General features: G+C 48.7%; 7 protein-coding genes across 11 annotated transcripts; 1 reads left to right on the top strand and 6 right to left on the bottom strand.

Moving 5' to 3' along the window:
• Nucleotides 1–12,664: 12,664 nt before the first annotated feature.
• Nucleotides 12,665–17,600, bottom strand: MRPL28 (mitochondrial ribosomal protein L28). The gene is made up of 5 exons (XM_082064312.1): nucleotides 17,264–17,600; nucleotides 15,479–15,631; nucleotides 14,779–14,913; nucleotides 14,028–14,114; nucleotides 12,665–13,081 (listed from the first exon to the last, which is right to left on the bottom strand). Exons 1-5 carry the CDS (start codon nucleotides 17,549–17,551, stop codon nucleotides 12,998–13,000), a joined length of 747 nt encoding a protein of 248 aa, XP_081920438.1. The 5' UTR covers nucleotides 17,552–17,600; the 3' UTR covers nucleotides 12,665–12,997.
• Nucleotides 17,601–17,714: 114 nt separating this feature from the next.
• PGAP6 (post-GPI attachment to proteins 6) lies at nucleotides 17,715–35,186 on the bottom strand. The gene is made up of 13 exons (XM_082064311.1): nucleotides 35,027–35,186; nucleotides 30,872–31,049; nucleotides 29,063–29,270; nucleotides 28,843–28,976; nucleotides 28,196–28,461; nucleotides 26,654–26,982; nucleotides 25,832–25,925; nucleotides 25,152–25,275; nucleotides 24,328–24,464; nucleotides 21,692–21,870; nucleotides 21,079–21,225; nucleotides 20,558–20,674; nucleotides 17,715–20,051 (listed from the first exon to the last, which is right to left on the bottom strand). Exons 1-13 carry the CDS (start codon nucleotides 35,118–35,120, stop codon nucleotides 19,755–19,757), a joined length of 2,304 nt encoding a protein of 767 aa, XP_081920437.1. The 5' UTR covers nucleotides 35,121–35,186; the 3' UTR covers nucleotides 17,715–19,754.
• Nucleotides 35,187–44,926: 9,740 nt separating this feature from the next.
• Nucleotides 44,927–45,778, bottom strand: LOC309445447 (hemoglobin subunit alpha-A). The gene is made up of 3 exons (XM_082064269.1): nucleotides 45,620–45,778; nucleotides 45,260–45,464; nucleotides 44,927–45,155 (listed from the first exon to the last, which is right to left on the bottom strand). The coding sequence occupies exons 1-3, from the start codon at nucleotides 45,712–45,714 to the stop codon at nucleotides 45,027–45,029; spliced, it is 429 nt and encodes a 142-aa protein (XP_081920395.1). The 5' UTR covers nucleotides 45,715–45,778; the 3' UTR covers nucleotides 44,927–45,026.
• A 3,128-nt stretch (nucleotides 45,779–48,906) lies between these two features.
• Nucleotides 48,907–49,620, bottom strand: LOC309445721 (hemoglobin subunit alpha-D). The gene is made up of 3 exons (XM_082064732.1): nucleotides 49,505–49,620; nucleotides 49,186–49,390; nucleotides 48,907–49,082 (listed from the first exon to the last, which is right to left on the bottom strand). Exons 1-3 carry the CDS (start codon nucleotides 49,591–49,593, stop codon nucleotides 48,954–48,956), a joined length of 423 nt encoding a protein of 140 aa, XP_081920858.1. The 5' UTR covers nucleotides 49,594–49,620; the 3' UTR covers nucleotides 48,907–48,953.
• A 2,439-nt stretch (nucleotides 49,621–52,059) lies between these two features.
• Nucleotides 52,060–54,251, bottom strand: LOC309445395 (hemoglobin subunit pi). The gene is made up of 3 exons (XM_082064143.1): nucleotides 54,055–54,251; nucleotides 52,829–53,033; nucleotides 52,060–52,279 (listed from the first exon to the last, which is right to left on the bottom strand). Exons 1-3 carry the CDS (start codon nucleotides 54,147–54,149, stop codon nucleotides 52,151–52,153), a joined length of 429 nt encoding a protein of 142 aa, XP_081920269.1. The 5' UTR covers nucleotides 54,150–54,251; the 3' UTR covers nucleotides 52,060–52,150.
• Nucleotides 54,252–58,675: 4,424 nt separating this feature from the next.
• On the top strand, nucleotides 58,676–102,343 carry NPRL3 (NPR3 like, GATOR1 complex subunit). 4 transcript variants are annotated; one of them, XM_082065019.1, is made up of 14 exons: nucleotides 58,676–58,856; nucleotides 60,071–60,140; nucleotides 64,602–64,640; nucleotides 68,246–68,375; nucleotides 71,725–71,799; nucleotides 74,289–74,442; nucleotides 75,273–75,354; nucleotides 82,301–82,438; nucleotides 83,162–83,318; nucleotides 85,187–85,293; nucleotides 86,541–86,670; nucleotides 95,405–95,594; nucleotides 96,732–96,924; nucleotides 101,854–102,343. In XM_082065019.1, the coding sequence occupies exons 1-14, from the start codon at nucleotides 58,739–58,741 to the stop codon at nucleotides 102,017–102,019; spliced, it is 1,749 nt and encodes a 582-aa protein (XP_081921145.1). In that variant the 5' UTR covers nucleotides 58,676–58,738; the 3' UTR covers nucleotides 102,020–102,343. The 4 variants fall into 4 exon arrangements, with proteins under 4 accessions (XP_081921145.1, XP_081921146.1, XP_081921148.1 ...); XM_082065022.1 differs by having other exon boundaries at nucleotides 58,713–58,774; XM_082065020.1 differs by lacking the exon at nucleotides 64,602–64,640 and having other exon boundaries at nucleotides 58,677–58,856.
• Nucleotides 102,344–102,463: 120 nt separating this feature from the next.
• Nucleotides 102,464–121,105, bottom strand: MPG (N-methylpurine DNA glycosylase). 2 transcript variants are annotated; one of them, XM_082065023.1, is made up of 7 exons: nucleotides 120,982–121,105; nucleotides 119,196–119,310; nucleotides 118,291–118,403; nucleotides 114,723–114,870; nucleotides 113,881–114,106; nucleotides 110,376–110,580; nucleotides 102,464–104,604 (listed from the first exon to the last, which is right to left on the bottom strand). In XM_082065023.1, exons 5-7 carry the CDS (start codon nucleotides 114,100–114,102, stop codon nucleotides 104,210–104,212), a joined length of 822 nt encoding a protein of 273 aa, XP_081921149.1. In that variant the 5' UTR covers nucleotides 114,103–114,106; nucleotides 114,723–114,870; nucleotides 118,291–118,403; nucleotides 119,196–119,310; nucleotides 120,982–121,105; the 3' UTR covers nucleotides 102,464–104,209. The 2 variants fall into 2 exon arrangements, with proteins under 2 accessions (XP_081921149.1, XP_081921150.1); XM_082065024.1 differs by lacking the exons at nucleotides 118,291–118,403; nucleotides 119,196–119,310 and having other exon boundaries at nucleotides 120,982–121,055.
• Between the last annotated feature and the right edge of the window lie 18,090 nt (nucleotides 121,106–139,195).

Here is a 139,195-nt window from a genome sequence, read left to right as displayed (position 1 = left end):
CCTGGGATCCCTTGCAACACCTGCAACTCCAGCCTTCCCCACCCCCTTTCCCAACCTCCCACTCCCCAGCAGCACCTGCTAAACCTCCAGCCGCAGGTGAGGGTTGCCCTCCTTTGGCATCTCCCCGTGAGGTGGCCTGTCCTCAGAGCACCCATCTCCCCAGCCATGGCCAACCCTCCCAACTGAGAGTGGACAGGACCACCATGCTGCTGCGTCACCAGCACCAAAACAGGGCAGCCAGGGCTCAGTACGGGCAGGTCCTGGAGCCCCTCCAGCCCCATGTCCTGCCTGAGGGCTGCACCACCTCTGGGAAAGGAGGTTTCTCTGTAGGGTTCCTCTTCCATGGTGGGGGTGAGATCCTAGGAACAGCACCAGGAAGGTTCTGTACTGATGGACACCAGCTGAGGTCCTGACCAGCTGAGCCAAGATGCTGGCCCCAGCCCAGCAGTGACCCTGGGGTTCACCTGCTTCCTTCTGCAGAGGAGAGCAAAACCACACAGAGCTGTGATGAGGAGGAGGCCCTCCTGCTGCACCATCCCTGCTGGGGCTGGAGATCTGCAGACAGGCTGGGGACACCGACCTGTGCTGGGGCAGTGGGAGGAGGCTGCATGGGTGTGCAGGCTCTGCTGCTCCTTGTTATCAAAACGATGCTGTGCTGAGCCACAGCTGACGAGCTGGGATGCTCAGTGCCATTTATTCACACACTTATGGAAGAGTTTCCAAAGTCTTCTGCTGCTTTAGCTGCCCCAGCACAAACCCAGCCCAGGAGATCATCATGGTGTTGACTCATCTCAAGGCTTTCTGGCATCAAGTGAACAGATGTGGACAGCATTGGTCTCATCCTGACACAGAATTGAAGAAATTGCTCACAAAATCATTCACTGTGCGAGGAAACTCGGAGAAGGAGTGGGGGGTCTCTGTCTTTGGAGGGGTCCAAGACTTGCTCCACAGCCAAGGCAAACCCACCCTCGACACTGGATGTCAGCCGTGAGATTTGCCATCCCTGTCTGCCAGCACTATTGGGACTGTCAGTGGCCCCTTTCTGCTCCTGCCCACCACTTGGCATCTCTCTTCCCTGGCTGTGGAACCCCAGGCTGCCTCTCACCTAAAATCCCTTCCTGTGCCCAGGTGGGCAGGTGAACCACAGCAGAGCCAAGTCCTCTCCAGGAGAGGATGGCCAGGAGCAGCAGGAGATGTGAGCTATTGACCATGAGCATCCCACAGTCCTCTCCTTCCCTGGGGAGGACATAGCAAGAACTACTCATTGGAGACATAAGCATCAGGCTGGACAGGTGTCTCAAGCTTTGCTGTGTCCCAGGCACCAAGCTTTGGGCCATCTTCCACAAAGTGGTGCTGCTTCCCAGCCCTTTGGCCCCTGTCCCTATCAGGACATGGAGGCCACTGCCACTCCCATGGCTCTGCAGGGCTGGAGCCAGCTTCTTGTGTCCAGTCTGCCCACCTGCAGCCATTTCACACCACTTGTGCTCGTGCCAGCTGTGTCCTTCAGCCTACGCAGCTCTTCTCCACCATGGTGGGAGCAGACAGCAGTTTGGTCCCTGCAGGCTCGGCCTGTCTGAGCTCAGGGTGCTGGGCTCTCCTGTTCTTCTCCCAGAGGATACATTCCCCACTTGGACTCTTCTGCTGGGCCTTCTTTTATTAATGCATGTCCTCTGCCAAAAGTCCTTCAAAGGACAAATGCTGGCCAGCATAGCTTCAGGAGAACCCATGGCTGTCAGACATGAGCAAATCTGACCTCATATGGTGTTTTGTCCTGACCCTTTATAGTTACAACTGGCCAAAGCACAAGAAATCATGTGGCAGTGAATGTGCAACACCAAACCTTGCCAGACCTTGGACTTAGCGTCTTCCTGTGGCAGCAGCTTCCCCAGTGTGCCAAGGACATGTCGTGGAGACCATGTCCCACAGAAGAGCTTGACATGGACTTTGATTAGCCTTCCCACACTTCACTGACCCACCCAGGGTCATGAGGTGGGGTGAGTGCCCATGGTCTGGAGATGATCGTCTTGTGGGCAGCCGTCCCCTGACACCCCAGCCCATGCCGTGAGCTGTCCCAGCCCACCTGAGCCTTCTTCTGGAGTGGGATGTGGAGCAGAGGTGCCTGCCCAGGTCCTTGGCTCCCTTTTCCCAGTGGAGAGAGATTTTCAGATCTCTAATGCTGAACAACTTTAACTTGGACTGTTTAGCTCAGTCTCACATGTGACAGCTGCCCAGAGCCTGGCTCCTCTGCAGCCCCTGATGTTCAGCTTCTGCCTGAGGAAAATGGATGATTTAGCCTGAATCCTCACCCTCTGTCTCCCAGGTGGTTTGTGCTCCTTTTGTGTCCATCTGCCCTGGCAGCTCCTGTGCTGTGCAGACCTCTGGATGGGCCACGCAGAGCAGCCAGGAGTTTTGGGGATGCCTCAGCAATGGTCAGAGCAACAAGCTGGGCTGGGCAGCAATGCTCAGTGAGCCCTGTTACACTTCAGCCTTTGGGATGGCGGCTGCTTTCATGGGTGGCACCCACATCCCTGACCCCTGTCCCTTGGCGGGTCTCAGGATGGACTGTCCAGGGCCAGTGACTCACAGGTTTGTGCTTAATCACTCTGCAGAAGCTTCTGAGCATTGGCCAATTTAACAATATCCAAGGAAGACCATAGTTCTGGAGGACTCTCAAGTACCTGTGAGTGTGTTGAAAGTGAAAAAGCTTGCAGTAACAACCAAAACCCTCAGGGGCTGTTTCCTCCCTGGGTCACTTGTTCCTGTCAGCACTGTGTTAGCACCACTTCAAAGGCTGAATGCCCTGTGAAACAAGTCCTTTTGAGCCCTCCATCGCTGTGTCTCCTTCCCATGGTCTCACTGAAGATCCTCATGGCCACACCTGAGCCACTGGCCTTGGACAACACTGAGCAACCCATGGTGGGAATAAAGGTGTTTTTGACTCAATGACATCCCGGGAGGACCATGAGCTCACTCCCACTGGACACCCTTGCTCTGCAGAGGTCTCTGTTGGCTCAGTCCCATCCTCATCCCACGGCCACCGGTGCCCGTCCAGCCAAGCATTTAACAGCTGTTTTCAATCTCCGGCTCAGACCATGGATCCAGCCTGGCTTACTGTGGATCAGACATGGGCCCTGCCCAGGGGGAGCCTGTTGCTCAGGACAGGCTGTACCTGATGCTCAAAGGAGCTGGGCAGCTGGTGTCCCCTCCTCATCTCCAGCATCTACAAGTGGCAGCTCATGGCTGCCACCTCAATCCATCTCAGCATGTTCCCGCTAGTTCCCACCTCCTCCTGCCTGACCACCCACATCAGCCAGGCTGTGGCCATGTTGTCCCCACTTATGTCCCACCTGTCCTTTGCCAGTGTTGGTTTATATTTGCTTTTTCAGGTTCTTCAGCTGCAGTCTCTTCTTCTTCAGGTTTGGAGGACAAGGTCTACCCACACGCTGCTCTCCACCTCCCTGGTGGTGCTGGCCTTTCGCAGGGCGGGCAGCTCTGTCCCTGCATCGCTTGTGTCCCATGTCCTTGCGGGAAGGTGATTCGCCCCATGCCGAGGCAATCGCAGCTTCCCAGGGTAAATCCCAGCGTAAATCCCAGGGGACCCTGCCAGCCTGACGTGGCCATTTTGGGGGAAGCCAGCCCAGCTGCCAGCTCCCCATGGGAACCATCATCTCCGAACCAGGCACAGGACAAACCTGCCCTCGCAGCCCTCTCTGCCGCCACCAGCCCGGCACTGGCCCGGCCCCAGGGGCAAGGTGAGGAGTGAGGGTCCCAGCGGGGTCCCAATGGGGTCCTGGCGGGGTCCCAGCAGGGTCCTGGTGGGGTTTTGGGGCTGTCCGGAGCCAGGAACGTCCCTGCCCTCTTTGTGCTCCCTCTGGTAAGCGGCACAGCGCAAATATCAGCCGAGTTCTTTGAAATGAAAATAAAACTGATAAAAGTCAGGCAAATCCTCCACCCCGGCCCCCACTGCTGGCCCAGGCAGTGGCTCTTTCTGCTGCCGAGCCGGCTCCCGCAGTTATAAATACATTATGTATGCCGGTGTCCGTCGGCCAGAGCCTTTTGTTGATGCTGAATATGTCCTGGCCAACAAAAGTGGACTGGATTAGCCACAGTGGATTAAAAGATTTTCTTCTTAGAGTTTACCTAATAATATAACAATTGACATAGAAGGTCTCTTTGAACCCTACACGACTCTCTTATTTTACCATCTGTGAGTTTGCTTTCCGTGCTGCCGATGGGGCGCCCGTCTGCCGGTGGTGACGGTGGTGGGAACGCTGCCTGGAGCCGAATTTGTTGCCGAGCAGAAGCAAGCAGCCCGTACTTGAAGGGAGGCAGCGGGAAGGGAAAGTGGCACAACTTCTGTCCTCCTGCCTTTGTCCTCGGCCCTTCTGCCGGTGCTCCCCAGGCTCGCCATGCCGTGGCGCAGGGAAGGAGGAGATCCAAGGAACGGGCTCAAGCCATGGGGAAGCCGCCCGCTCATCTGCAATTCGAGGTGTCCGGAGAGGTCCTGGCTGGAATAAGCTTCTTTATCAATCATGAATTTTAGGAGAGTTGCGGAACTGTGAGCCGATGGAGTTTGCTCGTCTGGGTTTCAGCCGTTGGGCTCTGGCCGCTGTCTCTGGTCTCCATTGCAAGATGGGTCGGGCAGCGGCAGCAGCGACACTGGGAAACATGGAGGGCAGCGGCAGCAGGGGAGGAAGGCTCCCCCCGCCATCCTGCGGTGCCGCCGCCACTCGCCCCCTCCTCCGGCACACCCTGGCGTCCCGGCCTTGGGCTTTGATCTCATCCGGGGGGGCCCCACTCGCAAGTCTTTCATAGCAGCCTTTGGAAATATCTGTGCTCAGAAGTCGCCAGTAATGAGATGGGGAGACGACGAGCAATTTAGGCGCCGCTCTTTCTTGCTTGCGTTTCTTTTTATCTCCATCTTCCCTATTTTTCTTTTTTTTTAAATTTTTTTTTTCAAATTCACTTCTGGAGCGGCACTGACTTTGTGTGGGATCACCGCACCACCCAGACCTGCCGGGGCGGTGTGGGGGGGCAGGAATATGGGGCTCGCGCCTCTCAGCCGGGGGCCTTTGATGAAGCTGCTTTGCGAAATTTGATGTGAAAGGCCTACGATAGCAATTTGGGGAGAATGGTGGAGCCTTTCTCCACCCGCCTCTCTTTGTCTCCTGCCCGAAGGGGGGTTTCATTGTGGGTGCCGGGGCGAAGGGGTCGGGGCGGCGGCGTGGGTGGGGTGGGGCGGCGGAGGGGACCGCGGCGCGGGAGAACAATAAGCGGGGAGATGGGGAGAGTTGGGATTTCTCACCTGCCCGGGCGTTCGCAGTCCGCCATGACGGGAGCAGCCGCCCCGCTTGCCGCCGGCCGGAGCACTTTTTTTCCCCAGACTCTTGAACCTATTTCCCTTTCTTGGCAAGTGCGTGGCTGGAAGATGGGAATCTTTACTTTATATTGCAGCTTGGGCTTCCCAGCCTGATTGGTTGCGGCCAGGACCAAATGCTGGTCCTTCCATCCCATTGTCACTATGGCAACCGGCCCCGTTAGGCACCACCGATTTACTTATAATTGCTGGGTAAATAGTCAAGACAGGCCGCTTTCATCCTGCACCAAGAGATTGCTCTTCCTCATCGCCTTTTTTTCTCTTTTTTTAATTTTTTTAAATTTTTTATTGGAGAAGGAAGCCCTAAGGAACAGCAACACTTAAGGAAAACTCTTTGAAGGCTGTTGCAGAAAGCAGTGCCCCCCTCCTGGCCAGCCTTTTCCCATCGCGGCCACTGCACAATGCCTCGATGCCAGGGCTTTGCTGCACCATCACGCAGCCCTCACCATCATCCTCCTCCAAGGAGCAGCGCTGGGTGGGGATGCACGATGCCCCATGGATGCACAGGTCTGACCGCGGTGGGCTCTTGCCACCAACCGCTGCTTCTGCCTTTCGCAGGGATTTCACACCGGTTCATAAGGAGAGCGAGGATGGGCTCAAATGGTCCTTCATTGCCCCCGTCCTTCTTCCCCACCACTTCCATTGGTGATTCATGGCCAAAGCGTGCAGGGTTCCTGCCCAAGCACCAGCGCTGCCCGGCTCAGCCAGCCCTTTCCCCAGCTCTGCGGGACCCGGCAGCAGTGCTGGCTGGGATGGGGCAGCTCATACCTCTGGCCCCAGCCATGCTCATCCCTCGAGGCCGGGATGCCGGGGCACCCGCTCTGCCCCGCTGCCTTCACGCTGAGCCGCTCCGTGCTGGGTCTGCCAGGCACAGAGCTTCTCGTCACTCCTGGAGGGTGTTTAATGATGACAGGCAGAGCGATATGCGCAGGTCTTGTCGCCAGACCTGTAAGCATGGATCACAATTTGTGCTCATGGCCAGGTGGGTCCCGCAGGCAGGAGTGCGGCTCCAGCTCCATCCTCATGGTCCTGGGATGGATGCTGCAGCCAGAAAACAGCACAGGGGCGCCCAGCCCAGGCTTACCACCGGGACACACACACAGCACTTCTGTCCTCACCGGCCACAGCTGGCACCAAACAGAAATTCCAGGAAAATGGGGAAAAAAAAGGTCTTAGGGAGAATCTAAGGGCTGGAGACATCCTGGGAAAACAGAGAGCTCATGGGCAGCAGGGTGAGAGAGGAGTGGGTTGGGCTTGAGAGGAAGCCAAGGTCATGTTCCCATCCACCCTCACAGCCAGCCCAAGGGACGAGTCCATCATGGCAGCTGCAGGAGAAGCACTGCGGGGCACCGCGCAAGCTCCTTGCTTCAGTGGGAGGACTGGGGGATTCCCACCCTGCATACTGGGGAGCATAGAAGACAGGGGTGGCCATAGACAACAACATGGAAACAGCCGAGGATGGAACAGCAAGGAGCCGTGAGGCCAGGAGGCATCTCCAGAGCTTCTGAAGGAACTGGGAGACGAACCTGCTGACCCTCAAACAGCCCTACCTCCCAGAAAGGGCAATTTGGAGCCTGGCAAATGCATTAACAATTTTCCTTTCACATACGACAGGGAGAGGCAGGAAAGGGCGGGCCACTAATCTGATGGCTGTACCAGAACATCAGCAGAGATGCTCCTGAAAGCACCATTTGTAGGCACCTGGGTAAATAAACCCTCTCTGGGAAACTGAGATGACTTGTACAGGGATGACCTGTCCCCTAAGTGCAGCCAACTTGGAAAGTGCCGGCAGCAACCTCTGGGTCTGATGGGGAAAGGGGCTGGCTGGTGCCTGGAGCAGCAAGCGGGGCTGTACCATGCAGCCACCCCAGGGATGGCATTACAGCTCCGGCTTTAGAGCCTTTGCTCCAGGAGCCAGTGTCCGGCACAGGGCGGTTCAGGAGCGGAGCCGGGAGCCCCGGCACAGCCCAGCACTGCTGTCTGACTGCAGGTCCCACCACGCTCCCATCATGCCTGCGGCTGCTCTCGCACTTGCACTTTCTCTGTTTTAAAGGCAGCTTCTCCATGAAGTGCTTTGGGGCTTGGCTGAAAGGGGGTTGCTGCCTTTCTGCTGACAACAAGCTGGTGCCTCTCTGGGTACCTGTGGGCTGGGGTTCCACCTGGCTCCGCTCCCAGCACCGGGACCTTCTGTCTGTGCTTGCGGCTGGGAATTGGGCAGAGGCACCACGGCCGTGGGGCTGTGCCGGTGCTGGCAGAGCCGCGCTGCCCTCCTGAGCATCCTCCGGCGGTTCCCATGGTAACTCCCCGGATCTCTGGCTCCCGAGCCAGCACAGCTTTAGCCACACGCCATCACGGCTTTAGCCACAAGCACCCACCGGCCTGTGCCCGCCATCCCAGCTCCCCTGCCAGAGTCTCACCACCCTCTTGCCCTGTCCCCCCAGTGCTGCTGTCCCCTCCTGCCACCCGGGACCTCCTGGCCCCTCTGCAAGGGACCCACCATCTCATACCTCCCTACAGAGAGCAGCTGCACCAGCTCTCCAACATGAGTATCTTCCCCAGAACTCTGTAAAGGCCCTAATTCTCTTTTTTTCTGCAGTGGATCATGCAGAAAACAAGGGAAAACAGACAGCAGGCAAGAGGAGCACAGCATTCAGGGAGGAGAGGGGGACTTGAGCAGGATAAGCAGGGCTGCACATGGGTGATTTCCCATCTCTGCACTTTGGTAGGTCCCAGCTCTGCACATCCCAGCACTGCCGGGCTGGGCAGGACCCTGCTAGCCCAGCACCAGCATTCAAGGAGATTTTCCCCAATTTTTGGTCCTGGTGCCCAGCTCCAGTTCCCTGCTTCAAAAACAGTGGTGGAGAACTGTTGCAAAAAGAAAAGGCCACAGGTAAGGCTTGAAGCTCAATGTCAAACAGACCGAGAGGTTACAATGTGAGAAAGAGGAGGAAATACCAGGTACAGCAAAGCCTTGCTGTGAGAGACAGAGCGTGACAAGGCTCGATTCTCAGAGCTGAAAGCAAGGCTTGACATTACATCTGGAATATTGTGTCCAGTTCTGGACCCCTCAGTTCAAGAAGGACAGGGAACTGCTGGAGAGGGTCCAGCGTAGGGCAACAAAGATGATTAAGGGAGTGGAGCATCTCCCTTATGAAGAAAGGCTGAGGGAGCTGGGTCTCTTTAGTTTGGAGAAGAGGAGACTGAGGGGTGACCTTATTAATGTTTATAAATATATAAAGGGTGAGTGCCATGAGGAGGGAGCCAGGCTCTTCTCGGTGGCAAACAATGATAGGACAAGGGGTAATGGGATCAAGCTGGAACACAAGAGGTTCCACTTAAATTTGAGAAAAAACTTCTTCTCAGTGAGGGTGACAGACACTGGAACAGGCTGCCCAGGGGGTTGTGGAGTCTCCTTCTCTGGAGACATTCAAAACCCGCCTGGACATGTTTCTGTGTGACCTCACCTGGGCGTTCCTGCTCCAGCAGGGGGATTGGACTAGATGATCTTTTGAGGTCCCTTCCAATCCCAAACATACTGTGATACTGTGATACTGTGATTAGGCGTAAAGACTTTCCACCACTTGAAACCTAAATCCATGCATTTAACTCAGCTCGGGACCTCAATCAGCATCAGAAGTTGATGGACAACATCCTAAGGAATAAAAAGAGTGGACACACAGATACAAGGGCAGTTGGATGTCTTCTCTAAAGCGAGGACAGGTACCTCAACTTACCCCATGTCCCTGCTGGGCAGGTGAGACCCCGCTGGGTAGGTCCACCTGGATCTCAAGACACGTTCACATACTCCCTCCACCACCTTCACCCAGCTTGGGACGTGCATCCCTGGGGACAGCGGGTCCTGCAAGGACCTTCTCAGAGCGGCCGCATCCCAAGGTACCTGGAGGCCCTGCAAGCAAAGCCCTGCTCCCATTTCAGAAATGCCATTTTCTGCATTTGCCAGAGTGCTCTAACTGGCTTGAAACAGCACCATTTTCAGCGTTTCCATGGCGATGGCTGCCTGGTAAATGCATGTGATGGAGATGTGCACGGACAGCAGAGTCCAGCCAGGCAGAGGTGCCTCTGGCCAGTCCACCACTGGCACCGCTGCCCCTCGCACCCCCAGCCCTTCCTCCCATGGCCAAGGACCCCAATCTGAGCCCATGACGTGCAGGAGCTGTGGATGGAGGTAACGCCACACACCCACCCATGCCCCATCTGCCCTGGTCCAGCATCCTCGGTCCAGCTCACCCCATGGCTGTAGGAGAGACTGAGGCAGTGCTCATCTGTGATGCCGAGCAGGGGACTCTCAGACAGAGCACTGTGGTGGGGTTTGGGTGACCAGCCCCGTTCTCCTGCCCCATCAGAAGTCCTCCCAGCGCTGGCTGCAGTCCCTGTGCAGGAGAATAAAACAAACAGGTGATTCTGTGCTCGGGACGCCAGCAAGCAGCCGCCTTGTATTGACAGATCGGCAGAAACCTTGCCCTGCCAGTTCTCCTCAGGATTTTTCCTTTCGTTGCTGTCTTGCTGAGATCATTTTTCATCATTTCCCCTTCTCAGCACTCTCTGCTGCTACCCCAGCCTTATCTTACGCTGCCAAACTCAAGGTGACCCTGGGGAGGGCTCCCTGGCAGCTTGTAGGTGACTGTCATGTTCTCACAAGCTGCAATGGTGCTCGGGATCCTCATGGCAGCTGCTGTTGAGCACAGACAGAGCCTGGTGACCTTTGCTGGAACCCAAGGGGGTGCTCAGGTCTGAGCTGTGCTCAGCGGCCAGGCCCTGTCCCTGTCCAGGGCAGACTGGCAGCCTCGAGCTGACAGCACCTGATTTGCAGCCATGTGTTTGTGGCATCTGTGGTTTACTGGGAACATGCTGTTGTAGCAGACGACCAGCTCCTCCAGTTCCCTGTGTTCCAGCAGTGAAGGAACCTGATACCTGCCAGACTGAGCCCACCTCGACATATGAAAACCACCATCGCCACCACACACGCGGAATCAAGCTCTCCATCTGTGGTCAGAGCTGCACAAAACCAGGCATAAACCCAGGCCAGCTCTGACACCGGCCCCTGAGCTATTCCTCCACCTCCTCAAAGCAACCTGGCTGGGGACATTGTTTCCCAAACTGCCCCAAATGCTGCCCAGGGGCTCCCTCTCCACCTTAAGACATTTGCTACACTGCTGAGCAGGAGGAGAAGCCAGCCCTGCATGGCTGCGGCTGTGCAACCGTGGACTTTGTTTCCCCTGAAGCTGCAGCATCCCTGGTCCACAAGCAGTTTCCAGCTTTCCTCAGGTGAGGAGAGTATCTCCAGGGGTGTGTGTCCATGAGGTGGGGGTCCCAGTCACATCCAGCATGGCTGTAGGGGCAGGAGCAAGGTAAGCGTTTCAGAGTGAAGGCAGGTGAGGGATTGGAGGGTTCCCACTCCAGAGTCAGGATTAACCATGAACCCAGAAGCTTCCTGATGGGGAAGCTCCTGCAGCTCCTATTGCACACAGTGCCCCAAACCCCAGTGGGACCGGAGCTCTCTCCCAGGTGTGGCCAAAAGCTCCCACTGCCCCTCAGCACCCACCAAACCTTTCGAGGGTGTCAGATCCTGCAGAACGGGCACACATGATGAGCAGCGCTGAGGAACGGAGACAACTTCAAGGACAGAGAACAGCAGCACAGCTGGGAGGACGCACAGCCCAAGCTCTCCCCGAGAGCACCAGCACCACATGACTGGCAGATAATTTTTCATAACTAAAACCTACTTGCCCCAAGTACAGAGCAGGAGCTGAGAACTGCCCGCTCAGCCATCCCGAACAGCCCCTCAGCCCCGAGGAGCTGTGAGACACACAGGGACCACCGCAGGGCTGGGCAGGGTCCAGGCAGGCGCCAGCCACGCTCTGCTGCAGCCACACTGGGCCCCAGGGGCCAGTCCTGCACCAGCACGTTCCAGTAAAGCTATGGAGGGGGCCTGGACGGAGCCACAGTCTGGAGCTTTGCTCAGAGCTGCATTAAAATGCATGAGCTGCGCTAGCCCTAATGATGAGCGGAGCTGTCAAACAAGGAGCTTGTCCCAGCTAATTATCTCTAACGAGGGCAGAGTGTCAGGGTCCCCGAGGAGCTGGGCAGCAGCTTCCCACTCAGCTCAGTTGCAGAAGAGAGAGAAGATAAGCAAATGTCATTGTGCTGGCCTAGCTACAAAATCATTAATTAGGCAAATGCAACCTTCTGTGCCAGTTTGCTCTTGAGAACCTGGACTCGCCAAAGCTGAGACACGCAGGCAGGCTGGAAACACGCCAGCTTTTGCCACCCAACCTGTCCCCTGCAGTGCCGAGCCTCCTGCTCCCGCGCAGACAGCACAGCCCCAGTCCTGCAGCCCCCAACAGCCAGCGTGGGTCTGCACAGCTGTGTCATGCTCGCCCAGGGGCTCTAACACCCCTTGTGAGGGCTCCAACACGTTCCCTGGCACAAAAAGCAGCAGCGAAGTCTGGTCTTCACGAAATGCCATTTAGGTCACATTCACCTCAAGCACTTCCCTCATCCCCAGCCACCTCACACAGCCCTACCGAGGCCCCGTGCCCACCCAGCAGCTGCCTCCGCAGTGCTTCTCCTCCAAAGCCTCAAGGCAGACATTACACCACTAGAAATTTCTGCTCCCTGTGGTCCTATTCCACCCCAGTGCAGAGGGGACCAGCCACACACTGCTCTACAAGCCCAGTTCCTCTGTCATCATGGGTCCTATGGCTCAGAAACTGAGACCGTACACCTGCTAGAGAGGGGGAATGTGTCTCATCCCAAGGCAAGGTGAAGGCAAAGTTTCTTCCTGGGGTGACAACACAGCTCACATGAAGTCCACCCTGCAAGCTCTGCTCTCATCCCTCACCTCAGAGCTGAGGGGAAAGGCAGAAGTTGCTTTTTGTCCAGCCAGAAACCCTCTGCAGGACCACGAAGCTCACAGACGCCATCAGTGACACACAGCACTGTGCACTGGTGTGGAATTCTGGCAAGTGCTTTTCAGTCCCTTCATGCCAGACAGGGGCAAAGGCTTGAACACCCACATCAACTACAGTTTTACAAAATGAGAGATTTTAAAATCACCAGCTTCCAACAGAAACAGCACTGGAAGCCAAGGGGTTGGAGTGAACTGCTGGGTGGGGAGCTCAGCCCCACCTGCTGGCAGCCCTGCTAGAGGCCAGGGTTTGGGGTCACGCTTTTGGGGCTCAACTGTCTCTGCAGAAGGGGGCTGGGCACCGATCAAAGTTACACCACCACATATCACAGCCCCTGTTATAAAACACTACCGAGCAATGAGGATCAGAGAAAAGTTTACTGATATTCCCAAAACGCATATTTCATTTTGTATCATGATAAAGCCCTCGACAGCAGCCAACTCCTTGCACAGGCAGAAGAACCACATGAAGTCAGTCTTACGAGAATGCTTCCAGAGGCCACAGGACAGAAATTCTTTCCTTGGCCCACGGGAGCAGTTGCTCACTGAACTTAGACTGTCATTAGATCTCAGTAACTGCAACATGCTCCTGGGAACGCTCTTCATGTGGCCCCTTCCACACAGCGTGGTTCAGGCAGAACTTGCTGAACCCTACAGCCTGATCTGCAGCAGGGGTTTTACTCCAAAGGTTTCTACTTCTGCTGCTTCTGCAGCTCCTGTTCTTTCAGTTGGTTGACGAGCTCTTCAGCATACACTTTAAAGAGTGGGACAGGGTCCTGAAACAAAGCAGAGGGTAAACCACTTAAAATGAGTGAACCTGAGCAGCAGCAGCAAGGGTGAAATGTAACAGCAAGCCCAGGGAGCCAGTGCTGCAGAAGCAGTAACGACTAAAACCGGAGGAAGATGTGCCAGGGTTTTTTCAGTGGCAGAACAAGACAACCTGCTGTGCTGCTCCTCCAGAAACAGCTGCTGCTCAGCTCTGGGACCCTGCCCCAAAGATGACAGGCACCTGTGGGGGATGTTCAGCAGCTCTCCCAGTCCTGCCCACAGATGAGAATCATCAGCAGCTCCCAGGGATCCATTTTCCTCTAAAAAAAACTTGCTTCCCTCCTCACATTGCCCTCAATCAGAGCTGTACTAAAGCACGTTGGGAGAACTTGCCCCTTGCAGAAGCTGGGGCCTGCAGGGTTTGGGGTGCAGCACCACCTCCTGCACTCAGTGCCCCCAACCTCTGCCTCTGCTGCAGCCACAACAGGAGCCAACAGATCTGGGGAAGATGTCACCAAGAGACCCCACCACCCCAGGAAGCCCTTTACCCCACCAGCAGCTCTCTGGTGCACCCTCCTCTGCATATTGCTTCTAAAAAGCAAGCTGCAGCGACAGAGGGTCACAAACCCAGTGAGCCCTGGGCTTGTGTCTGTGTGTCTCAAAGCACAAGAAGTACAGCAGAACAAACCAAAGATGCTCATGCAAAAGGGCAGGAGTTATGAGCCATCGTCCTATATATCTCTCTCTGCATTGGGGGATCTGGTTTTACAATCTGCTTAAATTTAGCCCCTTGTTTTGTGCACCCAAGTTTAACTGGGCTCATGCGGCTGCTCAGGAGTTTCGGAGCACAATTTCCATTGCTCAGGAGAGCTCAAGCTGCTCAGAAGATGAGCTGGACCTGCAGCCCAACACAGCTAAGGTACCTGGGTGCCAAGCACAGCCTCAGGAACTCACCTTTTTTTCTAGTAGCCTCTGTTTTTCTATTGCTTCTTCTAAACTCAAGCCAACCCATTCAGCTTCCTCTTCTGGGATCGCAAACTCCTGTGATAGAAGAAGGGGCAGGTGGTACAGTCCTTCCAGGTGACTAAGACGCAAATCCTCTCTATGCCCAACTCACACAAACATGCAATCCACTAAGAATGTTATTATGGACAAATCTTAAAACACTGTTCCCTCATTTCTGGCAACCAAAATCCACTTCTCCTCTCTCCCCGTGCAAGGGTCCTGCTTCCTCTGATCAGTCCTGTCTCTCCTTTGTGTGGTTCTGGGGCTGTTTCTCAGCACAAATCCATGGGCCGTGGATGCTGCTGGTGTTTCTGTGCTGAAAACCATCACCAGCCGCACAAAACCACCCTGCACACAGGCAGCCTGGGCTCCTTGCTGCGGTGTCAGCACAAATTCTCACTGCTCTTGGCAGTGCCACCTCCTACCAGAGCTTATTGCAGACCCTCGCTGGCTGTGCTCACAGCAAAAATACAGGATTTCGCCACCCTAAGTGATCAGTACAGAAATTAGCGTCCCACAGAGGGACATGAAAAACTTGACAAACGATGTTTAGATCTCCTTTGCCCATACCCTTAACCCTAAACACAGGAGCGTTAACACTGTTTTGTGCTGTGATAGGGTGATTAGGGTGTTACCAGCCTGGACAACTAGCAAACATCACTGTAGACAGCAGGGCAGGGACTGCAGGGCAGGCACCCACCTGGTACTTGTTATAGATCGCCTCTCTTCTGGCTGGGTCATCGGGATGCAGTTTAGGATCCCGCCGTGCAAGTCGCAGCAGCATCGTTCGCTTCAAATCCATCCCAAGCTTCGAGCACATATCGGCTTTTGGAGTCTGGAGAAAGAGTCTGATGTTAAAATGCACCAAGAGACCAGCTGCTGGAGAACGTGTGAGTTTACTACCATATAGACAACACTGGTGGTTTATCCACACACTATACAGCCTCTCAGGATGCAGATCATAAAAAGCAAAAGATCCTTTGGATTTGTTCTGGAGCTAATTTGATCATACTTCTGATCTTTAAGTCTCAGGACTTTAGTCATAGAATTATTTTGGATGGAGGAGACCCTTAAGATCATTGAGTCCAACCATACTCTAACTTGGGCACTAAACCATGTTCCTTAAAAACCTCATCTAAACATTTTTTAAACACCCCCAAGGATGGTGACTCCACCTGGGCAGCCTGTTCCAGCGCTTCACAACCCTTTCTGTGAAGAAAATCTTCCTAATATCCAATCTAAACCTCCCCTGGCACAACTTGAGACCACTTCCTCTCATCCTATCACTTGTTACTTGGGAGAAGAGACCAACACCTTCCATGCTACGCTCAAAGCTTTAGCCCTGCGCTGACACACGACCCGCAGCAGACACCCGCCAGCCCCCAAGCACGGGGCCTGACCTTGAGGATGTAGAAGTCGAAGCCGTAGGCTTGGTCGATGAGGTCCAGGGTGCGCATGGTGACGGTGATGGTGAGCGTGGCATCCAGGATCTCGCTGTAGAACTGTCGCTCGAACAGCTGCGGCTTCCACGTCTTGGGCAGCCGGGTGGAGAGCTGGGCAGAGAGGGGCCCTGAGCACCCGCCCCAGGGGCCGGGGGGCCCGGGACACGGAGGAGCCCTATGAATTTATCTTCTAATAATCAAACATGAGTCTTACAAATCACCAGCTATCCAAATCCAGGACAGGGTTAAGTTCAAAATTTCAACTATTTTTAGCTCTTTCTTTGGGAGACACGCATCCTTTTTTAAAGCAAGCTTTGTATTTAGTGAAACAGAAGCACATAGAGCTTGATGACTGACTTAATGCCATTTCCTAAATAAGAGCACTGAATCATGCATTTTTAGGGGTGTGCATCTCGGTCATTTTTGTGAATGATAAATATATTAGGCTGTGATATGTGGCATACTAATTGAGTGTATATATATGTTATACTGCTATATCAAACTGAGTCACTGAGTAGCTTACACATCACACATGGCCTACTCAGGAGGGAAAAATATGGTCTGACACAGATTCCCACTGTATTTGTAGCCACTGTATCAGGAAAAAATATGAATTCTGATTGAGAAGTCTCTTATTGAAGATATACAGGGTGTTTAAAAAAGATGGACCCAATTTCAAAACAGTCGTCATTTCAAGTTGGGTCCATCTTTTTGAAACACCCTGTGTCTTAATAGTGAATAGATATTTAAGCTAAAATGAAATATATTAAATAATTCGTGTAGCTACTGTCTGTTGTGAAATTTTGCATGGACCAATGGCTAAAAGTCTCCGAAGCAGACTGAAAAATATGATCCTGTAAGGAATGTTTAACAAAGAACTGTTGTTTTTACATAACTGAGGACCTGGCACCTGACCCCAGCAGGGGGAAGGACTATGAATCCTTAATGTAAAACACAGTCTCTTCCCAGAATATATACGGACATCTGTATACATACAGATACCTGTATTTACAAGTTTATTTAGGGGGAAGTGCAGCCAAAGTTCCAGGAATCCATATCTTAAATAGATTGATAAGTAGAAGGGTATTGTATGTGTCTGTAAACCCTGCAGTACCCAACCAATGGGGAACAGGGGAGGGAAACTGCGGCTGGGATTTTGGGGGGATATAAGCAGGGGCTTTTTGCCCCATTATGTGTGCCTACCTTTAGGTAGAACACCCGGTCTTACAATATTGTTATTAAAAATTTGCTTTGCTGAGACATGCTGCCTGAGCCTATTGTATTGGCAGAATAATTGTTTGCTATGTTCCTTCTTCACTATTCACAGAATCCCAGAGTGTCAGGGGTTGGAAGGGCCCTGGAAAGCTCATCCAGTGCAATCCCCCCATGGAGCAGGAACACCCAGCTGAGGTTACACAGGAAGGTGTCCAGGCGGGTTGCAATGTCTGCACAGAAGGAGACTCCACAACCCCCTGGGCAGCCTGGGCCAGGCTCTGACACCCTCACTGAGAAGAAGTTTCTTCTCATATTTAAGTGGAACCTCCTGTGTTCCAGTTTGAACCCATTGCCCCTTGTCCTACCGTTGGTTGTTCTCACTTGACACATACGAAAGAAGACGCTGCTAATTCTGTTTCGCATGACTGTCAGTTCACAATATCTAGCTAAGTTTTCTTTCAAGACCCACTAATGACTAACGACACGGGGCGGGCGGTTCCCGGCCACCGGAAGGCCCGCAGCGCTCACCTTGTCGTTGCGCGCGTACCGGAAGCCGCGGATCCAGCCCTCGCCGCCCCACAGCCCCTCGTGTGCGGCGGGCGGCAGATACACCGGCACCGGCACGTCCTGCACCCGCTCCCGCTCCCCGGTGCGCGGGTTCCGCCGGTAGCGCACCCCCAGCGGCCGCCAGTGCACGGGGGTGGGCGGCGTGTCGTCCTGCAGCGCGTCCAGGTAGTGCTGCGGCAGCCGCGCGCAGATGCCCTCCCGCAGCCGCATGGCGGCCCAGAGCCGCGGCGGGAACCGGTGCAGCGGCATCGCCACCGCCGCTTCCGCTCCCGCCCGCCGGAACCGGGGCCGCAGCCGCCTCCCATTGGCTGGCGCGGACGGGCCGCGGGGGACACGACGACGGCGGCCGGCAGGGGCCGCGCCGCGCCCGCGTTCCGCCCCGAGCGCGCCCGCGTCACCTCCAGCGCCACGGTTTGCCCTCAAATACCTTTATTAAATTATAAAACCGTAAGCTTTAAAATTTACCGTATAAAATAATCACAGGTATTAACAGCAAAGAAAAAAAATAACCTTTTTTTTTTTTTTTTCCCCTAGACATTTGCTCAGATTTTACCCAAAATAATTAAACAACCCACTCCCCCAGGCACCTAACACAACCTTCGTGGGGAGTTGGGGGGGGAGCAGAATTTCAACAATCAAACACAAAATAAACGATCAAATACAAAATAAACAATCATGTTAGTGGGATTTCTCGCCCCAAAGCTTCTCCTGCTTTGCAGCACAGAAGCCACTGAAGGAAAATCCCCAGCAGGAATTATTGAATTATTGCTTTCTCCGGTAACCGGCAGCACCGGGCCAGACCGGCAGCCTGGCACGGCTGGAAGGAGCAGCAGTCGCCTGCCACAGGGCTGGGGCTGCAACGCCACTGTGCAAACTGAGAGGGGGGCAAAAAGTGCCTAAAAGTGATAAAAGTTCAAGGAAGAGCTGAGGGCCCGTGTCCCCCGCTCCTACCATGCTGCTGGTGTCGTGGACGGCAGCAGCAAAAGGAAACGCGGGGGACGAGGGTGACGGCATCGCTGGGTGCAGGTGAGCGCCCTTCGCTCGTCCTGCGTCTGCTTAGAAGTCGGAGTTTGCAGCGGATGGGGAGGGAGAGGGATAAAGTGCAGAGCTGAGCAGAAAGCTGGACGCTTCTCAATGCAAAGAACTGACCCTGTTTCCTACAAACAAGGAGGCAAGTCCTTCATTAATAGCTCTTTCCTCCCCAAAGTCACCTGAGGGGCTCTGCGCACAGGCAGCAGCACACACACCTCACTGACCACAGCTGGGACAAACCAGCAGGAACGATGTATGTGAGCCCTTATCTAGAGATTAAGGATGAGCAAAGACAACTCTCCTGGCTGCCAAGTTTCTGCCTTTGCTTTCTGCAAAGGCTGAGGCAAGACAGACACGTCCAAGGAGCCCGCAGCCACCTGGGGAGCCCATGGCCATGTCCCTGGCAGGGGGGACACTACCGGTGGCCTCAGCTTGGCTGTGACTCCCCAGCACGTCCAGCCCCGTGGCACAGCAGGCTGGAGGAGCTGGGGGGCAGCTCGGACGTCACCCTGGACCAAAGCCCAGGCAGACCCATGCACACGCCGAACCCGTAAAAGGGAGGAAGATGGCGAATACCTGAACACCGAGAGAGGAAGGGATGTGGTGCAGCAGCCTGGCTCCTTCCAGATGAGCTAAGAGAGCTAAAGTTACACTCAGACTAAACCCTGTGCCGCTGTGGGTTTCACAGCTCCGGGTGAGATGCTGCCAATGCCTCTTGCACGTCCCTGCATTTTTTTTTTTTCACATTCATGCCAAGTGTGATCCTGAATCCAGGCACAAGTCCTGGCCTTGTCCTTGTCCCGCAGAATCTGGACCAGGTCCGAGCAGCACCACCTGTTTCACGGGCAGAGTGGGTCCAGACCCCCGTTTTGACAGCAGCCATGGGCCCAGCACACACCAAGAGCAGCTTCCTCCCTCCTCATCAGCACCAAGGGTGTGCAGCAGCATTTGTGCCCCAGATCAGAAGAAACCTGTTCTTCTATTGGGTTCAAATGCTGATTGCAGGATGGCAGGAGAAATCCCCATCCCCCAGCCCTCTGCTAGGACAGGGGTGCAGGGAAGAGCCCAGCAGCCAACACCCTGGCTCCAGCTCAGCGTAGGCTAAGCACAAGCCTCATGGATGCAGCAGGAGGAGAAGGGTTGGCGATTTCCCCCCGGGCCACAGGGAGGTGAGGGACAGGCTATTCCTTGATGCAGAACCACAAAGAACCTGCCCCATCCCAGCAGAAGAGCAGAGGTGGCCTCAGACTCGTCTTCACAAGACAAGCCCACCATCTTCATCTTTAAACTTGGTCCATACTGTGCTCCCCTGGCCAGCGAATGAGCATGTAAGAGGATGGCTGATGTGTGAGAGAGGGGCAGCCCAGGCAAAGAGCAACCCCACCAGCCCTCCACCTCTGCCACAGGGAGCTGAGCAGGTTCAGGTCACAGCATAGAGCTCCTCACGGTCGTTCTGGCAGATCTGATAGCGACAAGTCAGCTTCTGTGACCAGGCCCAGGGCTTCTTATGCTTGTCCCGAGGAGGAAGCAGGAACGCAACGCTGCAAGCCACCAGCACATGCCAGATGCTGTGGGTGTAGTAATAGTTCTCATTGGTTTCCATGAATGCATACACTGAGATGGCGATGAAAGCCAAGGTGATCCCTGGGAGGAGGTAGAAAACCCAGCGCTTCCACGAGGAGGGGTAGCAGTGTCTGCGCTTCACCCCGTGGTGAACCTGGAGGTAGGAGAGCACAGGAGGGTCAAGTAGCCAAGAAGAAGATTAGGCAGGGGGACGACAGGCAGCACTGCTTGACGCAGGACCGTCTGCCAACCTCACAGCAAGAGGCTGCGAGAAATTCAGGCTCCTCGCTTCTTGGGCCCATCTCTTGTGTGCAAGAGCCCCTGTCCAGCTGTGGCACCGCAGCCCAGCACACAGAGGACAGTGGCTATGGCACCGCTCCTGCCCGGGACACAGGCACCGCCAGCCGGTGTGGGACAGCAGCCCAGCCCCAGGCAGGCGCTCAGCTGGAGCTGCAGCAGCTGGACCCTGCTGAGACCTGCAGTGGGGGATTTCTGGAGGGGTGGAAAGTGAATCCCTTGCCCTGCCCTCCCACAACATGGGTGCTTCAAGTTGATCAGGCCCCGCCTGTGGATGGGCCAGAGCCTGGGGTCTGCTCTGCCACCATCACTCTCTGGAGGGGAGATAAAGGCAACAGATCCTGCCTGGCTGCCTGTACTTACCCACGCTGCAATCATGATGACAAGGGCAAAGAGGCAGGGACCCATCATGTTCCACACCCCTCTGCGGTCCAGCTGCAGGGACATGGCAATTAACAGGGTCCCCAAGATGAAAAGGACCTGGGAATGAGACACCATGGCTGTCAGCAGCAGCTCACCTGCTGCCAGAGCGTGGCCAGCCATGCCACAGGCAGGGAGGACCTTCCCTGCTGGCCACCCAGCCCTGTGTGCGGGCAGGATGCACAGCAGCACCTTCAGGAGAAACCAGAGGACCCACAAACCTTTCCCACAAATCTTAGTTCCCCTCAGGCGCAGCCTCTACAAACACGCAGGTTCACAATCAAAACTCCAGGGACAAAACAACCCACTGGTTTAAAAGTCAGGGTGGCACTGGGTGACAAACAGGCTTTGTCACCAGGCTGGGCTGTGCAATTAAAATACAGCCATGAGAGGGCTCGGCATGGCCATCCGTGGCTCCACTGGCTCACGTCTAGTTGTGCTGCATGGGGTTACCTGACACTCACGTATTTCAGAATCTTCTTCACCCGGGACATGCACAGGATCGTCACCCAGATGGACACCACGGAGCCCAAAAAGTCACAGTACTGTAGTGTGTCGTAGTCCATGATGCACATCACCGCGATGCCTGGCTGGTCACACGCGTGGTAGAACTGGAGCCAGGGACAAAAGCAAAGACCAGCATGAATCCAGCAGCAGCACCTGGCTTTCTGGAGAGGCAGGAAAAGGCTCAGCCCATGGCAGCCAGGATCCCTCTTGGCAGTGCCTCTAGGAAGCTCCACCAAACCACCGTGGCATTAGGGGAAGCAGATGAGAGCAGCACCCTCCCAGCAGCAGCCGAGAGCTCCCAGGACAGCAAAGCTCCAACTCTGTCTCTGCTCCATGGGGTTCCACCCCCAAATACGAGCACCCGCAGTGTGGGTGGAAGAGCCCAGTCAAAGTAACGCTCCCACCAAGCTCTGAAGGGGCAGGACATGTCCACGGAGGTGCTTGTCCTCAATCCTAGAAGCTCTTTGTGGAGCTCCAGGATGGACTGCTCCACCAAGGACTTCAGCCTGATACAGCATCCCTGATGCTCAGGGGGAGCTGGCAGGGGACCCAACTAAAAGTAATCCCTACCGTGGAGAAGAACATGGTGTAGGTGTAGACGGAGGCCTCCACCAGGTAGTAGCGATAGACAGCAACTGCTATTGCTGGCAGGAACATGAAGTTGCTCAGGGTGAGCAGGAGGGTGGCCAGGTTCTGTGCACCAACAGACTGGGCCTTGGTATCGTCTGTGCAACTCCACCCACCCCAACCTGTGGAGCAGAGAGACTTGTTTGGATCTTGCATGCCCTGCCTCGTCCCCACACAGCACCCATCAAAAGCTTGGGACTCCTCAGAAAAAGCAATCACGCCCCAGGACTATCTCTGAGCCTTGTCTCCATCAGCCACCCACACTCTTGTTCTCAGGATGGTCCCATTACTCATCACATACTCTGCTGTGGTAAGTCTTGGAGAACCTCAGCAGAGCCCCGTGTCTGCTCTGAGGACAACCCACAGGGTTGCTCTCATGTAGCAGGGGCCATTCCTGTTCTGCATGGGTCCATTCTGGACACCATGGATCTGTCCAGGCGAATACTTTTCACCCCTACAGTAACTCACGGCTCACCAGGGAGGTCCCAGTTGACTGGAAGCTGGCAAACATGATGCCCATCTACAAGAAGGGCCAGAAGGAGGATCCAGAGAATTACAGGCCTGTCAGTCTGACCTTGGTCCTGGAGAAGGTCAGGGAACAGATTATCCTGCGGCACGTACAGGACAACCAGGCAAGCAGGCCCAGTCAACATGGGTTTATGAAAAGCAGGTCCTGCTTGACCAACCTGATCTCCTTCTGTGACAAGGTGACCTGTCTAGTGGATGAGGGAAAGGCTGTGGAGGTTGTGTACCTGGACTTGAGTAAAGCCTTTGACACCATTTCCCACAGCATTCTCCTGGAGAAACTGGCAGCTCATGGCTTGGAAGGGCGTACTCTTTGCTGGGTAAAGAGCTGGCTGGATGGTCAGGCCCAAAGAGTTGTGGTAAATGGAGTCCAATCCAGTTGGTGGCCGGTCACGAGTGGTGTTCCCCAGGGCTCATTATTGGGGCCAGTTCTGTTTAATCTCTTTATCAATGATCTGGATGAGGGGATCGAGTGCACCCTTACTAAGATTGCAGATGACACCGAGTGGGAATGTTGATCTGCTGGAGGGTGGGATGGCCACATAGAGGGATCTGGACCAGCTGGATCATTGGGCTGAGGCCAATTGTATGAGGTTCAACAAGACCAAGTGCCAGGTCCCACACTTGGGTCACAACAACCCCAGGCAGCGCTACAGGCTCGGGTAGAGTGGCTGAAAAGCTGCCTGGCAGAAAAGGATCTGGGAGTGTTGGTGAACAGCGGCTGAATGCTAGCCAGCGTGTGCCCAGGTGTCCAAAAAAGCCAACAGCATCTTGGCTTGTATCAGGAATAGTGTGGTCAGCAGGACCAGGGCAGTGATCATCCTGGAGGACAGTGCACACTCCGGGCTTGGCATGGGGGTCAGGGCTCAGCCTGCTGATGCCATACCAAGGACTGTGCTGAGACAGTCTACAAACACAAACCTGCCCTTTTTCCTTCCCCCCCACTTTTCTTTTTAATTTTAATTATTTTAATTCAAGATCAGGATACCCATGCCCTTCTTTTGGGGAAAGGAGGTCATTCACAGGGCAGCCTGGGTATGCCAATGAGCAGAGTTAAAAGTGGCATCCATCCCATTCCAGTGCCACCAGAAACCCAGCCAGAAACCTGCCCCTAATCCAGCTCCCTGCCAGGCAGAGCCCAGGGAGGCTGCTGCCCTCTCCAGCTTATTTCTGGGTCACGAATATGCAGCTGGGGCATTCTGCTCCGAGTGACTCAGCAGAAAGCTGTCCTCAGCCTGATTCCCCAGTTCCCTTGGGGTGCTCTGTGCTTCCCAGGACCTGGCACCGCTCAGGGAAATCAGGATGCTGTTCTCCATCTCACTCCTCACCCATCAGCACTGCAGCAGACACAGGGACATCCTGGCTCAGGGCCAAGGCAGCAGTGAAAACACTTTGTGCCTCGTCCTTCTGCTGGGAACAGGTACATGTCCCCACCCAGGCACAGCAGAGCTATCATCTTCCCTACGCCACTGACTCCCGCCCAGTCTTCTCATGCCATTAAGATAATTAGCAGCTGACATGGCTGTTCCTCCTCCAGGGGCACCTCTGAGCCCAAGGACTGTCTCCTGGCAGGAGACAGAGCGCCACGGCAAAGCAGGGACAGGGACCACAGCCAGGCTCAGCGCAGCCCGTACCCGCACCCTGCGTGACAAACCTGTGTGACAAATCTCCCTGTACAGCACAGGCTCTGACACACTCTCCAGCAGCCCTGCTGGCACCCTGAGCTTTTTGGGGGTGCTCAGAAGCACCTCTCCAGGACCTGTGAGTCTCCATGATGGAGGCTAAACCACCATTGAGCAGAAAGCTGGGCTCAGCCTGATTCCTCATTCCCCTGGGGTGCTCTTCACCTCCCCAAGCACAGCACCATCAGTGGAGTCAGGATGCTCCCAAAGAGGCCACCACAGGTGCCGATGGCTACTGGGGCAGGCACTGAGACCTCAGGCTGTTCCTGGCAGCCACGGCAGACCCCAGGCTCCCCTACATAAACACCACTACCAAAAAATGTGGCCTCCTTTTGGGAAGGATGGCAAAGCTTCCAAGGAAAATGCACTCACCTGCCTTGCAGCTGCAGGCAGCGTAGAGGTAGCCGTGTCTTCTCAGGAGGCTGCACTGGCCGTAGGGCCCGCAGTCATTGAAGCAGGGGGTGAGGTATGCGAAGACAGTCACTTTGGCTTCTGCGGCGTTACATTCACTGCCAGGGGAGCAGGTTGTGTGGGTGACCCAGTCACTCGGGGCAGCTCCGTGCCGAGGGAGCGCTCTGCTCTGAGGGTCCAGCTGCGCTCGTGCAAGCCCCCTGCTATTTCAGATCTCTCCAGCCCGCCCAGGAGCTGGGAGCAGAGTCGGCTCCCTCGCCATTCGCGCTGCCCACCCGACATGCAGGGGGCAGTCAGCTCCCCCAGGCCCCCAGCAGACCCCGGTATCCAGGCCCAGCACCACCAGCACTGTTTTACAGTGTGTGCTCAGCCTCTCACGCAAGGATCCGGCAGGCAGGCAAACAGCAGGAGCATGGGCACAACTGCCTGCACTTCAGAGACCTCTCAAAGTAACAACAGCAGCATTTTCATTTATCAATTTATCCCCTCAAAATCCCCCTGGGGAAGGGGAAGCTCATCCAGACGGGCTCTGCCACCCACAGTTTGCATGACATATGCCAGCTCGGCACCAGACAAGCTGCTTGGATGCTCACAAGAGAGCAAGTCAGCACCACCACCTGCCTCCCTCCCCCTCTGCAGCCGCAGCTTCACCCCTCCAGGTGAGTGAGCCCAGGGTAGGGCAGTGAGGACAGGGCTTGGTTTTGCTCACACTAGTCAAGGGCAGCAGGATGTGGAGGCAAAGAGCTCTGAACCAGCCTCCAGGTGAGATGACCCACCAGACTCACCCCTGGCCCTTGGGGCAGACGAGCTGTAGGGTGAGGAACCAGTTGTCCGTCTGTGGGTACAGGACAATCACCGTCGCTTCTGCTGAGGATGCGTTCACACTCAGAGGGTAGCCCTGGAAAAAAGCTTAAAGAAAAGAGGGTGCTATGATGGGCCAGGACTAGGGGAGAAGGACCCATGGCAATCCCCGGCTGAGATCGGTTGCACAGGAATCAGATGGTCCTGTGGCTCCTTGCTCCTGTCCTCAGGAGGCACCAGGGGCATGAAGAGGATCCTTGCTCCCAAGACCCTTGTTTTTTCTTTCATCTCAGCTCTCAGTACCTGCCCAGACAGCACAGGGCATCTGAAGAGCCTGTTTGCTTGGCTAGTCCTCCAGTGCAGAGCTCAGCTTCTCTGCACACCAGCAATGCCTTGACCATCCCCAAACCTCCTGCCAACAAGGCTGGAAGAGTCCCGGCTGGTAACCAGACCTTCCTTTGGCAGAGGCAAACTCCCAGTGCCAGACTAGCATCTGCACCCCAGGGCATATGCCAACACGAAGACCTCAGGAGGACTTGAGCCAAAATCAGCTTCCCTGGGACACGCCACAAAGTCCTGAGTCAGCTGACAGCTCATGAGGTCTAAAAGCAAAGCCCTGAGACAGCGTCGCTGAGCTGGCGGCAGGTGCCAGTGTCTCTCATACCTGTGCTGCAGTTCTGGGTGGCATTGAGGGACAGCACCGGTGACGCAGCACTCACACACGCCACCACGGTGGCATTGGCCAGGCTCATGGATGTCTGTGCAAACAGAGCAGTGTCCCATGTCAGAGCGCCCCAATGTCAACTCCCCCCCAGTTCACCTCCCACACTGCCCGCGGCATAACAGAGCAGCAAGCGACAATAAATCCTGCAGACCAAGGTTGCTCATTAACTTGGCAGCTGGTTTTGGGCAAACCCGTGTCCCCCTCACCCTGCACTGCCACCAAGTTGTGTGCCGGCTGAAAGGCAAGAGAATCTCCCGAGGGGAACTGCCTCAAAGCTGGGACGCTCACACATCCCTTCAGCATGAGCACAGGGTGGCACAAGTCAGAGGCAGCATGACATGGGCACTAAGCTCTGTTCCAGCCCTCGGGAGGTTTCAGAGCATTTCAGGAAGCTGATTTTGGGTTGTCACTGGGAATCAGCAACTTGGGCAGGAACATCCCCAGGTTTCCCTGCTCAGTCTCCTCTCCTGGTGGCAAGGTGCCAGGCTCCCAGGGAGAAGATGGCATTGCAGCTGTTTTCCCTTTCATCTCCACTGCGTCACTGCCACCACATGCCAGCAAGCTGTGGCATTTGAATTGGAGCTGGCAGCTGGGACATGCTGGAAGTGGCTAAAACAGGCTCAGTGTGTTTTGTGACAACAAAAAGAAAAGAGAAGTAGTCTCACTGGTACCTACAACCCCTGGAGTTTGCTGACAAACCAGCCCAGGAGCAGGGACAAAGCCCTGCAAAGGGGAGACAACCTCATCCATCAGCCTCCGCACCTTGTTCAGCAGGAGACTGACCACGAGGGTACCCCCGCTGTCCATGCCAGTGTTCAGGTTGAGGAGGACGAGGGTCGGGGAGAGGGAGTTCACAGGCACGGTGGGGCCATTCAAGAGCCTGTAGCGCACAGACACCACATCCAGGTCCTCACGCACGACGGGCTGGTTCTGCAGGCAGAAGCTCCTCTGGTGGGACACATTGCGAGAAGCCTCTCCAGCAGAGAGAGCCAAGCTCCCCGCTGCTCCTGCGCTGCCTGGTCTGGGACCAGCTTGGCTCTGGTTTAGGCTGCTGAAGTTCAGGAATGAACTGGTGCTTCCCGGTCTGCAAGCTGTAATGCAAAAAGGAGAGGAATCAGCACAGCCAGGACCGGCACCTCATCTAGGCAGGGCCCCAGCAGCTTCGGGCCTTCAAGTGAGAGCACGAACTGGGGGTATCTCAGCTGGTCCATGCACCACAGCCCCCAAAAGGCACCACCTTTGCAGGGGGGATTCCAGCACCCACAAGCTGGGACACATCTGGAAGCTAGAAAATGGGACAGTGAGTGGGAGCACTCTGGAGCTGCCGGGAAGGGGTGGGAGAGCAGAGAAAGGGATAATGCACAGCACCGTAACACACCAACATGCCCAGGGAGGATTCAACAGCCAGGGGCAGAGCACAGCACTAAGCCGTCCCACAACCACAGCCTGCATCCACATCTCCACCAGTTCTGCAGATGTGAGCAGACAAGGCTGAGCAGAAGAGAGAAGCTGACCCAAGGCGGCTACAGGCACAAGGCATCATGTCGTGGCAGACAGAGACAAGTGGGACACTTGGACTCCCACTGCTGGAGCCTGTTCATTGCTCCCTGAGACTCCAGTGCTCCCTCCACCAACTCAGCCGCCAGCACCAGGCCCTCCAGCACATGGGATGAGGCTCTGCTTTGAGGAGGGGATGGCAAAACCCCCAGCACAGAAAACTTTAAAAATGTATCTATAATAGCTGGTGAGTTTCCAAGAGTCAAACAGGGATTATGGTCATGTAATAAGAGGATGCAAAGGTGCCTACTACAGCCACAAGGACCTTGTGAGCTTCTGAGTCACAAGGTGTCACCTGAAAAGGTGACATCCCCTCACTACAACCCAAGACATTACCCCAAGGAAACCTCTGTGAGATGGTTTGCTGTCCGTAGCCTGCTTGTGGCCAATTGATAGTCAACATATCATTACAGTCTGGTGCATCTACCCAAAACCATCCTCCTCACCAGATTTTAAGCCATCCATGGTTTCCCAAACAGCCTTTGGAGAATATTGCTTCAGAGACCCTAAACTTTTCAGGCATTCCAAAACAGACAGCTCCGGGCAGCATCCCGCTTGGGTGAACACTGGAGCCGTCACTTTTGACCCCAAAGCATCAACCAGGTCTCAGCCCCACAGGTTATGCCCAGGCAACCAGCATGCTGGGGAGTGCAGGCCGGTATATCCACCCAAGGGTCCAAGACAGACACAGTAAACACGAAGTTCTCTCTGGTCCATCCCACAGTGCCAGAGAAAGCGGAAGCCCACCTGTGAAAGAAGCCAGCATCTCCACTGACACACTGGCATTGGCAGCACCCAGACTCTCCACCATGATCTGCAGCCACTTCTCCCAGGGGGGTGAATGCAGGGCCAGGCTGCAGTTGACAGTCCCCGTGCAGGTGACAATCTTCTGGAAGGACTGGGGCAGCGTGATGGAGCCCAGCACTACCCGCACAGTGCACGCTTTCTGCTCACTGGTCACGCACCTTCGCAGTTCAAACCGCATCCCTGAGGCGTGCTTGGGGACAAAGACCCTGCGGGAGGAGGGACCAGCAGTTTGCAGAGCTTGTACTCTCAACACAAACCAGCCAACAACCCACCACAGTCCCTGGGGCTTTGTGGCAAAAACTAGATCACCCTGGTTGGTTGTGTGAAAATCCTTCCCGAAAGAAACATCTCAAAGAAGTAAAATTCCTGCAGCTGAACCTCTAAGACCACCTGGGAAGGGTTGGATAACAGTGCTCGTGTGCTCCCTGAGCAAACCCCACCACGGCTGCAGGGAGACTGGCAAACTGGCTTGGGGACCCCCCAGCTCCAGCCCTACCTGGGAACAACAGTGGCATCCCCTAAGCAGCACCCATGGGAAATCCCACCCCCCGTGGCCCCACATCTCTCCATCCACTGCTCTCACTCACTTCACATGCAGAGGCTTCGCAGGGGAGACAACGGTTTGCAGCATGGGAACACCAGGCTCCAGAACAGGCGTATCAGCAAGTCTGAGCACAAACATATCTGCCTGGAACACATAGTGGCATGGAGTGGAGAAACCCTGCAAGAGGAGAGAGCAGAGGGGTCAGCTGTGGCAAGACACACCGGGCAGGGTACAATGGCCGAGACCCTCTCCAGGACCCTCACCTTCACTTCAATCCTGCCAGCAGCCTCAGGGAGATGGGCAGCGATGAACCAGTCTCCAGCTGCAGGGGTGGTGACGTTCACAAAGGTGGTGTTTTGCACAGCACCGCTCAGAGTGATGCTGATGTTATAGGAAGGACGGACAGTTGCATTTGCAGGAAAATGAGTGCCCAGTGGATTAATTACAGGAGGGGCTCCGTAGCGAAAGTGCCTGCAAAAGAAAACAGAAAGTAAATAAATCAAGGTATGTAAAGGTGCTGGCAAGATAAACTGGGATACAGACTCATCAGCGGACACCCAGCTTAGCCTGGGATGGTAGAAGGAGCAGGCTGGAAAACACCCACATTTTCAAGTGGATAACAAGAGCCATCATTTTCATCTGGTGAGGACAGGCTGCTATTAGCTTATCCAGGATTTATTTAGAGATTGGTTTAACTTGGCTGCTTATTAAGATAAGGATTTACATGGTTCCATCAAGCCTGAAAGCAAATTTCCACACTTACTAAGGCTAAGCCCCAGCTGCAAGACTACTTCTTTTCTATAACCATCAGCAAATTCCCCATATAGGCTAAATCATCGATGAAGAGTTTTCATTTTCTAGCTAAGATCTGCATCTTCCCTATTTCCTCTTTCAAGGAAATCAGGCAGGCAGACTCAAGAGATGCTCATCAAGGAGGGCCCATGTGACTGACTCCAGCACAGCAGCACTTCTCCTTCCCAGAGAAGCAGCTCAACGTCTGAAGTAGCAGAAAAGCCCGCAGCTAAGTAATACACAAGATATTTATTTGGCCAGTCAGTTCAGCAGTAAATTTGCTTGCTTTTGGACCGCTAGAGCATTGCAACAGAACAACAGATGCAGCAGGTCCAGCAAGCAAGTGTGACGGGTGACGTGTTATTAACCTGTTTGAGCTGGTCTTAATTTCTCAGGATATCCTTTGGCTGCTGCCTTGCCCCTCACATCCCCAAACTAAATCTTTCTGGGAAGCAGAAAGTAGGAAGATCATCTGTGCCAGGCTGCTCTGCAGCAACTAAAGGCACCAGTCTGTGCCCAGGACGGACCAGGGAAGTCTAAGCCCAGCAGCAAACTTCAGTCACTGCTGAGGCCCCTGAGGAGTGGGTACCAGAGACCCACGTGTTTCTCAGGGCACAATCTGCCCAGGAAACTTGGGACCTTCCCAAGATACAGCTCAAAGTCTTGCCCCACCTGCAAGTTTTTGACCTCAAATCCCCTAACAACTCAAGTACTGCTTTCAGCTACGTTTCTTTCACTGGCACTGAGTTCACAATCTTCCCATGCTCTAGTGTTTGCAGGACTTGGCATTCCTCTCCCACCTCTGCTCCACACACAGCCCACATCCCTCACAAAAGGTGTTTCCAGTCTCTTCAGTTTGTCTGTACTGGGGAAATATGTCTGTCTCCAATCAGTTCAGGTCCTCACGAGCCCCTTGCATTTCTGCCACATCCTTTGGTACCATGCACAGGATCCTGCCAGGCACAGAAAGGTCCAGGAAGACCTTTGCTCATGAGCAGCAACACCAGCCTTGTTGTGAAGATCTCTCCAGTGTTTTTAAGGCATCTCTTAGGCATTACATATGACAGACAGCCCCAGATCCACTGGTAACGTGAATGTGAAATGCTCCTACAGGTTTAAACACACAGATTTAGTGCTAGTACATTAAGAAACTATAATATGCCTGCTGAAACTGGAAAACAGACAGCCTCCTAAAAACAATCAACCACAGTCATGAGCAACACGGCCAAGAGGAGGAGAGGAAGCCCACATGGGCAAGCACTGCCCAGGGACGTACGTACACTGTGATCTCCATGTTGGTGCACTCGGGTCCTCTCCCCCGGGACGCCTGCAGCAGCCAGCGGAGCAGCACGGTGTCTTCTGGCACATGGAAGTGGAAGAGCTTGGCGTTCCCGTACCAGCTGTAGAAGGACAGCTTCTGGGCGCTCTGAGAGAAGTACTCGGAGATGTACAGGGAATCTGGAAGGGAGAGAGGACAGCAGATGCTGGGGTGGCTGCTGGGGCAGGTGGCGGGGCTACACGCGCCCACACAAGCAAACGGGAGTTTTAATGCTGCTGGAGAAGAGCCACTTGTGTCCCTGATTCCTCATCCCAGTCCCACCAGGTACATGGTGATCCACGTTGTTCCTCCAGCCAGAACCGCCCACACCCCGGCTACAAAACGGTCACCCAGAGCCAGAGAGCACTAAAAGATGCTTTAACTATGCTCTGCAAGATGTGCTCTGAAGATGATCAATCACCAGAGACACTGAGGAGGAGGAGGAAGAGGTCAGGAGGAAAAACTGATGGCACAAGAAGAGGCGACGGAGTAGGCAGCAGCAAACCCTGGGTCAAACAGCGCAGAGCAGATGGTTGCGAGCAGTTTATGGTGCCAACAGGCAAGAGCTGTGCCCTTGTTTGTCTCTGCTGAGTGCCCAGGCTGATGTTATCGGTCTTACCCAGCTCAGGACACACGTCCTGCACAACATGCCGCCTTCCTGTGACGCACAACATGATGAAAATTCACGTGCTGCAGACCTAGCTCTGCTTTCAGACATACCTTCCAAAGTCTAAAGATTTTCCTACCTGGAAGAAAGGCTGCTGGGATAGCAAGAACAGCCCCAGGGTAGGCTGAAAGGTCATGCAAGAGGACAAGAGCTATTCAGTGAAAGTGCCACTAGAACTAACTGGATCCTACACCCATCTCTCTGTCCAGCTATGCCTACAGATCATCCCCAGCCTGCCGATGATTTCACCTGCAAAATTATACATCAGTGTTATTGCCAGCAAGAAACCAGTCATACTGCAACTCAGGGATGGAAAAGCAACATCACACCAGGGTTGAGAAAGGGACAAAACCGCACAGAGACAGCAGAGCCAAGGTCATGCTGCCCACCCAAAACCAAGGTTCATAACACTTAGCAAGGGCCTAGAAGAAAGTGTCTTCACATCTCTGCCAAGTCCTCCAAGATGCTCCTTTTCTACTCTGGATTTCCCCAGAGTGAGAAGAAACTGTGGCACCTTTCAGATGCAGATTCCTCATTTCTTTCAGAAAGTAAAGCAGCAAGAGTGGTTTAACTTGCCTTCCTCCACTGCTGCACAGGGTCGTGTTGGAAACACAGAAGACCTAACGGAGTTTAAGAAAGATGCCAAAGAAAGAGGAAAACAGTCCTCAGTCAGGACCAGAGTGTTGGGATGTGTTTCATGCCAAGAGGAACCTAATCCTAGCAGGAACTCCGGATTCATGCCCCAAAGCAGGATGCACACTGGCCTGCACCCACGGCACTGCAAAGAGACAGGAACAGTAATCATGGTTTTCATTCCCTGGCAAGTTACCAAAGCCTCGGGGCACGCTACAAACCCAACAGGGAAAGGAGGAAACAGGAAAGCAAGAAATACCAGCCACACAAGCCAAGAGGAGGATTTGCTGGTGGAGGAAGAGCGTGGCTGCCCCGGCTGCACGCCCACCGTGTCCGGCCAAGGGAGCAGCAGCTGCAGCACCCCAGTGCTGGGGCCAGGCGAGGTCATCGGGCAGGGGGAGCCCGGGCAGGACAGCGAGGAGCCCACAGGCAGAGCCGTCCCGCTGTGTTCCCCACACCAGGGTTATGCTGCTCTCCAGGACACCAAGGAGCAGAGACCACAAAAGGGGCTTTTCAAGCAAAGGCTCCCCGGCTGCAACGCCAGCGCAGTGCGTGGGCTATGACAGCCAAGAGCTGGCTGCGATCCCCTACGAGCCCAGCTGTATTTCATGCACGGGAGCTACAGAAGGGAGCAGTCTTTAGTCATCGGTTGTCTATACCCCGAGCTGCACTCCACATGCACACAGAATGTTTGTTTCTGGAAGTCCACGGAGATGTTTGGGCACAGGACAAGGGCAGACAGGGACACAAAGCATGATTAGAGCTGGGAGAGCCCTGGTCCTGCTCAATGCCACAGGTCCCATCAGGCCACCTGCATGCATGCTGCTCCGGCCCCGCTGGCTGTCAGGCTCTGCACCACCAACACCACGGTCACCACCGGTCCAGCACGTCCTCAGGAAACCGAAGCAAGATTTGTGTGGGTTTGGGGGAGGAGAAGGCAGGCAGGCTGCAAAATTAAAACCTCAAGCAAACAGCAGTGCTATTTATTAAGTACTCGCCAATTACACAGAGCAAGCTCAAGTGCAGTAAGAGGTCAAGGGCAGGCAGACCTGCCCTGCCCACACGCTGCCTGCGACCAGGCGAGCAGCAGCTGTGGCTGTACCAACAAAACCCTGGTGTGGACAAAGTCCACTCACAAACAGCTTCTCGCAGGGACAACTGGCCAAGCCCCCCCTCACAGGCTGCACCCCCAGAGCGGGCAAGCCGGCTCCCAGGGCACCCTCCGGCTGGGCTGACAAGGAAATACCACAGGCAGGTAAACTGAATATCAGCAGGGAAAAGCCAGAAAGACAGGTCACCGGCAGCCCATTTACATGGAGAGTGTGCACTCTAGTATTTGCTGTGCTCTGTACGTGTCTGTCCCCATCTATTCAGTATGCTCTGTGCCAGCATGGCAGCACCTGGAAAGTCCCACTTGTGTGGGACTGTCCCATGATGGACAACGAGCCTTTAAACTGAGCAAGGGAGTTGTCAAATGGATGTTGTTTCCATCCTCTCCCCATACAGATTCCACAAAAGCAGATTTCAAATATATTATGCAATAAGCAAGTGTTTTTAAGACAAGAAACAAAACACGATAGAATCATAGATGCAAAGAGGAGACACATTATTTGAATTTCAGAATAAAGAGCCACCTGCATTAGCTTGGATGTGTTTGTCCAAAGATGATCTCATGGTAGTTTTAGGAAATGATACTTTGACTACTGGTTTTAGGGCTTCCCATCAAAAGGAAGAAGCCCTCATTTCAAAGCAGGCGCTGCAAAAAGATATACAGATGGTTATCAGTCTGACTCTGAACAAGACACGGCTACGTGGAAGGATGTTTGGCCATTTATAACGTAACAGAAACCCTATTCTCTAGCTCACATCATAAATCCATCTTTAAATGTTCCAGAAAGAGGGTTCCTCACTCCTCTGGAGAGGTGCTGATCTCTCCAGCTCCCAGACCTGACCCTATGGGGTCATTCCCCAGCCGGCGGGACGGCGCCGAGACAAACCAACCTGCAGCACGGGGTAGCTCTCCAGGGCTGGAAAGCCAGCCAGCAGGATGCCAGAGGAGGGTGGGCCTGGGCCAAAAGGCCACCTCACCCATCAGGTCCCCGGAGCAAGCTCCACGCTGGCAGACTATGAGTAAATGACAACCAACATCAATAGCAGACAGCCACTGCTGGCGTGAGCCTGCCTCCGTAACAGGGTGAAGCAGTCAAAGAATCTCACCTCCCCGAACCTTTGCACCACCGCACCCACGGGCTGAGCCTCCGGAGGGGCAGGCACGGTCGCCACGGTCCCCAGACCCCCAGCACTACTGTGAAGAGCATCCCACCGTTCTGCTGAAGCCCCTGCTCCCGCCCAGCTGCCTTGATGCATGGGAATTACTCTGAAAACAAAGCAAAACCAAGCAAAAGCCCAACTGCCGTCACAAAGCCAGCAGGAGCCCCTCCGGGTCCGGGCCTGAGCTCCCGCTGCTCTGCAGCGCCCGACACAAGCGCTGCTCCCCCGGAGCCGGTTCATGGAGCCCCCGACCACCCAAATCACCGCGAAACCACGAAGCCACCTCAAAGCCGCCTCAAAGCCACCCCTGGCAGGAGCTGCGGGGCTCAGACCGGCGCCGGGGCTGCGCAGCAGACAAGTCCCCGCTCACTTCCACATCACCCCGTTGGTTTCGCACCGGCACCTCTGCCCCCCGGGACCCCGCCGGCCCCGGGCGGGCAGTGAAGCCCCCCAGCCCGGCTTCCTCTGCGAAGCTACTCAACCCCGACCCCCGCGGAGCATCCCCGAACTGCCCCCGAGCCCCCCCCATCCCCGGCCGGGACTCACCGGGGCCGGTGCGGTTGGCGCGGCCGGCGGGCAGCGCCAGGAGCGGCAGCAGCAGCAGGAGCAGCGGCGGCGGCGGGCCGGCTCCCCCCGCCATGGCCGCCCGGCGCTATCCCGGCATCGCCGCCCGCCGCCCGCCCCGCAGCGCCATCGCCGCCGCCGCCGCCGCCGCTTCCGCCGGCTGCCCCGCCCCGCCCCGCCCCCGGCGGAACCGCCGCCGCCGCCGCCGGAGCAGCCGTTGGGACGGGCGCGGGGACCCGTGGGGTGAAGCGGGGCCGTGGGGCTGCGTGCAGAGCTGGGGAGCCTTGGGGGGCTCGGGGACAAGCGCCATCATTGACCTGGTGACCTCCCCCTGTTCTGGTGACCCCCGTGATCTCCCCTAAAATTGCCTTCCAACCCAAACTGTTCTGTGAGTCTATGACCCTGGGAAGTCCTACAGCCCCATCAGCACCCCGAGGCTATGGATAACTCCAGGGAGCCCCATGACCCAGAGACATCGGATGGTCCTGGGGTTCCCCAGCACCCTGATACCCCAGGACGTCCCTGAGACCCCCAGGAGAGTGACTTGATTGGGGCTCAGAACCCCAGGAGCACCCTGGACCCGTGGGGGTTACGATGGTGGTGCTGGAACCAGGCTGCTGCCACCGGCGACAGTCACCTCCTGGGTTTGCTTTTTGGTGACACAAAGAGAAAGTGACATGGGCATTTAAGACCAGTTTAACCTGAAACCGCAAACATTGACATGCTTCAGTCGTAAACTGACACTAGCTGCCCACCGTACCCTGGCTCACAACCCAAACTGTTGGGGAGGCTCAGGTCTTCAAACTGAAGTGGGGTTTTATACGTCCCTACAAAGTCCAGTTGCCTTCTCAGCTCTCACGTATCTGCTGTGTCCACAGGACTTGGAGGAGATGCGGCTTCCGTAGGTGAACTCGTTCTCTGATTTTTTCTGGATTGTCTCCAGAAGACTCCAGGATCTTCCCTCTTCCATGCCTTTTCTTTGCAAGTGTTTGTGTTCTCCAAGAGAATGATGCAGTCTGGACATGGTCTCAGAGTCCTTGCTCAGGCAAAAATCCCACCACTTGTTTATGTATCAGATTGGTTAAGAACTTCAGACTCGTTTTCCGTCAACCACAATCTCCATGAAGATGGACTTACTACTTCAGAAGCTCAAAATCTTTGCTTATTGCTCTCATGGGCCTGATATACTGGTGGTGACTTTCCTAGGTATGAGCATGAAATCCCATAGGGAAGAGCCAGTCATTTTCTAGTGCTCTGACATCACTGAAAACCCAGTCAGAGCAGCTTATGCAATCAATAGTTAGCAATGTCCTCATCTAATTTATGAGAAGACTTCCTTGAAGTCAGCCCAAAAGCTTGAGCACATAAAACATGGGATGGGAAGGGACTATTCTTCTAATTCCCAGCCTAGATTTGTTCACAGCCTGTTCATTTCCATTTGTCCCTGTGCAATACTATCCTTGAATGTTCAGAGCTCACCTTCTGGAATGTGTCCTGCATAGAACAGTATTGGCTTCCTCTCATCATTTTTCTGGGCATGAAGATATCATCACCTTTCTGCTACATTGCTCCTTGAAGCCATGTACGTATCTTATAATATCCTGAGCCTTCTCTATAGTGGCAGTACCCACAATTTTTTTTTTTTTTAAATATATTTTGACCATTAATAAAAATTCCAAGGCCAGATCTAAGGTCAGATTCCATCAGCAATTTCCATCCAGCCTAACAATTCCCTTTCAACATGCCCGTTATTATCTCCCTATTTTCTTGAGTTCTGTCTTACAGTTCCTCCACTAGTCCACATTTTCTCCAGGCTAAATCCCATGGTCTCAGCACCACATGATGCTGCTGTAACACAGCTCCTGACTTACAACAAAGCTTATGACTAAGCTTTGAGATCTTGACCCACAACTTGATGGATTTATCTGTTCTTACATCACTCATGCATATTGCAGACATCAGTCAAAGCCTCCTTTAATGGCTAGTCCTCCTCTCCATTTTTCATAATCTTCTTATTGTTCCTAATATATTTTTGATATTAGGAAATCACACTCCAGTTAGGTATTATACTCTTTCTCTCTTGTTTTTTGTGCTTCTTCCTGCTTCTTTGGGGTATAAAATAATTTTACAATGTTTTCTTTATGGAAAGGCAAGCCTCTTCCCCACTAGCTTTGAGTTTTTCCAGTTGATTTTGCTGTTGCTCAAAAATTGTTCTTCTGAAAGAAGAACAAACAAACCCTTCTGTTCTTGTTCTGTGCTAGTTTAGCCTTCAACTCCACTTTAAAGGTATCAGCTCGTCATCAGTCAATCCTTATGAATGACTTTCCTGCAAGACTGTTTCTATTTATAGTTATTTTCCTCTTAAAGGACTAAAAACGAGGTTCAAAGTCAAAGATCTGAGAGATCTGAGCACCGTTCAAACTCACCTATGGTAATGCAAAATCAGATCAACAACGCTGAATGTGCTCCTGTTCCCCAATAAAAGCATTCCAGTGCTCAATGGAAGTGTTTGGGGTGGTGGATGCTGTAGGACATGTCACCTCCAGACTGACAGCTGCTCCAGATACCTGAGGACAGTAAAATGTTGTCATTGGCTTAGCGACTCTGTGGGTTTCTCCTTTCCCCTTTGGCTCACCAATCTCAGAAGAAGGGGTGAGTTTGGACCAGGGAGGGTGAAATGTTCTGTCTCCCTTTTGGTCCAGAGCTGGAGCTGAAGTTTCCTCCACACCCATGGAGCACCGTGACCTGCAGCCAGGGAGAAGATCCAGCTGCGGTGATATTTGCCTCCTCTTGTGGTGGCAACAAAAACTGCAACGTTTAGAAAACAGCTGGTGAGCTTCTGTCCATGCTGAAATCTAAGGGAGCGCTGTGCCGGGGCCAGGGCTTGTGTCTGGCTTAGGGACACACTTGGCTCTGAATATAGCGGGGGTACCTGGGTAATGCTTAGGGCTCACCATATCTGCTTCTTGCTCTTTGGTCCATGAGTCCTCAAGCTCAGCCCCTCCTCAGGAACTCTGACCCAAGAGGAAGAGCCTGCTCTGGGAAGTGCATTTCCTACAGTGTTTCAAACAGGCCTGGAGAGACGTTTGGACTATATACTGAAAATATCCCTGTTTGAATCTATGATCTGGAAAAATAAATAATGGTGACCTGTCCAAATTTAATCTATTGAGCTTTAACAATGCTGACCCATGAATTTTGATAAATATACTTCTACTATTAATAAAGGCACTCAGCTGCTCAACCGTTGAAGGAGGTATAAAAGCTTTCTGGCCGAGAAGCTACAATGCACATTTTGCTGTATTGCTTTCCATAAATCCATCCTTGGGATCCACCTGGCCATGCGCAAAGGTCTCTGGAGAGCATGGAGCTGGCACAATCTGCTCCCCTGTCTCTGTCTGTCTGGTTCTGGTAAAAGGAGTAAAAAACCCTATGTTTCAACCACTTCCAGCTAGATCCTTATTGATTTGTGTCAATGCAGCAGCTTGTTGCCAATTGAAGTCACTGTGACAGGAGTCTGGAAAAGAAGAATATAATGAAGAACTGTGTCCCTGGAGTATGGATCAAAAATTTGCTCTTAGAGTTGCATGTTTTAACTTTGGACAGAAACGTCAGATGATGCTCCATCACTGCAGGAGACTGGTGAAAGGCCGTTTGATGTAGTCCGCAGAGCTTTGCTATGGCCAGCTTTCAGAGTTATTCACAGATGGAAAAATAGGAGGTCAGTTGTTTCAGCATAGATAAATGTAAAGTGGCACAGACAGAGAAACATGATCTAAACCAGGGGAGGTTGAACTTGAGCTGGCTATTATAGCTCACAAAAAAGTTGCTGGAGTCCTCGCTGATGGTTCAGCGGCCTTGATGTGCAGGAGCCATCCAAGAAGCCAGCAAAATGTGGTGATATCACCAGGAAGGACTCTCAGAAAAGAAGGACAGGGCATCTTTTGCCTGCTGAGTAGGAGCTTGGTACACCCACATCTGTGCAGTTTTGGCCTCTGGATCGAAGGACACAGTGGACTTAGAGTCCTGAGCAGATCAAGCGAGATGATCAAGAGGATGGGGCATCTGTGGTATAAGGAGGTCCTGGGAAGGCTGGGATATTTCCCTGGAAAAAGGGGAGCAGAAAGAGCCAACATTAAAAAATCATAAAGTGAATGTGGATCTGATGCTCATTGGATTCTTCATGAAGAAGCCATTGATGAGTCTAATAGATTGGTTTAGAATGGATAAAATGGACTTCATATGGGGTGGGGGGAGAATGAGCTTCTGGAACTTGCTGCGACAGGAGGTTGTAGAAAAAAATAGGATCAGCAGGTTTGTAAAAGCTAAAGCAAATTCATGAGCAGCAGGTCAACAGGCAAATACTGAAAGCAACAGACAGGAATGCACCATCTGAAATTGCTATTATTGCTGCTGTGGATGCTGGAGGAGCACAATGAAAAATGGCTGGGTTCATGTGCTCTCCCCAGATGGCATCTCCTGCTGCTGGAAACAACACTGGGAGAGAAGAACCAATGATCTGACCAGCAGACCGTTGCCTATGTTCTCAGTTCCACCATCCCTAAGCAAATTCAGATCTTCTCAGATCTGGTTTGTGTGTGGTGGGAAGACGGGGCAACCAGCAGGAAGAAAGGTTTTGCATTTCCATTCATACCCATCCTTGTGCTGAAAATCTGATCAATGCCCACTGGACAACGTCAAGCAGGCCTGACTGAAAAATACTGTAATCTCATGGAAAAGGATTGTGAGTGGTACAATTGGAGTGAAAATCTGGCTAGATCTCATCATCAAAAAGACACGGTCAGCCACGAAAAGAAAGTGGGAAAACAGTGCAAAGTGGCTGTGGAAAATTTTTGCCATTTAGTTGATGAATGGCTCCAAAAGAGCTATGATGGCACTGAGAAGGCATCAGAGGCCAATGTCATGTTAACACAGATCTGCTTCTTCTCCTCCCAGATATAAAATCCAAGACCTGGATTCTGTGGTGAACATCTCCAGAGACAAGGGATTCGTGAGATTTAATGACTTTTTGGTCACTGGAGCTCACAAAATGGGACCTGGGTTCCTCACAGGTCCACTTTGAGTGGGACCAGCAGAAAGGTTTGCTAAGATGCTGCTTGCGATGTTAAACTTTTTGTGATGGCAAAGGAAAGCAGACAGTATTTTAAGTTCTGTCAATATTTGTTTTTATCAACCCCATCCTGTCTGGAAGCGCTTGTACAGCTGTGCTTGATGTGGTTGCTCTGCTGTGAGCAGTCTATGCTGTTAGGAACGAGATAAAATATTTGAGGTCCTTCCTCACAACTGGCATTTTAGTGAAAGTTGACTCTATTTTCTGTCTTCTACAATAACTTTTCCTTTTCTCACTGGCAAGATAGCCAGTGGAGAAGGTGGGAGGATCCTAAAAAGTGTGAATTAAAGTATATTTCAATCATTCCAGTATTTTCAGGCTGTTTGCCTGGAAAAAATGCCCTTACCTCAGCAACTGATTAAACCATCTCCACACAGCCAGTATCTTTGGGAAGCTGTGGAGGGTGATGGGGTTGCAGAAATGAGACAAGAAGGTCTTTCATCATTAGCAGGGTAAGAGGAGGAAACCAAGGAACTATAAACCAGTCAGCTTCAAATCACAAAAAAAAAACAGTGGGACATTTAATCAAAGAAAGATATGAGTAATAACCATGGCCATTGCCAAGAGTGAATCATTTCAGATAAGTCTGTTTTCCTTCTGTGACAGATTCCAGTCCTTGGTTTAACATTATTATTCACTGTTCCTTCATCAATAACTTATGTGTTGTAATGGGGAATGTGCTTATTAAATTCTCAGATGTGCCTGAGCTGGAGGGGCTGCAAGCACCCCAAAACACTGGGTTAAAATTCAAAATGACCTAGACAAATTGGAGAAATCAGCTGACTATGGAAAACCTGACATTAAGGAAAGAGGAACTGTCCAACCATAATGCAAACAAATTGCTTATGCAGCGGTATTTCAGCAAAAGACTTACAGGCTGAACCAATAATGAGTTATGCTATTGGCATATTGAATGCCAATGTGGGATGTGTAAACAGAAGAACAGTTTGTAAAACACATGATGTTTCCCCTCATCTCTCCAACAAGAGAATCTCTCAACTGGAGTCCTAAGATCAGCATCCAGCAATAAAACAGATCCACATCTTCCCGCTTCTTCTTGGCTAAATTTTGGATGGGAAATTCCTGGTAAACTCCCCCAGAATGCTTGACCTCCTCCAGAAGCATGTGCTTCTCTGTCCCTTTTCAGGAGGCATGCTCTAGGGCCACGACTTTTTACCAGATATTAATAAGAGTAGCGTCCAAGCTACCTGCACAACACTGTTTGCAGTGCAGTTGCACAGCTCCTCAAGAGACTGGTAAAAGCATTGTGATTAGGTAAGACATAGCCATCAAGCTTGTTTCCTGATGTCATTTTGTTTTCTCTTTCAATAAAAATGAACTATCATATGGTGACTATCATATGACAAAATATTATGTTGTTCTGTGGGTGTCTTACAACCATAGATGCTTTGCCAATCAAGAAAGAATGTTGATGAGTGGTGAGAAAGGCCTCCAAATAGTGTAGACATCAGAACAGGCTTTTGTCTCAACTGAAGATATTCCCCTGAAAGTGCCTGCTGGGACTCTGCCTCTTGAGTGCTGCCATGGCCTGGGTCAGGGGGCTTTGCCCCCCAAAGTTCACCTCCTTTATGTCTCCTGGTGCCATTCGGGGCTGCCGCTGCTGTGGCAGTGCAGAGATGCCTCCACCTCCTCAGCAACAGGGCTGCAGCAACACAAGCTGCAAAACCAACCCGGGCAGACAGTGGGGGAAGATTCGCCCTGCCCCGCTGCCCAGCACTGCTGTTCTGTGGCGCTGGGCAGGAACGCCAGCTCAGGGAGGGCCCAGCTTTAGAAAGCTGCTGCCAGTGTGTCTGATCTGTGAGGCAGGCTGTGTCCTGGGGCACATGAAGCCACGGCCACCAAGGAACATGCAGTGAAGGGAGCACAGGACTCGCCTGCCCCTGTGCTATGAGGCAGGAAGCTGCTGGGGCATCCTGCACTGGAAATGGGCTGCTGGGAAGGGCTCCTGCACCCCTCTGAGCTGGCACCAGTGTCCCCAGAGTGCTGGGGACCTGGGGCCGGCTGGAAGCCCATCCTGACAGCCTGCTCCTCCCTGCCTGGAGGCTCCAGCTCAGCCCTGCAGGCAGGACCAAAGCTTGGCCCTCCGCAGCCTCTGCCTGCCCCGATAAAACACCACGGCTTGAGGTCCCCACCTGGTGGCGGCAGGGACAAATGGCTGGGACAAAACTCATCCCGGCTCTTGGGAGCTTAGTGGGTCTTGGCCAGACAGATCCTTGGGAAAGTGCCACAGAGCCAGGATACAGTACACTGCCACACGCCATGTGCTGCCCGAGGACACAACACGGCATGGGAGCGGTTGGGAGCAAAAGTCTGGCAGAGGCAGCGGAGACAACTGCCACCTCCTCCCCCTCCATGCACATACTGTCCCTGCCTTGCTCTTCCACCTTCCCTGTCATGGACACACCATGTGCATAAAGACCCCATGAGCATCCTCTGTGGCCAGGTTTGGAGCATCTCGAGCCTGTGCTGGAGTTGATATCTGACCAGCTTTCTCTTCCCCTTCTCACGGTGCCCAGGTGTGGTGGGCAGCTGGGATCATGATGCCTATGGTGCTTTGCAAGAGAAACCCTGGGGGCTAGAATCACAGAATCACAGAATCACAGAATCAACTGGGTTGGAAAAGACCTCAGAGATCATCGAGTCCAACCCTTGGTCCAACTCTAGTCCGTTTATTAGATCATGGCACTAAGTGCCATGTCCAATTTCAGTTTAAAAACCTCCAGGGACGGCGAGTCCACCACCTCCCTGGGCAGGCCATTCCAATGCCTGACCACTCTCTCTGTAAAGAATTTCTTTCTAATATCCAGCCTAAATTTCCCCTGGCAGAGTTTAAGCCCATGCCCCCTTGTCCTATTGCTAACTGCCTGGGAGAAGAGACCAATCCCCACCTGGCTATAACTTCCCTTCAGGTAGTTCTAGAGAGTGATGAGGTCACCTCTAAGCCTCCTCTTCTCTAGACTAAACAACCCCAGCTCCCTCAGCCTCTCCCCATAGGTCTTATGCTCAAGTCCCTTCACCAGTCTTGTTGCTCTTCTCTGGACTCGCTCCAGCACTTCAATGTCTTTCCTGAACTGAGGGGCCCAGAACTGAACACAATACTCCAGGTGTGGCCTCACCAATGCAGAGTACAGGGGAAGGATCACTTCCCTTGTCCTGCTGACCACGCTATTTTTGATACAGGACAGGATACCATTGGCCTTCTTGGCCACCTGGGCACACTGATGGCTCATGTTGAGCTTCCTGTCAATTAGTGCCCCCAGGTCCCTTTCTGTCTGACTGCTCTCCAGCCACTCTGCGCCCAGCCTGTAGCGCTGCAGGGGGTTGTTGTGACCAAAGTGCAGCACCCGGCACTTGGCCTTATTGAACTTAATCCCATTGGAATCAGCCCATTTTTCCAGTCTGTCCAGATCCCTCTGCAGAGCCCTCCTGCCTTCCAGCAGGTCGACACTCCCTCCCAACTTGGTGTCATCAGCAAATTTGCTGATGATGGTCTCAATCCCTTCATCTAAATCGTCAATAAAGATGTTAAATAGGACTGGAATAAAGATGTTAAATAGGACTGGGGGCTAGTGGGGGTCTGTCTCTCTCTGGAGTCATTTGGGGTCTTTCCTGCCTCTGATAGGTTCACTGATGGTGACTGGAGGCTGTGGGGCTGTGGCAAGCATTCATCCTTGTAAGTGGCAGGGAGGAAAGGGGCCCATGGCGACCTTGCCTTGGCTCTGTGCTCTGGCTCTGCTGGGCCAGGTATGCTGGGGCTTTCTCAAACCTTCAGCCCAAGCACCTCCCAACCCTGGCAGGGACAGGGCAGCCTTACTCAGCACCTGGCAGGCTGTAGCCCTCCGGTACTATCTGCTGTCCCGTCTCCCACCACACCCACAGCTGGAGGAGAGCCCACGCTCTTCTTTATCAGCTGCCTGCAGCCCCTGCAGCCACGGCCACCCCCTGCATGCTGTGATAAGGGCCAGGGGCTCCACTGACACCAGCACTGTGGCACTCAGCACCACTTTGCTGCCTGTGCTCATTTTCCTGCCCCGACACCCCTACCCCACTGGGGTTCAGCGCTCAAAATGCAGGATCTGAGGCTGAGCCTCATCTGCTCCCCTTGCAGTCCCCCATGCCTGCTGTCTCCCCCAGCCTGCCAGCCCGCCTCCAAAGTGACATCCCCACAATGCAGCATTGCGTGGAAACAGAAGAAGCCCTACAATGCCACACAGCCCTGCATGCTAGGGCTGCACAGAGACATGCCCTTGCACTTGAAGGTCCTCAGGTTGTCCTCGCTGTGCCACCACACAAAGGGTCACAGGCACTGGGAGCACCTGCACCTCCCTGTCTCCTGCAAAAACTTCCAGCAGGAGATGGTCTCCAGCAGTTTGGCCTGAGAATGAACAACAGGTGTGTGGAGCTGGTGTGGCAAGAGGAGATTTCAGCATGGTGTGCTGGTGGGAAGGCCGGGACAAGCTGGAGCTGCAGAGAGCTCTCAAGAGTCAGACTCTGGCTGTTCCCTTCCACCAAGTGCCTGTAGATGCTTCGCTTGCTCACAGAGCTCCACAGCTAGCAGAGCAGTGTCTGCACCACCACCACCCAAAGGCTGTTTCCTCTCAGAGACAGCAAAACAAGAGCCTATTTCACCTACATGCCCACCTGGCAGGGGGGACCCCCTGTTTGGACCCCCAGCACAGATCTCTCCTGCTCCCTCCCCACGGGCAGCAACCAGAGCAGGACACCAAGGATGGAGCACAAATGGAACAGATTTTATTTCAGATCATTTGGTTGCTCACTGTTGGAGGGCTGGCAGTGGGTTGTGTCCAGCTCTAGCCATGGTGCCGCATCTTAACGGTACTTGGCAGTCAGGACGGTGCCCACGGCACACACGAACTTGTCCAGGGAAGCATGGACCTCCGGGGTCAGGAGAGAGGGGAAGTGGGTGGCCACCACCACCAGGAAGCAGTGACCCAGCAGCTGAAAGGCAAAAGGAGATGGTGAGCAAGGGGGTGAGGTGAGGGGGTAGCCAGAGGTGTGTGCAGAAGGGGAGCCAGACTGGTCACCCCTTCCCAGATGCTCACTTTGAAGTTGACGGGGTCCACACGGAGCTTTTGGGCGTGGAGGTCGCTCAGCTTGGAGAGGGCACCAGCGATGTCATCGACGTGGTTGGCAGCCTCAACCAGCGCATCCGCCACCTTCTTGCCGTGTGCCTTGATCTGAGCGGAGCCATGTGACAGGTCGAAGTGGGGGAAGTAGGTCTTGGTCTGGGGGTAGGTGATGAACATCCTGGAGGACAGAGGGAATCAGAGACAGTTGGGGACAGATGAGACAGAGCCAGGGCCACATAGAACAGTGACAGTTATGGATGGGGAGAGTATGGGGGCAGATGGGATGGAGTCACAGACAGACAAGAGATGGGGTGATGACGGATGACCACATACCTCTCCAGGGCTTCACCACCCAAATCACCGGCCTGGCCGCCGATTTTGCCGAAGGCGGCCTTCACGTTGCTCTTGTCGCTGGCAGACAGCACCATGGTGTCACCTTCTCGTTGGCAGCCCCCACACGGGTGCCCTCGTTGGCCGCCGCTGTCCCTTATATGCGGTGCCGGGGCAGCGCCCGCCCCCGGCCAAGCCCGGCCCGCCCCGCTCCGGCCCCGCCGCCGCTGGAGCCCAGCCAGGCGGAGCCGCCCCCCCGGCCAGCACCGCACCCCGCTCCGCTCCGCGGCACCGGCACCGGCTGGGGGGGTCTGGCCCCCGGTACCTGATGGGTTTCGAGTCAGGATTAGGGCCAGGGATCACATCAGCGCAGGCTGGGTGGTCCGTCCCCTCTGGCACAGACTGACTGCAGGGTTAGGCTTAGGTTTAGGCTTAGGCTTTGGTTTAGTTTTAGGTTTAGGCTTCAGGTTAGGTTTACGGTCTTCAGTGGCACAGGTGGAGGAGTCTGTCTCCCCCCCGGCGCAGGTTGGGTTCAGGGCTTGGAGCCAGGTACTGACTTGGGTCCCCCGGGCGCAGGCAGCCCTGGCACAGCCTGCATGTGCTCTGGCAGGGACAAGCGGGCAGGATGGAGGGGATAGAGGTAGAGGGGTGGGATTATAACTTCAATAGTATGGTGGGAGCCTGTGCCCCACAGACTGAACCTGCCCAGCGCCCCCAACACCCACATGCTTCCCTGTGGGCACCTGCACATGCATGACCCATTCAACACAGCCCCCACACACACACATGAGCTGCCCCTGTATGCACAGTGCCCCTACACATGCTGCCATCCAATGCAGTCCCTGTGCACACACCGTCTCTGCCCGCACACGCTGCCCCTATACACACACTGCCATCCAGTGCAGCCCCTATACACACATCCATATTGCCTGACTGCACCTACTGCTCTCGTTCCCTCAGTGCACCCCAAACCAGTGTACCCCAAAGAGTGTGCCCTTTTCCTGCTCCCCAAACCACAGCTGCACCACTCTGCATACAAACCCTGGAGCTCCCCTGCCCCGGCCCTCCCTTCTGCACATGTGCTGTGCCAGCCCCAGTGCCGTGGGGGACCGGGTCACCCTGACTCCTGTGCCAGGGGACGCTCAGCAGAGCCATGGGGATCAGTGCTGGGCACTGATGGAAGCACTGGCCTCCAGCAGCAAGAGCTCACAGCCCAGGGAGGAAGGCACGGAGCACTGCAGCAGCCCATGGTGAGCCCCGTGAGCCTCAAATGATGGTGAGGAAGGCATGGAAGGTGGTGATGGTGAGGAAGACAGGGAGGGTGAGGAAGGTGAGGAGGGCTGCAGTGCTTCCAGTAGGTTCAAAAGGTGGCGCAGGCAGGCAGGGGACAGTTCACACCCGTGTTTCCTCCATGGCTGATGGTTCTTATCATTTGTGTTCAGGGGAGATTAGCTCGAGCTGGCACCATTTCAGAGCAAGGGAGGAGGGGAGGACGGAGGGGCCGATCTTCTGGGAATCGGAGCCCAGGGAAACAACATTTGGGGTGGTGCATCTGCTGCCTGTGTGTGCATCATGGGGACAAACTGCAGAGGCAGAAGAGCCCTTCAAACTGGTGACACAAGAGTAAATGGGTGTAAATGCACAGGAAGACACTGGGATGTAGACTGGGATGTGTCTAAGGATGGAGGAAAAGCACTGTGGGCCCATGAGTGCACTTGGGGAGCATGGGCTGTCATAGTCCCATGTTTCCATACAGGCAGGCTCCCCATGTGCCCATTACCTGGCTGCTGCCTGTGCTTGGCCACCGCAGAAACTGCTCTTCATGCACCTTCTCCCATCCCTCACAACACTCTTCTCCCTCTGGTATCACAGCACAGAACAAACCAAAGGCTAGTTCATTATCTCCTAACCCATCACCTGTGATCTAAAGACAATGATTTTATTTTTTTTTAATTCATACTCCAAACTGCTGAAACCTGTGGCCCTTTGCTAGACCGCAACTCTACCTGCCCCTCTCTCACCCTGCCTGGGTGCCAGGGGAAGAGCAGACACACAGGGTGCTGCTGTTCAGCACTGGGCTGGCAGCTAAACAGCAAAATGGTTGCTCACTCACCTTTTCTTCTCTGGAGGGAAAGGGGACGAAATGCTTGTGGGTTGAAATAGAAACAGCTTTAATAAAATAATAGTAAAATAAAAAAGAAACAAAGCAAATACTCAGCCAGTAGAACATGTGTTCCCAGCAATGAACACCAGAGGTGGACACTGCAAGCACAGCGAGTTCAGTAAAGGTGCAGAGACCAACAGCAGGGCACAGGGAAGGTGCTGGAACCAGGTCTGGGGAGCAGGGACAGGAGCAGGAGCCCCCCAGGGACGGCGGCCATTGGGGAAAGAGCTGTTCCCAGAAATTTCTTGCTTAAATATGGAACTTAAATATATTCATGGTATTGAATACTTATGTTGGCCAACCTGAGTCAGCTGTGCTGGATCCACTCCTCCCTGCATTATATACCCGCTTACTTGCAAAACATGAGAAACTGAGGGATGACCTTGGCTTCCCTATCAATAAGTATCAACATCAGTGAGTTCTTACATTTCTTTCATGCCAAGTCCCAAACACTGGAGAGTTACTGGAAGAAAACATTAACTTTGTCCCAAGGTGCTATATTATTGTTCTCAAACTACATTCAAAAACAAAGGCCCATGCTAACTATCAATAAGAAAATTAACTAACCTCATGGAAAGTTACCTTCATTCAGCCAAACCAGCACGCAGGGCAGGCATAGGGGCACTTTCCTGGCAGTTGCTGGGATTTGTGGCTCAGGGGCTTGAGCCCAAGAACACTGTTTGTGCTTAATAGTCTGTGGTGGATATTTTTCACTCCATAAACTTTTCTGACTGCCTTTGGAGCTCATGCAGGCACTCAGCTCCAACAGCTTCCCCAGTAAAGTCCTAAACAACAGTCATGATAGATAGAGCCAGGAAGGATTAATTCTACCCTCCTGGAGAATCCTTCAAGGGGATGCCAGAACCGCTTGTCTTCATCTTTAGCCCCCGCTCCCCAGAGGGGTGCAGGCATGGCGAGGTGACAGGCTGAGCTCCATCGCTCTGGCCCTGCTACCACCATCAGCCACGTCCCAAGCTGGAGAGGGGGGTGTGGAAGTGGGCAAGGGTCTTGGTGGGGCACCCAGGCAGCCCATGGCCAGTGCTGCCCCCTGTTCCACGGCCTCCCTCCCTCCCACAGGAGCACAGCCCACCCAGGCCCCCGGCCCCAGCACAGACGGACACGATGCTGCAGCAAAGGTGTCTTTATTGATGGCACTTCGGCACGAGCGATGGCTTATCTGTACTTCTCGGCCAGCACGGTGCACACAGCCGACAGGAACTTGTCGAAGGCAGCATGTGACTCCGGGGTGTAGTCGTTGCCCAGGTGTGTGGCCAGCACCACGTGGAAGCACTGCGCCAGCAGCTGCAAGGCAAAGCAGGGCTCAGTACCGCCGTCATGGCCTCCGGATCCCCAACCAGGTCCCCGGCCCCCAACTCCCTGGCCCCTGACCCCCTCCCCCGCCTGCCTTGAAGTTGACGGGGTCGACACGCAGGTTGTAGGCATGCAGGTCGCTGAGGTCAGACAGGGCTTGGCTGAGGTTGCCCAGGCTCTTGACAGCGGTGCCCAAGGCGGCCAACACCTTCTTGCCGTGGTTGCGGACCTGGTCGGAGCCATGGTGCAGGTCGAAGTGGGGGAAGTAGGTCTTGGTCTGGGGGTAGGTGGTGAACAGCCTGCGGGAGCGGGATGGTCAGTGCTGACCCCCAGCCGAACGCCCCCCAGCAGCCCTGTGGGGCTCCCACCCAGTCGCCCCCCTTGCCCGTGGTTTCCCCAAGCTCAGCCCGCACCTCTCCAGGGCCTCGGCTCCACAGTCTGGGTGGCGGATCACCTTCTCCCACACCTGCAGGACCAGCTTCTTGTCGGAGTCGGTCAGCATGGTGGCGGCTGGGGGTGACGGGCAGGGCTCGGTGGTAGCAGGGCCCACCGGGACATCCTCTTATAGTGGTCAGCACCTCCGCCCCAGCGTTATCTTATCGACACCAAGGGGTGGGGGGCCACTGCCTCAGGGGGCCCCGACTGCCCTGGGAGGCCCAGCCCCGAGGGGGCCCCAATGGGGCCCAGCTGCCTTGCCCTGATGTGCCGCACTGCACCAGCCCCATGCTGGGCTGGGGGCTGGGGGCAGCACTTGGCTGAGCTGCCCCATGGTCAACAGCAGCCATCAGCATGTCCCATGGGTGCCACAGCCTCGGCCTCACAAACCTGCATGTCCTCAAGCCTCCTGTTGGGATTCACCATTCCCTTCTGGCCGGGCCAGGGTCCTCCCTGTCTCTGCAGGTGTCAGAGTAGATCCCACGTGTGTCCCCAGTCCCTCATGTCCTCCAGACCCCAGTGCATCCATCCCCTCTCCACCCAAAGACACTGTGAGCCTCAGAGCAGGAGCCACGGACAAGCCCTCCTGGTTCATGCTGGGGATCTACCACAGGAAACAGCATCTCCCCAGCATCCTGGAGAGACCTGAGTGGGGAAGAATCTCCTTTTCAGGTCCATGGTCTTCCCAAAATCCATCCTGTGATGCTTGTCAGGCCTGGTCTTCTTTCCTTCTTCCCACCCCAGTGTGTGTTGCTACCCCTCTGTAAACACTGGGACATTTGGCAGGGCATATGGTGGTTGGTGACTGTCACATCCTTCACTCAGCCTCTGTTAAAGTCTTTGGTACAAACTTGGAGTTAGGGATACACCAGTTGCTGACCTACCACCTCAGTTGCGGATTTAAATGTTTGGGTTGCCTGAGACCCACAAATGTAGCATGTTTGAAAAGCTTCTCAAAACACATTTAGAGAAATTCAGTGGCTTCAGAGCTTCTGCACTGTCTCTCTCCCCCTTGCCCAAACACAGTCTCAAAATTTTGTAAATGGGATGAGGACCACAGCTTGTAGTGCCAGCTCACGTTGTCCATCAGAGTGTGCTTAAGAATTTGTGCCCACCTTTTCGTGTCAGAATTCCTCTGAGACAGGCATGGGCAGTAAATGTAACCTGATCAATAATTTTCTCCACAGCAGCTCACATGGTGCAGTGCTTTAGACGTTTGACCCAGCCAGCCCTGGAAACACACTGATGTTCTGACTTTTCGTGAGCAGCGTTTGCACAGCATCAGGGCCATCTCTGCTTCCTACTCTGCCCCCACAAGGAGTAGATTTTGGGGTGCATGATATACTGGGATGGGACATAGATGGGCAGATGATCCCAACTAACCAAAGAGGTGTTTTGTACCATATAATACCATGCTCATCAATAAAAGAGAAAATAAGGGGTTTTGAGGGGTTTTAGGGTGGTTACCCTTTTTTTTTTTTTTTTCTCAGGAACTGGCTGGGCATTGGTCTGCCCACAGGAGGTGATGAGTGATTGCCTTTGCATCACCTGTTTTGTTTTGTTTTTTTTCATCTTCTTCCACTTATTTGTCACTTATTAAACAATTATTTACATTTGTATGTTTGCTTGATCTTGACCCCCAAGTTTTCCTGCTTTTATTCTTCCTCGCATATTCCCCTCATCCTGCTGAGGGAATGAGTGAGTGACTGTGTAGTACTTAGCTGCCCACCAGGGTCAACCCACAACAGGTACGTGTGGAGGATCGCTGTGCTTCCCCAGGCTGACCATCAGTTCTGCACTCTTCCCTGTCACTGCTTTCCAGAGAAACCCTTGGAATTTGTGGTCCCCCAGATGCCATCAACACTGATCTCCAGTGGCCACTAGTACTCCCAAATTTCAAATGCATGTAAACTTCCCTGTATGAAAAGAAGAGATGTCAAGCTGAGGGGATGGTCCCTTTACCAAACTTGTCTAGCAGGTGTGATACCCCAAAGTGTTCATGAAGCACATCAGATACCTTGTCCATACCCATGGAGAGAAGCAGCAGAAGACAATGCCCAGCATCGCTCTGGCCACATCCCAATATATAGCACTGCAGGTTTTATTCACAACAGGCTACAATAGGTTTTAGGTAGGCCAAACAAAAAATGTGGGTCCATTGAATATCCTAGCAGGGTAAAAGACTGTTTCCTGATCAGCCTGGAAACAGTCTTTGGTGGATATACCTTTGGTAAGCAGTAGCAGTCACGAGGCTCTAACTTGTTCTGGGCTTCTGCTCAATGTTATATTATTCCCACTGAGTATTATGTTATTCCCATTGAATTAGTACATGAATTCATTAGTAGACGAATTAGTACATTAATTTACACAGCTTAGTATTTTCCCCTCCATATTGTGTAGACATTTCAGAACACCCCTGCCTGAACAGCAAGGTGTAGGTGGAAGACATGGAGATGAAAGCACACAGACCATAGCTCACGTTTGAATTATTTATTGAGTTTTGCAGATGACCAAGCCTCTGCATAGGGGATTTGAGAGGACTGCATAGGAAGGGGTGAATACCCCAGAGCCTGGCAGCTGGGGTGCACCACGGATGTGCATCCCTCACCCTCTGTGGAGGCCATTTATCTGTACTTCTCAGTCAGGACAGAGGAGACACTGGACAGGAACTTGTCCCATGCAGCATGAACTTCTGGGGTGAAGTCAGTGGGATAGCGGGCAGCCACGGAGCACAGGATACAGTGGGAAAGCAGCTGTAAGGGAAAACACAATAAAATCCAGCATAACCAGTAACAGATGTCAGTCTCGGGGTCTGCAAGGGACCTTGTTCCCAGCGTGCTCTGGGATGACAACTGCGTGTCCCAACCAGGTAGCACTGCTGCCTGATGATGTGCCTGAAGAAGGAGAGTTGCCTTTGGTATAGGGCAAAAGGCCCTGCTTGATACCACTCCTGCTTTCCAGATGTCCCTTCCTCCCCAAGGGAATGCAACAAAGTGGAAAGGTTTAGAACTTACTTTGTTCAAGCCAGGAAATATAACTTGACTTGAGAGGTTCATAAATTACAACAAAGGCAGTAGAGACTTGAGTCTGTCTAACACAAACCATAGGAGTTTGAACTAGACCTGATCTTTCATCAAAAGATCCAATCTCAGGTTAAAAATCAGGTGGGGAACAAGCAGTGGCAGGAGTTGACAAGGCTGTGCAGTGCAGGCGGTGATCCAGCTGCCATTAGGCAAAATGATCTGTGGTCACTAATTCTGCGATGGCAGTTTTCACCCCTGAAAGTCTCTGTGCTCACTCACCTTGAAGTTCACGGGGTCCACCCTGAGGATGTAAGCATGCAGCTCGCTGAGTTTGGCCAAAGCGCCTCTGATGTCATCAATGTGCTTCACAGCTTCCCCAATGGCATTCATGACCTTGGAGCCATGACCACGAAGCTGAGCTGAGCCTTGGCTGAGATCAAAGTGAGGGAAGTAGGTTTTCGTCGGGGGGTAGCTGCAGAAAAGCCTGGGGGAGAACACGAGAATGAGATTCAGCAGTGGAAGTGACATGCATGAGATGGTGAAACCTCAGAGCAATTGCAGTGTAAACCTGCCAGTGGCTGTAGGACAGCTTTGAGATCTTGAAGCTTACGTCAAGACCTTTCTGCGCTTAAACCTCTTCTGCAGTATGTGCAGATTAGACAGTGGGCTAATCTGTACATACTAGAGAAGAATTTAATGTTAAAAATAATTCTAAACTTATATTTGGGGGGGGGTGTATTTTAAAATAAATAATAGCCCCAAATTGTCACTACAGTTCCTATATTACATTGTAAGGCAGTTTGCAGGATCTTCAAACTAATGCAAGCTGAACGAAACAGAATCAATATGAGGGGTACTCAGAATCCTGGAAGAACATCACTATAGTTTATGTTGAGCTGTAAATGACATTTAAATAATTTTTAGTAACATAATAATTTCTGAACAATTTCCCTTTTGTGCCAGCTTGCTTAATTTGTATGAATTTTGGATTACTGTGCTATAGTCCATGCAGGGGGTCTAGTTGTCTTGTTTCCTAAGTTTGTTACTTATCAACTGGAACAATGAAACATCAGTATCCAGTGAATTTAGTGGATCGCTATTCTCTTAGTGCCTAAAAACTGCAAGAGAAATGGCATCACTTATATAGAAACTGCATCACTTGTACAAAAAAACAAGTTCATTTCCTAACAGTGATAGCCCCACTTCAGGACACTGAGTATGAATGACTTTGAATTCCTCACCAGCATTCCTGGCTGTGAATTCTTCTGAATTGCTATAATGGGAAATAAACCATTAAATTGCTTAGAAAATGATGTTTTGCTGTAAAATTTTGATGCCGTCTATCAGCATTTAGTAGCACAGATATCACTCCCAAAAATTACATAGCAAATGACATAGTGGTCATCCATCAATGCTCTCCAGTGCCAGTGTGCTCTCACTTGTGCAAATTTACACGAGATGCACACTAACAGCAAAGCCAGAGACAGGGGTTCTGGGGGACTTACCTTTCCAGTGATTCTGCCCCAATGGCATCGGCTTGGGTAGCCGCCTTTGCCCAGATGGTGACCACGGCGGCTTTCTCGGCTTGAGTCAGCGTCATTGTGCAGGCGGGTGCAGGCTCGGGCGCAGGCAATGAACGCTCAGAGCAGGTTTGGACCCCTCGCCCTGGCAGCCCGGGTTATAAAGAGGAAGGGGAGAGTGGCCCTTGGCGCCTGTCCACGCTCATTGGTCACTCAGAGGTCCACCCATGGAGGTGGGCGACTCTTATCTCCCCGTGAAACAATGCCTATTTCGGCAAGGGTCAGTGCACTGGCCTCCTTGCTTGCTGGTGTTATCAGCTTCTTGCTTCTGAATGTAATGGCCATGTGGCCCGAAGAAATTGTCTGGACACATATTGATACATGAACAGAGAGATAATGCTGGAAAATTCCAGCAGCAGTGCATTAGGACACATCTTTAAGCTGAGGAGCATACGGACTTCAAGCATACTACGGAGGTTGGAGAAAAATCTGCATTTTCTGCCTCGCATCGCAGATGCAAACACGAGAGTGGGCCTTTGTGTGTCAAATCATACACTTCCAATGTATGTGGCTGCCATGTGACCCTATATTTTATATAAAATGTTTCCTGAGTAGTGCTAGGGACAGGCTGGGTGATGTGCATTATAATGCAGAGGGGGAGTGAGACCCTGATTTTGTGGGAATCAGTGGAGATTTTGCCGCTTGCTTCAGCACTTCCAGGACTTCACTTTGCCAGCCTCTTGCAAAGAATTAGGGATGCACTCTGTAATTTATATTACTTATAACAGCACCAGTACTAATGACTTCTATGGATACAAGGAGATGGAGCTTATGAAATTGAGTAGGGTCCTAGAAAAATGTGTGTGTGTGAGAAAGCCCAGCCAGATTTTTTTTTTTCATTATTGAATGCCTCATACTGCACCTCTTTGATTTAAAGCTGTGTGATCTTACTGTTAATTATCCTTTGTACTGTAAAACAGCCCTCAGCAGCACAGCCAGTGCTGGTATGTGCCGTGCTAAATGATGGACTCGCACAGGAAAGCCTGATCCCATGATCGATGCCTTGTAGCTTCAGGGCATGGCCACACTTGATGGGTGAAGGACCAAACAAGCAAAGGCAAGATCAGTACAAGCCTGTAATCACGGATAAGTGGGCAACGTGTCAAAGAAATACTCTCCTGAAGATGGTTGTTGCTGAACCTCAGGGAATGAATATCCTGCCAGCACATGCAGCAGAGGTAAATCTCTCTGCCCCCTGATAAACTACAGCAGCCGTACACACCACTGCCGGGTGCTGGCACCGTGCATGGAAAGCTGGCTGGTGCAGCCAGAGAGGTCAGATAGTGTTCTCTGCCCAAATAGCCTTGCACCTTGCATGGAGAAGGTTGATATGTATAAGGCAGATTCCTTGCCAAGACGTGTCTGCGTTTTACAGCAATACTACAGATGGCTGCAGACAATGCTCCCAGACATGGCTGTCCTGCTAAGAGGAAAGCCTTTCTAGGGATCTAATGATACTTGGCTCCTGTGTACATTGCAGCATGTCCAGCCTATGGTTATCTGTACGAAAGTACAGATGTCACAGAGGAGCATTCACCAAACTTGGAGTCTCTCTTGGCAGCCCTGGCACGGCTGTACTGCGCTGCTGGGCAGGGAAACCTGACTGCTGGCAGGTGTTGGGTCTGGGGTGAGAACCAGGCTGTTGTGTGCTGTGCTTATGGTGGGGGTTTCTTTAGTCCCTTCAGACGGGGATAGGTCTCTCCTCTCTGGGTAGACCCTACAGCCCAAACAGACCCTACTCTCCTGGGCCTCTGCCACTGCATCCTGGGATCAAGTGAGAATGAACCAGCAGAGCAAGAGAAGTGGTAGGGATGGTGTTGGACAGCTGCTGCTGTATCCTCTGGTGTCCACAGTGTTCTGGTGGCTGCAGTGGCACTCGCAGAAGGGCTCTGACCCACTCCTTGTGCTTTGCACTGGGGTCTGAATCTAAGTACCTCTCCATGTGATCTGTCAGATGAAGCTGGAGAAACCTTGGGCTTTCCTAAATGGCAGGCACAAAGCACTTGATGCATCTTGGTCTACAAGCCTGGCTTGGTCTGGTGATCTTGTATTATCATACCCTTTGTGGGGATAAGGCATGCACCATCAGGACTCCTTCCTATATAGCTGCCCACTGCTTAACCTAAATATTGACCCTCCACAACTGTAGGATTAAGGTCTGTGTAGACATGAGGATCAAAGTGATGCCCACACAGAAGGGTTAATAATCACTGAAATCTTTATGTAATTTCAATTTGTTTTCTGAAAGTTACTCTTGTGCTATCACAAAAGCCGGAGCAACCCAAAGATGATGGTTTGCTAGAAGGAGCACATCGCTTGCCCAGGATCAGGGCTGCACTGGGGATGGCTGCAGACCCTCCTCAGGAACGTGCCAGGTGGGACAAGTGTGATCCTTGGCCACGTGCTGCAATGTGACATGGAGAGTGACAGTCTCTGTCCTTGCATGGACCTCTCAGCCAAGTTCCTCCAGCAGCCCATGGGGTGACGAGGCACAGAGGTCCTGGCCTGAGCAACACAAAGAGTTGGGCAACACGATCACTGGTGATCCCCTGGTCAGAGGATCGATAATGAATAGTGCTCTGGGAAACCCCACCAGAACTGCCTTTCTCTCTTGCTGCTGCTTCTCACAGTTACGATTCATAGACCTGTAGCAGAATGTCCACCCTTGTGCAGATGAAGAATCTTTGTCATGAACCTATGAAATCTCACCAAAGGTGACACCAAAGGTGATTTTTAGTATTAACATAGCTCTTTTTTAATCCTGTTCCAAAAGCAGGCTGTCAGAGTTTCTCATTTTAAAAGGCAGAAGCAAGCAACAGGCCCATTTGCTTGTTATAAAAGCAGGTTTATAATTTCGATCAGCCCTGACTGTAAATCCAGTGACTGACTGAACAGCACCTCTGTGAGATCAGGGATATTCTCCATGGGCACTGTAACCCCCTCAAAGGGAATTCTTGTGGATAGGGTGGCACCTGCATCTGCTCTAACTCTGAAAAATTTTGGATGCATTAAATTTTTGAAAGCTTTAAAGTGGAATCTAAGTCCTGGCTTTATTCTTTAATTTCCTAACAGCTTGCAACATTTTAACTAAACTACAGCCTCCGAGAGCTGGAAATGACAAATTTGTCTGTAGTGTATTATTTAAGGAAGTACAATTATGCTTTGAACCAGACACACTGGGAAATTTTAACGTAGCTGCCCAGCACTGGTTCAGGAGGAATGCTGTGCTGTGATAATACAGCTGCTCTTTAATCACCCTCAGACAACTCTGAGCCCTCAGCAACACCTTCTCTTGCTTCAGTCGCTATCGCTGGCCTTGTGGAGAATGGCCCTGCAGATTACACCCTGTGCTGTGTGTGTTCACCTCCCTCTTCAACCACCCATCTCTGCCCCATGTCCTGGGGAGAATTGCAGAGCAAAACCCAGAGTGGGAATATCTCAGTGTGCTCCAATATCTAAATAATGCCATCAAATACAGAAGAATTTGCATGCAAAACCCAGGACACCCTCTGACATAACTGCTGATAATTTCTGGCATTGGTTGAACACAAAATAAGATGAAGGCACCAAGACAGCTGTGCTTTACCTAAGGGACAGTTACCCTTACTAATCTAGAGGCAGGAGTAAGTTTACAGAAACCACAGGGCAAGTTGTTTCAGTGCTATAGAGCCTGCTGGGATCATGCAGTGGACATGAGAAAAAAGGTCAAGCGCACCTTTCCCCAGGGAGCCAGGAGGTCCCACCTTCCACCGCCTGTGGGCACCTGTAATGTCCGACCTGCGAGGGAGCGAGGAGCCCTCCCTGGCCACGCTGCCCTTGGCCACCAGCTTTTAGAAAAGTTCTGGGGTTGTTAGTGGCTGAACTGGCTGAAAGGCGATGAATGACCCAAAGAGACCAAAGGAAAGAAACACAAACGGGCACTCCAGGCCTCTGGCAGCCCCTGCACGAGGGCTCCAGGGCCAGGGCCATGGCTGGGGTGCCCGGGAGGCCACTGTGCACCGGTGGGGTGCAGGGCTGGACTGGAGGTGCTGGGGGCACTGGGCTGAGCTGGAGGCTGTTGGATGTCAGCACTTGAAGCACTTTAGTAAACTGGGGGTGCATGGAATGGGGAATGGTGTCCATGGGAAAGTATTGGTCTGAACTGGGGGCACAGAGCTGATTGAGTACTGGGCAGGGAGTGAGGTGCTGGTCTGAACTGGGGGCACTGGGCTGTACTGGGGGAATGGGGCTGTGGGTGTGTGAGGTGCTGGTCTGAACTGGGGGCACTGGGCTGTACTGGGGGCACAGGACTGTGGGTGTGTAAGGTGCTGGTCTGAACTGGGGACACTGGGTTGTACTGGGGGCACAGGACTGTGGGTGTGTAAGGTGCTGGTCTGAACTGAAGGCACTGGGTTGAACTGGGGACACTGGTCTACACTGGGGGAACGGGACTGTGGGGGTGCGAGGTGCCGGCTACGGCCGCGCTCTTCCCGCAGTCGGGAAGCCCCGAACCCGCGGCCCCGCACCGACCCCGGCGGCCCCGCCCCGCCGGCAGCCGGAGCCGCGGCCCGGGCCCGGGTAGCGGCGGAAGCGGAAGCCTGCAGCCGGGCGGCTCTTCCTGCGGGCCGGGATGGGGGAGAGCACCAGCCCCATCAGCGTTATCCTGGTGAGCTCGGGCAGCCGCGGCAACAAGCTGCTGTTCCGCTTCCCCTTCCAGCGCGGCGCCGAGCACCCCGCCGCACAGGCCAGTAAGTGCGCGACGCCGCGGGGCCCGGCCCGGCCTGGGGACTGCGACTGCTCCGCGCCCGCGGGAGCCTCGGCCGGGGGCCTGGCAGCCCCGTGTCCCCTGTGGTGTCCCGCACACACCTTGTGGCACAGCCCCCCGTGCCTCACACCCCCCGTGCGGGCCTGGCGCCCCTCACACACCTCACACCCCCCAGGGCCCCTCATATACTTGGTACCTCCAGGGCTCCTCACACACCCCTTGCACCCCATGGTAACCGAACCACATTATTGCCCGGTGTGGCTACCGACCCTTAGTGAGCTTTAACCCATAATGGGTAGAAACTAAGAGACTTTAGTCCCTTGTGTTGAGCAATGGGGTGGAGGAGGTTTAATTTCCCCTGGAAAACAGGACCATCCAGGTGCCAGCTGGGCTCTGCAGGGCCAGTGTTGGTTGTTCATCTTCCTCCAGCGTTCCTGATCCAGGATGGTGTGTCTGGGGCAGGACGGCTGCGCCATGGCCGGGGTCGAGGTCCCACCCGGCCTGGCCCGTGGGCGAGTGTCTTGGTCCATGGCCTGATGGTGCTGCAGAGCGATGAGGCTGTTTGACTTGGGTCGCTTGTGAGCTGCTATGTTTCATGAGATGTTTGACACCCTTGTTTAGGTTGTGAGTCACATTTTACCAAAGGAATTGTCTTAAAACCCCTTTTCGTTATTATAGGTGAAATCTGAAAAGGGTGGGATTTGCCTGGTTGGTTTTCTTCTACCACACTCCTGCTTTTTGTTGGTAAAGGATTTCAATACCTGTAACTGCAGGAGGGGTTCTGCAGCATTATCATTGTCCCAAAACCTGAGCAATAATGAGGGAAATACATTGGTCAGAACTGTATTTTTTGCTCTCTCTCAAACTGCAAACTGTTACGTGGCACCGGAGAGGAAAGTTGTTTCTGTGAATGTTTTGCTTTCTCCTCTTTATTCCTGAAAATGTAAACCTCTTTCTCCTATTTTTTGATGTGATTTTGAGTGAGAGTAGAAAAAACAAGATCTGGTACTTCTGCCTGAAAGGGAAGGGTCTTTCTGCTTTTAATACTGCTTTTGTTGGATCACTGTTATAGGTAATTTTTAAAAGGGCGCAGACAAGTATTCTCTTAATGCTCAAGTATTTTCTTAGTGCATTTATTTTAATGAACACTTTAGGGACATCGTTCCTTGAAAAAGCTGTCCTTATTCTTTGTTTCAGATAAACCAAAGAGTCGATATGCTGTGAATAGCTCTGGTGACACCACAGAAGATCAAGATGGGGACTCCAGGTAGGGGAAAACACTTCTCCTTGCCCAAGAGTTTGAAACAAGAGAGGTGGCCTCTTGCTCTCTTGCCTGCTAGTTCAGTAGGCGAATTCTGTTGGACTGTGTAGAAGACAACTTGCAAAGAGATGCTTTAATGCCAAGTTATGAGCAAAGTAGTGCTTAATAATGAGGAATTTCTCATGAGGGAATGCTAGTGAATCTGTTGTTTTCTGTTCAAGGTGTAGGTCAAGTATTTTGTGCTCATCAGAAAGGCAGTATTACTTTTTCAAATGTAGGGGTATTAATACTTTGACAAAATTCCACTTTTCTTTACCTGCCTACTTCTAGCTGGATATATTATTCAGTTTCCTCGAATTCTTCCCTAGCTCATGTAATTGTTGTATGGAATTCCTGTGCACTAATGAATAACTAATTTTTTCTCTCCAGATATAGATGCCCTTGTGTCTGTGGAGTGGAATAGTAGCTCAAAAGGCAACTGAGACTTAAAGATAGTTTTTCAATTACAGGAAATCAGCGGGTAACACCCTGAAAATAGGCAGTGTGTTGTTCAGCGTGCGTCTATGTACAAATGGACCCTCTAATTAGTTTCTGTAGAAAACTGGAAATCTGCATGGTTCTAAATTTATCACTATCAGATATGAGAAAAATCTGGGAAAGAAGAGGTTTTTTTAATCTGTTGGCCCATAGTTCAGTTGCAGATCCTTTTTGTGATATGTGTTTTAATCTCCAGTTTTAATAAGAGTTGCTGCTCTTCTCTCATATAAGGGTAAAAAAGAAGTACTCATCACTTGCCTCCCAAAAATAAATTTGTATCCCAACCTCACAAACTATAAGTTTGTTGATAACTTTATGACTGAGAATAGTTGAGCTGAGATTAAAATTGCCCATGACAGTAAACTTCAGCAATTCATATGTTTTTCCAGGACTGGGATCTTATGAAAACACGTTTTGCTTGAGGTCATTTGCATCTCTTGTCTCTTCTGGTGTCTTTGAAACTTTCAGGTGCAGCTTTCTGTTGTGTCTCCAGTGAGTGGAGATTAAGGTCAGTGTTTATAAGCCTTGTATCTACTCAGATGAAATTGAGATGTCAGCCAGCACAGGTCTGTTAGCAGGAAGTCTCCTAATACTATCTCCTGTGGATCTGTCTATAGCTGCCATGCAGATGAAGGGGAAATAGAGGAAGAGGAGTGTTTATGCTGCTCTGAAAGTGTTGGTTCTGCTAGAGTTTGACTATCGAGACCCAGCACTGCTTGTGCTGCTTACATGGCTGGATGTCTGCATTCAGAAATTCAAAGCTTTTCCCCATTACTGGTGTAATCAGTGGTGTAAATCCACTGCAACCCATACAACTGATGTAGCAGCTAAAAGTGTCCTTCACTTCAGTGATAGCAGCTAGTAGAAGCAATTGTTAATGCTTTTTATATACTAAGTACTCTTAATTTATATTAGGCAAGAGGAGGTGTAGGCAGAGTTAATATCTTCCACTGGACTTACTAATACAGGTGTAAAAAATACACAAGTTGTAGGTACACAGGCCTTTCTTCCAGCACAAAATAAAAAAAAGATCTTCAAAACTGAACAAGAGGTTGCTCAGACTTTTGGTTTTGTATCAGACCATTTTTGCGGTAACAGAAATTGGTGCCTTGGAGCAGAAGTGATTCTAAGGGGAGAGTGGAGGCAGAAAGGTGCAGGTGTCTTGGAGAGAGTGAGACGCTTGTGATGTGTAAACTAGGAAAGGAACGAGTTTAACTATCATATGCTGTAAAACCAGTATTGCTGTTGAACCTGGGGTGATTTTTCCTCACCAGTGTTTGCTCCTGGGCTTCTGTTTGGAATGTGTTTTGTATGTTTCCAGTGAAGATCAGGCCGGGAAGACCAGGAATGGAGCAGCTATTTGAGAGACGTTCCCCTGTAGGTTTGTTGTTCCACAGGGCAGCGGTGCAGCGGTTCTCCTGCTGAAACACTCTGGCCAGGAGCCCGTGCAGAGAAGTCATCAGTGTGAAGTCCAGCCTGTTTGCTGTTGATGGTGATTTTCTGGTTGGAGTCCCCAGTGGAAGTAATTTGTTAAGTGGTTTTGTATTATTTCTGGAAAGCTTCGTCAAGGAAGGGTTGGCAAAAAGATTCCTTCAAATCACTGCATATCAGTAGCATCAGTGATGGTTTTGGTGGCACAAATTGAGGCTTTGGAGTGGTCAGACTGCTGGGTTGAGTTGATGGTGTACTCTAAGCTGGATAATGTTGAAGGATTAGGTCTTTCCCATGTTTTCGTGTTCGGTAGCAAAGGTTATTTCAGACATGTCTTGTTGCTGGAATAGTTCTTACGAGGGTTGGATTCATCCTTTTTTATACTGGATGGCTGTCTTTATTTACTAGCCATCTAGCACCAATTGTATCCTAGATAAGGTTCACTGTTGCTTTTTTCCTAAGCTATTGAAAGCCAGATCAATTACTTTTGAGCTGTACTTTCCTGAAACAGTTGAAGTGTATATATTTCTTTATGGCCTCAGAAGGACAAAATTAGATCAGTATAGGTGCCTTAACTTGTTTGCATAAATTGATTTATTTTAGCCTTCAGATTCAAATTTCCTGGTCATTGTTATGCTTCTTGTTTTTCATAGACAATTGCAGCCTATTCATGACAATTCTACCTCTAGGTTACTGGTGTGTATTTGCTTGTATTAATTTCTACTCAATGGAGCTCTGTGTTTGGGTCTTCAGAACATAGATTGTTCTTCCTTCTAAAAACAAGTCAAGCAGCAGAAAGTGGTTGAGGTGTGTTGATGATGGCTATGCAACAAAAAGGTATTCAGAAGAATCTGTCACTGTCAAAACAAATTACCTGTTGAGTTTCTCTCTTTGCTGGCTTCTTCTCAGCCTTTCATCATTTGTTTTCTTTAAAAACATCCTTCACTTTTTGAGAGCTTTACCAGTAATACGTACCCCTCACAGCTTATGGAGGTGTCTCTTTCCCCCCTGAAAAAACATGAGGCAATTCCTCTTTTGAAGCCACAAGATAATGCTTTGTTAAATTGGTTCAAATGTTTTTTTGTAGTTTTTCTGAGGGTGGTATAGTCAGCAAGCAAAAATTCTAATGAAGACAGTAACATATGTTACATCAGACTCTGCATTTTTAGTAGTGTAACTGAATTACTGAAGGAGGTTTAACAAGTTTGACGGCATTGATGTCATTAATTGGCCAAATGCTTCTGTTACAAAAAAAAAAGGTCAAATTACTGACAAACAAGGACTTGAATGTCCCTTTCTAACAAACAGTAGTTCTCCTGTGATAACATTTCTGTATCCTCTGTCCCTTTTTGACTGAACACCAGTGTTCTTCCTTGTTTTTGTTCTGAAAGGCTTCCTTTCTGTAAGCTCGTGCTTTTCCATTCACCCATCCATCCCTTTAAACACCCTTCCTGTACTATCACCCCCTTTGTATAGTCTGTCATTTAGGACTGCTCTAGGTTCTTTTTTCAACATGACCAGTAGAAATCTCCTGTCTTTTGGATTAAAGAATTGTTGGAGGTTTTAATTTTATCTCCCCTTTGTAATGTGGACAATATCAAGCTTTTATCAGATTCATTTTTCAGTATACTTAGGAAATTTGTTTCAGGAAACAAGTCTATTTTTCCTTTGTATTTGGGGGGAAAAAAAAAGGCAGTTGACTTAAAATGAAAATAGGTATTTGTTTCTCTGATATAAAAGTGGGTGCAGCTTTTAACAGAGCCTTGCTCTTTACACCTGTTGTGGAGAAGGTTTTCAGGTTCTTTGCCTGCTCTTTTTAAGCTTCTGTTTGTTGCCCGGGGCAGCCAGAGATGGAGAATGACTTCATGCTTGTGCTGTGGTTCTGGACAGACTTGTGCCCATTGTTTGGATCCCTGGGGGAGCAGCAGCAGCTCCGTGTGCGAGGCCGTTTGCAGAACCCTGGCTGTGCAAGCGACAAAAGTGTTTGGCATCCTCCTTCTCCCAGGCTGGGGGGTATGGAAACACCAGAACCGATTGTCGAGAGCTGTGGGTCATTTGGGGCTGCATGGGGTGTTCTTTGGTGAAAATGCTAGTAATAGTCTAGAAAAGAAACTGAAGTTTAGAATCTGCTCTAAATCAGACTGCAACCTCTTCTATTTTCTTTTAAGGTAAGCATGAATTAAAAGTATGGTGTAAATGCAGCTCCATAAATGCAGCATGTTGTGGGAACACGTTACAGCAGCCAGCGTTAGCGAGAGGACTAAAATGCGTTCGCCTGTTTTCTCTGTGTTGTCAGTCTAAACCTGCAAAATACCCCTGGAATTCACCTACCATTAACTTTTGACTATTCTCAATAGTTGTATTTCCTTTACAGGAGTTTAACCCTTAATAGTTCATCCTATTTTTTTTAATATTTTTTTTTCGTATTTTGTATATTTGCCTCGTTTATTTTCTTTTGTTGTGTTTTGTTTTGTGTTTATGGCCATGTTCCCATTTCAGAGACCAATGTCCTCTAACTGATGAGCAATTGGTTTCGGGGTAAGACCAAACGTTCTAAACAATCACCTTTGTCTAGAATGGCTTTCTTTTCTCACCATCCTTTTAATTGTGCTTTGTTTCTGTTTTCTGTTTTACTGAATGATGAGATAATTATATGCTAAATCACAATGTCTGTAGGAAACATATTGCTAAAGGTTTACACTAGGATAATTACACAGGTCCTACTAACATGTCAGTGCTTCCTGTAGGGTATCCAGGACAGGTGTGGTACTGTCTCTTCTGTGAATTGAGAAAAGTTGTGACTCTCCGAGAACGCAACAAGTATAGCCTTGGCATTAGAGTTATTCCAACAAGGAGCCCTAAAACAAATTGCTTTCTGAGGAGCAATGACTTAGAAGTACAGATGAGTGAGCACAGTCCCACAGTAGTTATGGAGATCTCTTCAGAGACCTGGTTTTGAGCAGCTGCTCTGGTTGCTTGTTCTTGGTGCCCCTAAGCTAAACTGGAGGACTGCATTACGCCCCCTTTTTGAACATCCGGAGGGAAAAGTGCTTATCTCTACCCAGAGCCCCAGAAGTATTAAACTGCATCTCTAGTCTCTGCTTAACATAAAGATGCTCACCTAGATACTCAGCTCCCATTCTAAACCGCTTCAAAGAAGAATTTAGAAAAACCCTGCTTTGAATTCCTGGAAAAAAAAAAAAAAAAAAAAAAAAAAGTTGTTATCCATTCTTGGGGAAAAGATGAACTTGTGATTGAGATTCTTCCCCCCTCCTTTTCCGTGTGCTAGAGCAATTGTTGTTTCAGCTGGGTTTCCAGAGGAGATGCTGGTGACAGCAGTCGATCTGCACTAGTGTGGTTTGTATCGTACTGCTGGATTGTCTGCTTTTACTGCTACATTGAGCTCGTGATAGGAGTGATAGGATATTTGGGGCAAATCAAAGCTTTTGGGTTTTGTATTTAGTTTCCTCCTGCTGAATTCTTTGGTCCAGGAGAGGTTTGCTTCCCTCTGGAAATCACAACGTGTGGACTAATCTTGTAAAACAAGGGACTGTTACTGCCCAACTGCAAAACCTGATCTGCTTCTAACAAACTCCTGGGCTCTGAGAAGTCAGTATTTTTAGGTCATTGTAATACACCCCAGAGATTAGAAAATCAGTATCAAAATATCTAAACTAAAAATGTTATTTTCTAAGATGAGATGATGGATTGAAGTGATGGGAATAACGTATGTGCTGTCCCTCAACCTCCTCATTGTCCTGAGGCCTAAGAAATATATAAATTATGTAGAGCATGGGGGGCAAAAATCCACAAACCAGCAAAATGAATAAATCTAGGCTGCCAGGTGAGGAGAATGGGGCTGAGTCCTGGTCCCTTGGAAGAGCCTGTGGTGATACCAGGTGTTTGTAGCCGGCAGGTAGCACCTATGTAGCCCGTCACAGGCTTGTCTGCCCTGAGCCTGTCATCTGGCTGTGGTTGCAATATCTCCCAGAAAGACAAGTCTCTGCTAGTGAGAAGATACTGAGGACTTTACAAAAATCAACCTTTTAATCTTCTCCTCCCCACAGAGCCACGCACAAGGCTGGGCAGACATGGCTGCTGGTGTCGTGAGCCCTCCTGGGGAGCTGCTGAACTCTTACGTTCAGTACCACATTTATCTGTTGGTGTAATTCCTTATAAAAGCAAAATCTTTAACAGCAGTGAAAGTCATCATAATGACCAATTTTCCAGTTCCCAAGCTATCCTTTGCCAAGGCTGGGGGAGGGAAGAGTAACGCTTTTCTTACCAGCCAGCAGGCGTTTTCTAGTTTACCCTTCTTCTCCCTTCACCCCCCAAAGCATATGCTCGTTTTGGATCCATCGCTGTTAGAGTCTTTCTGGCTCCATGGTGAGCCTGTTAACGAATACAGCTGAATGGGGCAAAAAGAGGGGGAGAAGCTCACTGCTGTCATGGTGACATTTTTCCTATTTTGAACAGGATCTCCAAGGGACTGTCAGTCCAGATCCTGTTTGAGGACACTTTGCCCTTTCTGCATGAGCTCCATGTGTTGTGCAGTGCAGTGGCCGAGGACCATGGGCTCAGTGGCCCCAGGAGTCTCTGGCCAATCTCCCCATCCCTCTGCTTGCCCTTAGCAAAGTTTGGAGCAGAGCAGCCAGGGGTTTGGAAGTTTGTACAGAGCTGCTCCTTCCATAAGCCAAACGTAAGCAGCGTGCTGTGGTCAGGATTACCTGTTTGTATTATACAAACACCGAGGGCTTTGTCAGTTTGTAAAGCCCCCGTGTTGTCATTCGTCTTCAGTATGTGAAGGTCTAATAAAAGAAAAGCCCCCTGGGTCATGTGCAGATGGGTACACACAAAAGATCTGTCTGTGTGCGTTTGTCTGAATTTCTGTAGTACTCCATAGCTCAGAGTGAGCCAGGAAAATGGTACATTAATTCCATCTCTGGGCATGGAGGGCTCGCTTGTGGCCAAGAGATAAGGTGAGCGCAGCACACACCCATGCCTGCCCTTTTCTCTGGGCGATACCGGGTTATCTGGGGTACCTGCCTGCTGGAGGGGGATGGTCTGGCAGGGACACACATCCCTGAATGTAAATATAGAAAAGGAAATTAACATTTTCATTCTTAAAAAACATAGCCTCATCAGAAACTGGTTTGAAATTAATTTGGTTAAATGGGAGCCTCTAAGAAATCTGATGAGGGAAGAACTTGCTAATATCAAACCTTGCGCCGCTCCTGTTCTAGAAGGAGTTGTTCCCTCCAGCAGCTGAGTCCCTCTTCCCTGAGGATTTGAACTCCACTTTCCTGAGGAAAGCAAGTGTTTGTAGAGGCCAGACCGATGTCACAAGGCCATCGGAAAGAGCAGTTGCAGAATTCCTCTTGTGTCACACTGGATTCTTACCCATTTTTGTAGCGATACCTTTCTTTTCCAGGGCAGACTCCTTGTAGATGCTTGCCCTCCTGTCTCACAGCTGCCCTGGTCCCACCACTGAAGCAGAGCAACCCAGTAACTCCATGGGCAGCACTGGGAAGGGCCTGCACTCTCGTGAGGTTGTCTTAGTTTGGTTTGTCAGATGAGAAGGCCCAGGTGAGGCCAGGCAGCTCTCAGAAGGGTGCTGCTGGTCTGCTCAGTAACTTTGAATCTCACAGATGAGATTTGGGAAAGGGGGCACAAGCATTGGATGTATGGTTTTTTTCTAATTGAATCAGCTCTTACTTGCCTTCCCCTCTGCCATACTGGGTGGCTTAAAGATCTCTGTTGTGCTTGAGTTGACAGGCTGTGTTGATATGTAGTTGCTTAGTAAGTTCATTAACCTGCAGCTAAATCCAGGCAATGGCTAACTCTAGCTGGTTTTATATTTAAGCGAACCGCATCTAATCTTTCCAATGTATTTTGCTGAGCATGTAATTAAATAAGCATGACCCTGCAGTCTTTGTCATGAATGCTTCCTGTTTTATAATTGTGATGATCTGAGAGATGTAATTAAGGGTTCTTAATTTTCCGTAATTGGTGCTACTCTAGGTACAGCAATCTAGACACAACTTTAATTAAAAACTTATAAGTTAAATATATCTGTATTTGGAGGAATATTCTGGGGGTATACTTTTTGAAAATTGTAGTAACTTCTCTTTCTGCTCCTTAAGGTTTTCGGATGTCATCCTGGCAACAATTTTGGCTACCAAGTCAGATATGTGTGGCAAAAAGTTTGAACTGAAGATTGACAATGTTCGCTTTGTTGGCCATCCCACGTTGCTTCAGCATGCCCTTGGGCAGGTATGGTATGAGGTCCGCTCTCGGGACCTGCCTTCTTTACAAACTGCCTGGCTTAGTTAGGAAACTTAGAAAATATATCCTGTTTTTACTTATGGATGCTCAAAGCTGTCTCTTTTACTTAGTTCCAGATAAATACAGTGAGTGGCAGACTGAGGGAGCTGTGTCAGTGATTCTCAGAAACCCCCTTCTGGTTACTGTAGAAAAGCAGTGTGGGTAAAGAGGAGTAATACTAAGCAGTCCAGCTCAAAAAGCTGTTTCTCCCTGTTAGTTATTGCCAAGTCAGCTCTTTAACACCTCTAATCAGTATGGCAGTTAAAAAAACACGAAACAAATGAACAAAAATCCACCCCAAACCTTCACAAATGTGATTATAGAAGCCACACCAGCTTTGTTTGGATTTCAACTCTTTCTGCTGCTCAAGTTGATTCACATGGCCCAGCTGGAATAGGTAGGATGTTGAAAGAAGTCTAAAATTTTCTTGTGGACAAAGTCAGGCTGCTGTTTGCATTGAGACCTTGCTCTGTGGTCTGTGTTTTAGCTGCTTGGAATGAAAGCAGTTGCCACCTAGGCTATGGAAAAGGCCCTGCTGAAGTCTAGGAAAGAATTTACACACTTCTATGTGCAAAATATTCCCTGTCTCATTCCCCCTTATTGATAGACTGTAAGAATGAACTAGGGTTTGCTAATTTCTGAATCCAACACTGATCTCTGTCACTGAATTGCTTTGGTCTCTTTTTTCGTCAAATTGTCTAAGTAATTCATTTTTCAGGAAAAAAAATCTGCTTGCCAATTTTATCATCCTTTCCATCTATAATTAGAGGTGCAAGCAGCTTGTTGGCAACTGCTGCTTGATATTTAGAGGACCAGACTGCTTTAAGGATCGGAAGATACTAGTGTTCTGCTTTTGAAACTCAATTGTGAGTCTACAAGAAATGTGATGGAGGATCACCGAGATTCAGTCCTCAAATGTTTAAACTGCTTTGGAAGCCAGAATTCAAGTGTCCCCAAGCTGTACAAGTCTCATCATCAGGCCCAGGGTCCACATAGCGACCCTGGCCAGGAGCAGAAGGAGACAGGGCCAGAGACAGGACTGCAGGACAAGGGTCCATGCGGGAGACAAACGTCTGTGATGACGTGGATCAAAGGTGCATCCAGGAGACAGGGCTGAGACAGGCACACTTGCAGGCCCCGGACTGAGCTGGAATGGGGCTCCAGGGCTGAGCTTAAATGGGGCTCATGGTCATGGGCTGGGTTGTGGGGGGCGACCATTCAGACTTCTGGTGCTCTCAGGGCCCTGACAGCAGTGGCGTGTTCTCTCACAGTATCAGATTCCTTTATTTTGCTAATCTCGTCTGAAAGGCACAACTTCCTAAATGTGGTGTAAATTACGCTGAAAAATTGTATTTGCATTTTTGCACCATATATTATCATTATTATACATTCTCTCCACTTTCCTGTCAGTTTTATCCTAATTGCGTAAAATATCTCATCATTTTCAGTTTATCTAAATAAAATTGCATCTGGGTAAATAAATACAGTTATAAAGTGCTTTAAACACTTTTTATGACTTCTTGTAGGATCTCCTTTTTGTGTGTGTCTTATCACCCCGGTAATAGTGTCCAGAATCTTCTAGACGTGGCAGCTGTCTCTGCCTGTTGATTTGAGTCTAAATCTGGGACTCCTTTGCAGTTCGGAGGAACCTGGACGGAGCTCCTTTCCCGTGGAGCAGAGGCAGTGACCAGAGCAGCCCGACAGTCTCTGGTTTGGGTTTCTTCAGAGTTCACACTGCAGCAAGTTAATCCACAGGACAGCTCAGCAAATTCTTACTCAGATGAGATTCAGGAGTTACAAGAGCACGAATATCTAATCCTGTGTGCCAGACCACCTTTTATGTAACAATATTCTGAATTCTTCAAATTCCTTCAGCATTTTCTTTTCCAGTTTAGTAATTTCTTCTTTGTTTTCTGCACAGGAGATGATACTAAATCTATCCTGCATCCCAATTAATGTAAATGGTGGTAGTCTCTGATTTTAAGGAAGGAACAAGATCAGTCCCTACGCTTGGAAATGCTTTTGAGTCTTTATTGAAGATCATAAGGCATCCTGGAACCTCTGACTCCAGAATAAATAAACACAGTAAATTGACTTTACCGCCCTCTCATCACCGCCTTTTTGTTAGAACTTCACTTACACTTTAGAAAAAAAAGAAAGTATGTATCGCTTCTTTTAGTTTCTCTAATTTTTAAGACTGCTGAGTATAAACACTCAGATTTTGGAGTTCACTGCTGAGCAGTTTGGTGCTGATGCTCAGGACCTGCCAGGAAGCGTGGATGTGGCTCTTATCAGCTTCTCTGTGTTTGCCTCATCTCAGACTCTCCCTTAGCTACATATGTACATGTGTTGGGTAGAGACCGAATATGAGGTTCGCTGGGTGATGTAGCTGTTTTCACTTGAGTTTGGGTGGGGGTTCAGCTCTGGGGGTGGCAGGGGTGTCCTCTGGATTTTGTGCTCCATCTTGTGGTGACGCTCGCTCCATTCCCAGTTGTTAGTCTCAGGTGTGCAAATTCAACTTGCTCGTCTTGGCTTCCACTGTTCCTCCCCACCAGAAAGTCTGTACCTGCATTAGGGCTGAAGCTCTTTGCTGCAGAAAGGAGGGACGGAGGGGGAGAATGTGTTCAAAATCCTGCAGGAAGGAAAAAGCAAACCTTTTATTTTAGTACAGCAGTTCTAGAGCATTTGTTTGTTCTGATAAAAGCAACAGTTTGTAACATGACACAATCCAAATGGGGATTTTAGGAAAGGAAAGGAAAGGAAAGGAAAGGAAAGGAAAGGAAAGGAAAGGAAAGGAAAGGAAAGGAAAGGAAAGGAAAGGAAAGGAAAGGAAAGGAAAGGAAAGGAAAGGAAAAAGGAAAGGAAAGGAAAGGAATTTGTGGCCTAGGACGAGAAATCTATGGACTTCTCTTTAGTTGACAATATATAACAATTGTGCTAAGGAATTTAAACCTATGGTCCCTAATGATGCAAAAGGGCAGTAGTAAAGACACCTAATAAAACTGCTTTCTTCTCTGATACTAATTTCTGTGGTCATGACCGAAATGCTTTGGTTTAAGTCTTCACAGCTTCTCAGAAAAGGCAGTGTTGTCAAGTAAATAGGACACTTTAATTAAAAAAACCCATAGTGTTAGTTTTTACAAGTCAAATTTCATGGTATAATTTGATTTGTCTGCTCTCTTTTCTCAGCAAACTTGTTATTTGACTCACTTAGGCTTTTCTCTTTTTTTTTTTTTTTCCTGGTTTTCCTTTTTTTACCTTGTTAGTGGCTCCAACTAACACAAAATATATTTTTCAGGTATCCAAAACTGATCCCTCACCGAAGAGAGAGATGCCTACTATGATTCTCTTCAATGTGGTGTTTGCACTGAGGGTAAGGACTGTCTTCATTCCATCTGACAGTGAGATGTGCTTCAGGTGTATAATAGAATGCAGTGGGCTCACATGCCAGTAACCTCTTTTAAAACATCCAGTGCCTGATTTCATTGGGATGTTTTAATTTGAAACAACAAACTTAACCAAGGTACAATATGACACTGACAAGTGGGACAGTTTTGCAGCCCAGTGGAAAACAAGTATAAATTTATCTTCAGGACATTTTCTGGAGTTTTGGTTTTAGATACCCAGAGTGCAAAGGCATGCAAGAAACCACTTTGCAACATGGGTATGAACCAAGCTGAATGTCCTGTATGTGTCTCCCGTTATTAGTGAGCTGGTAACTCTGGCTCAGGACAGCACTGTTAGGAGCCCTTACTCACGCTGTGTGAAACAGAGACGTGCCTTTGCCCAGCGCCTCTAGGCTTTTTTTTCTAATTAAACGGACAGTGGTTGAAAACTGCCTCCTCTTGGCAATGAGATCATTGTAAAGGGAGAGTGCCAGGAGGCAGCAGCTGTAGCATTCTAAAGGATGCTCAGCAAGAACCTGGAGCAAATGTGTAATTTTTGCTTGGAATTTTTTTCAGGTCTACTCTATTTACTCTATTGGTTTCCGTGTTAGGGGATCCTGACTTGGCTCATTTGGTGGTACAAAACCCTAGAAATTTCATTATCTTTGAGTATTATTTAATTTCTGCGTTCTGGATTTCTCTTCCCAACCCACAGGCTGCATCTGTGGAGCCAACATTGTTTTTGTGGCGTGTACACGTGCGAAGAAACTTAAAAATGAAAGAAGGAGGTGGAATAGCCATCTTTATGGAAATGGTTGATTTTTGCTTGAGTGGATATAATGTAATGATTTGAAAGAATCCGGTTCCTTGCTTGTGAAATGCACTAGTACTTTTGTTACTGCTGGCCTCCCTGCAGTGACTAACAAGGACAGGGCCACAGTCTGGATGGCTTGTCCTGAGTTGAGGAGCAAGGTTTCATACAAAGCAATTTTCCCAGCAATCCATCTGAATCAAGCAAGAAATAGTTCGCTGAGTTCTGCTGGCGATCCAGTGATGTTGTGCTTTGGGACATTCTTAGGTCAGGAAGTGCTGAATTTGCGATACAGTTTATTTTAGTTTTTGCATGTTAAGAGACATCACCTTTAAGAATGCTGTTGTTTTGGTGTATTGGTAAAGCACCACGCTTTGGTTGAAGGTCAGTGTGTGTCGATGCTCGTGCAAACACAAACGTTGATGCACATTGAGTCATGTGGAAGCAGAAGTGCTAAAACCAATGCTCCTTCATTCACAATATTGCAAGAGCTCAGTGAAGTATCATGAAGGCTATATCTGGCCCACATTTTTCTAGAATCTAATTTCTAGTGGTTTTCCTAGGGAAACGTGTTTTTTTGCATTTTGGTATTGTGATGATACTGATGTAGTTGTGTGCGTAATGCAGCACAAATCATATTTGCCAAATGAGACACTCTTATTCCATAGAGAACTGTCAGGTTTCTGGAAAGTGGACATTTTTTCCTAGCACGATGTAGCACCGTGCAGGGGGTGGGTGGAGGCGTTCTGAGATAACGCTGAGAGCCCATCTGCAGCGGGCAGACCTCGGGCAATGTCCCAAACGCTATAATCAGCACTGACCCTGCTGTGTTTAAGCTTCAGGGTTACCAACGTGTCGTGACTCAGCAGGAACAGTGGGATCCAAAAATGATGACTCATGGTTTGCTGGTTTACGTGCCAAGTTATCACTTGCTAGAACTGTAAATTCCTTTAAATGTCTTAACAAACACGGAGCAGCTGCTGGCTCAGACTGGAGCCACCGAGTCCCCCCACCTTGTCAGCTGTGCTGACACGATAGGCTTTTCCAGCACTTTCATTCTGGGACTTGCACAAATGCAGTGTTAGTAATAACCCACATTTGTGAAATACTTGGGAGCATAAATCCAAATTCATTCTGGTTTGGGATCAAGTTCTTGATCATGTGCTGGCAATTCTTACCTAGTTACAGTCTTGTCAGTATATAAGGCAAACCAGTGTAGCAACATGGAGTGGGTGGGCTGTGTTAAAGGCGCTGCAGACCTTACACTCCCAGTGAATTTAACCTGAACATTGTGACATTCTCCCTTTCCAAATAGTTTGACACTTTCTCACTGTGTGCAAGTGAGTTCTTTGGTCTCTTTGCTAGCAGAAGGCCCATTAGTAACTGGAAAAAATAAACCAGACGGGAGTGTCGTACTCCAGGTGCTGTGTTCATTTGGTGTGCATAGACAAGCTTAGAAATCCCTGAGTCTTCTCTTTACCTTTGGACATCTCTGAGCTTCTGCTCTGTTGCTGCTAGAGAAAATTCCTTTCTTTTGCCAGTTGCCAAACAAGCTGACTTTTGATATCTAATGAAGATAACTTTTGACTACTTATCTATCACTGTAGTTCCATAGATGTGATTGTGGCTGAATGACCGACTCTTTCTTTTCCGTGTTGCCCATAGGCCAACGCAGATCCGTCCGTGATAAACTGCTTACACAACCTCTCCCGAAGAATCGCCATAGTCCTGCAGCACGAGGAGCGTCGCTGCCAATACCTGACCAGGGAGGCCAAGCTGATCCTGGCTATTCAGGATGAAGTGTCTGCCATGTCAGAAAGTGAGTGCTGAGCTTAACTGTGTACAGGAATATGTTTGTCCAGGAGCACTCTTTCAGAAAAGTACTGATTGTGCCTTCTTACTTCTTTTGTGGCTGGAATCAATAGGAACAAGTTTTGGTGCTCTTTAGTGTTCCAACAGCTTTTGACTGCATTTTGCCTCATCCAGGATCACTATCCCTGTGCAAAGATGTCGGCCTTAGAAATGAAGCAGCTTGTTTACTTTCCTTGCTAGCTCAGTTCAGTGCGATCGCTGGGGAATGTGCACTGAGCCATCACATTTGGGTCTGCCTGTGAGGCTGTGATGGAAGAACTCATAGGTAGCTTGCTTCACCCAACCTTAAGCAAGTTTCCTGTGCTTAAATGCTGTCTGCTGCGTCACCAGACTTCTTGTGTGGAAACAACTCTTACAAGTTGTTACCATGGCTAGCAAATAGTTACAGAGCATTTTTATAGACTATACTTCAGAGCAATTTACTATAATATATGCGCTGCTTAAGGTGAGCTCTATCTGACAGTGATGCATGATCTTGCTGCAAGCATTAACAATTAAAAGTAACATGTATAAAAACAAAAACACTTAAAATCATCACTTGTTAAATTCACAGTTACATGTGCTTACTGAGTTGAGGTTTAGGAGAAGTTGGCAAGGTATCACTATTGTTATTTTAAAACATAGCTCGAGTTATTGTAAAAGCTTTGAAAAATAATCGTGGATTAAAAATACATGGATTCTGTCCCTAAGATACTGGTTGATACCCAGTGGGGAAAGAGAACACTCTCTTTGCTTTGAAATCAGTTGTTTGCTTTCTTGTTCTGAAATTTTCCATAGGCACAGAAGGACCACAATCACCTTTTCATCACATCCTACCCAAGTGCAAACTGGCCAGAGATCTTAAAGAGATGTATGACAGGTAAGTGGTAGCTCATAGTATGCTGTTTCTCACTGGAACCTCTTGGCCTTGTTTCTTAGGATATTATCCACATCTTCGTGCTGCTGACTCACTGGGATTTGGGTTCAGGCCAGGTCGAGCAATGTGAAGGCTGTCAAGTGAAATGTTTGCAGAATCTCTACAGTCATCTTTACCGTGGTCTCCCTTTGGTTCTTGAAAGTTGGTGATGTCTGTCACAGCTTTAAGAATTATTGTTTTCTTCCTTCGCAGAGAGGCATATAATGACAAGTGAATTGTAGAGCTGCAAAGTGCCATAATATGAATATCGTATCACTGTAGAAGTGCTCTAAACCTGCAGCTAAGAGAGAAATGCTGTGTCCAGCACTGATGGCAAGTCAGATACTGCCCTGGCTTCATTTGGTTACGCTGTTTATGTCTGGACAGTGAATTTGGATTAGGCGGTGAGACTTTCAGCAGAATGGAAAGTGTAACATGCTGTTTCTTGACTGGATTAAAAGTTCTGGCAAGGATTTCAAAGGAGCGTGGAGTTAGTGTTCCCTTTCAGCAGGAGCTGGCACCAACCTCCCCTGGCGTATTTCTGCTCTGACAGCTTGTCAGTGCTGACTCCTCGTGCGGAGCAGACCCCTCCGTTCAGGATATGCGCTTTGTGAAGGACCTTGACAAAGGAGCACAGAAGGTTTTGGTGGGGAGGAAGGTGATGTGCCCCTCGATTTGGGTGTTTGTCAGGCCTTGGCAAAATTACTCTTGAGTTCCTTGATTGACTGTAGGGCACATTGTGTGATATCAGACAAACCCTTTAGCCTCCCTAGATCGCAGTTCCCCCTGTACAAAGGGAATAATTGCAAAACCCTATAAGGTGAGGCACTGAGAGCCTAAATAATTTAAAGATTGCAAAGCAAATTAGAATACTGCTAATAAGCTATTCTTTTTTATGTTCAAGAGCTGTGAATCTCAGCCTGTTTGGAAGGAATGTTGTGCATTGTTCCATACCACTCTTACAGAAGGTGTACTAAAGTTTAAAATAAGGCACTTTTTATGTAGCCTGTAATTCTAATATTAAACTTCACCTATGACTTTTCTCTGTTCCTCTGGGGCCATGTGCTTGTAACTGGGCAAACCCTGCTCTTGTTCCCAAACATTTTAGCGACACAGTGACATCTTGTGGCACTTGGCTGTGGAACACACAGCCCGAGCTCACGGAGTTTGCTAATACAGCCCTGCCATGAAACAAGGAGGAACAGACTGACCACGAAGAAACACGCGTTGGTGCTGCCCCTAGATGTAAAATAAGGCAGTCTCCCTCATTTAGACATTGAGAGTCAGGGAGAAGTGGTGGAAGTTATATTTTAACACTTTTGAATGATGTTGTCTTAAGCAAATATAAGAAATAAGCTGTTGGTAAAAATATGAAACAAGCATTTGGTTGGAAAGCTCTATTTGAAGAGCAGGTAACAGCGTCCCTTGCTGGGTGGGCAATAAGGCGTGTTCTGCAGTATTTTTCCATTAATGCTTCATATGGGAGAATAGGAAATGTACTTAGTATACCTTCAGTGAGATCAAGTGAAAGGGGCTGCGGCACATACCTTGGCAGGCATGGAATTAAATTTTTTCTTTGGTCAGGTAGAAGAAATGGTCTAGAAATAGGATTTTTATTCTACAGCTCCAAGATGAAGAATTCCAGATTGGGAACAGCTCTGGAGTGAAGTCTGTGCGGTCGTTTATGAAATGAGGGTTAGTCACAAGTGACATGGGATTGCAGAAAAGGAAACAGATAAGAATGCATAAAACAGAAGTCTTGTCTGTAAGATGGAAACCAGTCCTGCTCAAGATTGTAAATCCTCTGCTGCAATGAATACTGTATCCAGTTTTGGGCACCACGTTTCAAGAATGATTTGGGCCACCTAGAGAGTATGGAGGAGTGAGAATGACCTAAGAGGAAAAATGGAAAGATTTGCTTTGTTTCTTTTAGAGGAGGAAAGACTGCTGGGAACGGTAAGTTCTCAAATGCTTGCAGTGACAATGTGCTGTTTTAAATTTACAGGGTTTTCTGGCATAGCCTTTGGCATAGGGGAACAGCTCAGTGAAGTGAAAAGAGCACTTTGAATTGGAGATGGGAACCCAGCTCTCCAGCTGAGATTTGCTCAAGCAGCGTTTCCTGGTGTCTGCTGAGTTCTGCAGTCCCAGTCACCTCTTGAATTATCGGGGTTGCTCCAGAGGTGCTGTCTGGCCCTTGGTTTCCTGTAGATGGTGCTGAGGTATTTCAGGCAAGACCCAACATGTCCTTTATCAAGCTGGTTTGTACAAAACCACAAGTGCATGAATCTCTTTGTAGTTCAAAATGTCCCTTGCGTTTTGAATGAAGTGCCCATATTTTGTAAGGCAGGAATCAATAGCCAGGTCATCTTGACTGTACTGCTATTGCTGTGATAGTGACGCAGTGTTATTATACTGACAGTTTAGAGGCAATCAGCATCGAGTTCCTGGGACCTTTTTTGACTGTAATGGAGAAAGCAGACAATAATGTTTCTTTTTGATTAGTTCAGAAAATAGATTTGAGAGTCTTCATGTTGCCCCCAAACTCCAGCATTGGTGGGGAACAAAGCGTGATGGCTTCAGGACCAAGGAACACCCGCTGCTGGTGCCTCCAGTGTTACCGCACCGACAAATTTAGCAGTGTTGCAAAGGGTGTCTCTTTTAAGCCAGTATTCAATTTAGGGAATTAAGACAGCTTTCACCAAATTCTGTCTGCCACTGCAGGTAATATGTTAGCTCGATATTAGCTAACTGCTTGTCTGTTTTTAGCAAACTTTTCTTAGCTTTATATTGGAATAAAGGTGAAAGTATGGGGAGGGTTTTGGGGAGGATTGGATTGTTTGTGTATTCTTTTTAATACACAAAGAGCCTGTATACATTTTTAACCTAGTGGGATTTGACTGAAATATCAGTAGCTCAGGGAGAAGTGGAATAATTATATGAGATTTAGTGAATTATTAGGTGTGACTTGTTTGGCTGTACTGTAAAATAGAAACTGACTACAGTTATTTGAACAAAGGACGGTCAATGTGTCCTTTACAAGGAAATGTGAAACCTTTTCAAAGCTCTAAGTAGTCACAGGCTCTGGGAAAAATAACGCTACAAGCTCAGCTTCACCAAACAAGAAAATACATTATTGATTTCTGCTATAAATAAGACAGACATAAAATAAGCTCTTGTAAAATATGAGGTAGGATTGTGTTTGTTTTGCCAATCGTTGTGGAAAAAAAAGGCAGTTCTGTGGGATAGTGGCCAACTTTTGGGTTCACATTTTGGGTCGGTGGCTCCCAGTCACTGTTCAAGGCAGAGCAGAAGAACAGAGCAAAAGAGAATTGTTATCCCCAAAATGTTTGCCAGCTTCCTGCAGCCCTGGAGGTGGTTTCTGTATATTCAACAGCCTTCAGCTGATCTCACTTCCCTGAATTAGTCCACAATCCCACGAGCCAGAGTAAATATTTTACAACCACAGCATCCTCTGATAAGGCGATCCATGGCTTAACTAGTTTCTGTGTTTCTTTCTATTTCTTTTGAACTTTGCTCCTTCTAGCACCATGAGATGTCTCAGAGGTCTTACAAGGGAGAGACATGGAACAGCTTTTTCCTATTTACTTCTCCCTGTCTCAGTTTTAGACTGTGATATCACCTCTCTGTATCCTAATCCCTCACCAGGTATTCCTCAGCATTAGTTATCAGTTATCTAACCAGAGATTTGAAAACAGAATGATGAAATTAAGTTTTCATGGGATAAAATGGAATGTCTTTGAGGGTTTAATAGCTGCTTGGAGTATGGGGAATAAAGCTATTTTTCCCAGTTTTTCTTGAAGTCTGTGGGAAAAAGGAAAAGTCACAGCAAGGTCACTGGATACCAGTTAACTGTCTGATAAACCAGCTTATGAAATTTAGTACTGATAGTAAAGTCATGCATATAAGACCAAACAGCCCTTATTTAGTACATAACCGTTCTGAAAAGAGCTTCAGTGCTAAAGCTCAGGATGTAAAAAAATCCCCATAAACTGTGCAAAGAGCAGGTAGGGAAGAAGCAAAGAACAAAAGAGACTATTCTGTGAATTCCTGGTGTACCTGCTGCACCTTGGACTCTGGGCCATTTCCTACCGGGGGCTTATCAGACTGTGTCCCGGAGGGTCCGGGCTGTTTGCTCCACAGTTTTAGTTGGATAAGAAGAACAAAGTAGAACTGGAGCAAGGTGACTCCCTAATGCGACTTGAAAACTTGTTTTCTTGGTGTTCTGTTGCTGCTTTTTGCTGTTCTGCTCCTGCCCCTCGCAGGCGGCTTCTGGGTTCGCTGGTCGCCAGCCAAAGCGCTTGGGGCCAGCTCACCGAGACTGGTGAGGCTCATGGTAAAAAGCTTGTGGAATAGGTGACGTTGTGGGGAATCTGTGAAAATGAAGGCAAATGTGGATCCAAACTTCACTTTCTGTGACTTTACTATATTTCATGTTGCATGAATCTTTGTGTACATGTTGGGGAAATTATGTAACTCTGTTGGCTGGCTAAGGGCAGTTGCACACATTGCTGCTGGAGGGTGTAGCTTATTCCAGGTCAAATTATTAGAGACTTCTATTAGTTTTATTTTCCATCCAAGGAGGGGCGGATGAAGGAGAAATCATGTATGTAAAGCCATAATGAAGGCTTTAAATTGTATAGTTGGATGCAAATGTAGATGAATGAAATTAAGATCCAGATCTGAACTGAAAATCTGGTTTTCTTGTTGTCTTTAATTCTAGCCTATTGTTGTATAGTGCAGTGTAGACAAAATTATGCTGTGGAGAGTGTAATTATGTAATTAAAGCTTCTGCCTTGGTGCATTTGGACCAAAGAATGAAAGGACCCAACTGTTACTGTTTTTCTGTTTCCTGAATGTTAAACTACATAGGGAAAATATCCCTGCAAGTGTTTCACGTTTTCATGTATCTTTGCTTCTTTTCTATAACCTGTTTGAACAACGCCACTAGCTGAGTCTCTTAACTCACCTGTCCCCTTCATTTATTGTTGTGTTTTCTCTCGTGAATATTTGTCCCAGTAGGTAGTGTGGATAACCACAGCTTCAGGTTTTAGCTTTATGCATTTTGAGAGAATCCAGCTTTATCTGGTGCGTGTTTGGTGGGATAAGCCGTGTTACTGGACTTGCAGCATTTAATGCAAGAAAACGGAGGTGTTTGCTATGCTTTGCATGTTCCTTCAGGGGTTGGAGCCTCAGGCGTGAGCGCCACAGAGACGGTGGATTCATCCTGCTGGTTCCTTTTAAGAGAAGGAAAACGTGTTTAGTGTCTGCTCCCTTTGCAGCTTGAAAAATCAATATTTTTCAGAGGTCAGTGCAAGATTTGAGAACAAAACCACGGCCTCTGCTTTTGAAAAACATTGTCTGCAGTGAGATTTCCCCTGATGAGTCTGATCATGCAGGAGGGATCGTGGTTGCTCTCTCACCACTCTGTTGTGGTTTGGTGAATAGTTAAATGGGCAGCCAAAGCTACCCAATGGTTTTGGTTTTTTTTTTTAAACTGAATTTTCAGGTCTCTCTAAACCTTGTATACAAGCAGATGAGCTTGAAAAAGAGCATGTTAGTTTGTGGCCTACAACTGAATGCTAGCTATAAGTGTTTAAATCGCCACATAAAGAGTTTCCAAGGCATGGATTTGCTCCCAGCCTGTTCCTGGCATGTTTTTAAATCTGTTTTGTGTAGAGGGGAAATTTGTGGGCGTTACCAGCACAAAAGTCATATTGCAAGTCTCAACACACTTAAATTTAAAATTCAGACTGAAATTTTCAGAGTGCAAACTTTGAAATTTCCTTTTAGGCCAAAAAACGCTCTTTTGGAATGATGTTTAAAATCAAAGGACATAGTGAGAAATTCAGTTCTCCAGTAGACAAGATTAGCAGTTGCTTAAGACTGATTTGCGAGTCTATATGTGTCCCTAACTCAGTGTACTGACAAGATGGGCCTTGCTGTTCCTCCCTGCTCTGTCCCACGGCCTCCAGCAAAGCTGTTTGCAGGCCAGCGTTTCCTGCTGGCGTTGGGAAGGTTTGCAAAGTGGTGCTGGCTTAGCCCCTTAGCGTATTGTACCCATCTTTACCCATTTTAAAATAAATATATTTACCTACCTAGGTGTATTTCATCTGTTGCCTAGACTTCCAGGCTTCTGTAAAACTACCCGAATGACGTTCATTGCTCTAATCTCCCAGCTTTCTGTTTTTTTTCAGTGAAAGAGGCTTATAGCTGCTTTCAGGCTGAACATAAGGGTCAGACTTCATTCTCATTCCTGAGGTGTCCATCATTTCCACTCCAGTCCCGTTGTCTGAAGTTAGCTTAAAGGCTTAGGTTAGTCCCTGTGGTTTCCTAGAGTGAAGAAAACATTTAATGAGCACATTTGTGATTTCATTTGACAAGCAGGGGCAGGTTAGTAGGCAACAAACAACCTAAGCAGAACTGAGGGAGTCCTTTATTGTAGAAAAGTGCTGCTTGTAACACCTCTTGCCCAGTACAGACATCTCCTTTTCTTTTTCCTTGGAGAGGAAGATGGAAGTTGGAGGTGAAAACATTGTGCCCAGTTCGCGTTTGCCCTTTGCAGCTCTGGTCTGGGGAATTTCCCAGTGCCTTTCAGGAGATCATCAAGAAACTCTTTTAACGTAAGATACCGCTGCAAAGTTAAGAGCAGAGGGAGCAGAAGATCAGTGGGGTGAAGTCTTTAAAATCCCCCCAAAGCCTCGTAGGGACTAATGCTCTGTGAGTACAAGTGAAGGAACCCCTGGCAGCCAGCAGCCAGTCTGGGATACACAGGGCGCGTTCAGTCTTTTCCCGTCCTGATGTGATTCCTGTGCAGGGGTGAATCTGGACCACTGTTTTGGCTTGTTATACATAGTAAATGCTGTATGTATATATTTTCTTCCTATTTTAGTCTCTGCACCACAGGGGTGGTCCGTTTACATATCAACAACTGGCTGGAAGTGAGTTTCTGCCTGCCTCATAAAATCCATTATGTTGCCACAAACTTTATACCCCCTGAAGCAATTGAGAGAAGCCTGAAATCCATCAGGTAAGAGCAAGCTCTGTCCCTTGGGGTCTGGCCAGTCCTGCCTCCAGTTCCAAGCGTGGTGCTGCAAGTGTCTGTGCTGGCATGGCGTGGGGGACGATGTGACACTGAACTGTAGCGGTGGGGGGTGCGTGGTCTGAGACAGGGCTCCCCGAAGCTGATGCTCAGGTGCCCTGATGCTGCTGTGCATGTGGCGCTGTGAAGCCACAGCCCTTACATTAATATCAGGTGGTTGTACTGAGGTGATGCTGCCAGAGAAGTCTGCGCTGTTTCCAGTCAGAGAATCGTGTGTGCATTTTAATCTGTTGACCCAGAAGTAATTTTACTTTTAGAAGAGAGCCCAGGCCCTGTGATATCTTATTTCCTGCATTCTATGTTTACAGCTTTTTACCTCCAAAAATAACTAACTCTTCCTTTCTTCTGCTCCATTCTGTGTTTCGGTAATGCAGATGAGCAGTTTTCAGACTAGTTCTCCAGGCTTAATTGCATGCCAGCACAGTCGTGTCTTTTTCTCTAGTCACTGGGACATCCAATTACTCCTTTTTATGGGGAGCATCTTGTCTTGTGACATGAAAACAAGCTTATTCTGAACCCACTTACAGCAAAAGGGTGATATTAGAAGTTGTATTTTTACCTGTAGATTGACCAAGTATCATGGTCTTGGAATAACGAAGCGTTCAGGAAAAGTTGTAGTTTACTGAGCAAATGTATTCCTTCTTTCTGCAGGCCTTACCATGCCTTATTACTTTTAAATGATGAGAAGTCATTGCTTAATGAGCTCCCATTGGACTGCTCTCCTGCCCTGGTGAGAGTAATTAAAACTACCTCTGCTGTGAAGAATTTGCAGCAACTGGCTCAAGATGCTGACTTGGCATTGCTGCAGGTACGGGGAGCTGTCAGCGGCAGCTGAAATTCCTTTAATTCACAAGGCGTTTTCTTGCTCTGTGCCAGCGGGTTTCTGTGGTACATGGGCTCGTCAGTTCTCTTGGTGTGAGCAGAGCACACAGAGAAAGCACGAGCCTTAGAGCTCGTGGGGAAAGGTTGGGGGGATGAAGGGCAGCAGTGCAATGATGGTGCTTGACAGTCCTGCAATCGTATCAGAGTCACTGATTGCTGTGGGGCCTTAGGGACATCTGGGGGTCTGTAGCCCACACCGCTACTCAGAGCAATCCATTAAAGCCGACTGCTCGGGAACTTGTCCATTCGGATTCTCAGTACCTCCAGGATACCTCCCACAGCCCCTCTGGGCCCTGCCCCAGCATTTGACCAGCATCGAGTAAAAAACTCCCCTCATATCTAATGGCAGCATCTCATCTTCTATCTTGTGTGTGTGGCCTCCGATCCCTGTGCCCCTCTGAGGAGAGCGGCTGTCTCCTGTGCCTTCTCGTTAGGTAGTTAAAACCAGGACAAACAGCACTCTTGGCCATCACGGTGGTCTGTCTTGGCTCTGCCACATTGATGTCTTTGTGCAAGTGGAGGCACCCAAAATACAGGTGAGAGCTTGCAGCTGTCATGGCCAGATGCGCTGTTTCCCCTGGACCTGCGGAGATGCTGCGGTGTGGTTCGCTCGCCCATCTGCACAAGGTTGGCCAAGCTGCAGCGTGTGACCAGCTGGCAGCTTTACAGATGTGTAAGGGGATGGAGTGTGTGGTGAGAGACTGCAGAAGCAAAAGGAGCCTCTCCGAGCCAGCAGCTCTTTTTCCAAATGCCTTTCCAGTCCTGGCAACTGGATTTCAAATCTGAATTGCTCAGGGTGATGTGAGAAGCCGTTGGAAAGGGAAGTTTGTGCAGTGGAGGGAATGAGACTCTGGCAATCATGTAAGACACGAGGCCACTGCAAGACCTCTGAGGATGAATGTGATCACCATGGCCCTTTGCTCCTCGGGCCTGATGATTGTATGAGATGACACAGGAGAAGGGAAAGCTGCTCTGGGCTTCCAGGAGTCGGTTCAGACCCAGGGACGCAATCTATGCTCTGTGTGACAAGGGGGAAGAACACAGCTTGTCATCTCAGACGTTCCTGGTCACAGGTCTGCACCTTCTCTTCTTTGAAGGGGAAGGTCCTGTTTTGTAATAAAATTTCCAGGTCTGCATCCAGGTCTGTGGTGTTACTTGGCATTATATGGCTATGGGATAAACTCTGGAAATTCCCTACCGCTTCTATAGTTTTGTTCTCCACAAAGAAGCGAAGTTAAATGCATCTAATGATATTGGCTGGACTTGATATTTTGTAGACACTATGTATATGCCTCTTCCAGACCCATTAACAACACTGACCTTTTTAACACATTAAAATGCTTTGTGTAACTCATTACTGAAATATCTCAGTGCATTAAAAAGGCAGTGTTGGTTTCCTTTATGTTTGTGTCATAGCAGAGACTGATTCTTTTGGTGTATTTTTCATGTATAACATTTAATGCATCATGTGCATAAAGACAAATAAGGTTTTGAGACATGAAAAGTAACTCAGTTTCTATGATACAGTTTGAAGAAATTTCTGTAAGGCAAGGAACTCTAAGTTGCTTAGAAATGCGAAGCAAACCTGTGGAAATTCATAACCTTGTCAAATGCTTTTTGATGTGCCACATGTTATATTAAACCATGAATTTATTGTGAAGGCAGGGTGAAAGGATGGACCATTTTTCTTTCATTTCAACTCAAACAAGGCTTTTCTGCCATTGTATGAAATTCTTGCTGAGAGTTTGAGTTTTGCTTTTGCTCTCCTAATTTCTCTCTGTTTTCTCAATGCAGGTTTTCCAGCTTGCTGCACATCTTGTCTACTGGGGCAAAGCAATTATTATTTATCCGCTGTGTGAAAACAACGTCTACATGCTTTCTCCAAACGCCAGTGTCTGTCTGTAAGTAGAAGGAAAATCAGTGACTAGCAAGAAGGTGGTGAGAAGTGCAGATACGATTTCCTTCCCTGCGTGCCTGGCTACGGGTGGCATATTTCTTCACGTATTAATTTGCTGAGACCGTACAAAACACAAACCATTACACGTGCCTGAACTTGCGAAGCCATATAGGAGTTTGTGTGTGGTAGGGAGGAGCATCATAGCAGATCAATATGCTTCTGCAGTGGTGTGGAAACAGTATTTACGCTGTGAAGTTACTTTTAGCATTTTTCAGTGTGCTTGCTCGCCACTTGTCCCTATCAGAGAGGCCATATGTCCCTGAAGCAATACGGAAACATTTACAAAACCAAAATCCTTTATGATTAAGTTAAATAAATGAGTGTTTCATGGGACTGTGTAGCTGGCACACAGCATCATCTGGAATTAAAAGTAGCGACTCAGAGTAGTGTTGCTGTCACTATTGGATTGTTTTGTGTGATGGCATTTTATACCGATACGCCTTCTCACAGACAGAAGGCAGTGTGGCCGTTTTGAGAGCAGGCAGCAGCAATGGAAGGAAGATGTGGAGGCAGCGGTGGGTATTTTTGTTCTGCTGAAGACCGGCAACCCTTTCTCTGTTGGATTTTGAGACATTTTTAGAATCTGTGTTGGAACTCAGTTATAGGAAAATAGTTCTAAATCAAACCATCTGTGATGCAAGTATAAAAATAGGGCTGGAAGGGACCTTGAGGTCATTCAGGAACAACTGTGCCTGTGTCATATATGGCAGTGCTGTTCTTGAAGACCTTTGTACATGGAAATCCTAAGACAGTTATCCTAATATTTAACTTGACTCTCCTTTACTTCTGAGCAGTCAAACTGCTTGTTCTGTGGGCATGGGCAGGGAGAACGGTCACATCTGCAGCTGCATTTTGCGCATTCAAAGACTGTATCCTGCCCAGCCCTGTCTTCTCTTTACTGCCAAATCCCTGTTCCTTTGCACAGGTCAAGACTTTTTGTAATTTTTATTTTTCTCCTCTGGATTCCCTCCACACCTTGAATAATGTACTGAATGTAACACCAAGATGAAAGTGCACGGGCTACTTGGTTACTTTTGCAAGATGCAACATGCCGTGAACTACCCTTAGTGTTCTTCTAGATCATAGAGAATATTTTATTTGGGAACTGGCACTTCTTTAATGCTTAAATGGATAAACATTACACTGACCAACCATGTAAAACTGATTTCTGCCTTTACTTCTTTTCTGTAGCTATTCTCCATTAGCAGATGCATTTGCTTGTCAGTTCCGGGGCCACAACCTGCCGACAATGCTTTCCAAGTTCTCCCTCCCAGTGTCACTCTCAGAGTTCAAGAATCCACTCGCGCCGCCCGTTCAGGAGGTGAGATGGGGAGTGCACGAAACCTCCTCGTTCTCCTGCTAAAGAGAACAAGGAATGGTGTTGCTTTGGCAGTACCTAGTCAGGAACCTGCTATTGAACGTTTAGAAGTTGCCCATTGCTCTCTTTCTAACGAGAGATTTGTTGTTTCACATCCACATGCCAAAAAGCTGTGGTGATGTTCAAGGTGAAGCTGTGCGCGTGCTCTGTGTTAGCAAAGCATAATCATAAAGGAAAAATCAGAATGTTTATTTTTTTCCTTGAGTGATATAGTAGGGAAAACTGAAACTCCATTTGGTCTGCTTAAAACTGTCATAAATTAGTAGGGCTGAGTGCAAGTTGGTGGATTCCTCACAATCACATTTAATTTTATTATATTCTGTCTACTTCAAGTTCACAATCTGATTTTGAAAGCAAACTGTTTATTCTCTTAGCTTTTGATAAGAAACTGGAATTGTTCAAAGGCTGTTACAGGAAGTAGACTCAGCATGTAGTCAACCGGCGTCCATGTGTTACAGTGTTAGCATTTTAATGTTCAGATTTGGGATAATAGTGTATGGATTTTGGATTTGTGAGCTGTTGTTTTGCTTACGCGTAGATCATGGCTTGCAGCACTTCTGGGAGCTGGTGAAATGCAAGAGAGAGGTCAATAATGTGAGGTGTCCTGGCTCACAATTGTATTCCCAACTGAAGAAGCCTGGATCTCTGAACACAGCTCATTGTGGCAGAGGGAGCGCGGGCAGGTTTCTGTAGCTCATCTCTTGCAGGGTTGTTTGCTGTCCTTCATACTCTGATGACTTGCTGGTTATATGAATTTAGCTGCTGTTCAAATATCTGGAAGATTACCATCAACTGTGCACGGAGGCAGAATTGTGAGAGAAGAATTTGTTGTAATTACAGGTTGGCAGAGATTATGATCAGAGATAAAGATAAGAAATTATGCAGTGTCTAATCCCAATAGTATGTATGGGTCAGCTGCCACCTGGGGAGCCAGGGGAAGAGCTGTGACTATTGTTTGTCGGTACTTCGTTGTAGTTACAGACATATCAGTGTCCTGAAAATTGAAGCCGAATTAATAGCATTCATTTCATTCTAGCTGCAGTAGTTTCAGGAGGCATTCTTACTCTCAGTACTCCTTTTAAAATTAATTACTCGCCTTAATACCTCTTTGGCAATATTTCTGGTTGTTCTCAGCCATCCTCCTTCTGTTTAAAATAGCCAAATAAAGTCCGCCACTTACTGCTGCAGTTACACCTTGAAACAACAGTGTGTGACCGACGTTTGCCAGAGGTGCTGGAGCGCTAATCCAGCTCTTTTAGAGTGTGAACCTTCTCTCTGATGCTCACCCGCCCGTGGTGGGGTCCCAAAAGCACAGCACAGCATCATCCTTCCAGTGTGTATGGAAGGATGAAGGATGAAGCTGTGAAGTGCCTTCTACACTCTCAAAAAGGGAGGTGAGAACTGTTGCCAAAGACTCGGGGCCACGTTGACAAGACACGTGCGTGAAGATGAAGCAGGCGCTGTACACAGGTGGGCTGCTGTGATGGCGAGCTGCTTTTTGACCAAGCTAAGCATGCCAGGTCTTGGGGGAGTTTAGACTACAGAAGGTTCTTATATGTTTTCATATCAGTACATTAACGTAGGAAAAGTATTTTCTTCTACTTTGATATACCTATGCAGAACTCCTTATTATTGTTTTGTTAGGAACTAGCCCTTTAAGAGAGATTAATCAATCCCTATCCCAAGGTGGTCAGGCTCCAATTGTGATTAACAGAGACCTAGTCAATAGAGCAATTAATCTGGTGAGATGTGGCTGGGTTTTTGTTCCACTGTGTAGTGATAAAAGATGCTGTACTCTGAACTGTAAATATTGTCAAATTGTATTTGCTTTGCCTTTGAAAAAAAATTAACAAAGTTTGGACCTTTCACTGTAGTTTTGTTTTTTGTGTATATAGGAGGGCATGTGTGGGGTTTTTTAACTTTGAAGATTTTCACTAGCAGTCTGTTATCTTGTGCTTCGTATCTTGCTGACTGTACTGTCTCTGTATTTCTGAAGGTCATCTGGGCTAGAAGGTCAGTACCGTGGGAAGGGCTGTATTTTCTGCAGAAACTGTTACAGTTTTTCATGGCATCCATCCCATTTGATTCTTGTCTTAAGAAGGGATTGGCTCTTTCCTTTGGCTTCTGCTTCTGGATGGGCATAGGATACGGAAGGCATTGGTAAAGTCCACAATACAAAATAGGAAAGCCATTAAAGAGCCCTTCCTCCTGCTTTTATACCAAGTCAAACTGCCCAATTTGAAAGAAGACAAAGTTACTGTTACATGGGCGGAGCTGCTCCATTCCTTTGAGTAGATGAAACTGATGTGACACTGGCACTTTTATATTTGCGGTGTTCTGGTATTTTTTGATCTGTAGGAGGTACAACCAACTTGCAATACCCTGAGCAAGGACAGGGACAAGACTGCCTTGAAATATGGAGGGCATGTCTACATTCTGCTTTTGGTGTCCGTCTGTCAAGCAGGTAGCAGATGTCCAGTGCATGGTGTCTGCCAGCGCCTCCCCATACCCTGTGCTAGGGACAGTTTTGCTTAAGCCCGTCGTCTTGATCTCGTTTCTCGCCTGTGGTGACGAGCAGTGTATTGCAGCTGAACTCTCTGGTTGCTGAATTCTGTCAGTGGTGTTGTGGTTATAATTTGCAAGGTCGTTGGTGTTCATTCAGTGATCTCAGTGCTAGCTTCTCTCTCTCTCTTCATTCAACCTGCCTTGCTTGGACAGCAGTGTTGCAGCAGTGTGAGGGTGTGCCTACACCTACAGCTCAGCTGATGTAACGATATCTTGGTGCTGCTGAGAGGAGGCTCTGTTTTTCGTTTCCACTCTCAGGTGTGTGCACACATGCCTTCCTCCTTCCCTTCTTCCCTTTGTGCTACAGTTCTGGCTCCTGTCCAGCTTGATTCTATTCACATATAATAACTTGTTTCAACTGCACTAGTTTTATGCCAGGTTAGCAGGTGGAATTCGCTCAGGAGGAGATCCAGCAAACTCCAGGGCTGGCACAGAATAAGGGAGGCACTTCTGCAGCCGAGGATGTGAGTGAGGAAAGCAGCTGTTTTCCCCTTTTCACAGTGGTGAGTTCTCTGTTAGCTCCACCGTGCCATGTAGCGTCACCTGGACTTGCAGCAATCCAGTGCAGCCTGGCACTGTCCTGAACAGCAACCAGTTTAGCTCATGCTGCTGGTGCTGGATCTCACCAGGGTGTGGCCATGGAGTGAAGAGATCCTGTGAGCTCATACAATAGGAAAACTCATCTTCCCTTTCAGTCTTTTTACTGGGCAAGAAACAGTTTGCATTTCCTCTACCCCGAAGAAACCGTCCTTCCTTCTGCTGCCTGTGATTGTTGGTTCCTGTCCCTTTGTTCTCCTCTCGCATGTGTGGCACACACAGCCTTGCTGTGACCACAGAGCACACCAGAGTGGAGCTCTGGTGGTGTTCAGTGTGGTGCCCACCCCTTCATAACCTCCTGGGAAAGCACAGAGACACTTAGTGATCTAAAACCTTTCGATCAGCACAGGCTCACTGACAGACAGCATGCACAAGGCACATGCTGGAGAATGGCAGTCGCCGTACGGGAATGCTTTCACCTGCTTGTCAGTGCAAGGCTTTCTTAGTGCAATACCAATCTCTCTTCACCCAACTACTCTGGGTGGGATAATGCTTGTGGCTTCCCCTCAGCTGTGCATTAAGGCCTCAGCTAGTTCATCTGTTTCAGAAGCAGCTGTAACATCTCTCTCCCCTGCCTTGGGGAACAAATGTGGACTAGCAGGAGGGATCTTTGCACCTGTAAGGTAGGAGGAGTGTACCTAGGGGAATTAGACATCCCATGTCCTCCCTGCATCCCTTTCACTACAATAGAGCTCTTTATCATAATGCATATTGTTATTATTACTGTAGTTATCTAATTCTGCCTTGAGGGGGCTAGGATAACTGTGGGAAAAAAACAGATGGGAAAGTATGACAGCTGCTGCTGAACAAAATATGTTTAATTTTTCACTTTTGTTTTAATAAGCCTGGCCATCCTATTGGGAGTAAGGCACCAGTAGATGAGGCTTCTGCCTTATGCATCTGGAAAACGTGCCGTGCTTTGTGTAACAGCTCAGTGGAAAATGAGCGAGTCTGTCAGGACGGGAGTGGGAGCAGCGCTGCACGTGAACCCTGAATGGGCAGTTGTGTCTGCGGGGAGACGGTGCGAAGGGGCTGTTCTGCTGGGCGTCTGGAAGGCATTAGGAGTCACGGGAGCTTTTGTTGGCAGAGCTATGGAAGCAGCATTGAGGTGTGTTTATATTCAGTTGGACTAGGTATAAAATCAGGGGGGTTTAGTGTGGTGAGTTGAAAAAATATGTCTTTCTAGGCCTAAATGGAGGGAATGGTTGAGCTGAGAATTCAAGGCTGTTACCTAATGATTAAAATCGCAATATTAGACAATAAATGTTTTGCCCTACATTAATAGGGGTCATTAATAGGGGTTATTTTCTGTAAAATAGGGAGAAGTTTTAATAGCTGATCTGTTTTTCATAAAACAGCAGGGTTTGAATGATAAAGAAAGGCAATACATTTCAGCAAACATGCATCTACCCCAAATATCTTAAATAACTAGATAATCCAGACTGGAGAAGGGAGCTTGTATACTTTGGTAGGCAAAACAAGCTGTGTTTAAGAGTGTGTCCTCATGTAGTGAGAAACAAGCTAGGACAGAGTGCTTCTGGGGTGCTGTTTTCCCTTTCCTGACCCTGTTGCTGGTCCCAGTTATCTTGGCATTTTTCGTAGCTTCTTAGGGCTGGGTAAGAAAACAGCCTTTAAGAATCCTTGCAGGAAATGCGTTTCATTTAACACGTTACTCAAAAATTTTACAAATGATCCCTTTGAATCCCAGAGGGAATAGAATAATGAATGCTGGATCTTGTCCCTCCAGGACTTGAGGCTGAGCATTCCTGTGCCTGTCCCAAACTGCCCAAATGGGCTGACGTACACAGCACCCATGTTCCAGAAGCTAATAGGTTTTCTTTGCTTTTGTCAATAAACACAAAGCAATGTACTGTTACCAGCACCTTCCATGCCGCCTCACATGATAACACGCTCTAACTTCACCCAGGGCTGCTGGGCTGCAGGTCAGGAGCAGAATGAGATGAACATGGGCTGATCCGTGTGGAGCAGAAGGGGATGGACACGGGCTGATCCGTGTGGAGCAGAAGGAGATGAACATGGGCTGATCCGTGTGGAGCAGAAGGGGATGGACACGGGCTGTTCCGTGTGGAGCAGAAGGAGATGAACATGGGCTGATCCGTGTGGAGCAGAAGGGGATGGACATGGGCTGATCCGTGTGGAGCAGAAGGAGATGAACATGGGCTGATCCGTGTGGAGCAGAAGGGGATGGACATGGGCTGATCCGTGTGGAGCAGAAGGGGATGGACATGGGCTGATCCTTGTGGAGCAGGAAGGGATGGACATGGGCTGATCCTTGTGGAGCAGGAGGGGATGGACATGGGCTGATCCTTGTGGAGCAGGAGGGGATGGACATGGGCTGATCCGTGTGGAGCAGAAGGGGATGGACACGGGCTGTTCCATGTGGAGCAGAAGGAGATGAACATGGGCTGATCCGTGTGGAGCAGGAGGGGATGGACATGGGCTGATCCCTGCCAGCCCGAGTGGTCCAGATGCTGCAGCAGACAGAACCCCTTCATGGCAGGCTGGAAAGAGGCAGCATGGAGAGATGGGAAGGATGAAAGGAATATGGATGAAATTTATATTTGATTGTTAGTAAAATTAAGCAATGAAACATGTTTTGGTTTGTATTTCTGTCACGGTCCTGGTGTTTCAGCCAAAAAAGGCTGGTTCTGGATTCCTACCGTGCCAGATGATGACTGAGTGGAGGCAGTGCTGGGACTCCCAGCCCCTTGGCTGCAGCCAGCAGCCCAGCTCATCCAGTAGACTGAGACCAAGCACCAAGACGACCCTGTTCTCTGAGGGAGGAAAAGTGTTTCTGACAGCTGGAGCAGCACAGGTGGTGCAGGGAAGCCATCTCTCCTGCAGACCTGTCTGTAAGCTCCATCAAGAGGAGCAGATGAAGAACGGATGGAAATTGGGTGTTCCTGTCCAGAGACAAGCAGCAGAACATTTTAGCAAAGCTTCCGCTAGACCTTATCTGTGGAAACACTTGCTGCTTTCAGTAAGAAATAGGTTTAAACCCAGAAAAAGAAGAAATGGTGTGAGGCATGTTTGCATTGATGGTACAAAGCACAGCATGTTGGGCGTGGTACCAGTTGCAGGACACTGAATAACTTGGGCTTTTTTCTAGGGCTAGATTTCAAGAGGTACCAAATTCCCACTGAATTCTTGTTGATTACAGATAACGGTCCATGATCATCATTCTTACCTAGGGATGATTCTTCAGGCTCACTTCAATAAGGAAGAACAGTTTTCTCTAGTTCTCAAGTTAGTCCCAGCCAATCTTCAGCTCTCCCACTTCTGGCACAAAGACATTTGGCTGCCGTTGGTTGTACAACGTTACAGTTGTAAAGCTGCAGCACCACTTTTTCCTGGCTTCTTGTTCCACTGAGCCACAGCTGCTGGCTCCAGGGTGGCTTTCTAGATATTTGCACCTTCACCTCTATGCTCTAGTGCATGTGTGGAATTAGAGAGTGATGCATAAGACTTTCCACGCACACAGAGCTGTAATGAAAGCAACTGGCTATTTGTGTAATTCATGGACCCTTCAAAGTGACCAGTGGAGGCTGGTCTAGGTCAGGCCCTACCCAGCAGATTCTGCAGGTCTGGTAGAGCCCATCTTACTGTCTCCATGAATTGCCTTGGATTTTTCCAGGGTTATTTTGTGCTGTGAAGTGTGCAGACCTCTTCCATTTGATGTGAAGCTAGCAAATCAGACATCAAGCGTGCCAACAGGTTGGAAATCTAAGTAAAATATATTAGACATCTTTCCATCCAGGCCTACATCTGGAAGGAAGATTTTTAGCAACGTAATTGCTGGAGTAAACCTCCTCTCTCGTCCAGGCTGATTTCAGATGTTAGCAAAACACTATGCATTTGGTATCTCTTGCCAACCTTCCTCTTCTGTAGATTTTCTGTTAAACATGCAAAATGAATTACGGCTTTTCCAAAAAAGATCTGTTTGAAGGCGATCCCAGATAATGTTTTAAGATTAGAATCCATTCAGCCCCCAAAAGTGGTAATCCCTGAAAAGACAGGGTGTGGGTCTGTCTGCAAACAGAAGATGTTTCTTTTGTGATTTGATAGCAGAGGAGGAACTGAGCATTATAAGATTTATGGAAATAGGAAAATTATGTGGGCTGATGAACTTTGGTTTGGGGCTTTTATTGAGATTTGGCCCGTTATCCTGGTGATTAATAGAGCAGAGCTAGCTTCCCTCTAAGAGTCTGAGCTCATCCTGCCTGTGTTTCTCTCACCAAAACAGTGTTGGTTGCTATGAAATCCCCAAACAGCTTTTGTCAGTGAATCAGTGTTCTCAGGGCCGTTAGCCATGGGAAGGGTTGCCTGCAGTGATATGAAAAGACTTTTTGTGCAGAAATTCAGACATGATGATGCGTTTTGAATGCTCCTCCAAAACTCCTGAAAATGAGCCATGCCAAGAACCTACAGACGCTTGTTCCTTGCTCTGCCCGCTGCTTTCAGCATCGCTCTGGGGATATTGTGCGGGTATTCAGCCACTGGGACACAAAGGTGTTGCGCATGTTTGTTTAAAATGAGCATCATCTCTCGGCACTTTTGAAATCTTGCCTGTCTGCACGCCAGAAACCAAAGTGTCTTATAAGCTGGGCCTCTCCTATTCTTGCAGAGGGATGGCAAGCAAAAGGGGGATCCCTTTGCGTTCAGAGGGGACTCCTTGGCAGCAGCTGCTGCCTCTTGGCAAGGTTTCTGCTGTTGCTTGTGCTGTTTCTGCGTTGCTGAGTCCCAGCAGAGCTCTGGGCTCTGGGGTCTCTCCTGTGGTTGTGCAGTGATTCCCCATATGACAAAAAACGGTTCCTACTTCTGGGCACTTGCCTTGTTTGCTTCAGCTCTGCCACCTCACCCTGCCCTCTCCCTGGCTGCACTTTAATCTGATCACTCTGGGATTAACCCTTTGGTGATCACTGATTTTAGTGGGACTTGTCTGGAAACCAGCAAACTGATCTCCGGGCTCATGCCGTTGGGCCACGGGCATCAGAGCCTGCAGCCGGTTGACTCATTTCCCATGTCTGGTCTCTCAGAAGGAAGATTATCCCATTATTTTAGCACCTGTTAAACTTGTTCTGTTTACAGAGGACAGAACAGATCCCCGTGGGGTTGTATGGCCACATTTGCACGGCTAAAGCACGATGTGGTGAGGGCGTCCAGCGGCTCTGCTGGAACATTGCAGGTGCTGGAGGCATGGACAGGGACAGAACGGGTTCATTTGAGGATACTGGTTGTGGTGGTCAGTGGAGCATGAGGACATGCTGGTCATTAAAGGTTTGATTACAGCCTAAGTATCCACAAAGGCTTTGGGTGTGATGAACATGTGTGCCTGGTCACCTTTTTTTATGATTGGAGAAGAGATAAAACTGTTGTGTGGGGTGGAAAGCATTACTCCTTGTGACTTCTTAGTCACAAAGCCCAACCTTTGTGCATTGTTTTCCTGCTGTATTTTATTTCACGGGTCTTTAATATGTCATTTCTCACTCTGCAGACTCAGCTCATTCAGATGGTGATATGGATGCTCCAACATCGGCTTCTTATTCAGCTTCACACATACGTCTGTCTGATGGTGCCACCAAACGAGGAGGATTTCCGAGCGCAAGATGAAGACATGCCCTTCACTGCCAGAGTCGGAGGCCGAAGTTTAAGCACCCCCAACGCTCTCAGCTTTGGTTCTCCAAGTATGAGCACACTTTTCTCTGCTGTTCAGACTGCAGCCCACTGCTGGAGCTGCCATTAGCCATGCCCAGGGTAATTGGACATTGGTAACAGGACAACGCATCTTTGCTGGAGTGCTTGCTAATTAGGTCCCGCCATTCTTAAATTTAGAGCTGGGCACTGATCAGTCTTGAGGGCTATTAGACCTAAAATGCTTGTTTTTAAAAAGAAGTAGTGCATTGTAATTTTGGTCATGTAAAGTAGTTTTATCAGAGGTACTTCTGTTTCTCCAAAGTAACCTACTTCCTTGCTCTATTCAAAAGTAACCGGCATGTTCCTCTGCCTGCACCACTGTTACTGCATGAACTTTGGTTTTCAGGAGAGGAAGAAAATGGTGAGAGTTTGTTTCAAACAGCATTGGTTTGTGTGGGCTGTAGAGCCACCTAAGGAGATGCAGAGCTAGCTGTTGTTCTCACAAATGGCTGATATCTGTTCATGTCTCATGATTTCTTTAATCTCCTCAGTGCCATTCTTCAGGGTGATTCCAGGAAAGGATTTTTCAAGAGTATAAATCAGACAGAATGCCGAAATCCCCAAACTTTCCTGCCTGTGCTGTTACAAGCAGCATTCTTAGAACGCCACTGAGGTTGGGTATCAGGAGAGATTCTCTTTACAACTTTCAGCTTTACAGAAGTCATGAATTAGGGCAGAAATCTTGGAACGTGAGTCAGATGAGTCTGCGATCTGCTTATTCTGGCTCGCTCACAAGAGGATATTGCTTCTTGGCCTCTCTTTCTGCTTGCTCCCACCTTCTGTGCTGTTAGGCTTTTCATGTTACCACTTCATGGTATTCCAGCAGAGCTGGCTGGGAATTTTCTTCTCAGATGTTTTTTATGGACTGTTTATGGTCTCCAGAAGTACAATTTTCCACAGAAATCGATGACTTTGTTGAAACATTTGACTTTCCCATTGAGAAAATCACTGTGTTGTTGTGTGACTAATTGCAGATACATGTAGCACTTTGAGAGTCGCTTTCTTTGCTCTACAAATCTGACGTGATTCTTGGGAAATACTGCATAGAAACAGCCTGAATTGATAATCTTTGCATCATTATGCTGAGGAATATAGAAATTGTGTGTCTTTCTCTCTTGCCCTGATAGCTAGCAGTGACGACATGACTCTGACAAGCCCTAGCATGGATAATTCCAGTGCCGAGTTGATACCTGGTGGGGACTCGCCCCTAAATAAAAGGATGACGGAGAATCTCCTGGCAAGCTTGTTGGAACACGAGCGGGAAGCTATCCTTAATGTCCCTGCTGCCCAAAATCCAGAAGATCTTCGCATGTTTGCAAGGTAGGAAATGAGAAGTGCAGAATGGAATATTTTTTCCTTATCCTTGCTGTTTTGCTGAAGGATCAGTGTGGACTCTGAGCAAATCCCGTTCGCTTGGGATTTTGGAGGATAAATTCTTTCGGGTTTGTTCCCCTTATACCTATTTCATCTGTGCGCATCAGTGTTTGACAAAAAGCTAAGATACACATCACAAGAACACTTGTTAACAAAGAGTTGTGGGTGTGTGAAGGAGCATCATGGGTATGGTTGGACAACAGGGACTTGACTGTTTCCTTGCCAATTTTCCTGTGTCCACACATGGAAAACATAACCCTGCATAGCCTAAAAAAAACACCTAAGCAAAGACCCAGTTGTGCTGATGCTGTCGTGTTGAGTCCCTTGATATTTCCAAGCCAGCTATCCTTTATTTTAAGGTTTGCAAACTCCATGCAAATATGAGACAGAGCATCAGGCACAAAGCCGGCCTGAATGCTTTCACAGACCACTCGACAAACATTTCAAGGTCTGTTTTGCGGAGATGAGCTGCTTGTTATGTTAGGTTAGTTAAGTTAAAGTCATTAGGATGTGTGATTAGTAGCATGCAGTTTTGTTGTTACAAATTTCAACACAACAAAAATATGCAAGATGTGGCTCTGCACATGGTGAAAAACAGAATAACTTCCTAACCAGCCAGCTGGGAAAAAGGTGTGGGGGAAAATGCTTTTTTCCTCCTAAGCATTTTAAAACACAGTGGCATCACTGGAATGCAGCTTTCGTGGGTTTTCATACTTGTGGAGCTGAAAAGCACCCGAGGCAAGTACTGCAGCTTTTCCTATTCTTCCCAGGTTCAGCTGGTAAGTCCCTGGAAACCTGGGGCTCGCCCTCAGATAGATGTAGTCAAGTAGCCTGGAGAAACTGTAATAGCAAGAAAATACTTTACTTATCTGCGGCAAAGTTTGCACTGTGCCGTGCTCAGGTATTTTCACAGAGCTCTCCCAAGGCTGTGGGTAGTAACTGCTCTCTGAATTACTCGTCTCCTTCTCCGTCTTCTGCTCAGAGGATATGCTCTGATTGCAAGGCAGCACTTTGGCCATTTGAGAACTTTGAAATGTGTTTTCCTCATTACCAGATAAGTCATTACAAAACCAGTGAGAAAGGAAAGTGAAACCAAAATCACAACCTGTGATATCTTAAGACAGAATTTGTGGGGGATGCTTTGGACCAGTTCAGTGGCAATGCAGATCTTTCTTATCCTAGGGAGAGGAAAGGATTTTGTGATTGCTCCCCTACGCTTCCCTCATCTGGGTAAAACAGCCGTTTGAGAGCTTTGGAATTGCAGATGCAAAAAATTACTTTGATTTCTTTATAAAATCAGCTGCTATAACCAGGCAGCTGCCTGAACAATGTTTATTTCGCAGTTTGCTTCTGCACCAGGTTCTTTTGCAGATCCCCAAGATGGCTTTGCTAAGTCTGAATTTCCATTCTACTATAGATTTGACAACTGCAGAGCTTAGTCTGAAGTCAGCAGTGAGGAAGAGACAAGATATGATAAACACATGGGTCCTGTGGGCGGGATGCTGGAGTGTACAAACAGAAATGTTTATGCAAGACGCTCTTGGTTACTGGTGGCTTTATGAGACACTGTAACTTGGAGGTTGTGGGTGTATTTTCTGTCTTTTTGTGCTGTAAGCCATCAGAGACAAGTGTCTGGGTAAAGCTATTGCTCTTAATGAAAGTGTAAACAACTGTGGAGAAGCCGCTGCAGGGAGTGAGCGGATCTCCCTCATTACCCCATACACATTACTGTGCCAGCTCCTCTTTTTGCGTCTTTTTGAGGAACAGCAGCCTAATGAGGGCTGTGCTCTGGCAAATAGCTCTGCTGCATCAGCTGCCTCCCAGAACCAACTCCTGCTATAAATGCAGAGTTGGTGCACTAAATATACTGCAACTGCCCTGCCGAGCATAGCTGTGTGTGCACCATGGGATGGGCTATTTTCAGCATAGCAATAAAGTTCATCCCGATACATTTTCTTGTCTGTGCCTCCCAACGCCTGTTACTCATTAAACAGACGAAGAAGGAGCTGGTGCCTGTGCATTGCTGTGCACAGCCGGTATTTGCAAGACAGAAACCTTAAGGGGAAATAAGGAATACTGAAGCTTGGCTCCAGGACTGGCTGCATTAACCCCTCGTAACATTGAATGGGAATTGAAATCCAAGTTCTTTCCTTAGGTGCTGCTGGAGAAGGGCTGGCCTGTCCTTCCAGAAGTACACTTAAGAAGGAGACAAGTTCTTTTTGAGCTAGATCTCCGGTAATGTACACAACGCGTTCCACGCTGCACATTAGGCAGGGAATTAAAGACAGTTTGAGGTTTTGCCCATGGCTTCTCTCCCAAGCCATGGGTGTGGAATCACTGTCAGGATTTGTTTTGTTTTGCTCTTGCGCTGGTGGCGCTGAACTGTGGGCAGTTCTGCTCCGTGTTCAAGCAGTGCTGGTGGAAGGGTTATCTCTTTGGCCAGAAATAAGCTAATTTTATTTGAAACACTAGTCTGAGATGATTTTTTTTTTTAGTGTTTAATAACACTACGCTGCTGTTAGAGGGGCAGCTCTTACAACCTGAAGGGAGGACAACAGCCATGAGCAATTGAAAGCAATCATCTTCCACCACTGCATCTGGATCTGGAAGTGCACATCTGTCCACAGACATATCTGTGCAGCTTCAGAGGGACTCCGGTGCCGTGTTACTGCTCCAAGAAGTGCCATCTTACCTCCTTTTTGGATCCCATGTATGTTTGTCGCCCAAAAAAGCAAAGGTAGTGCCTGTCTTCCCTGGAGCTGTGAGCCCCACATTAAAGCTTTGTAGATTTTAATTGGACATTTGGGAAGACTTCTTCCCCAGAGGGTGGTGCAGCCCCGGACAGGTCGCCCGGGCCTGCAGGGGGAATCTCCATCCTTGGACGGTTTCAGAGCTTGGCTAGAAAAAGCTGCAGCGCTGGCAGCGGTCCTGCTGGAGCAGGGTGCTGGACTGGGCTTCGGAGGGGTCTTCCAGACGGCATTTTTGTGATATTCTTTAATATCCTCTCTAGCTTTTATTGGAGTGGAACATATTTCATCTTGACCAGTTACAAATCCAGACTCTTTTTTAATACAGGATGGATTTATGTATTGGAAAACTCCTGCCTGGTCTGTGCTGTGTTAAAAGCCAGGTCGTAATCATTTTCAGGGCAGACGGGGCACGAGCAATGGCAGAGAGCAGTTTTGTACAAGGGAAAGAATATGTAGCTTTAATAATCTTGTTCAAAATAACTTCTTGTACAGTGATACAAGTTGTAAGATATAATATACAATAATTTCTGTGAATGCCTCGGGGAATGGTCTGATTTTGACACATACACACAGAAACCGACAGTGTCCATGCTAATGGCCGCTTCTGGTTGCCATCGGCATGGGGGATGAGGCCAGTTAGCCTGATTTAAATGCCCAGCGGGAGACACTGCAAAAGGCAAATGCCCAGCCCAGATAGTGGAAAGGTAAACATGAGTGGAGCTTGTCCGTCTGTTGTTTGTACTGCAGGTACAGAGCAATTCTGTGCTACAGAATGGCACCAGCCTGAGTGCTGGCAGGTGAGGGTGAAAGCAGAAGGGAGCGTGCAGGGTGCTGGGGCTGCCTGCGGGGAGGAGACAGCGAGGTTCTGCTGTCCGGGAACAAGATGGGGGTGAGAAGAGGGACACGGCAAGTTGTGGAGCTGAGAAACAGAAATGGCAATGGATGAGAGGTGAAACCTACTGTGTGCAGCACAGAGGGAGGCTGTGATGGAGGGACGTTGTTGCACAGTGACTCTGGTCACCCCGGCAGGGCGGTGGGTGACAGGAGGGGCCAGCAGGAGCGGTGGGAGCCAGGCAGGCAAACGTCGGCCCTTACCCCATCCTGCTGGCGTGTGAAAACAGGCAGGAATGCTCTAAGGGATGCCGGTGTCTTCCGAGGGCTGTTCCTGCGGGAGGGCTGTCTGAATGAGTTGGAAAGCAGATCTTGTCATCTCCACTCAGTTTTACTGTCAGTTGGCACGAAGCAGCCAGCCAGCATGTTCCTAAAGTACAGCTGGGTACAGGAACACGAGCAAGAGCTGCTGGAGCGCAGGGCAGAGCGTGATGTGTAACACAAGCGGACGCACGTCTGTCTACGTAGCTGGGGAGGTGATTCTGGCATGTGTTTGGGTCTTGATGGGCAGGACTATTTGAGTGACATGTGCAGTATGGTTCCTACATTTGGGAGGTTGTTAAGACAATGAAGAGACTGAGCAGCAAACTCGAGCTTTGGAGGCTTAGCTTCATGTCACAGCCCTGAGGGTCCCCGGGGCGCAGGTCCCCAGCCGTCAGGGACTTGCTGCAGTTTGTCTTAGACCCAGCCACGATTGTGCAGGGTATCTGCTGTCTATAGCGTGTTGGTGGCCAGCAGAGGGTGTGACCTGTAGTTACCAAGCCCCTTGGGCTGCTGTGAGCAAAAATATGCTTAGTTCTAAAAGCCAGTGTACTTGGGCCTCTGATGCTGCAGCGTGACAAAGGGCATTGCAGACCCAGCCAGGAGAGAGCAGAACTGAATCTGCCACGTCCTGACTTCTCAAGGCTTGTTGGCACTTGTGTTTCCTTGCTTTCTGGAGTCAAAATTATGCTGAAAATTGACAATCTCAGGAAATGCCCCAGGCTAGGAAGCCTTTTGATACAAGGACCTTTGCAAAGCCCTGACATGGGGAAGTCCCCTGCTTTTCCAGGGGATTTCTGTGCTAGGCAGGGTAAGAACTGATTTAATTCACTTTTCACGTGAATGAGGGATGCAGCCCAAACGCCTCCTGATTTGTGTCCCGTGGGAGAGGAAACCTCGAGGGTGGCAGTATCCATTCTTGCCGTGTTCGCTTGCTTTTGGCCCACGTGCCTCCCTTGCTCCTTCCCCACAGGCTGCTGCACTATTTCCGAGGCCGACACCATTTGGAGGAGATCATGTACAACGAGAACATGCGTCGCTCCCAGCTGCTGATGCTGTTTGACAAATTCCGCAGCGTGCTGGTGGTGACCAGCCACGAGGACCCCGTGATTTCAGTATTTCAGTCCCTCTTAAAATGACTCTACTGGCAAAGGAAAAGACACTGAAAAGCAAAGGAGGTGAATTCAATTCCTTCTTGCCATGTGACATATAGCAGGTTTTTCGCTCCGTGCCTCCATTTCCCATCTGCTCCCTGTGGCAACAGCCAAGGCCAGTGTGTGCGGGTTCGGCTGCAGGACAGCGTGGATTCCTGCCGCCCCACATTCGCAGCACAGGGGCTGCTGGTTCACAGCCCTTGCCAGGGCTGGTGGGAAAGGCCAAGAAGATTTCCACCTGGCAGCACTGAGGACAGAGGTAGGAAGGCAAAGTATCACAAGTAAACAGTTTCATTAATGACTTGCTCACTGTGTTACAGCTTATTATTTCCTCTCACCAGTCTCTTTGTTGCTGTCTACTGGGGCACGGCTGTGACCGAGCACCCCTGTGCTTGTGGGTTTGCAGGCTTTCCAGTTGTTGGCTGGGGGTGAGGTGGGTGGTTGCTGAGCTGGACGGAACTGAGCCGGCCAAGCTGCTGGGGGCATGTTAGTTCTGCCCAGCCATAGGCTGGTGCTCAGGACACTCAAACTTGTCCCCCAGGGCTTGTTCTGTTCCTTCATTGCCCTCCCTCAAGCGTGGCTGTGGCTGCAGGGAACCAGACACAGGGCTGGACACGGCTGTGTCCTGCTCTGGTTTGGGATTGCTCCTCCAGCCGGGCTGGGGCTGGAACAAGGGGTGACAGCCCTGTTTCTGGGGATGCCTGAGGCCACTGCTGCCCCCTGCTCTGTGCTGTGTATCCAGGGAAGACCTTTCCCTCCATGCTGGTGGCTTCCAGGGGTGTGGTGTTCGTTATGAGACTGTCAGGCTCCTCCTTAAGACCTTCCCTTGTACCACACACACAAGCTGGACTTGTTCCCAGTCGCAGGCTCTCACAGAGCAGCTTCACTTGCCCACACAAACTGGGAGAAACCGTGAGCTTTACGTTACTTATTGACCACCAGCAAGGCACAGGGGAGCCCGGTGTCCACAGCGCGCCAGGTGCCTGGTGACAGTTACTCATGGTCCCTTCGGTGAGTCTTGCCCTGCAGCTGCAAGCAGGGATGTTATAGAAGAGCAAAAGCAATACCCGACCTAAAAATCAGATCTGTGTTGCTGTAAGGCCCCAGTCCCAAGCAGCCCCCAGCAACTGTGTCTCAAGGTGAGCTACTGAGATTGGTATAACCAGTGCTCTTCCGAAAGGGCCAAACAAGATTGTTTTGTTTTTTTTTCATGTGATGGGGACAGGGGTTTTTAAAAACTCGATCTTTTTCCCTCACATGTGAAGCCTAAGCTGAGGATGGGCTGTGTCCCTGTCATCCTTCAACCTGCCACTGTGGCTGCTGTTCTGCAGGTTCTGCCCCAAATCCGAGAGGTTTTCTCCCCCTGTATGGCGTGGCAGGCTGCAGCATTGCACAAGTCTCAGCACTGGCCCTTTCTCTGTGTTGGGATTCACACACTGCTAAGTTTTGAACTGGTCTCAAAAGCAGCTGGGAAAACAAACAAAAAAACCATTCTCGTTCTCCAGACTGGAGGTTATAGACCAACGTAGGTTGGAAGGAGTCGCTGGAGGTCTTTTGTTCAAACCTCTGCTCAAAGAAAATGTGTTAGATCAGGTCGCTCAGGAGCTCGTTCAGTGGAGGTGGGAATGTCCCACAGCTCCTCTGGGCCCCTGGTCAGTGTTTGGCCACCCTCATGGTGAAAACTTTTTCCATACAGCTAATTAGAATTTCCTGTTTTCCAGCTCTGGCCATTGCCTTTCATCCTGTCTGACAGCAGCCTGGCTCTGCCCCCTCCCATGAGGCAGCTGTAGCCAACAGTAAGATCCCCTTTGCCTCCTCCCAGCTCTGCCCCTTCCAGCCAGCCCTGCTGCCATCTGCTCTATTGACTGTTTCCCTGCAGCAACCAAGGGGCCAGGGCTGAGGGAGCAGCACCGCACGTCAGCGCCTGGAACCTTCTCCACTCATCTCCCTTAATTAGGCCTAGATCCGCTCGCAAGGGAGAAAGTGGCCTTCCACGTCCAAAACCAACCTCGGTTCTGGCTGGGAGACCCCTTGCAGTCTGCCCCACAAATAAAATTCCACCTTGCCCCATTCGTTGTGATAAAGTACGTTTATTGTTAAAATCCTCCAAGCCACCTGCGGCTGTCATACAGAGCACAGCTCAGGTCCCGGCTGGTGGCACACTTGCAAGACTTGTCAGCTGCAGGAGACCTGTCCCATTGCTGCCATCTCTTTCTCTGTTTTCTTGTCTACAACACTCACAAATTTGTTTCCTCGTAAATAAAACCTGAGGGGTTTCTGTGCCCACTCTCCCCTGTTGCCGATACCAATCCTTGTTGTGGTCACCACGTCTTGCTCCCCTGGTGGGTCATGTCCAGGTACCATCCAGATGGCCGCATCCTGAGTCAGGTCCCTTTGGTCAAAAGCCTTATCAATGCCAAACGCCTGGCAGAGCTTGGAGGGCCCGTTGCACAGCTGCCAGTCCTTCAGCACCTTTGTGGCTCCCTTCCTTGACGCGCTGCGCAGCTCACGCATCGCATCTAAACCTTGAAGAGGTTCCAAAGAGCGAAGTAACACTGCAGCCCCTTCCCCTGCGCAGAATAAGAACCACGTGTTAGTACAGGGTAGTTGGTGAAGAACATCCAGCCCCGGCAGAAGCGCTTTAGCTGTGGCTCAGCTTAGCCTGACGGAGCAGGGAACTGGCTGCAGGTCCAACCACAGGGTCTGTCCTTCTCTCAGGCTGTTTTGTTTCACATACCAGGCCCTGGAGTCAGCCCCTAACCTGCAGTCAGTGCACTCTCTTCCCTTTTCTGTGTGTCCCATGTCCCATAGCTCCACGTCCTTTATCTACCAGTGCTGACTTGCTCTTCCCCAACCCCACTTCTTGATGTTCCTATGTCTAGCTGCTGCTCCAAGGCTTGCCAGAGGGCAAGAGGTTTTTCTTCTGTCAGCATGATGGTCAGGAATAAATACACATATGGTTTAGTTTTGGCACAACTACCCAAAGCTGCTCCCAGACCCAGAGGATTCATAATAAACTCTGATTACAAGAACTCCAGTTAACAAAGGAGAGGAGGAATGAGTCTGGATGCTGCCAGCACAGTGAGGCTGGACAGGGAGAAACCTGGGCAGGAGCTGCCGGCGCTGGGAGCGGCTGCTGCCGGTGCTGCTGCGGGAGCCCTGGCTGAGGCAGTGCCAACTGCAGCACCCAGCTGGAGCTGGGACAGCAGGGGTGGCCCCGGCTTTGGGTAACAGCTACACCAGAGCGCGATCCCAGCCCTGTGCCAGGGAAGCTCTCACAAGACCTGGGGCAGGACGGGGCTGCACCAGCTCTGGCTGTGGGATGCAAGGCCCCGGGAGCACCACTTCAGCAGAGAACTTTCTACGGCAAGAAGGGAAGAAAACTGACAGATTCTCTTCTCAAATGCAATTCGCCACCCTGTCAGGAGCCTGAGGGAACTCCAGCCCCCCCAGCAGTAAGCAGTTGCCCTCCATGATTTTGGTGACAGCAAAGCAAAGGTGCAGCTCTGAGCACAGACATTCCCCTGTGACAAGGATTTCCAGCCAAAGTGGGACATAAACGCTTCCTTGGTATTTTCCACTGGACAGCAAGGTCTTCTCCTGACCTTGAGTGGGCGAGCAGAGAGCCTGGTGAAGCGGCCTGTGTGCTGCCCCACACAGCTCCCCTTGTGCTGGGGCCGCCCACCACATTCCTCCCCGCCAGCATCTGCTGCTCCGCGAGAATCCCCTCCCCAGCCCCGAACATCTGGAGCCACGCTCCTGCCTGGCAAAGGCTTTTTTTCTAGGCACGGACAGATCCCCAAGGACCCGCAGTTTCCAAAAATAGAATCCTTCTCATATTTTGTACAAATCCCACACTAAATTACCTTTCTGGGCTCCCAGCTGAGCCTGTCAACCCAGGACCTGATTTCTGGCTTTCTGAGGTGTGGCTCCTGCCCGGAACCTGCTCAGAGCCCCCACTGCCCTCAGTTCAGCTCCGTGAAGTCAACAGAGTTATTTCCAGCAGCTGCCAGCAATCTGTTCCCAGGCACTCCCTTCCCTGAGCAAGGGGATTGATGCTAATCTGGCAGCCAAAAGCTGCCTCCCTCTACTCCAGTGATTTAGAGCTCAAAGGTCATTTTAGATTTTTAAGAACATGCTTCATGTCCTAATTCTGCTTTTTATCCGTGCACAAAGAAACACCCTTCGCATCAGGCTGCTACCTTACTCGCCAAGAACAACTGTGGGGTTCTGAGCAATCGCTAATTACACTCCTTGCTTTCATCCACCACAAATGCAAGTGGAAACCGTGGTTACGCTTGAATTGAACCAAGTCCTTGGAAGTTCAAGTGAAGAGGGACAGGCAGTTAGAGAAACTGCAGGTGCTGCCAGAGCATCAGCAGAGCCGGGGCAGGGGGTACCTGCCACTTCCGCCTCTGGCTGCTTTCTGCATTTCCACCACGAAGTTTTCGCACTCTTTGTATCCGTCTGCAACACAGACCCTGCTCTGTGCTCTGAGCCAGCAGCCCCCGAATGTGAGAGCAACACAAGAGCTTTGGGAAGAGGTGGAGACAGCAGGCAGGGTGAGAGTGCAGAGATGCCACAATGAGCTACTGTCACTCTGTCCCCATATCCCTGGGCTGGTGTTTGGGTCCTCCTGAGCACACTTCACATCAGAAGTTTTATTTTAACAACACCGCAGAGGCCAATTCTCTCCCGAGCAGCTAGAAATCATAAAACGACAGGGAAGTCCCACACCCCCACTGCGCAGCTTGCTGCTCCTTCCCTGGAACGGCTCCAGTTCCCATTCTTGGAAACAGCTCTTGGCCACTGGAGAGAAGAAACTTTTCTGCTCTCTCCACCCATCTGACTCACTGCTCCCGAAACACTCCTGCAAAGTCCCAGTCTAGGATGCGAAAGTCAGGGTCCATGCGGTGTGACTCTGGGTGCAGCATCACTGGGATCTCGATTTTACAAGCTGTTCTTTCAGGTCTGGCAGCAAAACACACACCTTGGCAATTTCCAGAGAAACAAATCACAGCAAAGTCAAAGGGAAGCTTGACTGGCATTTATGCTTTTCCTGAAGTGAGGAAACCCTGACATCCGTCTTAACCCCAGGGAAAGCTCCTTGTACTAACATTATTGTGCTGCTCAGGATATGCTGTAGGATTCATACACACTGAAAGACATTGACTCTAATTTTTTCTATAAACTTTTCTTCCTCTATCGTCTATGATTTCTCCAAAAAAAACAACGTAGTGATGCTCACCATGGCCTCAGGCAGTAGCAGTATTCGACCCAGTGATGGGACGACCTCTCACAGTAAAATCCCACATGATGCAGCTTTATCTCAGTGATGTGCACAAAGATCTCCGCTTCCTCAGCGACAAAAAATACTGGAGGCCACCCTTCAGCTCATTATGATTTTACGAACACAAAGATGCAGTCAAGTGAACTCGACTGAACGTGCCAACAGCCACGACCTCGTGCCCCAGCGAGGTGACAAAACAAGAAGCTGCAGCTGAAGCGCTGCTGGTGTTGTTGGCGGCGTTGGGCTGGGCTGGGACACTCACGCCGCTGAGGACGCTGCCGTGGTGGTGGCTCGCAAGGTCGACTCTGTGCTTTTGTAGCCTCTCTACCCAGCACAGCTCTGCTGGTGACACACCTTTTCCTGTCCCCGAGGGACAGTGCTGAGCCTGAAGTCTAGCTTAAGCCAAATACAGAAAACAGGAGAGAAGGTTTATTCCACCTGGTATTATAATAAAACAGATGATGCTGCAAGGTTACATATCAAGAGAGCTCTAAAGAGCCTGAGTCTCACGAGCCAATACCCCACTCTTGATAAGCTAAGCAGAGGAGAGCAAGTACGAGCAGCATATAAAGCTTTGCACATCTCATAGAGGCCTCAGATCCTGAGCTGATTAAAGACCAGGAAGGCCCCAGCATAATTCAACTCAGTGTTAAATTACTTTTTGCTGCTTTAACAATCCAATTTATGCTGCTTGCTGGGTCCCAACAGCGCGTGTGTCTTTGACAGCCCCGTGCAGTGTCTGTGCCAAGAAGGCAGAGGCAGCACAGGGACAGCGCAGCGCTCTGAGCTCCATCCTCCAACAGGACAGCTCCAAATCAGCTCTATGGCCACTCAGTTCGACAGCTGAGCAGCAGCAGGACCGCAGTCACTGCGAGTATCAGGAAAAAATTCTTCACAGAAAGGGTTGTGAAGCACTGGAACAGGCTGTGCAGGGCAGTGGTGGAGTCACCATCCCTGGAGGGGATTAAAAGATGTGTAGGCAAGGTTCTTAGGGACATGGGTTAGTGCTAGAGTTACGTTATGGTTGGACTTGAGGATCCTGAGGGTCTCTTCCAACCGAAACGATTCTATGATTCTGCTTCAGTAGATATACTGGTTCTTTGAACTGCTCACCTTCCTTCCCATAGGATCCTGTAATTTAAGCAGCACAGGAACTTACCTACACTACAAAACTAGAGAGTTTAATAAGTCAGCTAAGAATTCAGTTGTGATTATTAGTTTGTGCTAACTTTAATAAACTGCCTAAAACCACACTAGATCTCAGTTAAATCTATGTGCTTGTTCCAACAGTCTCCAGAAATAAATGCTTTGTTAAAAATCGGAGTATGATTGCATGAGTATTTTGATGCAAACCACCCGATGGCCAAACAGAAACATCTTGCAAGAGCCATTTGGAAAAATCTCTAGAACTGATTTCTCTGAAATCAGCTTCAGGTTTTCCCATAATTCTCATGTCACTCCATATGGACTCCTACTCAAGTGCATCAGTGTCACCATGACAGACAAGTTCCTCGTCCTTCCCTCAGGCCAAATGACAGGACAGGCTTCTCCATCTATGTTAACATGAGAAAAGCATCTCAGGTTATGATTCCTCCTCAAAATCTTTCTTTCAGCACATCTGCACATGGGTAAACATGCTGAAGGAGCAAATCCCACTTATGTAGATGTGTCTGTGACACACAGCACGCACAGCCACGCTATTTACTGCAACGTGTCCCTGACAAAGCTGGTAGTGGCAGCTCTGCTCGGTGTCAGCACAGCTGCGTGTGGGACAACACGTTCGTAACAAAAAATCCAACTAAATTCATCGCAACAGTGAGCTCTTTAACTGGTTTGCTATAACACTCTAAACAGAGGCATATAAGGCAAAATTTCCCAAAGTATAAATTTCAAATATTTTTAGAATTTAAAGGCTAAGCATTTTTTTTTAAATAAAAATTATTATTCCTAACATTTCAAACACTAAGAATCCCATCCTGAAAAACAAACCATTCTGCTTTCATTATCTGGACAGATTTGGCAGAGCCAAGGTAATTAAACTCCCATGTGTTCATCCACCAGACTCCAGAGCTCCATTCAGAGCCGGGCTCTTCCTCTGCAGCAGCACCGGCTCTGTTGTGCTGCCTCCTGGCCAAAGGCCAGAACCTCAGCATTCATGGTCTTTCCACTTAGGAATATACCAGCAGTGGGGTTTCTTAAGCTGTATCTTTGAAATGGCAAAAAAAGAAATTAGTTTTTGAGAAATTTTTTCTAGCAAAATGAGTATCTAAGAAATACCTGCTGCCATTTCAAGGTGTCTAATTAACTAATAGCTTTATTGCAAGGCAAACACTCATTCTTACAAGAAAGAAAAAAAAAAAAAAAGAAGCAACACTTGCACGTTAAGAGGAGCTATTGAAGGCAAGTCTCAGTAAATTCCAGAATAATTTGATTAGGGGTTAATTATATTATCTTGAGAATAATAAAAGAAGATTGAAGATTCTGTAACAGTCTGAGTATTTTGATTTGGGTATTTCTTTTTGTTTTAAGATACAGCAAAGCAGCTAAAATGCTCCTACATTGATTCCTTGCTTAAGCTTAGGACATCTCAGTCCTTTTTATTTTCCTCAACATTTATGGCTTCTGAAGCTAAAGGTGGGAGACAGAAGAGTTTCTTATCATGACAGCAGACACCAAGATTTAGGCTGTCATTGGACTACATCACCACTTTGAAGGAATAAAGTTCACTGAATCACATGAATCAGGCAGCAGCCCATGTCATCAAAACCAAAAGCTCCATCCCATCAAGATCCTCCTCCAGTCCCTGGTCTTTATCTCTGTGCCTGAACAGCTCACCCAGCTGGGACCAAGCCCAACTGGGCTGGTCACTGTGCAGCTGGAGGTGGGTCCTGCTTGTGAGGCTGATGGATAATTCGCCATCTATCCCCGGTTCCATGCTATTCTGACTTTACAGAGCCATAGGGAGCTCACGAGTGACTGCAACAAGGCAAGTGTAGCTTGAAATATCAGCCCAACGCTGTAGGGATTAAATCCCTTGAGGCCTCAACTTACCTTGGCTGGAAACATTCACGCAGAAATAAATGCCGTAGATCTGATACACGTACAGAGTTCCCGGTTTCATGAACATTGCTGCATTTCGTTGAGTTTGCTTCCCACCTTTTGAGTGGGAAGCTTCATCTTCCCCACCCAGATAAGCTTCTGTTTCAACAATCCTCCCCCAGAGTTCTCTGCCATCAGGAAGTTTGCGAACTAAAATCTGAAAGAGAGGTCAGAGTGCATCAGTTAGCAACCTTCTGTACAAAATAAACCAGAATGCAAGAGTTGTGGAAACAAAGCTGGAAAAAAGGACCTGATGGTGCTGCCTGCTCTCCTCTCCCCTCCATCCAGCAGTCTGGTCTGTAACGTCACCTTCTTCAGCCTCTACTGTCCAGGTCACAGCCCAAGACAATAAGTTCCTACCTGTCATTCACCCCACAAAACGCCCGGAGTGTCTAGATGTGGCAGCATGATAAAGAACCAATTTATGATCCTATATACAATAAAACACACAGGGCTGCTTTTGTGGTTATTTTCTGTACTGTCCACCCCAATCCACCAGGTTTAAGGCAAAAAGCGTCACCAATATCAACCATGAAGCATCATGATTCTTTAGATTAGAAGAAATATGACAGTGGCACAATTAAATAACTCCTATTATTGATAGTCTTTCTCCATAGAGATGTTTCAGATGAGTCCTAGTCCCTAACCACAGATAATCCTGACCAGGGTGAGTATTGATGTGAGTTCTGTACTCTCTGCAGCACAGAGAGGGGCAGTGCAGGAGAGCTGGGAACTGGCTTCAGGCAACAGCCCATCTCTGTTATTACAGCGTGTTCCTTGCTGCTGGTACCTCCTTAAATAAAACAAAGCAGATGCAGAGGAACAAAAAACACAACAGTGAAAAGATTATCTTTAAAAATAAAACAATCCATAAACTTTGTACAAAGTTTCTTGTGGTTTGACCTGATTTCTAAACTTATTTTACTTAACGTGTGTTTAAGAAATACTGTGGTAGTCTCATTCAGGCAACAGCTATCAGATTAATTACACTATATTCAGCACTTCCATATTTGAAAACCAGCCATTCAAAAATGACCTTCGAAAACCAAAGCTTGATTCCCAGCAGATGTTTGTGCTGGGTTGCCGATGCAGTTATTACCCAGCCCAGTACGGATGCTCCAGCACAGCTGCCAATGCTGCAGCTCTGGTGTATCCTGGTTTCCCTACAGCACTTCTCAAATTATTGAAAGCAATCAGTTTATTGTTTTTATGGAAAAGGCAGTGACTTCAGAAAAGCACTGGTATTTAGCAGCTGCCTGTAGACACCAAAAACACACCCATGTGGCCACATTCCTCTTTCAATATGGTAAAATGGTTAGGTTATGGTTTTTAAAACATGCAGGCATTTCCCTGACTCCTCAGACACACCAAATATTCACAGTTAAAACAGTTTAAAAATGGTGATCATTCACAATACCTCACAGTAAACTATTTTATAGAGGTGTTTATTTCTCACTGAGGATGTATCTTGGTGTTATGACCATTCACGTTGAGAGGTCATTTATTGCGTGTATGTTTTTGGGTATTTGTTTGTTTCCAAGAACTCAAGTATCACGTTTAAGTTAAGCAATATTAATATACCAAGCACCTCCAAAATTTAGTAGAAAGAAGATAATGAATTAAACACTAAATTACCGATAAGAGTTATAATTCTAAGAAAACAAGAGAATACACTGAGTCATGGGAGACTGGGAGTGATACTTTAAAGAAAATCTAAAGATATAAATCATCTGGCTTGTAATTCTATGGCTAAGTAGGAAAAGTATTGAATTAGGAGTAAAGTATCATCTGCCCAGGGTACCTGAATGCAGAATGATACTGGAGTCATTAAGGTAACAAAAAATGCATCAAAACTGGGCAACTTCAGGTATTCTCATGTAGACCAAGTAAATATCACAGTAGGACAGGACACAGGCAATGTTTTTTTAGACATCATCAAATGGTGTTTTCTCACAAGAAAAGACTAAACTCTCAAACTGATCCAGAGCAAAATGCAAAGTCTTTTCCAAAGACTTATGCCTGAAAAACAAGGTTTTATCATGACTGTGAAGTATGAAGGTCAGTGTCCTTCCACAAGGATTAAGGTCCAGCAAAAAGGGGAAGCTACATCAAGTAAGAAAGCTTGTTAGGAAGAACTTCAAAAGGCAGCCAAAGGTTACAGCTGGAAAGGCGAGCCACTAGCAGGATGTCTATAAAGATACCAACCACACATCGGTAACAGAGAGAGGTTAAGACAGACCAGAAAAAAAACAGCAGGGTTAAAAAGCAGAGCAACAGCATCAGCTGCCAGCAAGACAGTATCCTTAGAAAATAACAATAAAAAAGCTAGACACAGTTCAACAGGCCAAAACTAACAGTTTGTGGAACAAATTCCTAAAGTTATCTAAACTAATGAGAACCCAGAGAATCTGTTCACCCTGTAGACAATAAAGGTACAAAAATACTCAGAGAAGATAAGACCATAGCAGTGAAACTAAAACCACATTTTGTAGCTGCGTTTAGGAGATCCCAGACTGAAACTTTTTATGGGGAAAACACCAGAGGAACTCCCGCCCATGGAAACAGTTTTTTGAAGGACTCACTAAGCAGAAGAGACACGTTTAATTTCGCTCACTCTTTCCACAAGGTCCAAAGATTCCTCAAAGTTTGTGCAATGGGATAAGGTAGAAGGTCCTTTCATGAACAGGTAATGGCTCGAATACCCAGAAACAAAAGACGGGAACAGCAGTTTTCAGAGTGAAGCGAGTTTAACCGTGGAAACCTGAACATCTTCACGCCCGCGCTGCCCCACAGGGTTGTGTTAGTAACCTCAGGACTGATCCAGAACTCACTGTGTGTACTGACAACGAGTTATTCACAACGGCAAAAATACAAGCAGTGTAGCATGAAAGATAAATTTCAAAGCATACAGGGCAGCAGAACAGAAAGTACCAAGCAGCCTGCTGAACTTGCAGGTAAGAATGAAAAATTCGAGCACAGTGGGTACTGGTGAAGAAAGGCCAAGGGCCTGCCATGCGATTAGTATCACAGGATAGAAAAAAAGAGGCAGGGAAGATGTTGCTGACTGCAGAGCATTACTTTCCACTGGGCTAAGCAAGAGCCAAAACCAAATAAATACCTGAAAAGAAAATAACAGGCCTGAAACAAACGTCAAACCACAAACGGCAACGTGCATTTCAGTAAACCAGAAAAAAAAGGGAGAAAAACTCCATAAAAACTAATACTGAAGTGTGACAATAAACCAAACCTGGAAATTTACTCCTCTGACTTAATCCAAAATAGATTTGGCTACTAGTCTTTAAATTCCACTGAACTTAACAAGAGAGGGAACGAGAGCGGTATTCCTAAAATAGCACAGCCCTGCAGTCAAATGGCAAAAAAATACATTTCACCCTTTTACACAAAGTTATTAGCCAGCACATGCTCCTGTACGGCAACCTCAGTGCTCACATCTTACCTGTCCCAGAAAGGCCTTGGCCAGACTAACACAGGGCTGGTTGAAAAAATCTGCTTCTAGCTGGGAAGGAGTTTTTTTCTCTATAGCAAAATATTTGCTGCTTTTTGGAGAAGAATCCACTCCAGGCGTAGCATTCGGGTTCTCCAAGGCACCAAAAGGAGGGAAGCTGGAGTTGCTTTGGAGAGCACTTAACTGAGCCAGCAGCTTTCTTTTTCTTGGCATCGTTCTAGAAAATTGATATAAACATAATCAGGAATACAAAGCTTATTTAAAAGTAACTCATTTTCGCAAACTCCTGTTTTTACACATCTCTCCATAACAATGAATCTAAAAGCTATAAGTAATTGGACAAGCTAGGCAAACTACAGAAGCAGGTGACAGATTTAGCTGTGTCTACATCAAGCTGGGCAAATATTGGGCTCTACTGATCCGCAAATAGAAAACTGCAGTTTGAGTATTTGTCTTTTAAGGACTGTGGATAAAAATCAACTCTGCTCCACTTAGCAGTAAAAATAAGTTTGCTGTTAGGTTAGGAAATTCAGACACAGAAAACAAAGACAAACCAGCACTATGTACTTTCAACCTAGAACTAATGTAATCTTTTGAGTGGACAGAAAAAAATAGGAAATAACCACCTCAAAAATTGTGCTGACTCTGAAAGTCCATAGAAGTGATGTATCAATCACTTTAAACGGGAATGTAACTGGATCACAATCTAAAACTCCACAGGACACAGACCATTTGAGCTGGAGATGTCCTATTTACAGCCACAAACTTGTTTATCATGCTGTAGAAATGTTTGTGTTAGAGCCTCCACAAAATAAGCTTTAAATTCAGCCTACCAGAAGGATGAAGAATAGTCTGTTCCAGTCAACAGTGTGTATTTGAGGCAACTGTGTAACCTGCGATTGTTCTTCTAGGTCCGTTGCCAATTCACTGTGCGAGCTTCAAAAAGTTAACGTTTCTTTTTCTGTGTCACAGTCCTTACACCTGTCAAACAGGAACAAACACTTACTCACTGTATAGAGCACTTTGAATGGGATTTTGGAGCTGGCAATCACGATACCAACAGTGCACCAACAATCTGCAGTTTGCTATTGGTCTAGCAAAAGACCATCGCCCAACTGGGGCACTGCTGGACATGGTTTTTAGCCCTTTTTATACAAAAGGCTATGAAAATAGTGTGGAATGCACTTTTACTGTACTGAATAAAGAAAAAGCTGAAACCAAACTTGTAAAATTTCCCCGTTGGCACTAAATATTAAAAGTGTCAGCCTCAAAAAAGGACTCTTAGAAGAGAAAGCAAAGACACCAGGTTTCAGAACATGCTGCATCAGTTCTGAAATTCTACCACACGTAGATATAAGGGAAAAAAGCAAAGGTTCAACATCATACATAATTAGACATGGAGAAAGAATCCTATATACAGCTTAACCTGCAAGGGAGGTATACACATAAGGAGCTGTTGCCACTTATTTTTCACAACATGGTCAGTTTTTAAAAATGACTGCAAAAACTTTCACCATCAAACCCAATCTTTATCTTTCTCACAAAGAAACATCCACCAGCAGTACTTCCCCTGAACTACACTGAAATGAATTCAGCACTGCTGTTCTCTGGGTCACCAGTGCCAGTTCCCCAGCAGTGTTACATTTCACCTCAGAAGAATCCAGACACAAACACACAGAATCACATTGGCACGACTGGCAGAGAGGTGGGATGTGTTTATTTTTGTTCTGAACATCTAATTCTTTATGGCAATAATTCAGCGATGTCAGATGCCTCAAGAACGGCCAGCTCTGTGCCAGGAATTCTGCTTTGAACTGTGGCTTTCACCTGGTGGGAACCGTTAAAAGATTTTGTCAGAAGTCACCAGCCTGTCTCAGACAAAGCTGCCTGGTGGGCTTCGTAAATGAGAGTTCTGCCCAGGAGAAAGGGTGTGAATAGGAAAAAGGGTTGCAAGAAGGAAGGGACGGAGAAGGAACACTGCCCCACGTCAGACTGACCCTCGGAAGGACTCATCAAGGGAACGCTCCACACTGAAGACAGCACCTCCAGACTCCTCTGACAGTATTAACTGGAACTTCCAGTTCATCAGCCGTACATAAAGCCACGCTGGAAACACGGCCAATTGGAGTGGAGCATTAACTCATTTGGTAATTCGTGCTCTTATGGAATGTGACATCAGAAACAGGCTCTGAGTTGCTTGGCACCTTATTGCCTTTCCAATTAAGTAATTCTTAAAAGCTGCAAGCACTCTCATGCAAATAATCCTACTGGCAGCCTTAGGGCACTTGCAATTTCTTTGCTATGGGCTGATCCTACACAGATCTCAGCATCTCCAACTCTCCCTAGAAACAGCAGCAGGAAACCACCTTATAGTCATGAGAAATGGGTCACATAGAGATACGATTGCTTTAAAAGCAAACACAAGGAACGAGGGGACTGCAATAGCATCTCAGAAACCCAGAAAAACCCCAGTTTACCCTTTGATCATACCAAGATATGAAACATAAAACTCTATGCCTCAAAGCCTGTCTGCACTTTCTATCAAGGATGTTGTCTGTATATAAAAATCCCTTCTTGCCTATGAAAACGCACACTGTAGAAGACAGTACCTACCAAGGGCCAAAGCCCCATGACCTTGGGAAGAGACAATCTCTTCACATGCAAGTCTACACACAAATTCTGAAACTCTTCATTTCTATCTAGATTTTCTTGTTTGTATAGTAAACAAATTCTACTTCTGTGCCTCAAATTATAATCAGCTGTGAGTTTAATCACATTTTTACTAATCTGGTTGTAACCAAAGTAGCTACAAGTTGCTAAGCATATGTGTGTATACATGCACAAAAAATGATATGGAAGACAGAAAAGGAAGATGGAGAGTTGATTAAGACTGCACAAGTGCCTAACTGTTCAGGACTGCTGGGCTAGTCTCAGGCAAGTGTTTAGGGACCCTGCAAGCCAGAATCAAAAAGACACTGAAAATCTGTGTAAAATACAGCTCTGCAGCAGACACTCCTGGAGTCAAGGCACAACTGAGTCTGCACAGGCTTCTTTAACCCTTCTAATGACACCGCATTTGTAGGTATTTCCTTATGTATTTAATGAGCTTTCACTACAAGGAGGTTGTCACTCCTAGAGAGACAACTCCTTGTACCAGTTCCCAGTTGTACAGATTTTATGTGGGAATATATGAAGGGTCAATGCTGGGTCAGACCAAACCACACCTCTCCCTGTATCCTGCTCTCCAGCAGGGTCAAAAGCAGGAGCCCAGGGAAGAACAGAACAAGCACACAGTGCTGCTTCACACATGCTCCACAGCTCTAGGCCGGAACCTTCTGACCCAGGCACAGCTTCTGTGTACTTAGCAACTGTGAGTTTACGCAGTCTTCCCTGAGCCTGTGTAAAACAGTCCAAACTGAGACTTTACTGACGAGGAAAGCTACACAGAATTAGTTATTACAGCTCCAAAAAAATGTGTGTGAAATTAGGACTGCTGTCCACCCACAAGAATCAGTTTACATTTGCAATTCTTCACCCTCAGCCCTCTCCTTTACCACCTCAAATAACATAAAGCCAGATGAAAATATTGTTTTCCCAGGTCATTTACAAAACATCCCTGTGGCACTTCAGTGGTGACCTCCAGCTGCCACAAGGGCTGCCCACTTACTCACATCCTCTCTCCTTTCTTTGCACAATTTATTTATGACAGGGAAGCCCCTTATTATGTCAAGGGCTGCTCAGATGTGAGCTCCTGTTTAAAAGCTTCCTGAAATCTGAGTACACACTGTAAGCCAGACCTCTTAACATACTTAGACCTTCAGAGAATTCCAGCATTTTTTTAAGGCATGACTTTCCCCTACAAAAGCCACACTGGCTCTCCCACACTATATAATCTTTATGCAGGTGTCCATCAATTCTACCTTTCTATATTTTCTACTAATTCAGTTGTTGGTGGTCAAACTTCCAGGTCTGCAGTCCACAGATTTCACCAAGAACCCTCTTTAAAAAGCAGTGACGCATTTGCTGCTGAGACCATCATTAGCAGCACTGTCCCTGGGGACTTCATCTGGTTTGGCAACTTGTTCCTGCCTGTTGTCTATTTGTTCCATAACCTCATATACAGACACTCCATTTAAAGCCAGATCCTTCGATGAGTTCTCAGCAAGAACGATTTCCATCCACCTTTTCTGTCTAGTCTGACCTACTAGTAACCATAATTAAGTTAGTACTGTATAGCTTCCCGGAAACAGTGGGAGAAGCAGGCAAAAAACCCTTTTTGAAAGAAGAGTGCAGGCAGGAGCTAATATACTATAAAGTCACTCACTCCACAGACAGACTTTGACACTATGTGCAAGCCTACTAACACCTCAAAAGTATGGCCAAATGAATGGTTTTATTCACCTTACTGACTGCTGGGGATATAATCTCGTGCAAGACGTCCTTGCAATTCCAGTCCTCACTCCTACTGCCCACGAGACATCTTGAGCTTTTTGGAATAAAACTTACTCATCCTTCTGTAAAGAACAAGGAAGATAAAAATGAGGGATAGTGATGAAAAGTCATGAAAACCCCTAAAAGTCTTCACAGCAAAATTATGCTCCATTTTGGTTGACTCTCTTAAACCATTTTGGTTTGTTCTGTTTCCCCTCCCCCCCACATTCTAGCTGTAATTTTTACTGTGTGCCAAACTTGCATATTAAATGAAAGCAAACATTAAATATAATACTAACAATGTATGTTAGCAGGCTTAGCCTCCTGAGATTGAGTTAACCAGGCCAGAATTTAGTTAACCGAGGCAGCATTTAGAGAGGCCACAAACACAGATTAGGAAATGGGCGTAAGGATTCAAAATCATCTGCAGTTTGGATTTTTTCTGCATATCTACATTATTTTTACTGCATGTACATCACGTATATTGAGCTAATCATCCATTCTTTTCCATCTATATGATGGAAGTAAGAACGTTCCTGATTTGTAACGCATCTTGAAAGAGCTATATAACAACTAGTTACACTTAAGTCTTAGGTACCCATCTTATAAAATGACCCTAGAAAAAACATTCCTCCCCCAAATCTTAATACTGCATGTGAAATAATTTAGTTTTGGCATAGGGGTTTGACTCAATGACCAAAGGTGTTTCACCAAAGCCTTTGTTAATGCACTGACAAAAAGGAAACTTCTGACTCAAATGCTCAAACATCTGAACAACATCCACAAAGAAAGTTTCACTTCAGAGTTCCTGTTGAAGTACCAGTAACTTAAAGACCAGGAAGAAAACGATAAACAGCAAAGATACAAAGATTTACCTGCAAAAGGATCCTGGAGTTGCTCCCTGCATGAGCATGGAAATAGAGGGCTCCCTCACACCTGCTCCTGAGTCAGCCCTAGGCTCAGGCTCGGAGGAAAGGACCTGCTCCACATCTAGTTTTAAAAAGGAGAACCGTGTGAAGTCCTATGATAAGGTTTTGACTTAAAGATAAACAGATTATTTCCTGCAGATTTCAGGTCAAGCTACTTAAAGAAGGGCCTTACTATTCATGCTTTGCACAGAGAACCTGAGCCCTCCAACAAAACCATGAGGAGCGAATTGCAGCCACACTTTTGTGATCAGCCATGAGACAGGCTCAGTCCCAGCAAAGGCGCTGCTCCAGGCGATTAAATTGCTACTGATTCAATGCACATGCTATGAGCCTCTCTCCTTAGCAAGAAGGTCCCTTTCTTCTGCTTTCAGTCAGAGGAAAGACTTGTCCTACATTTAGCAATTCAGGATTAATCCTTGTTGCAGAAACACTATTTGTGTGTACTTTGCATTGCATTACCAGATGCTCTTAAATTATAGTAAGAAAACAGAACACTGGGTCAAAGCCTTAACAGATGATGGTCTGCAGAGATACAAGTGTAACTGCAGGTGAAGATAAATAGCTGATGTAATGGCCACTATGATAGTGGTGGACATTTTCAAACACTAGAACAAAGCCTTCAGGCCCTATATAAACAAAGAAGGATCTGAGCAGAGAGGATGATTTCCCGCACAGCTTCAGATAATATGCCGTGACAATAGCTTGCTAATGGCAAGTGAGACAAAACTCTTTTGATGATATAACAGAGGAACAAAAGCAAAAGTCTCTTCTATAAAAAGATGCTTCCAGGAAACCAGCAAATCACTGGTGACTGTGGATGCTTTGAAAATCTGAGTCAGACACAGATTTGAACCAGTGGGGTGCAAAGGCGCTCCCCTTATGCCACAGTAGCCTTGTTTCTAACAAGGCAATCTTTAGAAAAGCCTCAGTTTTTTGTAACAAGTTTGCAGCAGATTTCTATGGACTGGGTGTTTCTCCTCCTTACAATGTCCAAACCACACCGCTTTTCTGACACATCTGTACAGCTGCTGCTCTTCCAGAACTTAACAGGGAAACCACTTTTCTCCCAAAAATCTCTACAGCACATATTGTCAATTCTGTAATTTGTTTACTTAATTATGTACAAAAACGACACAGGAAGCTCTCTGCAGAACGAAATTGACACGAGCACCGGGAAATCACAGCACAACCTAATTCAACCTGCAGTTGTGCATCTTGTTTACCCAGCTGATCACACACCTCTTTCTCCCGGTCTGAACCGTATTCAGAAAATGGGGATGTTAGCTTTTCCTCAATGTTTATTACATAGTCTTTGCAATGTCTTTGATCCACAACGTGCATGAAATAGCTTTGGCAGTATTAGAAAAGGTAATTTCCACACACAGGCCTGTTGCACAGCAATGAGCAGCACTGATAGCCATGAGGGCAATGCAAAACCCTCACAGCTTTTTCAAGGAAAGCATTTACAACCTCTGCTGGTGAAACCTTTTTATGCAAAAAACGGTTAATGTGGCACTAATCAGAGGCTAGGCGCGCACAGTTTTTACACAGTACTGGTTTTAAAGGGAGTCAGGCCTCTGAGCAGCAGCTGCAGCGGGGAGAGGGGGCGGCCCCGGCAGCGCCCGCCGCGCTCAGCGAACCCGCTCGGGTCCGGCCGGCCTTGCCGGGCCCGGGAGCCCACCGTTAGCAGCCGGAGCTCCCTCACCCCGCCCCGGCCCCGCCGCACACGCACCTGCCGGGGCCTCCCCGCGCCGCCGCCGGCCGCTTTCCCGCCTCGGCTGTACCCGCCGCGGGAGGGCGCGGGCAGGCCCGGCCCGCAGGCCCGGCGGAACCAGGGGCTCGCCTGAGGGGCGTGCCCGGCGCGGCGTGCGGGGAGGCGGGCCCGAGACCGGGGAAGCGCCGGTGGAGCTGTGTTGTGATTCCAAAGCCGCATCGTGTTTTATCTGACACCTCGCTCTGTAGATGGCCATGGTCCCAAATGAGATTGATTTATTGCCGTTTCTCTGAGCTCGCTGGCTCTCTTATCGCAGCTCTTGATTTCTGGAGCGCAGATCCTCTGTAGGCCATCTTTGAACTCTCCCTGGTTTTCACCATCTACTCTCACACTCCTTGCTGTTTCATATTAATAATACTAGAAAAATAAAGGGGTGAATATACATTCGAATGAATATGAATGGTCACAAGCTGGGTTTATAGACAGCTGTATTAATTATTCCCTCAGCTCCCCAAGTAACAAGTATCTGGCCTGCTGAAAAAAAATGGCTTCAGCTTTTAACCAGATGGAGCATATGGTCAAAATAGGGTCAGAATATGATTGTCCTCACAACTTTCTGGAGACATGCAGGAGGTTGTTGGTTCATAAACAAATATTTGCACGAAGAATATGAGGGAAAGTCTGGTGGATCAAAATGGATTCATTCCCATTTGTATAATAAAATACTGATTCCAGGCTAGCACTAGCTAGGACAGCACCAGCTACAAGCCAGCCATGCAGAGAAGGAATACTTAGTGTCCACCCCTTCATAAATTTTGAAGGAAGAGGATAAATTACATTACTGACTAAAATTTTAGGAGGCGTGAAAAACTTTGGAGGTGCAGCCATGTGTGCAGGTGGCTAAGGGTGGCCTTATGGAGGCAGAAAAGTGGACTAACAGTCTGGTGGTAATTTAAAGTGTGAGGAAGCTCGATAAAAAGCTTTGATGTTCCTGTAAACCCTGAATTGAACCCAGAATTTCAAAATTTTACTACTCCTGTTTAATAAGAAGATGTAAAAAAATCCCCAAACCAACCATGAATGGAAGAAATTCAGAGCCTGTTACACAACATTCATTCTTTTTGACCACGAAGAAACAGCCAATGTACTTTGGAACCCAAAACATCAAGAATGCACTGAAAAGCCCTTAAATCATTGTTGTGAAGCATGATAGCACTGCTACTGTAGTGGTGTAAAAAAGAAAGGGAAGGAAACATGCGTACATCTTGACGTTATTGATACTTTAATTGGAGATCTCTGTATGATTTTTCAGTCAAAATGGACAAAGATAAGCCCACAGAAGTTAAGATTCCCTGAAGAGACCTTGCCTGCTGGCTGTATAAATGCATTTAACTCCAGTCTGAAATCAGCTGTTTGTGTTATTGGCAAAGACAACAGGAGAAGTTTTTAAAAATCATTAACAGTCTTGACTGAGTGTCTCCAAAAGAGCATCCTGGACTTCCTGACTTGCATGGTTCACATCCCAGCTTTAATGTGGAATTAATATAAGAAAGGAAGAGCAAGAAAGTGCATGAAACAGAAGATAACCAAACATCAAACTGGCCTTTCAGCAAATTCTAAAAATTAAAGGAGAAACTAAGCAAGAATGAGAGATGTGGGAAGGATTTCCTGGGGTCAGACTAGTTCAGCACTGCAGACTTTCTCCTGTGGGAGTCTGTGGGACAGGCTCTGTGAGGAATGCTGGCTTCTTTGGGCACGGATCTATTTCATGCCCAAAGGAAGTATTTAAAGCTTTTAGTGCCTGAGGAATGTGAATCGCTCCAAGCTACGGCATATGCCATGTTCTTCATTTGTCCAATAACTTCACTGTTACAGAATCAACACCTAAAATAGCCTCCTGTAAAAGCTGATCTGTTTGGGAAGATTAAAGTTTCACTCCCTACTGCATAAGTGTTTGTTTATTTGTTTGTGATTTTTTTCTTTTTTCTTTTTTCTTTTTTTTTTTTTTAATGTGAGAGGAAAGGATTGGAATCCATGTTTAGAAAATCTGGCTTTCTGAGACTCGGGGTGTGCAGCACAGTGCATGCATACAGTGTGCTGGGCTTTGCTTGGAGCAAAAACTGTGTTTGCAGAGTGGTTCCCTACAGCTTCCAGGATATTCAGGTTGCTGACTTACTGTCCTTTTACAGTGAGGACGGCAGGTCAGCATGGAAGCAGAAGAAAGCAGATGACTCTCTGTGTAAGATACCAAATCAAGCTTCAGCGGTATCTGCTAAAAGCCTCCTCTGTCCAATTAGAAGAAGACATGGAGTCAGTTCTCCACCAAAAGCCATTGCCTGACCACTTCTCATGGCCTCTCTGCTCTCGCCAGCGTTTGCAAGACAGCTGCAACATTTCGTGAGCCAACTATTGAAGAATTCCCTTGGATGAAAACGCTCCAAACAGCACAGGGGTTTTATGACATCCACTCCTGGCCTCTCCTGACATCCAGTCTTGGCTGCTGTTCCTACTTATCCATGACTGCCAGTGTGTCTTTTTCAGAGCTATTTCCAATCAGCGTCTGTTCAAGGTACACACAACCCTCAAATTAGTACCAGAACTAAGCAGCTACTAGAAGGGAGAGGTGCTCATAGCTACTTTGGTATCTCCCACACCCAAGCTGAGCCACAGATCAAATGTCTAGTTCTGTGAAGCAAGCCCATTCAACTCATTATGTAAGCAGATGTGTATGTTTTATTCTAAATTCGGTGACATCCATGGTGGATACTGTTCTACCTGCTTTGCAAAGAATCCTAACAAGTGCATTGCATGTAATGGGAAAACACAGTAAATTAACAGACCTCCTGGGAACCTCAGCTCTGGACCAGAGAGAGCAGGCAAGTCCTATTTAGTAACATATTAATGGATCCTACGAAGGTGTTTGGTTTGGTTTTGTATGTAAGACATTTTTGTTCTCTGGCAAGACAGAAATGCTTGGCTTTACAGGATTGCTCAGTGCAGAGAAACAAACGCAAAAACGAAATGAGCAGGGCAGACTGCTGGGCTCTGCCCACTGTGTCTGCAGGACGGATAGCTTACATGGCATCCCCAGTGAAACTGGTTTTGGTGGTGCTGTGAAGGACAGCCGTGTCTGGGGTCTCTCCCAGCTGCATAGGACAGGAACAGTGGGAAGCTGGAGACTGAGTCCAAAGGCTGGGCTGAACTAGGAGGAGGTTGAGAAGCACAAGATGGAGCTGCCCAAGCCATCAGCCAAGCTTTTATAAACACAGTAGTTTCTTTTCTGAGGGTGTTCAAGACAGGTCAGCATTTCCTAAATCAAGAGGAGTCGTACTGCAAGCATGCCTTATAAATCAATCAAAACAGAAGAAGCGTATACATGAGAGTATGGGGGGATTTGTGTATATATGTATATGTACGTATCTGTGCATGTGCGCAGAGTCAGAGCATTGCAAACCTAAGAGCTATTAGTGACCTCCAGCACTGCCCCTGTGCTGAGAGTGCTCAGAATCTGCTTGGATGCAGGGAAAATGCCAATTTAAGAAATTTCACTGGCTCTTTGCCCCCAGCCACTTATTCTTGCCTCTCTCCTTCATGGCAGTTTCCCTTCCTCTGTACCAGTACAATAACTTGCAGAGCTGTGCCTAAAGCAGCTCCCTGAACTGGCTGAGGTTAACATCCCTTCTATGTGCTGCTGCTATCATGTCCATACTCTCGGGAGCTGAGGAGAAAGTAACACAGGAGTTACAGTTTTTCTGCATCCTGTGCAATGTCAGCATGCCAGCTGCTGGCAGTAGTTCAGATAAGCTCCACCAGTGTCTCATGACAGATGAAAAACGTCCAAATTAAGATGCAGTTGAGCTGATGATGAGTGTTTATTTTTACAGGAATAATCCTCTGCTCTTTGCAAATGCAGAAGAGCTGCTGCGAGTCATTTCACTATATACTGGTAACCACCACAGGGATCTTTGCAAAGGTGATGCTCATATGAGTATACTGGGATAAAGGGTAATAGTTACTAGCTCCCCTGTGAAAACAACAGAGCATTTTCCAAAGGTGACCAGAAGTTATGTCCTGAAAGGGACCCAGTCACGCTCTCTCCTAGGGGCTTGTTACAAAGTTGGGTGAACAAAGACTGAAAAGAAAGTGGCCTAGAAAGCAGTCCAGAAAGTGGCAGGATAAAAAAGAAACAGAGAATTCATACATAGACTGCGGATCTTATTTCCATAGGACCCTGTGGGTACTAAAGCACTGTAGGGGTTCAAGAACATTTTGAACAAATACCAGAAAGAAAAGTCTGTCCAAGCTATTAAACACAGACACACCATCTATAACTCGGGAAGTCCCACAGCCACAAAATGCTGGGTCTGGTGGAGTATTTAAGAGAAATATGACTGTATGTTTGACCTCTTTTTATACTGTCTGTAAGCTTTTGCAACTGGCCACTGCTGGAGGTAGATATCTTCTGCTCGGTGGATCTGTTATCTGACTCATCCAGCTCTTAGAGACGTTCTGCAGGAGTCACAATTGTTTTACTTATCCTGCTTAGCTGATCTCTTCTAATAAATCTTAATTCATCCAGACAATGCTCAGAAGGTGAAAGAAAATGTTCAAAGAGGAAAAATGCCCCAAATCATCTTCATTGAAACAGGACTGCCCATCCAGACCCTGTTGTTTGCCATCACAGACATCCAAATTTAGGAAATGTATGGGCGTGGGCATATTTAGAGTCATTGACCACAGGCATGACATAGCGCTGGTTGCTAAAACTGACCTGAAGTTGTTTGCCTTGCAGGATATGGTGAGGAGGCTTGGATTGAATATCATTGACTAAGGTCACAAGAGTTAAGCTTGAAATAGCAGAACTTGAGAACATTTGGGATGTAAACAGGTGACCGGAGGGAGTATGCCACAAGCTTTTTGCAAGGGATAATCATTGACCAGAACCGTTGGCACGTAGGATCTGATCTGAGAAGGGCTTTACTGCCTGTGTAACAGTGCTAGCAACACAAAGATTAGCTCTGCATTCACTGCAAGTTAATTATATCCCTAGTGATCTGTAACTCCATCTTGTATGTCCTCATAGATTAAGAGAATGATTACAAATGCTGCAAGAGAGAGGCTTGTCTTAGGGCTCACAATCCAGAACAAGAGGCAGAGACCTCCCTTTCTAGTGGTTTGTCTTTCAAGCTTAGTTGTTGTAACTAAAATTTTTGTTATGTTTCCCTTTTAACCTTCTTTCCCAGGGTAAGAAAATTTATGCGCTCACGTTATCTGTATGTCTGTCTCTTTCCCTTCTGAATCTGTAGATTTTATAAACCCTGATTTCTAGATGGAAGGGAAAGAGCTGGAATCATGTCCTTCCTTACAAAAAAGAAACAAGACTGTGCTCAGCAGTTCCTTGCACTGTTTGAAGTGTTCTAGGCAATCAGCACAGACGGGCTGGCCAGCCAGCCCATGCTGCCTGTGGGACACAGGGGGTAGATGATGTGTGGGGGGAATAGGGGAGCTGGCAGCATTGCAAGGTCCTCAGGAGGACAAGAGGAGACAGAGGTTATTGTGGAAAGGAAGGGAAATGGGACACAGGAGCCTCGGAAGCTGTGCTTTGTTCTGCTGCCCAAAATGCAACTTAAACATGACAGTTCTGCAGTGTCTGTCTGAGGTCCCATTTTAAAAAGAAAAGTGTTCTTGAACCTTAAAATCTGTCTTCAAACAAATCCCTTAGGTTTGATGTGATAATTTGCTGCTGCAGGATTTCCCAGAAAAATGCAGACAGCCTGAGCTCCGGGGTGAGAATTCAAGCAATTGGAAAGCAGTGGGGTGCACCCTCTGCATATCAATTTTTCAGTTGGCATCAGAGTTAGTGTTCCCGTTCCAAGAACTGCCACTGAAAACAAACTCCTTGTTTTGAAGAGATGGGAACTCAGATATTCCCAGGGAAAAAAAAGTCTGGGGTCATCAATACAATATAGGTAAAGTTTGCTTTTGCATGTGAATCACTTGTGCTTTCTGCAGTGCTCACTCATTTTTAATGTCTCTGTCCTTACTCGCTGCTTCAGTCAAGACAGTGCTGTGTTGCAGCTTTGCTGCGGCTTTTACCTTAGGAATGTTAAAGAAAGAAGCAAAGAGATCATACTGGGAAACCCCCAATATAGATTTAGTTAATAATGAAAAATCAGTCCCTTTGCTGAGAGATCTTACTCTGTTTGAGGTGGTAGCTCCGCCAAACCAATGGGGAACACTTTTTGGCAGTATAAACTGGATCTCTATGTAAGTGGTTTTTAACAGGCTTTGAAGGTAAATCAAGTGCTTGAGGAATCATCCCTGCTGAGCAACAGCTCCTGAAATTGGGCAAAGATGGTGACTGTGCTCCAGCTCTTCCAGGGCCTCCAAGCCTCTCTGCAACCAACTTTCAAATGACCTTGGCTAGAGAACTGAGATTAAATCCAAGACACCTTCTCTGCCAGGCAGTGCTATTGTTAACGCAACCCTGCCTGTCACTCCTGTACATTTTGGGGGTGATTACACAGAAATCAGCAATCCCCTAGTGCATCTCTACCCTAACCAAAGGTCTTGGCACTCACGAAGCTGATGATTTAACCAGCGCTGCTGAATCTGGTTCTGCCTTTCTGCTGCCATGGGTGGCCAAAGGAGACGTTCAAGAACTGAAACCAGGAGCAGTTTGGATTCCCATAGTAGAATATATACATTCCCATAGGGGACCGTAAACTGTGCTCTCTCCCCAAGCAGGAACCCTTTTCCCCAATTGCAGTTGCTGCCTGTCAGAGGCTTGTTTCGTGTTTTGCTCTGGGAGCTGGGTGAAACCTCCCTGCCCTTCCCCAGTCCGCTTTACTGAAGGCAAGTTGTGTGTGTGATGTGTGCATTCCAATGTTGCTTTAGTCAGAATATGGATCCCCTTTTGGCCTCATGTTAAAATACATTGTCACGTGGCGAGAAACAGAATTTTGACTGGAAAGATAGGAACACAGAGCCAATATAAATATTCACTGCAAAAATAGGAATTGCTTTCAAAATAGCTAAGCTCCCAATTTATTTCTTCCTACTTCCTGAAAATTTATCAGCGCTGCTTAGCTCATGGCTTTTTCCTACTTATCTCTGTGTTCTCTCCGCTGACACATTTCTGAAAGTGCAGCTGGAGCTGTGTCTTGCTACATTTTGTGGGCTCTGGTAGTTACTTCAATTAAAACTTGCAATTGTCTCTTCAGTGGGATTGTGGGTTAGCCAGTTCTACTCTTAACAAATTTGTAGTGATACAGGGTAACCAAAGATACTTTGGAGTAAGTCAGAATTCCTGCATTCCTCCTTGTGTAAATAAAATGACCAGAGTTGGGGTTTGAGGTTTTCTTTTTTGGTCTGAGCTGCTGGAGAATTCCTCTCCATGTCTACAGAGAAAAAAATCATTTTGAAAACTGCCTTAATGCAGCCAATATGTTTATTTCACTTTTCTCTCCACCTTTCTGGACAGTGCACCAACCAGTACAAGAGACAAGGACAAAATTGAGAGCCCAGGGAAGTGCCACAGCGAGATTGGCTTTGGTCACTCTGGAGGAGGTGATGGAAGGAGATTGAATCGCACCTTGTGCTGCTCGTGGGGGTTACAAGGACCTTGTAAGGGCAGGAAGCCACAGGTAGTAACAAGGGAAGCTCTTATTCCCATGCACAGTACCCAGACAGGGCCTCCATCCTTCAAGATTTTGCAAAACTCAACTCGGCAAGGCACTGAGCAACTTGCTCTGGATTGGCAGCCAGTCCTGCTCGGAGCAGGAGGTTGGGTTGGAGATCTCCAGAGCTCCTGTTCCACCAAAATCCTTCAGTATTTTTTTTGTATGACTTAAGGATCAAGCAGCCCATTGCTGCTGTCAGACACATCGCCACTTTTCCCAGCTCAAAGCACACGAATTTGCAGGTCTATTGCTGCAAAAATCCCAACAACAATGGTTTCCTTCATGGTGCTCCTCTAGCAGAAATGTTCATCTTTCACAAGCCTGATGAGTACAGATTTATTACAAAGAATGCACAGAAAATCTGCTCTTTCTGCTCACATTGGAACTCAAAGAGCAGCTGCCTGTTCCCTGAGGGACTGATCTGAGTCTTTCACTGGGTACCTGTTCCTTCGAGGTCTTTCTGCCCTCTTTGCCTTTCTGCTTTTTGTCCAGCTTCTGAGACAGACACTGAGAGACCCACAAGTAAAACCACCTTGCCTGCAGTCTTATTTCTTGAGATGGCTAAAACCCCCAAATACCATGGAGGAGGTATTTATTTTGTCTTGTCAGAAATGGCTACAAAGGATGGAAAAATGGGAGAGGACTGGGGCGGCTTAACAAGGGTGTGGGAGCGGAGAGCAGAGAGGGACACTGGAGAGATGTTGACTAACGGGGAGTCAGATATCAGAGAGTGACTTTTTTCAGAAACTGTCTGGCCAGATGTCACATCTCTTGGGGGACCCTCAGTACAACAAGGTTTCTTGCCTGTTTTTGCATTAGGAAACCATTGACAGGCAATATATCACTTATTGACTTCCCTCTGAAAGTCCATTAATTTTGTCCTGTCACTACATTTTAATTTCCACAATATATCCCGCATTTGGCCTGCTGATGTGTGGCATTTCTGCAACATCACTTCTCCAGATGTCAGCTTCAAACTGGAGATTGAAACATCTGGGGAGGAAAAAGAAAGGCAGAGGATTTGCCAGCTGAGATGGTGTGTGCGATGACAGGTTTGTAGGGGAAGCACAATAGCCTGATGTGTTGCTACAGAGACCTACAGCCAAACAGCTAAAGTGTTATTTACACATGCTGTTTACACACCACACATGAGCATCACTAAATTCATCACAAGTCAGTTCCTATTGGAAATGAGTTCAATTTTTTCAGCTAAGGGGGTTACAAATTAAATGTCATATAATACATTTTTGGAGCCGGTGCTGTCTGTCTGGAGCAATTTCTGTGGGTTAGATGAGCCCTCGCGAATACTTTCAACAAGCAGTTATCTGGACAGTCAGAAGAATTGCCATAGTATTTTCCCAGGCTGACTGATTAAAGTTTTAAAAAAAAACCCTGTTCTAATCAAAGATAAACTGAGTGATCATGAGAAAGGAAATGCTTCTGTGAGTAACTCCTCTGCCCTGGCCTGTCATCCTGCAGTGTGCTGTTGCTCTGCCCTTTCCCAGGAGAAGACCATGCACGTGGCTGATCCCACTGTTTTGGGATAATGTATATACCCAGGACTCAGTGTGATCAGGAGCAGCAGAAGCTGAGTTCCCATTCCAGCACGCTCCCATGGTAGCGTTCGAGAAGAATTGTCTCCCATGGCATGACAAGGTGCCCCAAGGTTCAGCTTCATCCTTTGATTTCGACACCTGGGTCTCTGCTGCCAGGAGAAACTGTCCCCACAGTGGGTTTCGAGCCTGTCTGGCTTCTCAAAATGGAAAGAAGTTAAACTATTTTTTGGACTGCTGGGAGGAAAGTCAAGAGAGTTCCAGAGCTATGGAGAAAGGGGAGGACATGGGCAGAGAGGGGTGTGGGACCAGCAAAGTGGGATTGCAGCCATAGACCTGGGATATGGAGATGTTCCACAGGGGGAAAGAAGTAAGCCACTGGCACTGGCATAGTGGGCCACGGTTGCCAAAAACATGGGGGCTTAACGAAGCTGTCTGCTGAGCAGCACTTTACCCCGCTGGTGCCTGTGGGACTGGTGTTTCCAAGGCTCAGGACAGACACCAAAGTGGCACTTGCATTTGTACACCACAGGAAACTAAGCAGAACAAAACAAATGCTCCCCCCCAAAAAAACAAACAAACCAAACCAAACCAGCTCCAAACTTTCTCTTTAACCATCGCAGTGCTGTTAAAATTGCTTGGCCCTCACTGTGATGTGTGTGGGAAAAACCCTTATGTCAGAGACCCCCTCCAAGCCGTGCACACAGCCGGCTGTGGCTGGGGACTTTCCAGGTGTGCTCTTGAATCAGCTAGCAGATATTTTCTTAGAGGTGTATGGAAAATGTACCACAGGCCAAACAGTTGCGATCACGTCTCATACAGCCCTGAGATCAAAACCCGTCACTTGCCTTTGAAAGAGATTGTTACCCTGTAGAAATGAGGATAACTTGTCTGGACAAAATATTTTTTAAATTCCCAGTTTTCCGCAGAGAGCTGCGCTCAAGGTGAAACCAGTTTCACCCCGGTGGAACGCGTGGGACCCTGGCAGCTGACTGCTGGGGGCTTGTGCTGCTGAGCATCACCAGGGGCTTCCTCAAGGAGCGTCTCTGCCCAAGCGGCGCTGGAAACCCGGGTGCAAAGGCTGCTCAGTGCCAGGCAGCTGTCCTGGGGGCCCTGAGGTAGCAGAATGGGCACGTACCTCCTGAAAATTCATCTAACATCACTAACTGGATGCAGAGATTCAGCTGGTGTGGTGCCATCACTCAGGTGACTGCGGGGAGGGAGCATCTCTGTGCCCCCTGGGGAGGACCAGGCTCCCATGTGAAAAGGGGCAGCATTGTAAGACCCTTGGGAGACAGCACACAGGCTTTAAACTGAGTTGGAATTCTACAGCTGTAAAACAAGCACTAAACTCTGCATAAATTTGGAGCTCAGTTTAACCCAAATCTTTGCAAACCTGTGCTCGTGGAACTGGAGGTCTGCCAGACTAACCTGCTGTAGAAGACGTGTGATATTTTGAGAACAAGGAGGGATTTTTTTCCCCAGAGCTTTTACCAGACTTCAGCTTATGAGCATGCAGATGTAGCTTAGGCAGCAGGGTCCTGGTACAGGATCTTGCTACATAGCCCAGGAAAAATAAACCTGGATCAAGCCCACTGGTGTTGGATGCTTTGCAGGCCCACGTTTCTCCAGGGCTTGCTGAGCTGCCCAGCACCGTGGGACCATGGTTGGGCAGGACGCGGTGCTGCTCCCGCTGCTCCTGCATGAGCTGCGAGGGAGCCCAGGATTCCCAAGCTGCTCTGGGCACCGAGCCACTGGCCTCCTTCCCGTTAGCCATAATCACTGGTTTGCTGGAAAATTTATGAGACCTGCTGTAGTGCTGTTCATGAATATAGAAGCTGTTGTAGATGTGATTTGTTTCTAGGATTTGACAGTGTTTATCTGAGCGACTTCAGCCACCCGTCATTCACAGTGTCTGTGACAGTGCTTCTGCTGATGCACTCAGATAGCTGTTAGCTTCTGTCAAGGGATGCAGTTTCACCCCTGACTCTCCTCGTGTTCAGTTTGTGCCAAGAAGCATGGCAGTTAGTCCGTCTGGTTTAGTATTATTGCTGGAAATGTTGTTGTTAGCCATTAAATTTGCTAACCCTATTTTCAAGGTTATTACAGTATTTAACTTGGCTGCTCCAGAGTGGCTTTAAAGTTGTATTTCCAACATATGATACGGGTAAAAATAGCCAGTGTCTAATTAGAATAATCCCTAGAGAAACTCAGATTCCTCAGTTTCACAGTGAGTTGTTCTCCTCGCAACATGCCAGGCACATTTCAGCTCAGTGACAGTTCCTTCTCCACCACCATGGGTCAACCTAGACCTCCATCAGCTGGGGAGAGGCTGTCATTGGAGATGCCAGGAGAAATCTCCTGAGAAAAGCCCTGAGAGCATCTCATATCTCAGGACACAGCAGGTTCTCCAGGCTGGACACTTAGATAGGGCTTTGGTGACCACCACCAGTAGCTTCTCCATTTGTTTTTAGGTTTTCCTGTTCTATGTTGCTGTGTGGGTCTGTGAGAAAAATCCGCTGCTTCATCCATTGCTGGAATTTCTGGGAATTGGGCAGACTCCGGCTGCAGCGTTATGTATGGTTTGGGGCTTAGGCTGGAGGTGGTGCCAGAAATAGTATTTTGCAAGCAGCAATGCGCAGCAGTCCGGCGGGCAGGCACATTCCGCGGGGCTATGATTATCCCATTAAACATTGCCGGCATCTGCAGTGGGGCACAGGGGGTGAGGGCTGGCAGTGGCCTTTAGGCTGCCCACCATCCCAGCTCCTCCCGCAGAGCGAGATGAGTCAGGCCTTTGGCTCTGTCTCTCGGGCAGCTGGAGAGCCGTCCAGGCCCTCCCACGATACCCAAACAGCAGCCAGGGACTGTGCTCGGGGGAGCTCCAGTACAGCAATGAAGCCCAAGAGGTCTGGATGCGCTGCTGGCGCTGCTGTGTGGCCCTCTGCCCCACGCGTGGCTCCCAAAGTCCTGCTAAATCCCATGTCCATGTCCTGAAGAGCTCCAGGAGCTTTGCTGGAGATGGAGGGGCTGGGGAGTGGCTTAGCTTTTCCTCTCAAAGCCTGCCAAGCCAGGCTTCCATGGCTTTGCCCAGATGCACTGAGCAAGTGCTCTCAAGGGCTTGGTCTTTTTTCATTTTTTTGTTCAAGATTGGAATGAGATATACAAACAAATATGTGAGGTGAATGTTACCAAGTCACCGGGACGTTGTCCTGGGGCTGATGGGACGTTCCTTGGCTGGCCACGACTGTCTGTCCTCCAGGCTCGTGGTGAGCCCCTGTGCTCAGAGCTGCGCTGGGGATGGTGCTCTGTGCAGGACACACATTGCCTCCCTCCCTGAGATGGATGGAAATATTTCTGTTTTCCAAAATTAGTTTCCAAATGTGTTGGAATTTCCTTTCAGAAGGAATTCTTGAAAATCTGGTCCTCATTGTGAAACCAAATGCCAGCTTCTTCCAAACCCCATTTTCTGGATTTCCTCACCCAAAGCGGATGGCAGATTTCAAGCATCTCTGTTCCCAGGGCAGCTCTCAGGATTACCTTGCTGAGAGGCTGAGGCGGGGGCTTGCTGTTTGCTAGGTGGCTGCTTGGATTTTCATTTAACAGTGCTTTAGCTGTTACAGCAAAGGAAAATCACAGTGCTGGTTTGGAAGATGCTTCTCATCTCCTCCAGTGAGACTGGACTGCTTGGGGACCTGGCTGTGTTCAACCCCAGGGACACACACGACCCTGCACGAGTCCCTCCTGCTCCGCACAACACCCTCTGTTTGCACAGGGTCACGCACCCAGACTGCGCTAATACAATGAGAGTACTTTACAGCGAGGCAGAGTGCCAATAATCTTATTTAAGGATGACATATCTTATTTTCCATGTCTTCTGGTACCATCTGGACCTCTGGGGAAATATCTGGAGCGGCCTGGCAAATTCCCAATCACACATCTGAAAAGAGTTATTTTCAAAAGGCCAGAAAAACAACTGCTTGAGAGGGCTGATTTCAGAGTCTGACTTCACTTTGAGCAGTGGCTCCTCATCGGTTTTGTTACCAGGGTCATGCTTTTTTAAAATTTATGACAAAACTCAAGCTCTGGACAGAAAACACAACAGCCTTTCAATATTAAGATGGACTCGTTAGCCCTACACAATAAGGCAGATAATTTTATTTGCAGCCTCAGTTACAGAAACTCTTTGTTAGAAATTCTTCCAGAGAAGCATTATCTCATTGCGTCAAACACCCAACTTCAGCGGGCACCAAGGAAGCATCTATGCCTGGGCCTGTTTTGGCTGTCTGATCCAAATGGCTCTTTTGCTCAAATGTAGGTCAGATTTTATTCCTTTTCCAGGAGGAAAATTAAAAGCAAGCTCAAATACAAGTTTTCCAGGAAACCAGAAGCAATTGCTGCTTCTATTTCTATTACAGAAGCCCTGCCAGAGACAAGCTCCTTTGTACTCAGGCTAACTCCTCTCCTAACTTTACCGTGTGATTGATGACTCAAATGATGAGGTTTTGTTTCCCATTTCTACCTGAAATTTCCTGCTTAGGCTCTTCCCAGATGCAATGTGAAAGGTTACCACAAAGATATTTATGGGCATATAACTCTAGCTGCTAAATTTGTAATTGCCCAGCCCCAGGGCGGAACATCCTTTTAACTGAATCAGCGGCTGTAAGATACAGCACGTACCGTGGAAAACTGGCCTCACTTGCAACACCACTCACCTACTGTGCTGGCTCCTGTGCAACAAAATTATATTAGACTTTGTGATCACTGTGTCTGAGTCAGCAGCACTGGATGCCGCAGTCTTGCCATTTTCCCTGGTCCCCAGTATGCCCAGCGTTGTGCTGGTACCCTCCTGTCCTTCAGACGCTCTCCTGGAGAGATTTAAATGTTTGGGTTTGATCCTTCTGAGGGTCACTAAGAATTTACATTGCCAAAGGCATTTTCCCTTGGAAATGTCCGTTTGGAACCAGCACCAGCGGTCCCTGTGCATAGCACAGCCTGCATATGAGCCAGTGGGTTATATATGATCGTGTGTAAGATGCACCCAGGCTGAAGAGCTGGCTCATGCTAGAGACGTGTCTGGTCAGGGAGCTTTCCTAGCTCATGTCTCAGCCATGTCACTGTTCAAACAGCAGTGGGGCTGATGCAGTAAGCCCAGAAACTGTGCATGGACCTGGGTCTTGGAGCATTGCCCTGTGGGTCTGCTGAGCAAGATGTCCAGTCACCTCTGCCCATCAACTCCAGCTCAGCTCAGTGATGGCACAAAAACATTTGTGCTCTCCCCGTGGAATAAAAGGATGACGGTGGGGATAGGCCCATTCCCAGAAAGGAGGGATCCACACTTCCCAACATAACAGGGATGGGATGGCTCCCCTGTCCCAGGGCAGGAGGCCTGGTCCAGGAGATACGAGCACTCACATGTCTTGGCTCCCTGCCTGGAGCACCCATGACCTTCATCTCTGCTGTGTGAGTTGTCAAATCCTTCCACCTTCCTGCCCTAAACCACCCTGGGCAGCGCTTGCTGCTCATGCCAGGGGCGTTTGTGACCCTGTCTTGGGAGCACACCATGGCAGAGCACGACGTACCCTGTGGTCGGTGGCTGTCCCGCTGCCATGGCTGATGCAGGGAGCCCTGCACAGGTGGCCACAGTCACGTCTCCTCTGCCCCTGTGGCACTGCAATAAAACCATGTTTATAGACACAGCCAGGGTCAGGTGTGAACACTTTTGTCCATATACAAATAGCCACAGCTGAAAAAGCAAATGCTCAATGAGCAGAAAGGGTCCTCTCCCTGCCAGGAAACCACATCTGAGCTCACTTACCACTGACCTGCCACAAATGATCATCTCTGCAGTCATTAGGCAGCTTTGGTGGTCAGCATGTAAGCATGTTGCTGATTAAATAATTCCATTTGAGGACAGACCGAGCCTACCAGTGTGGTGTGTGCAACTGTGAAAGATCATGGGGCTACTGGAGTGAAATCCTGATATCTCGTACCACCAGCCTGGTGGGAAAGGCAATGAGGATCCAGCTTGCTCAGTTATAACATGATTTGAAATGATGGTGGCACCATGGAAAAAATATATCTATACCATTAGTACAAGGATCCTTCCCCATGGGTTGTGGCATGCTCTTGGGAAGGCTGTCTCTTGTACAAGGCAACTCATTTTACTGGAGACATTATGGAGATGTTCTCGGTTCTTCCCGGTGAGCTGAGCAGCAAGCGTGGCCGTAGGGATTGCAGACACTCCATGGGCATTTTCCGGCAAAAAGCCGTGTAGGACGCCAAGAGGAGAAATTGCTGGCAGTCACGCTGAAGCCACAGATGGTGCAGAAACCACATAACCAAAGAAAACATCCTGATCATCTCCCCCTGCAACCAGGAGCCACCACTGATGCACTCACAGCAGACACTCATTTTCCCATGAGCTTGCACAGATCCAGGGGTTTCTTCTCCTTCATAAACCTATGATGACCCCAGCAGGGACATCCTGCCACCCCAAACTGCTCCTGGGAGCTCATCTCCCAGCTGAAAATCCCTTGGACAGTCCTACACCCTGGTGGTTCCTACACTTCCCCAAAGTGTGATAGAGCTGAGAGCACACCAGAAAGGATCTGCAAGTGTCAGCATGAAGGTGGCATTGTGTTGAGCAAAGTTTGTCCATTTTGTCTGATTTCCTTGCTATAAGTGAAGACCTGAAGGGCAGCTTTGTCCCCATTCCCCCAATCTCTTCCTGTAGATTTTTAGACAAGACATTGAGTCTCTTGGTCCGAGGGAGGATAATCGCTTCCATGGCTGTTGGCAAGGGTAGGAGCTGGCTGCCCTCCGTGCTCAGTAGCTTGAGGCTGAGTATTTGCTCCATTCCCTTTGAGAGAGCAGGAATTATTTACTGGGGAAAAGATCCTCATTACAGCTGGAACGTGTCCCAGGGACCAGTGACCTCAAGAAAAAGCAAATTTGGTGATGAAACCAAAAGCAAAGGTGAAAAGGCCAGACTGGTGATGGGGTCATTGCCCAAGCCGGTGATGGTTGATGTGCTGCCAGGCTCGGGGGGCGCTGGAGAAGCGGGGTGTCCCCGTGCAGCATGTGCGGTGTCAGGGATCGTGCCCTGGCCCCAGCTCTGCAAACAGGAAGCTGGCGAGCAGCTGCTGAATAAGTCATTTTGGGGAGTTTGCACCAAACTTGCTTTCAACTCCTGAATGTGTAGGAAGGAAAAAGCCGTGAATACGCCTTTGTGACCAAGTTTGGCACCAGCCGCATTCTGAGAGAGGGACAAGAATGTGGCCATTTAGAGGGGAGTCAGCTGCCCTTTAAGAAATTAAATGATCCCTTCCCTTTCCTGCGAGGCTTTATTCAGGGGAGAATAGGAATGAGACAGTGAGCAGCTTCTTTCTCTGGCTGGCACTGAGGGCTGCGATCCAAACTGTGGATGTCGGGGCGCATGAGAGACCCCACTCCAGGGAAGCTGCACGTCCCAGCCATGAGCCCGTCCGGCTGGTCCCTCTTGCTGCAGCCCGTCTGCTCCGGGAGGAATCGGACTGGGCAGCGAAGCTCCGGATCTGCCCTTTCCCGGATGATGGCACGTGCCCTGCGGTGATTTTGCTGGGATTCCAGCAAAACATCTGTCTGTCTCCTCCACAGGGCTCAGAGGGGTTTTGGAAGCAAGCAGTTTGGAAGGTTATACCCTTTTCTGAAACAATTCCCCACCCAGTTTTTGAGAAGTTTCTGTTCGTTACATTAAAAAATGGACTTTGTCCAAATATTTGCGGGTTTGTTTTTTTTTTTTTTTTTGGAAAGGCTTAGATACTTTGTACTTTCCTTTGTGGACAACATGAAATCCAGGTTTTTGTAGCAATCTGAAATGAAGACACACTCTGTTTTACCAAACCTTTCTGGCCTTCTGATTTCTGTCTAGTTGAAGCTCTGACCATATTCACTGGTGCAATTGTCACATCCAGTGAAAGAGGGCAGGGAGTCCCTGGGGCAGGCAGTCTGCCTTAGCCGAGGCTCTGAGAGGACAGCTTGGTCAGGCGTATATCCGAAAATTTTCCAAAGAGTGACTGAGGAGTTTTCTTGGCTTTGGGACCTCAGAGGTCCTGAAGCAGTAGGAAGATCCAGATGATTTCAAAATGCTTCATGTGCCAGAAAAAAAAGGTAAACCAAGGAAGGCAGATACTTGCAGGCTGGCTTGTGCTAAAACATACCACTCTACTAGGACAACTTGCTCAAAGTATAGACTTTTCGTAAGAAATGCTTGTAATAAAATGTAATACACGCATGAGTCTTGGGTGGGAGTCAAGGTTGACAGTTGCTTTCTTCTTGGGTTTCATTCCTTTCTTGCCTTCCCCTGATTTGGCACCTTACGATAAGCACAAACAGAATATTGCTTAAAAACTTTGCTGGCAGCCTCCTTTTTTCTACCATGTCCTGTGGAAGGCCTGGAAAGACAGAGGCAGCTCCACCAGCACTTCCTCATTGAAGGTCGGCAACAGCTTCTTTAGTTCCTACACCAAAAAAAGTCTGCTGGAAAACGGGGAGTCTTTACGGATTGTTGTGTTTTGACAGTTGTTTGTAGGCTCACTGTTGATGGGGTTCAATTACAAATAATCCTTCTGTTCCTGTTTGCACAGTGCTGGTGATTCAGTGCATCGCGGCATCCCGTTTTGGACAGAGAAACTGGAGCCCAGTGAAGGGCCACTGGGATGGCTGAGACTGCGGAGCAGAGGCTGAGAGAGCAGCGTTGCTCACCCTGGAGCTGGAGGGGATTGAAACCCACCTTGCACAGCCCATGGGGGCTGCAGGGACCCTGCGAGGGCAGTGACAAGGGAAACTGGCTGCACACCAAGATGGGGCTCATCCTGGTGAGAGCAGCACAGCCCTGGGACAGAACCCAGAGAGGTGGTGGGACCTCCATCCTCAGAGGTCTTCAAAACTCAATGGCAAGGCCACGCTCCAGGCACGCCAGAGACAGAGCTCAGAGAACCTCTGGAAGCTGGTAACCCC

Source organism: Streptopelia decaocto (assembly GCF_964273445.1).
Source record: "Streptopelia decaocto genome assembly, chromosome: 13".
In the NCBI taxonomy this organism is placed as follows: domain Eukaryota; kingdom Metazoa; phylum Chordata; class Aves; order Columbiformes; family Columbidae; genus Streptopelia; species Streptopelia decaocto.
This window is presented reverse-complemented; position numbering and strand designations above follow the sequence as displayed.

Coding starts and splice junctions, on each gene's coding strand:
- MRPL28 (XM_082064312.1), bottom strand. CDS start 17,551: ATGCCGCTGCACCGGTTCCCGCCGCGGCTCTGGGCCGCCATGCGGCTG. Junction 15,632..17,263: donor GGTACGCGCGCAACGACAAG/GTGAGCGCTGCG, acceptor CTCTCTGCCCAG/CTCTCCACCCGGCTGCCCAA. Junction 14,914..15,478: donor TCGACTTCTACATCCTCAAG/GTCAGGCCCCGT, acceptor CTCTTTCTCCAG/ACTCCAAAAGCCGATATGTG.
- PGAP6 (XM_082064311.1), bottom strand. CDS start 35,120: ATGGCGGGGGGAGCCGGCCCGCCGCCGCCGCTGCTCCTGCTGCTGCTG. Junction 29,271..30,871: donor ACCAACATGGAGATCACAGT/GTACGTACGTCC, acceptor TTTCTTTTGCAG/GCACTTTCGCTACGGAGCCC. Junction 20,675..21,078: donor TGAAGAAGATTCTGAAATAC/GTGAGTGTCAGG, acceptor TCTCATTCCCAG/GTCCTTTTCATCTTGGGGAC.
- LOC309445447 (XM_082064269.1), bottom strand. CDS start 45,714: ATGGTGCTGTCTGCCAGCGACAAGAGCAACGTGAAGGCCGCCTTCGGC. Junction 45,465..45,619: donor GGTGGTGAAGCCCTGGAGAG/GTATGTGGTCAT, acceptor TCTGTCCTCCAG/GATGTTCATCACCTACCCCC. Junction 45,156..45,259: donor TGGACCCCGTCAACTTCAAA/GTGAGCATCTGG, acceptor TTTGCCTTTCAG/CTGCTGGGTCACTGCTTCCT.
- LOC309445721 (XM_082064732.1), bottom strand. CDS start 49,593: ATGCTGACCGACTCCGACAAGAAGCTGGTCCTGCAGGTGTGGGAGAAG. Junction 49,391..49,504: donor GGAGCCGAGGCCCTGGAGAG/GTGCGGGCTGAG, acceptor CCGCTCCCGCAG/GCTGTTCACCACCTACCCCC. Junction 49,083..49,185: donor TCGACCCCGTCAACTTCAAG/GCAGGCGGGGGA, acceptor TTTGCCTTGCAG/CTGCTGGCGCAGTGCTTCCA.
- LOC309445395 (XM_082064143.1), bottom strand. CDS start 54,149: ATGACGCTGACTCAAGCCGAGAAAGCCGCCGTGGTCACCATCTGGGCA. Junction 53,034..54,054: donor GGGGCAGAATCACTGGAAAG/GTAAGTCCCCCA, acceptor GTTCTCCCCCAG/GCTTTTCTGCAGCTACCCCC. Junction 52,280..52,828: donor TGGACCCCGTGAACTTCAAG/GTGAGTGAGCAC, acceptor TTTCCCTTACAG/CTGCTTTCCCACTGTATCCT.
- NPRL3 (XM_082065019.1), top strand. CDS start 58,739: ATGGGGGAGAGCACCAGCCCCATCAGCGTTATCCTGGTGAGCTCGGGC. Junction 75,355..82,300: donor CTTAAAGAGATGTATGACAG/GTAAGTGGTAGC, acceptor TTCCTATTTTAG/TCTCTGCACCACAGGGGTGG. Junction 86,671..95,404: donor TCGCGCCGCCCGTTCAGGAG/GTGAGATGGGGA, acceptor CTCACTCTGCAG/ACTCAGCTCATTCAGATGGT.
- MPG (XM_082065023.1), bottom strand. CDS start 114,102: ATGCCAAGAAAAAGAAAGCTGCTGGCTCAGTTAAGTGCTCTCCAAAGC. Junction 110,581..113,880: donor CCAAGGCCTTTCTGGGACAG/GTAAGATGTGAG, acceptor CCTCTCTTTCAG/ATTTTAGTTCGCAAACTTCC. Junction 104,605..110,375: donor CGTGAATGTTTCCAGCCAAG/GTAAGTTGAGGC, acceptor TATTCTGCGCAG/GGGAAGGGGCTGCAGTGTTA.